Here is a 121,896-nt window from a genome sequence, read left to right on the forward strand (position 1 = left end):
CTAACTCATACAGTTTAACTTAAACGGCAGCGTTGTGAAATGCTTGGTTTGGAGAACGACTGGGAGACACGGTCCTTCTCCATCCCTTGGAAACTGATGTCCTGTAGCCCCATTGCTGCCTCCTGGGCTTCGACGCTGCTCCAGGTATCCTGCTGCTGCCTCGAGACTCTTGTTGATGGCTGGTTGTGACCCTTTGAGGGACAGCTCTGAAGGACGGTGTCCTCCGAAGGACTCCACCACTGCTGAGAACGTGAGCTCCCTCATGGGGGCTGGGTTGCGATGGGTTCCCCACCGTCCTTCCTTGCCTGTTACAGAGCTGGAAGAAGGGAAGCACATAACAAAATGCTTTCCATCACCAGGCAGCTCCCTTGGCCCTCGCGTTTAGTTTTATTAATGACGAACATTAGCAGGGCAATATGTCAGCAGGCTGCACTGCTCCAGGACTTGGTCTCTCCGAGGAATCACCCTCAAGCAGTAAGACACAGGGTTCTCCGTGTCTCTCAGAGGGCACCTCCTGTAACACTACCTCTGACAGGCCCTGTAAATCCCTCTCAGATTGTTGATGGGACATAAATCTCCCCGAAACCGCAACGCTTACCAAACATTATTGCGTTATTGAGACATAAATCCCGCGCCAGCTCAGTGAAATATCTGTGGCTATCAAGTTAAACAAGTCAAGACAGCTACTTAACTATTCCCAAACATTAGCTTATTAAAATGCAGGCAAGGAGCATATGAGGAACAGCACAGAGGAGATGTTTTCTGAGAAGCCTTTTATCACATTTGTATAACAAGTCATAAGGAGGTCTATGTCTTTTGGCTGTGCCTTGCATTTCCAGGAACGGAGATGCATCTGGGAAGAGCAGATACAGGAGGGTCTGTTTAGATGCAGGGTGAGGAGTTGCGGCATCAACCTAGTTGCTGCAGAAAGGACCGTTTTTCTGCTGCAGCCAGATGGTGCTGTGGCATTTGCAGCTCCCGTTTCTTAGGAACGAGAAGGGGAGCTTCCCAGGAGGGGAATAGAGGACCAGATGCACGCAGAGGGCTTATGAGAATGGGGCAGCTCCAAAAACCCACAGTGAGGCACAAAGTTAAATACTGTGTACCATCATGGCTAAGAAATAATGGAGTTTTTGACATCTTGGGTAAGAAAAACAAAAAAAACCCAAACAAACAAACAAACAAATCCCCCAAAGATGAAGAAAAATAGCCTTTCTGTGCCATATTTTATCATTCCAGGCTGCAAATGAATCCCTGTCTCAAGCTGGAGCATGGTCCATAACAGCAGTGTCCAGGCTGGACGTTGTGAATCCCACCATGGAGCTGCACTGTGTCTGCATAGTGTGGAGGATTTACAGCATTTTGTTCCCATTACGCTCTCCTGCAGCAGCAGCAGCAAGGGTGTCCTTCTCCCTCATCTTGGGAGTCCCCTTGCTGCTCACACTTTGCTTTTTCTTGCAGCGGAGAAGATTTTTCTTCCTGCTGAAGTGCAGGCGAGGCCATTATTCTGCATCAGCCTTTCAACCCGCCGTCACCCGTGACAGTGCTCTGGAGGCTGGGGATGCCCGGCAGGCCCTGGGGGGCTGCAGTGGGGGGTCCCAGGAGCTGTTCCTTCTGCAGGCACTGGAAACTGAGCCAGGGCCACGGAGCCTCTTTGTACAACCAGCCGGAGAGATCTCCCTACAGCAAAACAAATCAAACCCATCGCCAGCTGGGACAACCCAATTACATCGTGTTTGCTTGAGGTCAGGGGCTGGGAGAAGGAAGATTTAAAACTCTTTCTCTCCAGGACACGAAGCCCCATGATTTGGCCGCTCCAGTGACTGTTACGGTCGGTGACAGCGTGAAATGTCAGCACTGTTGCTCTTTAAGGCCTGTTTGAACCAGGGACGTGGGAGCATCGCATGGGCGGGCGCCTGAGTCAGCACCCAGCGCTGGGACCGTGCCCAGCGTTTACGTAAACTCTGAACTGCATACAGCCACGGAGCCGAGCTATAAATCTCCCAAGAAGTAGCTCTTGCAAGGATGCTGGGCTTTCCAGGGTAAGCTGGAGCTGGAAGGAGAGGGAAAATAAATTTGCCTGCCGATTGGCGCTGCATGGACCTGGATGGAGTGATCTGCTGGGGGATGCACAAGGAGATGTTGTCTTTGGAGAGTTTCCAGGGCTTTCAGGACCAGTCCAAATGCTCCCTCAGGATGCCTTGGGAAGAAAGCAGCATCCTGTTATAATAGGAGTCAACCTATCCCATCCGCACAAGGCCACAATTTCAAAAAGAACACTCGCACATGCAAGCCATCAAAACCAACAAATACTTCTCTTTTGTCTCCAGCAATGCTGTGCTTCTCTCAAAAAACCCACATTGCAACAGTCAACCCACCAGTTAATCCACTCGGTAGCATGTCCAAAATATGTAGGACCAGGTAATGGAAACATTTTGCAAGCTCTGTTGGTGCATATAGCCACTTTAAATGCTTGAAAGTGAAAAAGGACATTTTTTCCATGGAAAAAATAAATACAAGGACTGCTGATAACTTAATTTGTTCATGGGATTCCATCCATTGCCTTACATCCTCCTTTAAAGCCTCTTTAAAAATTGTAATATAAAAGCAAAAATCTACCAAGTGCCTCAGGAACTTTAGGGAACTCTTTTCAAAAGGGAGTTTCTCTTGGGAGACAAAGTTCCGTTGAGACAATGTGCTCAAAAATCAATTGCTTTTGAAAGTGGAAGTTTGGCATCTGTGAAAGTCTGTCAAACAGCAGTCAGAAAACCACTCCACAACCCCAAAAAATGTGTTAAAAGGAGATTCACATCGTACTGCCACTCGCTTAGACCAGACCTATAGTCCCACTCTCCTGAGCTGGACCATGTCATTAATGCCCAACTTGTTTGCATCGTATGAGCAGGCAGCTCTTGCGCTTCATCTGGTAAAATCAGCTGGCAGTGCTGCATCTGGGTGGCCCGTGCCCAAAATCTAAGCATCACACCCAGGCATGAGCCACTCCATGGTGTTGGCAGGAGAGGCACCACCGAGTGGGAGCGAACGAGTGGGTCCAGACCTGTAATCCCAAGTGGAGGAAAACCCAGCCTAGGAGATGTCATCAAATTAACAAACCAAGCAGTTCCTCCCCCAAAAAACTCCGCTGGCTTCTTCCCATCCAGCTGGGCTTTACCCTGTGGACTTGACCCCCTTTCCTCAGGGCTGGAGTTCAGGTGACCTAAGTCTAATTTCTCACCAACTTCTGACGAGTGTTTTCATAACACTTTTCTCCTCCCCAGCTTTGGAGACCTGCCAGAGCTTAGCCAGAGCTGAAATCCTACTGCTCTTTGACATCTAATTTTGTTCTCCACAGGGTATTTCCTGGAGGGCTCATAGGAGTCTTGAGGGAGGCTGCCCAGCCCCATGGTGGGAGGAATCCGTGCTGATGGGGATTGCAGTGATGCTTTGTGGTCTTAGACAGGGTTGGCAAGTACCAGGAGTGACTCGGACCTATGCCAGGGATAGCCCCAAGCACATCCATCAGCTGATGGATGCCTGGCAGTGATGCAGAGGAGCTGGAGGGGCTGTGGGGTGAGATGGGAGGGAGGTGGGCAAGGGTGAGGGAGAACAATGCGTGTCCTGCCCGGCTGTGTCCTCCCCTCCTCTACCTGTGGGTGACCCCTGAGATTTGATGCTGGATGATGAGGTGCCTGTGCATGGACCTGGGGTGCTTGAGGCTGGTCCTGCCAGCCCCAGCTCTGCCTTCATAGAATCACAGGATAGTTTGGGTTGGAAGGGACCTTTGAAGGTCATCTAGTCCAACCCCCCCTGCGATGAGCAGGGACATCTTCAACTAGATCAGGTTGCTCAGAGCCCTGTCAAGTCTTGCCCCAGGAAAGAAGGTGAAAGGCTGGATGGGGGGAGCGGGAGTGGCTGGAGATGCAACAAGAGATCTGGGAGAAGAAAGATCAAACAGCAGCTCTTTGGAGAGGAGCCGAGGAATAGGTTGAGGATGGAGATGGGGACAGAGATGAGGCCATGACCCTGCACTCTTGGGAGGGGGCAGCAGAAGGGGAAACCGTAGAGCTGCCATCTGAAGCTTGGTGCTGTGCTGGACACCGTCAGTCAGGAGGGACTAATGGTGGGGGGTGGCACCCGGCAGCACAGGGGTGCAGGGGGAAGGGTGTAGGAGGGTGCCGGCTGCCATCCCGCTGTGTGCCCTTGTCTGGGCTGCGCTGCCTGCCAGCAGGGGTGCAGGGCTGACCTGAAATCACTGCAAGTGGCATCAGCGGCTCCATGAGAAGATGCTGGATTACCTACAGGAGAACTGACTGCACTAGTCTTGAAATGCACTTTGAATTTACAGGGACTGGAATACTGCACGTGGAAAGCAGGCATTTCTTCAGCCATCTACCCATGCTGCGTTTTGCTTGAACTATCCATTTTCTTTCCCCATCTTTGGAGATGTGCACCCTCCTACACCTGCCGTCCTCTCCCTGCTGTCTGGCTTCTGGGTGATGTTATTTTTGCAGGACTTTGTGGCTATGTTTTTGCTCTAAGCTCACAGCAGAGATGCGGCTCCTGGTCCCTGCTTCCCAAGGCTGGTGGCTTCCTCTCAGGTGCTTTTAGCCCAACAGCCACCCAAGAGCTGCTAACAGTGTGAAATTTCCATGAGCCTAGGCTCGTTTGACCCAGTCTGCTTTGGTGTGCTATTTTCTCTCTTCCACTAGTTCTTGCAGTGTGTTTGGAGGCTTTGTGGCTGAGATGGAGCCCTCTGAGCCTTTGAAGCATGCAGGTCTGGAGACAGAAAGCACTTTGGGTAACGCTTTGGGTTATGTAGCTCCATTGACACATAGGAAACCCATACCTCACAGCCTTTTCATTGCCTGTCAGTCACTTTGTGGGATAGGGAAGCTGTCAGATGTGCCCTGGACCCAGTGGCCATGCATTTGGAAATGCCTCTGGCCTGTGCACATGGAGAGGAGCTGTCTTTTGGTGCCTCTGCTCGTCAGGCATCTCTGCAGCTGCTCTCACGTACAAGAGTCTGAGCTGGTGCCAACAGCCCTGCACTTTGACATGGAAGTGGCCAAACTCCGTTTTTGGTGTCCTTGGCTCTCTTTGATGTGCTGCCTTACTGCCCCAAGCTTACACACCCCAACCCATGCTATTCCCCAAAGTCGAACCCCTCTTTCTCAACAGCCATGAGAAACATCCTCCTTGTGGTGTTTCCAAAAAGAAAAATATGTCCTTAGTTGCTGTAAATAGCACAGAGAAATGATTTCTCATGATCCTACTAGGACCAGTGTTTCTATTGCTTGAGCCTCATAAGCTCCCTGGGCAAATGTCAATGAAGAGCCCTTCTCACCACCCTGTGGCCAGGCCCTTCCCATGCTGTTGACTTCACACATTCCTTTAGGAGCCCCTGGGGAGCCAGGGGCTCGACTGGCTCAGGTGCTGTGAGAAATAGCCCTTTTCTCTGAGAAGTCAAGCCCTACAAAGGGAAAATGAACGTGCTCACTTTGCACATGCCCAACAAATCTTGGAGACCCTCAATGCACTCAAGTTGCCTGATAATTAGGTGTTGAACCTGCAAGTATGAGTCTGAGATCCTTTCATATGGATAGTAACTGATCTATGATAGGTATCTCAGAAGCTGTTCAACAAATCCTGGCACTGAGATGTCTGTGGTTGGGTGAGGTGGTCTCTGTCCTATCTGGGTACATTACCGTACGCATCTTTTTACTATTGCAGTGACTATGGCAAAACAGCATCTTCCAGGCCACCTGCGTGGCCACTGGCAGAACAGACCAGCCCAAATTCACACCCACAGGCTCGTGCTATGCAGAGACAGGGCAGCAAATCCCAAGGGTCAGAGGTACAGCTGGCCTGGCCAAGGAGAGCACATGGACCAAGGGAGCCTTCGCTCCCTCCGTGGGAGGGTGTTTCTGTCTGAAAGCAGCAGCAATGTGTCCCCAGAGCACCTCAGGTGCAGTCTGGTAACCAAGCAAGTCCCATGCGGTGTGTTCCTTGCATCTGAGGCTGCCTGCTGCGTCACTTTCAGGCTGCCACAGAGATAAAACTGGCCAGGGAAAAAATATGGCATTTCCCATGTGGAAATAGGACCATACCTAGGGAGCTCTGCTCCCATGCTGCTATGAATCACCCTCTTCCCAGCCCTTGGGGAAAGTGCCGCCAGAGGCAGACTTGGCATATGGAAATTTCAGCCCTTAAGTCAAATATTATTTCAAAGCTAATGACAAACAAAATCTATTTTTGCCGTGGTCTTGTTTAAAATATTTCCCCTTAATCCTCTCGAAATAGCAGTAATTGAAAACGGTTCTTTGAGATGCCAGTGCATACTTCTTTAATTATATGCTGCGCTGCCTGTTTCCAATGAAAGGGCTCTATCTGTTTGCAGTTACCGGCCTTATGAAAACCAGGCTTGGGCCCAAGTCGGCGGGAACCCGAAATAAGAAACATTTCCCTTCAGAGGCATAATTTCAGCTAATTAGCTTTAATCAGCCCGGAAACATCTCTTTGAGATTTCTTCCCCGCCCTGTGGAGCTGGTGTGCATCCAAGGAGCCTGAAGGGTGAGGACTGGCGGTGCAGTGCCACCCCTTTGTCCCTTCATCCCCAGGTGACAGGCACTGTGACAGTCCTTGCTGATGCACCCGAGCGTCCTCCGGCAGGGGCTGGCAATGCAGTCAGTGGCTGACCAGGGCTGCAAAATCACAGCCTGATGCAAGGGAATGAGAAATCCCCTTCTGGAGCAAAAACTCAGGACTTTACAGGCAGTTTGAACTGATGAGGAGCTGTTTTTTTCCCTAGGGTGGGATGGAGTCACCATACAAGGACCTGCAGTTAGAAAGAGTGTTTTTACAAAGCTGCATCGATGATATTACAAAGAGGGAGCGATGAGCCACTGGCTAGAGCGATCGTCTTTTGAAGGTGAGGACCTGACCTTTAACAGAGGGAGTTTTCTGGGCGGGGAGCGGGTGATGTGCAGCAGAGCAGCTGCCGCGGTGCGTGTCCGATGCAGGAGCCAGAGCATCGCCAGTGTGTGTGAGTTGGTGTTTGGAGGCCCAGACTGCCAGAGGGGAGCAGGTAAAAGTGGGTGGCTGATGGGGCATCTTCCTCACCCTGGGGGTGGCACACAAGCTGGCGGTTTTGCACAGACTGCTTTTAACAGCAAAGCAAAGCCTTGTCACTGCAGCACCAGCAGTTAAAGAGCTTTGCTGTGCTTAACAGGGGCTTAATTCTTAGCACTTTCACTCCTCCGTTTCTGTGAAGCTTGTGGGATCAGAGTGATGCTGTCACGCAGGGGTGACGTGGGGTTGTCCCCCCAGTTTACAGGGTGATGTGTCCAGGTGTGCTGCCAGCGTGGGAACGGAGCGGTGGCTCGTCCCGGTCCTCACCACGGCACAAGCCCAGGGACAGGAGCTGCATGCTGGACCACGAGCAGCTTCCTTAAAAAGCCCAGCCCGGCAGTGGCAGTGCTGGAGCAGCCCCTCCGTGGCCTGCAGAGGGACCTGGGTGCCCACAGCTGCCACATCCCCACAGGGCTCAGCCCCAGGGCAACGAGAGGCTGAACAGCAAGAGTCGAATTGGTACCATCAAATGTCCCAGTCAGCCAGGTGCTGATGTACCGGCGTGGGGCTGGTTGTGGGTGCTGCTGGAGGAGCTGGTACCCGGCCTGTGGCACCAGCTGGAGCAGAGAGCTCTGTGTCTGCAGGGGAAGGATGGAGGGGGACGGCGGGTGTAGGCTCCGTGCACTTCCCACCCACCCGTGTTTGGTGCTTGGGCTGCGCACGGAGTGGAGCTGATGGGTTCCCCCATAGTCTGGCCCCCACAGCTCTGGGCTCGCTCAGCATCACAGCTGTGGGCACTGGGGAGCATGGATGTGCTCTGGATCCCTGCACCCCGCAGGGACATGGCTGCGTCCACACTGAAACCAGTCTGGGGCTGTTAACCCTTCCTGCCATAAGCATCTCTTGCTGCATCTGGGTCATTTTGGGCAGGAGCTGGGTTAACTTCAGCAAAATGCTTCTCACCTGCTGTTTAACCTACACCGTGATTAAGCCTAAGGGAGGAACTAACCTCATCAGCCTGAGTGTCCAGGCCCTGAGGGCACTAATGGGTTTAATTGCCCCAGGCAGCCTCATCTAGGACCGCCCCCACACACACATCTGTTGCTGGGACCCCATTTAAGGTCAGGCTCAGACACTCCTTCCTTCTTCTCAGAATTTTTCCAAGCCTTTGTCTGCATTGAATTTTGAGTAGGGAAGGTCCAGGTTTCATACCTTTCCTACTGAATTTGGGCTTTTTCTTCTCAGGGGATAGGATGCCTCCCCAAGCCAGGGGAAGTGAGCTGGGAGTTTGATGAAATTCGGGCTGGATGGCACCTCAAAGGCTCCTGCTAGGATGGTCTGTGTGCTCCAGCGCTGCCCTGGCCAAGCCAGAATGCCTGCAGACCCAGCAAAGGGCTGCACTAACGTGGGAAGCAACCAGCAGACCCTGCTGATCCATCACGCATCCCTGGACTGACCCAGACAGAGGCTGTGCGAGAAGACCAACCCATGAAGGGCAACTTCTGCATCACTTGTAGAGGGCTCCAGGCTCTTTCAGAGTCCAGAGGCAGACTTAAAAATTCAACAGGTAAGTTAATTAATATCTTAATGCAAATGAACTTAACTCTAGAGGCAACATCTTCCATCAGCTCCTTAAAACCCCTGCAGAGAACAGGCCATTTGCCTTGCAGGAGCGGATAGTGGTGTCACGTAGCCAAACTGCGTGGTTTTAGAGATTATAAAAGGTCTGCAGAAATATAAAGGGTTTGCTGGGAAGGGAGCAGCCTCAGGAACAGAAGATGCTGTAGCAGCCCGGTGAGCCCCAGCACAAACTGGGTTCCAGGCATAGCGTTATGCATGCCCAGCAGGCAGGGTTTGGGCCAGGAGCAGCCTGTTACAAGACTGGGAGCTCTTCTGCCCTAGATACCCAAGTATCTTAGGGCTGCATCTGTCAGGCTCTCAGTCTCTCAGGCTGGTGTACCAGGGAAATCCAAGGGCTGTAGATATGGGCTAGAAAAACAGGGAAAATGTTCTTTGCAAGCTTCCTGGGATAAATGAAAGTAGTTGCAGGAGCATAAATGAGTGATTACGCACTTTGTTGTCTGCTCCCTGTGCACTTGGAGAGATTTATTGAATGGTAGCAGAAGATCAGAACCCCCCCATTCTAGATTGTCTGTGCAACTGAGCACTAATTATGGTTAATGGTTGTACTGAAGTGGATAATTATTTTTCCTAGCATGACAGCAAGAATAATAAGATTTAGCAATATCCCTACAGCAAAAAGGCCAGAAGCTGTTCTGAGGTTATTTCTGCAAGCTTTGGACAACAGGCAGAGCAATGGCAAGACAACAATGCAAAAGGGCATTGGCATGGAAGGAAATCAGTTCCACCGATCTGGCGTTTGGGATGGGCTCAGCCAACAGAATTGCTCATTCCTCTGGGTACAATGGAGCTCTTGAGGCAGCAAGCCACAGGGGAAAAGCCCCAGTGATGGTTTTTCATGCAGAGATTTTTTTAATCCAGCTTCCTAGGCTGCAAGCAGCTTACGAGTGTATGGAGCAGAGGTTTGCTTACAGGGAGGCTCACAGGGAGAAGTGACAGCCATGAGTCCTTTCCATCCAAAAGCTGCCAGCTACTACTCAGTACATGTGCAGTAGAGGAAGAAGTCAGAAATGTGTAGCTGTGTTGAAGTGCAGGTCCTGAAGAAAAAAGGGGCTGTGTTGCAGCCATGGCTGGTCAAAGCTTTTTGCTTTTTACCACGAGGAATTTGATGCTTTACTTCAAAACCAATCTGATCGCTAGGACTGCCTGGGAGTGGGGCATAGGAAGTATAGATGGGTTGTGGGTGCAAAGGCGAGCAAAATAAATAATACAAGCATAAAGACATCTTAGCAGTAGAGATATTGCTTTTGAATACGCGAATCTGGGAAGTTATGAAATATGTAAATACATAAACCATCTCACAGAACCATGGGCTACATGACCCAATATAGCGTGGAGCAAACAATCTATAGGGCAAATAAAATATAGGCTAGCCAGCCAGGCTGGGGCAGCTCCTTCAGGCTGCCTTCCCTGGGGCAGCAGTGATTTAGCACCCCAAAAAGGCGGAGTCAGCTGGAATGCGAGTGTGGGTATGAAAACTGGGATGTGAGGTGGGCTTTTGTGCGATGGATCTGAACGCTGATGGAAAAGGCAGCAGGGTTTCGCCTGTTCATTCAGTGTTTCTCCCAGGTTGCCTGGCACAAACATCAGACAAACTGGATCGTGCGTGCAATGCTAATGCCTGTTTAAGCATCTGGATGCATTTTGCTTTATATGTGTGTTAAGTAATTCCAGTATATGGCTGGGAGCTGTAAATACTCACCTAGTGAAAGTAGGATACCCCTTAGTAAAGCTTTATCCAAGCCAGGTTTAGAACAGGCTGTATACAAGAGCCACGGGAGGGAGCTAGAGACGAATTTTAAGGCTTTGCTTAAAGGTGTAAAGGATAAATTTTTCTCACATATTGCTTATGGACATTTTCTCTCAGAGTAGTTGCCGCCTTCCTGCTCTAGGGTGGTTAAACCAGATGCCTTCTGCAAGGTCCCTCTCTCCCGAGGACAAAAAGGAGAGCACGGTGAGTTAGCAGGAATTGCGTGTCTGTTAAATCCACAAAACCTGTTTCCAGGCAGGTGTGATCACAAAGCATCCGGGAGCAGTTTTGTGCTAAGACTTGAGCTGCTGGTGTCCTGTTCACAGAACAAAGGCTGTGCTTGTTCCTTCTGCAGTGGGGGTGTGCAGAAAAGCAGCTCAAACCTTGCAATCCCAGCCCGGGACCTCACCGAGCCTTGGGGCTCCAAGCAAGGCTTGTACGTTCGTGATGGAGGACAGCCCTTTCCTCAGGGAGGTCCCTGCCAACATACTGGCAGGGCAGAGTAGGAGAAGCAGCCAGGAGGATGGGGTTTTCTTGCGAGAAGAGTAACCCTTGGGATGATTCCCACACTTGGGAGCAGGTCCCGTGGGTTGTGTACGTCCGTAGAGCCTCTGGCCACAGGCAAGCTGCAGCAACCGCTCTGCAGGGCAAGGGCTGTGCATCACCGGCTGGAGCCGTGCCTCGCCAGGCTCGCATGAAGGCGTCTGAGGCACGTGTCCTCGTGGACGTCTGCTCCTGCCTGTCAGGTTGTGCAAGGCTTGGAGCAGAGCAAAAGCTGAGTAAACACTTGGGTGACTTCATGCCAGGTGATTGTCCAAGGAAAGGATGATCCTGTGTGATATTCTAACAGCCAGGTAAAATTAAGCAGCTCGTGCTGCAATGGGGTGGCTGTGGCTTCCGTGAGGCTTTGTCTGATGCTCTCAGGAGTTTATGGGTGCTCTAGGTATCCTGCCTGCATCCAGACAGCACCTCTAGAAAACAGAACATGGGTAGGATTAAAAATGAGGGAGGACAGAGAGAGACTCTGCCTAAGGATGAATCCCAGACAAGGCATGGAGATGAATTGAAGGTCTGCAGGACACCAAGCTCCAAGGCTGGGTGATAGTGTTGGGTGGAAGGGGTTAGAGGAGAGATTTATTTGAGGTGGATGCAGTGAGATGTGTTATCCTGTTGCAACTGCTGTACCTAAAAAAGATTTCATGGGAGAAAGGCATGGTGAGTTTTTTGGTTGGCTTTTCCTTGTCTGGGAAGGTGGTGAGCTGTGAAACTGAGGGAGATGCTCTTGGAGCTTCCACCTCCGCTGAAAGGCTGTGGATCAGAACAGCTCCCAAGGGAATGGCAAAACGAACTTTCAGGGCTGACAGAGGGTTAAGGAGAGCAAAGAGGTGCTGTTACACTTGCTCCCCCGTGGCAAGGCATTAGCCTCCCCTGGTGTGCTCCATTCATCAGCACCCAACCTGATGTGAACGGTCCTGGAGCCCTTTCCTGGAAGGATTTTTCTCGCAAAGAAAAATGAGGAAGAAGAGTGTGGAAAAGCAAATGAAAGAAAAACAAGAGCTGGCTAAGAAAGTGCTCTGACGCAATTAGTGCAGACCAAATGTGAAGCAAAGGCTCTTGTTTACTGCCTCACTTTGTATAGCTCCAGCTGTGGATTTATTGTCCTCCGACCAGCCCTGGCTGCTGCAGCGCTGCTGGCTGCTCCAGAGGCTCTGCCCAGCCTCCTGCATGGGCTGTTTCTCATTTCACACTTCAAAGATGGTTGAACAATGTAGCTGCACATCAAAGGGCCGAGCAGAGCCGGAGGGATGCGGGAGGAGAGGATGATCACCAGTCCCATGGGAGCCATGGGCGTCCATGGGGCGCGGAGCCCACTGGTCCCCAGCCAGGCCAGCGGCACCTCCGGCAAGTTCGGTTTGTCCTTGTCTGCCAGCAGAGTCGGGAGGGAGCCCAACTGCAGCTCTGCGGTCACGCCGGGTGACATTATCAGAGGAGTCACCAGGTATGTGCTCTCTGTGAGGCCAAAGGCTGCTCCTGGCTGGCGCGGTGCCCAGCTGTCCCCAGGATGATTGCTGCAGTCAAGGTGCTGTACCGGGGTTTATTGCCCTTTGGTACGTTGATGGAGCTCCCTCTTTACAGCTGCTTCAACAGAAATGTTCCTTAGGGAAGCATCAGGCTCTTGCTGTGGGTACCGTTTCACACCCAGCGGCACAGAGCCCAGTTCAGTCGGAGCAGGAGAGGTGCAGCACAGGACAAGCCACTGCCCAGCCCTGCAGCCAGCGTCTGTGCCAAGCATCCCTCTGGCTGCTCTGTCAAGGAGCCTTCACGTGCAGCAAAGGGCTCAAAATCTGAGGATTTTTCACCCTCTGCTTTGCTGCAGCTAGCAGCGGGAGGGTTGAAAGCGCAAGGACTGGCTTTGGTGGCCAGTGAGCCCTAGCCAGCATACTGTCTGCACCAGCCCTTGGTTAATGAATACCTGTGGTGCAGCAGCCCTGAAGGCAGCCAGGACAAAAAGAGCTGCAATCACACAAGCTGTGCATGGGCCCCGGGTCACAGTGTGCACCGCGGCGAACTGTGCCGTCAGCCTCCCATGGTCCCTGTCACTGCAGTCATCCCCAGCTGGATTCCTGTCGCTGCGCTGTAACCTGCTCCCCGCAGCGCAGGAAGCCACCTCCAGCCCCAGTCGTGCTGCTGGTGTGAGGCAGCTTTAGGCTGGAAGAAGGCAGGTTTTTGTGAGACTGCTTTTTCATTACTGTCTCTGCTCTTTTGGGGGTCAGGAGCCATCTTCTGCTCTCACTTTCCTTTGGCATGTGATAAAAAGTCAAACGGGAGTTTGCAGATTTTGGGCAGAACTACTTCTAGTGCCATTAGAAATGTTGAAACTTTTGATTATTTCCCTCCTGCCCCCAGGGAAATCCACTTTAACTTTTCTCCTTTTCTTCCCTTTCTTTGCCTTCCTACACCTGCAGTTCTCCTTCCATTTGTTTTTCCTTTTTAGAGAGAAGAAGAAATGTCCAAAATATTTTTTTATTTCTTTTGAAGAAAATGGCAGCTGTGAAATTGATGAGCCAAGAGGTCCATGACCTTTTCATCTTTCAGATGCTTGACATCTGTGTCACTCCAGGTAAATGATTGACTCTTCCTGCACCTTTGTTCCCCTCCTTCTGCCTTGGGTTGACCTTTCCTGTCCCCATACCAGGGCCAGGAGCAGGCGTGCTCGCTCTCTGTGCATCACTCCTGGGCGTCGTTTTCTAAGAAATGTTTCAATTCATAGAAGTTGTCCTCCTTCTGCAGGTCGTGTCCTGCAGGAGAGGATTCACACCTCCTTTAGGCTGGGAATCCATAAAGCCAGCTCGGCAGCTCATTTGTATTGAGTCAACTTAACCATGACTCCAAAGCTGAGCCCTTGGAAAGCCCAAGTACGTGCACAACGCCAGGCTCCACATCTGCAAGCATGCCAAGCACTTCAATCTCTTCCAACACATACAGTTGTCTAGGAAAACTCTTAATTGTACATTTTTAAACCTCCAAACCCAAGAATTTTAAAACTGCGGCTCTGCTGGCTTCATTAATGCAATAGGAGGCAACAAATTTAACAAGCAATTATTCCTTGACGAAGTCTGCAGGTTACACGCCCGGAAACCACAATGACTTATTATTAAATCAGGTTAAACTTTGCCAAGTATGTTGGAGGAAAACACTTGTGCCCTTCATGCAGAGACCTCCTTGCCTAGCAAGCAAATCCCTCTCCCACAGCACCTGCTGCAGCCCATGTCTGTTCCACCACATCCTTTGGGTCTCCCTAATGGCTATGCTGCTTCTGAGGTTTCAGAAAAGGTTTAAGCTATTGAACATATCTAGCTCTGATTACAGAAAAACAAAAACAAAACAAAAAACAACAAACACAACCACTCTGCTCGAGATAGTAAAGTAAGTAGGAAAATTGTCCCTGAAGTTTGTGGGAGCAGTTTTGGGGTTTTTTGGGGGCGGGGAGTGGGTTTTTTGGCAGTTGTTTTTGATGGATTTTTTTAAGGAGGAAATTGACTTCTGGCCTTGGGGCCAAAGCATAAGTAATTTTTTCAGGGCCAAAAATTCAGGCTCTAAGAAATGGGGAGGCAAATACATTTTTCCCACAAGCAGCTGCTTGCAGCCTCCGTTCACCTCATGCGTCGCCGTATCCTGCAGCCCCATGGGAGGCAACAGCCACCTTAGGGCTGACTTGCCTCCATGTGCAGTGAAGAAATGGTGATTAAAGTCTTCTGGTCAGTAAGGGGAGGCAGTGATAATATCGGAGGGGGCAAAATTAGTTGTTTTGCTGATGAGCCCAGACCCACATCCCATCAGTTTCTGAGCACGTGCGGCAGGAGCAGCTGCTTGGTGGTGAGCACCCTGCTTTGCTTAGAGATGGGCTTAACAAGAAACCCCACTTTTTTTTCTTTTCTTATCCCCCTTCACCATGACACACACCAAAAGCTGCTGGCACAAGCCTAGAAAGAAGCAAAGCGGGCTGTGCTCAGACTTGTCTGTACATACTCCTTGACTTGAAGTGTTATTTTAAACACTGATGATAAAACTGGTGCCAGAGTTTTGCAGAGAAGGTGTATTTCCCATGCGATTAAGACTGAATGGATATATTAAGTTTCTCTTTCCCTCTACTTCAAGGATAAAGAGCCTGTTGCAGACCCCAGGCTTGCACCATGCAGTTTTGCTCCTCAAGGGAAGAAGGGACTGGCCAGTGGGCAGACACATGAACATTCCATTCCCAGTTCTTGTCCTGAGCCACCCCTGGCTATTTGCTGCTCCTGGCTCTCCCCGTGGTCCCCCATGACCGATACACCCCCAGCATCTAATGGGGCTTGTGTGCCAGCATGTCAGGATGTGGACAAACCCACTGTTTGGTGTCCCAGGCTAGGCAGAGGGAAGGTGGTAAAACAATTCTCCAAATTACATGCCCTCACTTGGCCTCGCGCCATCCCTCAGTGAAAGCCCGTTTTCCCCAGCAGTTTGTGTGTGATGGTGATGGCAGAGTCCCCCTTTCCCCCCAACGGGGGTGGCAGCAGATCCTGCTTGCCCAGAAACAGGGACAGTGACCTCCGCAGCTGTGTCTGCTCCTGTCTTCGCAATGACTGAAACTCAGGGAGACTGGCCCGAGGGTACAAAGGGGTGCTCTGATGGAATGCCATGCCATGAAGGCTTTTTCCAGCCCTGAGAACATATGAAAACCCCCTGATGTATTGTCTGTTCTGTCTCTGCTATGCACAGGCTGTCCCTGGAGAGAAGCTGGAGGGAGAGCTCCCCGGTGCCGTGGGATGCCATCCCCTGCAGTACCAGCAGTAGAGGTGAGCAAAGCAACCAGAATTTCCCTGTGTGTTTCCAAGGGCTTTTCAGCGCCTTGGGCATGCACATGCCTGTGCATAATTACAGTAATTACCTCCCCGCTATCACAATGTCCATCTCCACTAATACTTTTTTCTGCATACCTGGTCCAGACCACCTCAGGGGTATTTGTGGAGAGGAACAACACAGACCTGAGGCAGATCCCAGGAGAGTTTTAATCCCAGGGCACTGGAGCTTTGGAGGTGTTTCTACCCTAGAATCATGCGGTACCACTCACTGCATCTCATCCTACACCTCCAGACTGGATTCCTCATCAGGGATGGTCAGAGCCACCACTGGTGTAAGCAGCTGCGGTAAAAGTATCTGGCCCTATTTCTGTGCCAGTAGCTCACCTACACCAAAATACAACTTGTTCTCTTGGAAAGCTTCCCTGAACTGCCCTCCCAAAAGCACTAACACCACTCCTGGGAAGCTGCCAGTGTCCCTCTCACTGTGAGTCACTTGGATGCCTGCTGGGAAACTCAGAAAAGCAGGAGCAGATAAAGAACAAAATATTTGCCTTTGCGGATTTCCTAGTCTGTCTTACTGAGCGCTGGCAAGTGTTTTTGCAGGTGCGAGGTTTTGTGCATCTGGAGAAGAGTCCAGCGGGAGGGAAAGCTGGAGATGTAACCTGTGCAAACCCCAAAAGCATCAAAGATGTGCGAGGCTGGTTGCCCAGTAACAGCGTCACACTGGCCTGGGAGAGCAAAATCTGAATGTTTCTTCATGCTGCTGACAGTGGTTTGAAACCTGAGCTCAAATGAATGAGTTTGATTTCACAGGCTCCAGCCCCTGCAAGCACATCGCTTTCGGCTGCTGCTCGTGAGCTTTGCTGGAGCATGGCAGGTACAGCCAGCTTCGGACCTGGCGTGTGCTCTGAACCCGATGGGGTCAAACCAAGGAGCATTGGGCAGAAGCAGCGGGAAGTTCTGGAGTAGGGGAAGCCCAAAAAGGCTGATGAATCCTCATGGGTGATGTAGATGGGTGGCAGCCCAGGCTGCTGCACTCCCAGCAGTGTCCCAGCACAGGAGCGGCGAGTTCTGTCCCTCCACGAACAAAACACATTTTGTTCAAGTGCCTGGGTCTGCTACAAAGCTCAGCAGACTTTTCCTATGGCTATTTACATTCCTCATTACCAATGTGCATCCTATTTCCACTTCTAGTTTCAACTCCCATCTACAGCCCGTCTCGTGCCTCTGCAGATCTGAATGCAAGCAGGGAGCAGATGTCTCTGTTGGATGGAGCCGCTTTATTTGCCACCCTCTGTTTTGCAAGACCTCGCATGGGTTTTTCTCCCCGCTCCCTTATAGCCGCCTTGGTTATTCAAGCTGCTTAAAGAGCTGATATAAAATCTGGGCCCATCGTTCTGACAGTGCATTTGTCAGTGGCAAAGAGACGCCTTGATGGAGCATGCAGCTTTTATCATGTCCCTTGCAGTCACACTGCAGAGCCTCACTCCCGTGGCACAAATATCACTATTTCTTTTTAAACACTGTTTTTTCTGAAGACCCAGTGCTCTATCAACTGTCTATCCATGGCCTCTGTATCCAGATATATTCATATGCAGAGATTTCTCACCAGTTGCCCCTAATAAGTTAAGTAGCTGGAGGGAAAGCCCTGTCCAAAGCCACCCTTGTCCCTTTCCTTTCCATGATCATTTACCCCAGGAGATACCTGGGTGGGTGCTGTGTCCTGCATTGATACTTCAGCTAACATTTCCACTTTCTTTGTGCTTAGGACCTTTGTATGTTGGTGTTTGTGGCCATTTCACACCCTCCCAATTTGCATGGGGAGCCTCCCGTACGTGTGGCCGATGGCAAAATGCAGCCTCTGCGTTCCGTGAGCAGTGACCAGAAAACCAGCTCTCTCTTTTGGAAGGGGTCCTGGGTGCAAAGTCCTGCCAAAACCCCGCTGGCTGCTTTGTCTCTCTATTGGAAGGCAGCCATGAGGCAAGTGAGAACATCCCCTAGCTGGAGCCTCCCTTGCACACACAGGTCCTCTTTGCACAACCTCTGGACACATCTGGACCACTCGGGTCTCTCCTACCCACTCAATTCACTTTAGAAATCACCAGCTGGGCTGTCCGACTCACGTTGTGCTATAGCGTGAGAGTCCAGCAGCTCCTCCCAGTGCAAACCCAGGTTGTGCAACCACTGTGGGAGTGGGGTGGCCGTGCCGGGGCCGGGGGGAACCGCCCGCCCTCCCCTGACTCTGCCAAAGCCCCACGTCTCGCCTATAAATTGGGAGCAGGAGGGATTCTTCGTGAAGCTGCAGGACAGAGCACGGACGGCCAAGGCTGTGGGAGGTAAGTGTCCAGGGATGCGTGAATCTTTTCCACCTCTCCCTGCCCACACGAGCACCTTGCAGCACAGGACTGTTGAGCTTAGCTGCAATGAATACTTGCAGGGATGGTATGGGAAGTGTGGCAGCACCAGGCTTGGGGTGGCCGAGGCAGTGCTTTTGGTATGTTATTTCTAGCTTCTCTGCTAAAGGGTAGGGAATTAAACAGCGTACATTGCTGGGAAGTGTTTGTGTTAACTTCCACCAACTGGGGGAAAAAAGGAAACAAACCAGTGAACCAATAAGCAGCTTATGCTAGCACATTTTTCATTTACAAAGGAAGAAGTCCAGTTTTCATTCCAAACTTGGGAAGCAAAGTATTCTTTAGGTGTTGCCTTTTTATCGAAAGTTGAAGTTGTTCACAGGGAATTTGTTGTTTTGTAGGAAAAAAAATGCATGCAACCCCATTTTTCTGCAGAAAGCTTTTTTCTGGTGAATGCACCATCCCCTTTGTCTGGTAGAAGCTGAAAGTGCTTCTCAGAGTGGAGGGGCTGGTGCCACCCGGCTGTTGTGCTGTCCTGGTACATGGAGTTAATAATTCAGCTGAGCAGGGAGCTCCCCACCAGTGCTGGGGTTAAACCAGGGGTTGCAACAGCCCCCCGCAGGCACCTGTGTGATGGCCCCTGCTCAGGCAATGTCCAGTCCGAGCTACGGCACATGGGCACCATCCCTTGTTTCACTGCCCTGCAGTAGCAAGAAGGGTTTGGGTCCATCATCCCCCCTGCAGCCCTGGGGGCCTCAGAGGGCTGGATGTCGACCTGGGGGCTGCTGTCATTTGAGTCCTGGGCTCAAGCCGTCTGCAGCCCTGCAAGTCTGTCTGTCGCCCTGCAAGTCTGTCTGTCCAGCCCAGACGTCCCCAGTGAGGTGGCTTTGGGAGACAGACACAAAAACATCCCTAAAGCCGAGGTGTGCTACCCCCATGGCCCCTGTGCTGGCTTTGGTAGCCATGTCAACGTCAGCAGCATCGTCACTGGGGATGGGGGACAGGACTACAGTCAATGTTGCAGAGGCTGAATAGTCCCAGTGCACATTTCATTTCCTTTTCTAAGAAAGGCAGGGGCAGCTTGGCAGCTCTCCAAAGATAAAATACAAATATTTGCAAGACTGATAAGGGAGAATAGTCTACACACAACTTGTAAATAAAAACTGGCAGTGATTCACGGCTTAACTACATACTTTCAAAGTGAGCTTCCACAGCAACTGCAGGGTTTCAAAAGCAGCCTGGTGAACACACTGTAAAAGTGGATGGATTTATTTTAAAAATTTAAAAAGAAAAATGGAAAAAAAATTAAGATTTAAAGATATTTAATCTAGCTTGTAAAGTAGGAGCCCAGAATGCTGGTAAAGGGAATGAAGGCTTGGGGGTGGTATTTAGAGAAATCCCCTATAGAGGTTGTGCTGGCAGCTGCTCCCTCAGAGCGTGGTGACCACCTGCGCGTTTTCCCCCAGGTTCAGCCCTGTTCACAGCTCGGGATCCCGGCAGAGGCAGCGAGGATGAGAGTGGCGGTGGTGGGCGCGGGTGTCAGCGGGCTGACAGCCACCAAGTGCTGCCTGGACGAGGGGCTGGAGCCCACCTGCTTCGAGCAGAGCCAGGACATCGGGGGCGTCTGGCGCTACACGGTGAGCTGGCGGTACCCGTACCCCCTCCCACAGGACCTGCAGCTTTGTGGGCTGGGAACCAGGTTGAGCTGGGCTCCAGCGGGAGGGGAAGCGGGGCTGGGGGTTTGCGGGGTGTTGCCCTCTCCCAGCTGCAGCCCCCAGACCAGGGGAAGGGGAGTGGGTGGGACGGTCCCCACCCCAGGGTGCTGGACTAATGCACCCTGGGCTGCCGTGCCAGGAGCACATCGAGGCCGGCCGGCCGAGCCTCTACGCATCAGTCATCAGCAACAGCTCCAAGGAGATGTCGGCGTTCTCCGACTTCCCCTACCCCGAGGACTTCCCGGTGTTCCTCCCCCATGCCAAGCTCCTGGACTACCTTCGGCGCTATGCCAACCACTTTGGCGTCATGGAGCACATCAAACTGAGGGTGAGTGATGAATGCCCCCGTGCTGCACCGCTCCCTGCACGTGCTGGGTGCCAGTGGTGACTGCACTTCACTTCTGTATTCCAGACCACCGTTGTGAGCATCCGGAAACGCCCCGACTTTGCCACCACGGGCCAGTGGGACGTGGTCACGGAGGCTGATGGGAAGCACACGTCGCATGTCTTTGATGCTGTTATGGTTTGCACTGGCAATTTCTCTGAACCAACCATCCCCCTGCACAGTTTTCCTGGTAGGCTACATGGCTGCCTGTGGTTACCTGCTTCCAGGGGCTGCGGGAAGAAGGATTAGTGGTTCCTCAGGGAAAAGACTTCTTTCCTTTTCTTGTTTCTGCTTTTCAAACCTCCTGGCATGAACAGCAGCTTTGCTTCAGCAGCTTTGTCTTTGCAGGCACAGGTCACTTCAGAGCAAATTTCCAAGGCAGGATGGTTTAGCCTTAGCTAAACTGTGCACACAGAATGCAAGATGAGACAAGGTCCTCTCAGTAAAGCTCCATCATCTTTGCCAGGGCTGTATTCATCACTGCTGTGATGGATCTCTCCAATTGTCAGCACAGAGAAGGTTGCATTGTCATCAGTGTTATCAGGTGCTTTTGAAGCTGCTTATAGGACACAAGGTCTGCAGGCTTTTCTGAACCTCTGTGTCCCCATCTTGTAGAGGCTGAATCACGAGACAGCACGGGCACAGTTCTCGTATAACACGTAACTGTCTTCCAAGTCCCACCCAGCACATTTGTCCCTGCTCGCTGCCGTGCAGGGATGCACGAGACCCCATTTTGGAGAGGAAGCACCGATTTTGTGTGCGTGGGATGGAGGGCTGGACCTCCCCCAGTGCCCCATGGCCAGCGATTGCACCTGCTTGCTCTTGTCATGTGGATTGCTTCTATGCCGGTGCTCCCAACAAAACCTGCAAATGCTCAAGTAATTCAAAGCTTTGTTTCTTTTTCCCCTGAGGCATCGAGAGGTTTAAAGGCCAGTACTTCCACAGCCGGCAGTACAAGCGTCCTGATGTGTTTGAGGGGAAGCGCGTCCTTGTGGTTGGCATGGGCAATTCGGGAGTAGACATCGCGGTGGAGGCCAGCCATGTAGCCACAAAGGTACCACCACCCAGGCACCCCGGGGGTGTGGGGAGGGTGACGCTGGGGGCAATACCTCAGCCTGCCGTTGCCACAGGGAGAGCAAGCTGGGTTTACCCTGCGTGGTGTCCAAACAGTATTTCTGAACCTGCATTTCTTAGTCAAAAACCTACCCTGAAAGAAAGCTGGTTGTTCTCTCCTGTTTCACCTCCATCTCCAGCTGCTGGGAGGTCTTAAGGATGCTGCTACTGCTGCTTTTTCGTTCCGTGGCTGTCTGCACTGTGCCCTCCTGGGGTTACTTTACAAAGGCAAAGCAGCAAATTCATCCCCCAAATCGTTGATTCTCCGATCTCTCCCAGGTGACTGTTAGCACCAGCCGAGGTGCTTGGGTGCTCGGCCGTGTGTTTGAACATGGCTACCCATGGGATGTGGTTTTCAACACCCGCCTGATGAGCCTGATCCGAAATAACCTCCCTGGACCTCTTGTATGGGCGTTGATTAACTACACCGTGAACAAGAGGTTCAATCATGAGAACTATGGCCTTCAACCAGAACACAGGTACTTCTTGGTGGCTCCCATCCCACATGGTGTCACAGGGCTAGTGCTGCACACAGGGACATTTCCAACAGCCAACATCAACCAATGCCCAGACGGGGGTGATCTCCAGTGGGGAGTTTGTAGCCCAGGGGTAGAAGATAAAGGTGAAACCTGTTGGTGTTTGGAGGGCGGGGAGGTAGGGCTGTTTGCTCAGACCAAGCGACACCAGGAGGCTGTAGGGGCAGGCGTGGGGTCACCACAGGGCTTGTTCGTGGTCTTCAACGCTCAGACCCCTTGGCTCTCTGCAGCTGCCGGATGCGTGAGCCCGTGTTGAACGATGACCTTCCAAGCTACATCCTGACAGGAAGGATCACCATCAAGCCAGGTGTCAAGGAGTTCAAGGACAACTCGGTTGTTTTCCACAATTGCCCTGAGGAGGAGCCCATCGATATTGTTGTCTTCTGCACGGGCTACGATGTTTCCTTTCCACTCCTAGAAGAAGAAATTGTCAAGGTGGAAAACAAGTACGCATCCCTCTACAAATACGTGTTTCCAACCCACCTGCAGAAGCCCACCCTGGCCATCCTTGGGCAGATCAGGCCATTGGGAGCCATCATGCCTGTGACAGAGATGCAAGCACGCTGGGCAACTCGCGTCTTCAAAGGTAGGAGGGCAAACGTGAGCTCTCCCGTGTACCAAAATGCAGTTCAGACTGGACATGTCTTGTCCCCTCCATGCACCAAGAGGGATTGCAGTCCTTGGGGACCCTGAATCTCACTTCGAAGTGGGTGATGGAGCATTTCTGGAGCTCAGACTTACTTCACTTCTGCTGAGCTACAGCAACATGAGTGCACACTTGGTCCAAGCAATGTGCAAATTCATGACATTTACCTGAAATCACTTTTTTTTTTTTTTTTTGCCTGTTTAGCTGATGCTTTTAAGCTAATGCTTTGTACTCCACCTGCAGCAAGCCAAGAGCGGGTGCTCCGTTCCTTACTGTGACTTACTGATGTGCAGTCCTGCACCAAAGCCTGCAAATCATGGTTAAACTAGGTTGTTCAAGACAGTATTTTCTTTCTAAAACATGTTAGAAGTCAGAGCACAGAGGTGAATATGTTAACCTGGATGCACAGATAGGGGTTGTCTTTAAGGTACTGTGGTGGATCCATCCTGGCAGAATTCGCTGCTCTTTAAGGGACAGGGTGGTTTGTCTACAATGACCGCCAGAGAAGAGTCCCATTGCCCCACAAGAGGATTATTTGTAATTGTTGGGGTGAGGAAAAAAACCTACTAGGTGTTTGTTGTTGTGGGTTTTTTTGTTTGTTTTGGTGGTTTTTTTGTTTGGTTGGTTTGGGTTTTTTTTGTTGTTGTTTTTTGTGGGTTTTTTTGTTTTGGTTGGGGTTTTTTAATATAAAAATAATAATAATAATATCCTCTGACTGGGCTGGCGTGGAGGGCTGTATCAAGACTTCTCCACAGAGCCAGGGTAAACTCTGGGGTTTCTCTTTGGGATTATCCTCTCTGGGGCTTTCATGGTCCATCTCATCCCACATCATCTGCCTGTGCCCTGACAGCACAAATCCGTGAAAGCAGGAAAAAGTGTGTGTGAACAAAAAAAACGTGTGGAGGGCTGTTCTCTGGCAGAATTACCACTGTCAAGCTAAATCTGAACAATGAGGCTTTCCTGCCCTCCTGGCGAAGGGCTTCCCATGTTTTGCATCACTGAACAAATTCACAAGCCCCCCCCAGGAGTTAACCACTGCAGGGCATTCTTCTCTCTCTTCTAGGCTTGTGTCAGTTGCCTCCTCAGTCTGTGATGGAGAAGGAAGTAAATGAGAAGAAGAAAAACCAAGTGAAATGGTAAGCCATCCCCCAGAGCCCCAAAGGTTTTCTGGGGGATTGAAGAGCCCCTCGAGTTTGGGGGGGAGCAACACACAGGCTCATACTCTGCAGCTGCTCCCTGCACATATAGCGGAGGTGAGAGGGGGATACTGAGATCCAGTCACCCCTTTATTTACTTGCACTGAGCCAATGTAACCTTTGATATGCTGCCGATATTTTGCCTGTTGATGATGGGAATAAATTAATTCAGAGCAGTCGAGACTAACACTTGATTAGGAGTTGGGGAAGTGTGCCAGGGTGCCCAGAGACTGAGAGATAAAATGGCAGAGAAATTAATGGTAATAAATCCAAAGTAATTCAGCAGGGAAAAAAAAAAAAAGGCAAGCCGACCCGAGGTGTACGCACAAATAGTCTTGCATCTCAGCACAGAGATCTGAATCACTGTGAATAGGTGCCTCGGCACATGGTTCACGGGCAGGCAAAAGGTGGAATCAGATGCTAAGAAATATTAGGAAACGAGTGAGACAAAACCATGAATCTTAATCCACGATTCACCTAGATTGCTGTAGTAGAAAAGGTATAGAAGAATGAAATACAGAATTGCACAGAACAATTGCAGTATAACACAAGGCTAAACAGGCGAAGGTGGGGCATGAAATGGTAAATTCTGCAAAGGTGAACTGGAAGCAATTCTTCAATTCACCACACATTTATTTTTGCAATACTCGGTGGAAATGAATGTGAGGGAAACTAAAGGATCCTGCCTTTCTCATGCTGCATGTGACCTCTCCACAGAGTAAAGAGAAAACTATTTAAAAAAAAAAAAAAAAAAAGGAAAAAAAACCAGTTTGAGAAAGTCTTTTAGAAAAGGTCCACCAAGGCGAAGAGGTGGCCAGATGCAACTTGTCAGTGACGAAGTGAAAGATCGACCTTTTCTTCTCCGATTCATTAAGGTTTGGTCTGAGCTTTGATGACGTCCTCAAAACCGAGTGGCTGGCCTACCTGGACATGCTCGCCTCCTTCATCGGTGCCAAGCCCAGCGTACCACGGCTGCTGTTCCGAAATCCCCGGCTGGCCTTCACCGTTTTCTTTGGCCCCTGCACCCCCTACCAGTACCGGCTGGAGGGCCCCGGGCGCTGGGAGGGTGCCCAGCAGGCCATCCTCACCCAGTGGGACCGGATCCTGAAGCCCACCAGAACACGAGTCCCCAGCAGAACCTCCAGCCCTTACCCTCCTCTCCTGATTGCGGTGGGGTTTCTCCTCCTCCTGGCTGCGCTGTATTTTGGCTTCCAGTAGATTTTGGAGCCTGTTTAGGTTTTTTTTCTTGATGTTATCTCGGGTTAGGCAGCTCCACAGGGTTCCATGGGACATGGGGAAAGGGATTTCAGCAGATCACAAGTTTAAAACTTTAACCAGCAGCACAAACCTCTCTCTGCCCCAGCTCACCGCCAAGCACCGCTCTGCAGACCTGACGAGCTGGGGATGGCAGCCGCCCCCCAGCATTTATGGCCCCTCTGCTGCTCTCCTGCCATGAGCAGAGCACGGCCGCGTGGCATGGCCGTGCCTGGACCACACCGGCCAGGAGGCAGCAGGGACAACACCAGCAAAAATGGCTTTGGGTATCACAATCAGAAAGGAGGATGGGTGTCCAACCCTGCCCCAAATCAGCTGGGATTTGAGGTCCGTAGTTCAGCAAGCAGTTATCTGGACTGAGTAATGCAGATCAGGCTGTCCCTTCTTCCAACCTTAAGCCCCATGGGCCAAAAATCCCAGTTTGGGTTTAATCGGTGCATCTTTCCAGCAAAGGGGCCCTGGCTGGGTGGTTTGTCACCCCTCGGATGGTGCTAATACCCCGTGAGGCTGAGCGGTCCCAGCTCTGCTTTCCTGTTCTCCTCACCACCAGGCAATGATGGGGCTTTGTTTTGTGCACAGAGAGACTTTTAATCAATAAAATTTCAGAAGCATGTTGCAAACTGCTGCCTCGCTGTCTCCCTGTGTGCATGGGAAGAGCTGGCGGGTCTCGTGCCAGCAGTTGCCACATGCAACCCACAAGCCTGGGGCTGCAAGGGCTTTCGTTGACCACCAAAAATCAGGCTGCACCGTGCACCACGTTCCCCCATCCATGCTATCTGCTGCAGCGTGGGCAAAGGGAGTGTGCTTTGCTGACTTCCCAGGGTTGCAAAGTGAGCGCCTGCCCGGCGCAGGCAGCGTGCGGGGATCAGATCAGGACAAGCCCAAGCTGCTGCCAGGGCTGGGGCGGCGGCGAGCTGCAGCGTGGGAGTCCTTGCAAGCGTCGCCCCCTTGGGATTACGGTCTGGATTCCACTCGGCACTGCTGCGGGGAGGTTGAGAACTTTCTGCCGGCACTTTTGAGCAGAGCAGGGGAGCGTGAGTGTAAAGGTCAGTGGTGCAAAAGCCACGGTGAGCTACCCGGACTTCAGCCTTTCCTTTAAATCTGCAGCTAGAGAAACTCGAAGCAAAGTTTGGCTGAAGCCTGAGCAGCGGAGACACGTCACTGCCCCAACAAGGTTTGTTCCTTGCTTTTCTCCAGCTGGGTTTTGCAGGCTTTAGAAGTGGGCAGGCAGCTCTCCGGGGTTATGGTGTTCGCCACCAGCTTTGCTTTGCTGCTGGCACGGGGGAAAGGGGTGTTGCGGGGACCCTCTAGAGTGAAGCCATCTGTAGGCAGCACTGGCAAAGAGAGATGACTTTATTTCTGTAGGCACATCGCTGCCCTTTCCTAAAGCCAAGGGAGGCTCCGGAAACAGGGGTGGGTGAGTGTCGGTTTGTCCTGCCCTGTTCCTGCACATCGAGGAGTGGCTCAGGCTGCGAGCAACTGGCTTTTTGGATGCAGGGGGGCCGGGGGGTTGCATCCCTCTTGTATTTCACTGCATTTCTGTAGTTTTCTCCAGCTCCTCTTCAAGTTAACTTGCTCTTTTGACACAAAACCAAGTTAAAACAAGTGACAAACGACTCTTCCTACAGGCTTTGCCATAGGAGTGTTTGTTATCTAATCAAAGTTCACGTGGGTTCATTTTTTTCCTAGTTTCTTTGCTTTCCAGTTGGGCTCGGTTCAGCTCGGTTTACACACCCCGAGCTTTGAGTTCCTCCCTTTTATAACCTGTGTTTCCTGGGTTTCCTAGCTTTTGTATATGCTGTAATCCCAGCTGCACTTTCACAGTGCTGTCTGACTTCTGAATCATTGCGCTGTGCTCCTGCTCAGTCAGGCATCGGGCTTTTTAAAAACAAAACACAAGAACTGTTTGTTTTGGGGGGGGAAAAAAAAAAGGCATTTAATGGGAAATTAAAAATGAAAGAGCGAAAACAAGCTAGCTTAGCTGAAACAGTTTCTTGAAAAGTTTTCAGGAGGATCACTTTGTGCAGGCAGAAGTGGATAGCTGCAAGCCCCTTCCCCTTCTTTGCATGCCCTCGTTTGGGCCAGGAAAGGGAATAAATAGAAGTAGCAGTGCGAAGAGGTTTAAAAGTGCCTTGTTTTCCCCTGCCTGCAGGAGGAGAATTGTTGAGCGCTTGACTTAGCACAGCAGGAAGGGTAAGGAGCAGCATCTGTCTGTAATGCTTGAGTCAGGAGCAGGTGATGCTTTTTCCAAGGACAGTTCTCCTTCACGGACACTTGCAACTGGAGAAGACAAAGGGTGTTTTCACAGGGATGGGAAGAAGAGCCTGGTGTTTTGCTAATCCCTGGGCTATTTTATTTCCAGTTGCTCACACACCAGCCTGTTGCCTGCTGCGGGACAGCATGGTGCGGCGTGTGGCCATCATCGGCGCTGGAGCCTGCGGGTTGGCCTCCATCAAGTGCTGCCTGGAGGAGGGGCTGGAGCCCACCTGCTTTGAGAGGAGCGAGGACATCGGGGGACTCTGGCGCTACACGGTCAGTGGGCTCTGCCTGCACGGGGAGGATCGGCCCGGGGTTTGTCCCTTCCCACAGATGCCCTGTGCCTGCAGCAAAGAGGTGGCCATGCCCTTGGGAAGCAGCCCTGTCCCAGGCACGGGGCTCCCACCAGCTCCACGGTGGAGAAGTAGATGGAGGGAGCAGAAGCCATGGTCACCAGGAGCTAGTCCTGGTTTATTGCTTGTACTCAAAGATAAGAAAAACCTGAATACCTTGAGGGGCAAAAGTCCTTTCCTGCGCATCTGCAAACACCACCGCTGGCTTCACACAGGACTCCACAGATGGTGGGAGGGTCACTGTGTACCGCTCGGTCATCACCAACACCTCCAAGGAGATGTCCTGCTTCAGTGACTTCCCCTTCCCAGAGGATTTTCCCAATTACCTACCCCACAGCCTCCTCCTGGAGTACTTTCGGATGTATGCCCGGCACTTCGACCTCCTGCAGCACATACGCTTCAAGGTGAGGGGGGGCTCCGAATGCCACAGGGAGAAGGGTCGTTGGTGGCTGCAGATACCAGGGCATTGCCCAGGTGGGATGGGACAATGCTGGGTATGATCCCATGAGGACCATGTGCCTTTTGCATCCTGAATGCAGCCTTTTTGACTCCATGTTTTAAACTGAGCTGCTCAAATGCAAGCTGCCTGATGCATCCCCCCTTCCAGTGCCATCACCAGGGGAAAGGTGCAGGGTGGGATTTAACAGCTTCAGAGGTTACATGCAGCTCCCCAGGAACCCAGCCTGCCCCTGGCAGCCCCAGCCCTTAGCAGGCAGGTCCACTCCGAAACATGGCACAGTCCCTGACCGCTGTTTTGTTGGGCTTTGGTGCAAGACGACAGCTGTCAGCGTGAGGAAGCGCCCGGATTTTGCTGCCTCAGGCCAGTGGGAGGTGATCACTGAGACCAACGGCATCCAGGAGTCGCACGTCTTCGATGCCGTCATGGTTTGCACCGGCCATTACCAGGAGCCCTACCTACCCTTGGCTTCTTTCCCAGGTAAGCCCTGCTTCAGCAGCCAGGTGGGCTGGGACTTCCCCCCAGGGTTTCCCTCAGCACCCGTGGGTCCCTTGGCTGCATTTTCCTTTGCGAGCCTGCCTGCTCCACGAAGCCACTGTGCCGGGGCAGGCGGGACCCTCACCCCATGGGAATGGCTGTGAGTATTCCCGGGAACGGGAAAAACTCCTCGTAAAGATGCAGACAGGCTCTTGTGTGAGAATTTGCAAAGCAGAACCAAGACAAGGTGGTGCAGGCAGGTGGCACCATCCAGGGAGACGAGACCACGGGCTTCTCAGCTGCAAGGAGCGGCAGAGGGTCTGGGCACCAGATTGGGGCAAGCAAACGTATCTGGTTGTAGGAGATGCTCCCTGTTCCCTGCCTAGGTATTGAGACCTGCTTCAAAGGCCGGTACCTTCACAGCCAGAAATACAAAGATGCGGAGGCCTTCCGGGGAAAGCGGGTGCTCGTGGTTGGCATCGGCAACACCGGCGGGGACCTCTCTGTGGAGCTGAGCCGCGTGGCTGCGAAGGTACGGTTCTGCAGTGGTGCTGAGCCTGGCCAGGGACCATGAGAGCCGGTGGCTCGCGGTTATGTGCAGGAAGCTTTGCCCACTGAGTTTCTCAATATATAGATCTTCAAACTAGGGACAGTTGAAGAAGCTCTGCAGCTCCTGGAGGGTTTGGGCCACCTGAGGAGCAGAGTGGCTGTTCAGCAGCAGCGGGAACTTTGCAGAAGCCACCACGAGCTGTTTGGTTCATCCGTACACTGGCTTCTTCCCTCTGGGTGAACCTCAGTGCTCCCAAGTGCAGGAGATGGGATTTGCCATTTGGGGTAAAAATTGGCAATGAGATGTCCGGGCAGGAGGCTGAGACCTGCCTTCTCCCCCAGGTGTTCCTGAGCACCAGGAGCAGCACATGGCTGTTTAATCGGGTCTCAGACCGTGGCTTCCCCTTGGACATGGTCAACACCACCCGCTTCAAACGCTTTCTTGACTGGCTTCTCCCATCAGCCCTCATGAAGTGGATCATGTTTCGGAAGTGCAATTCGTGGTTTAACCATGCAAACTATGGCTTGGCTTCCACCAAAAGGTGTTTTTTCTGATTTTTTTATTGATTGGTCAGGGCCTTTTAATGGCATGAAATGCTCATTTTTTAGTTTCAGGGGGTATTTGTGGAAAAGCAAAACATTGCAGGGGAACTGTGGCCACAAAAGATGGTTTAGGTTGCTCCTAGATGCTAATATTGCTGTCCTCTTTTTCTATCTGCAAGCTCCTACTTTAAGATAATTATCAATGAAGAGCTGCCATTTTGCCTCCTCTCTGGGACCGTTGTGTTGAAGCCAAGCGTGAAGGAGTTCACCGAGAGCTCTGCTGTTTTTGAAGACGGAACAACTGAAGAAAACATTGATGTGGTGCTCTTTGCCACAGGCTATATCTCCCCATTTCCATTCCTTGAAGAGTCAGTTCGCAGCCTCTTCGACAATAACCGTTCCCTCTATAAATGCATCTTCCCTCCCCAGCTGGAAAAGCCGACGCTGGCCATCATCGGCTTTGTCCAGCTGACCGGCTCTGTGATGGTGGGATCAGAAATGCAGGCTCGCTGGGTGACAGGGATCTTTGCAGGTGGGAGACAAGGTGCAGGGATGATGGGGAGACCTGCTGGGGTGAGAGGTTTGGGGTAGCCTGACCTGCTGTCCACAGAGCCTAGGGCACATTACAGCTCCTGCCACAATGTCCGTGGTGGCCATGGGCGTTAGTAGCACGATAGCGTCTGCCCTCCAGCTGCATCCCCATATCCCTGCTGCTCAGCGCACGCTGCTGTAACCAGCAAACACGAATGCCCTTGATAAAGGGGCTGGGAGCATGGGAAGGGGGTGAGCTCTTCAGCTTAAGGTGCTGCTGGAGGTCTCTGGTTTCTCTGCTTTTCTCAGGCTGGAACAAGCTCCCTCCTGCCAGCAGGATGATGGCCGATGTTTCGAAGAAGCAGCCACCGGTCAAAAGGTGCGTGATGCTCTGGAGCTCAGGGTGTGACAGGCACTGTGTGACTGGGTAACCCCAGGAAAAGGGGGCCCCTACGGCAGTCGTGGGACAGACCCTGCCAGGACACTCAGAACTTCTTGGATGTATTTATTCCCTCACCACCCGTAGCAAGGTGAGGAAGTGCTGTTGTGGCTGCCTTATGAATGATGCACCAAGACACCAAGGGCACAGTGCTCTGCAGCAGCTCATGGCGAGGCCCAGGACCTGCAGGTCCCCTCTGCCAGGCCTCCAAGCCATGTCCTCATCCCCAGCATCTCAAGATGGAGGTTTGGTTTCCTCCAGACTAAGGGTGCCATCTCGTGGCTTCTTCCTCCCAAATCCAGGCAGTGCAGAGCGCTGGGATCAGGGCCAAGCCCCATCCAGAAACTCCGCTGGAGCTGAGTGATGCGGGTGGCGGACAGTTCAGTGGCAATTTTTGACATGTCAAAATGAGTATTAAGCAAAGCTGGAACTCGTCCTTATGTATGTGGGAGCTGAAGTCCTGCCTTGTTGGCACTGGGATTGCACAGGAGGTTGGGATGTGTCCTCAAGGCTGTGGGACAGGTGACGGTAGACGTGCTTCCTTGCAGCAGCTTTCGGGAGCAAGGGGGAACGTCAGGCCTGGCAGGTTCAGGCTGGGTTAGGTCTGGCAGCAAGGCAGAGCTGCATCACAAGACACCGATGAAAACCTGGGACAAAACAGAGCCACAGGGATTGTCACCAGGAGCCCCAGCAGCTGCAGACATGGTGTGTTACACAGAAATATAGGAGTCCAAGACGAAACAGAGCTAACCGCAAAGCTGTCCCAAATTTGCAGAAGCAAAATGAGCACATGTCCTCCCTCCTGCAAGAGAGATGAGGCCTCAATCAGAAAAACGCTGGAGGTCTTTCCCATATGGGAAGCTTTCTGCATCTCCCAGTTCTTCCCAGTCCCTTTAGCAGTCTTCTCTGTGAATGTCTACTCCTCTACCTCTCAAAATTGGCCAAAGCCACACCTGTGAACCTTGGGGAAGGATGTAGCATAGGTATTTGTGGCATTACAACGAAGGCAGTATTGTGCTAGAATGATTTTTGGGGCCACGACTAGGCTGCAGAGGCAAAACAAGCCTCTGCCTATTCCCTGTCCCAGGTAACTGCTGGGGAGCAACCTCACAGAGGTTCTTTTGGTGCCTTTAGGTTTATTGGTGCCTTTAGGTTTATTGGGATTGCGGGCTGAGGGAGCTCAGCTGCAGAGACTGGGGCTCAGCTGAGCCCCCTGCAACACAGCGGCTTGTCCGAGTCCAGAGCTTTCGCGTTTTGTGGAGCTGGGAAATGAGGCAGGAAGACACAATTTGATTTTCTTTATTTTATGTCCCACTGAAGGAATCCATCCGAGAGGAAGAACTTGAAATTAAATTTTATCAGCTACACCGATGAAATTGCTTCGTGTGCTGGTGTAAAGCCCAGCTTACTAAGGCTGCTCCTGACTGACCCCCGCCTGGCCCTGGCCATCTTCTTTGGTCCCTGCACACCCTACCAGTACCGACTGGTGGGACGGGGGAAGTGGAGTGGGGCCAGAGAGGCCATCCTGACCCAGTGGCAGCGGACGCTGAAGCCCTTGAGAACTCGAGTGGTGGATGACTCCTCCGACACCTTCTCCGGCTGGTGCTGGAGGTGCCTCCTGGCCCTGCCAGCAGCTCTCATGGCGGGTTTTCTCTTTTCTAAATACCCCCGGATGGGTTGGAGCTCCCAGGCAGGTTCCCAGCTGTAGAAGAAACATGGTGGGACCCAGTCCCGGGCTGTCTGGTGCCTGGACTCCTGCCCATGTTTCACACCCACCAGGGGCCATATGGATTATTTACCCCAAACTTGCCGCAATCCGTGCCTGCGTTGCACCAGCACCAGGTTGGATCTCCAAAGGGCTTTTGGAAAGTGCCATCTTGGGACGGGCTGGTGTGCACGGGACCAGCCCTCCTCCCCCCCGCTCACCCAGAGCTTCCTCCATGAAATTTCAGCAAGACCTGCAAACCCAGGATTTTCTGAAGTGCTACCTGTAGAGGTCTTTGTATTTGTCTGATCATTTCTGGAACATGAGTAAGGTGCTAGAAATAAACCTCACAGATTTGGTCTTCTCTGATGGTTTTATAAACGGTTTCTTATCAGTGGGGGGTGTAAAGTGGACCCTGTGGCAGAGGGGAGAGCCCCTTCCTAAGAAATAATATATCCAGTGACAAATCCAGGTGGATGAGCATCCCCACCATTGATCGAGCAGCCTGGGGCTTGCAGGGAACCCCGAAGCCCGCGAGCAGAAGGCAGACCCTCCCCACGCACCCGCGGGTACTCTCATCTGGGGATTTTCCTGCAAACCCAGCGGGCGGGCGCTGCCCGCTTGTGCTCGGGCTGCAACCCCTTCCCTCCGACAGAGCGCGTCCCCAGCCGCCCTGTCCCCACGGGGCTCCCGCTCGGCGGCAGCGGGTGCTCGCAGCTGCCGCTCCCCCCGCGTGGGGCGGGAATGGCGTGGGCGGCCCCACCCGCCACCCCGCGCCGCCAGGGGGCGCACAGCGCGCCGCCGCGCGCCCGCCCGACTGCGGCACGGCGTGGCCACGTGAGCGGCGGCGCCGGGGGCGGGGCCGGCGGGTGCGCGCGCGGCGCGGTGAGGTCAGACGTCGTTGGCGCCGGCTTGGCCGCCCGCCATCTTGGCCCCTGTGTGGAAGCGGCTGAGGCGGCGGCGGCGGCGGCGTCGCGGCGCCGGGAGCAGCAGCGGCCTCGCCGAGTCCGGTGAGCCCCGCGGAGGCCGGAGCGCCGGCCCGCCGCTCTGCGCGCCAGGTAAACGGCGGCGCCTCCGCTTCCCGCGGCGCCCCGCCGGCCTGCAGCGCGGACGGGCACCGGTAGGAGCGGCCGAGCGGCCTGCGCCGCATGGCCCCGGGCGGGGGCGGCTTCCGGCCGGCCTGGCGGCGGCGGGCCTGTGGCCGGCAGAGAAGGGGGTGCCCCTGGGGGCAGGCGCCCCGCTGCTCGCCGCGGCCCGGCGGAGGGAAGCGGCGCGGTGCTGGGCCTGCGGCGGGCGGGCAGGCCGGGCCTCAGCCTCACCGCGCTGCCGGGCCGCGCCGCAGCGCATCGCCGCCTGGGGCCGGCCGCACCCCGCGCCGGGCACAGCGCCGGGCCTCCCCCGGGCGCGGCGGGAGGGGGTGCCGCGATGGAGGCGGCTGAGGGCCGCTCTTGCGGCTGTGCTGCTTTCTTCTCCCGCGCTCCTTTTTATCATGTATTCCCTCCACCCCCCCTCTCCGTGTTCCCCCCCCCCCCCTTTTTAACGGTTCCAGGTCTCGGGGGAGATTACTCGGAAGACGCGCCATCCCCTTAGTGCGGTCGCGCTCGCTCTGTGGCCGTGATTCTTTCCCCAGAAACGCGGGGGGAAGGGAGCCTTTTCTTACGGGATGCTGGAGGCACATGCAGGGCACGGCGCGTTGGTTTTCTAACTCTGAAATATTCATCCACAGTTCTTGAGGTGTACAGTAAAAGGCTGCTTCTGGGTTATTTGATATAGGGCTGAGTGAAGCCCCGATTAAGAGGTATTGTTGTTTCTGCTCCTAGAGAAAAGATTTGTAGGGGTGGGGTGAACAGAGTCAGAGGTTTTCTTGATAGCGCTTAAGGGATGGTGAGAGCATGGGTAGATGACACGGCTAAAATTCAGGTAGCTTGTCTGCAGTGGGCATAATGCAGTGGGTGTGATGGGAGCCATCACAGAGCGATGCAGGGACTGAAAATCTTGGGGCTAAAGATGGCCCAGAGAGCTTCTGGTTTAGGCCCTCTTTATGGGGAAGGGGACCATCCATGGGAGTGTGGTACTGGGCATTGAATGGTTTTTCTTTTTTGTGTCTCTTACATGTGTTTTGTAAGTTTGTTCCTTTGTGAAAGGTCTTGAACTCTGTATCATTGAGGAAGGACCATTTTTCATTGAGATCAGATGGGCATGTTAGTAGAAACTGGTATTATTTCCATCTGAAGGAACAGGACTCTAATTTTTAATAGCTTTGTTTCTTCTGCAGTGAGGCATCGGGCCTACCCATTGTCTTAAGAGCTCGGCTCAGACAAGAAACTGCTTTTCAAAGTGGGGAGGAAACAGGACATGATCTCATTTGTCTATCAGTGAGAAACAAAAGGATCACCCTTTAATACTGGCTGCCAGGAGCTGAATGGCTGTCAATTTTCATTGAATTATGTAGTCTAGAGGATTTCTCTTCAATGTTCATTTTGGGGTGGTTTAGTGCAACTCGGCTATAGTTGCCTTGAGACTAAGGAATCTTGAGGTTTTGGGAGTTCTTTGAATTTGGTGAATATTCAGTGAAAAGGCAATTTGTCCCTCACAGTATTGTGCTCAGTGTGTGAGGAGTATGACCGCTTTGGTGGACATGTGTGCTTAAGAGGTGACTATTTAAAATGAGAACTTAGTTCTCTCATAGACCAGTGCTTATATGTGGAGACTGGGATTATGGCCTCTATGTGTGTCTCCGTCACCCAGAACTCTGCCGTAGTGTATATGTTTCCTGCATAATGCACATTGCTTTGGTAAATAATAGCTTGCAAAATACGTATAAATCAATACACGATCACTTCTATGAGTCTTGCTAATATAAATTTTGTCTCTCTGCAGTTTAGTAGCAATTTAAAATTTCTTTACTTTCATTTAGATGTCATAACAGGAACCCTAGTTTTTCGTACAGCAGATACATCAGTCTACAGTTTTAACTTGGTTGCTGGAGTCCTTGTTCAATGGTACAGATTTATGGTATGCATCTTCCATAGGCCCTGTTTCCCCGCATCCTGGAGTCTACTAGGGAAAGTGAAATGAGCAAGGAAAAGATGATGCAATTCAGAAGGGAGCTCTCCTATAGGTTTTGTTCTGTCCGAATGAATGCCGTATGTCAAGAGAAAGAATGTTAAGTCAAAGCAGTGGGTATGTTGTATGGGGTTGGCTTCAGCCAGGTGTCCTGTGTTACTGAAAGCACAAGTCACTTTGTTCCAGAATATTTTCTAGGCTACCAAACAGGAGTGATGTGGAAGTGGAGAGAGGGTGGAAAACGTATTCTAAATACCATATAAGGGTGGTGTGGATAAGAGGCTTAGATGTGCAGATAAAAAGAAAAAGGTAGCTCTCACAGAAGGATTAAACCCTTCCGTAGTGTGCTCTATCAGAGGAATAAACCCTTTTATGGAGTATTAGAGATGTAAGCTAAAAAAAAAGGATTAATCTGTTGAAGGAAGAGTGGGATATCTTCAGAGGCCATATACAGTAATGGAGCGTTTGAGAGGGGAAAAAAAACCCCTCCACGCTGGAAATACACCACCTTTCCACTAGTTGGGGATGGATGTTGGGCTTGTAATGATGGGACTGCCAGTGGTGTTTTACTGGTAGAACCAGTTGTTCACCTTCTGTAAGAAATTTTTTTCTTCACTCAGCTTCATTCATGCCCTCATTTTTTTTTGCGGGGGGGGGGTGGTCTGGGTTTCACAAAACCCCATAGAAACTTCTCATGGGTGAAAGCACGTGTAAAAATAAAAGCTGAGATTTGTGGGAGGAAATAATACTGTGTACGTGTTTGTGAAACAAAAACGGAGTGCACAGAAGTCTTAAAAAATGCATAGAGAGCAGAGGAAGATGAAGTCCTAATAAAAATCAGATGAAGACAGCTTTTATGTCTATGAAGAACAGGCTAGCAGAAATAGGCTGTTTTTATTACAAATACCTCAACCATTACATAACATTCTAACTAAATGCTAATGAACTGGTCTGTTGCAGATTGCAAACACGTATTAAAGGGAGAGGCTGTGTATCATTCACATTGGTCATGTTTTTATGTGTCTGACACTGTCTTGGTTAACGGTAAAGTTATAGTGCAGAACCAACATTATATATCTTCAATCCGAAGTATGAGGTGATAAATTTTGACTGATATGTGTTTGAAAATAAAGTGGGCTACATTTTCAGGGGATTACAGTATCAGAGACAGGAATTACTGCCGTTTATTGTACATCAAATATACAAGTAGTGCCTGAAGAACTCTGGCATCACCCAGTGCCAGGTGACTGAAAGGAATCTATTAAATATCAGTTTAAATCAATGTACAGCTGATTCTTAAGTGACTTGGCAGCTTTACTCAGATTTTAGTTAGTTGGAATAGAAGATGTAGCTTGTCATGCTCAGAGGTACCAAATGGTTTTTCATAGTAAACCCAGCAATGGCTGGGTTGCCCATTTTTTGCTGCATTGCTTGCTTAAGCTATCAAATCAAACTTTTTCAGCTTACAGAAGCAAACCTTTTCAGGCTATCCTCATTAAATCACGTAAACAACTACAGCTTGTTTTATAATGAATATTTTGTAAGAATGTGACCTTAATATTCCTAGATTTTAGTGTTTGTAAATTTTAACTTGTACTTCAAAATTGTGATGGTAGATTTAAATTGTTTTTGCAGGAGTAATAGCTCATTACTCTTGTTAAAAGAAACATTATTTAACTGATTTGAATCTTCAACTAAGGTGAAAGTGCAGGAACATCTTCATTTTGTTTGAGAAGCCAATGGTTTTCTCCCAATTTAAGACTTGATATGCTTTAGGAATGAATATATTTATTCTATTTCAAACTAACCGTATATTCCACTGTAGGATCTCGCTGTCTTTAGATCAAGGCATTGATGCTTTCATTTTGAAAAAGAAAATTATTGTATTTACAGGGCTTGTTTTTATAATAGTGCTCAGGACAGACTGTGCTTCCTGTATCTAGGTATACATAGGTGCACAGCAGAAGTGTTCTAGTGAGGAGGAACAATAACATTTTCTTTTGCCAATGTGTATAATTAGTCTGGAAGAAAGGATGCATTCTAGTAAGAAAAATTTGCCTTTGGTTTGTGATACCGCTATTTGGTTAATTTGCTGGAGTCACCTTGGTTAGGAGATGTTTTTCATGCCACAAACCAAGCTACCCGCATGGACAGAGTTTTGTAGCATGTGCTTAGATTTGGGCAAAGAAAAGTTTCTTGATATGTATTTTGATAATATATTGAGCCTTAGTTATTTACCTACTGCATCTTAAAAGCATAGTATCAAGGGACACGTGGCATTGTTTTTTTCTAAGCAGAATAAACAGAGAACCAAGAGCGACTGAAGATGTTAAACTTCTTCTGTAGCCATTTTGCAGATGCAAGGTAACTTCCATGGAAAATGGGTCCTATAATGCTGAAAGGCAGATGCAGAAAGCTGAGTATGCTGATAAGACTTTTTTCTAATTTAGCTCATTTTTTATTTTTTTTTTTTTAACAAAACATAAATGAATCCAGTCTAAAGCAGAGGGCTGAAGTTGACCTGTACTGTAATCAGCCGCTGTTGTCCAGAACTGTTGTCAGTGTGGTTTTTGCAGCTGTGCCTCTTACATGCTGAGCATTCTTTCAGTGAAGAAGATGATCTCTGTTCCAAGAAAATAGTGAGTCACAGGGAAAAACGTGTAACCAGAAATCCTGAGGATAAGAGGCAGCAGGTAGAAGAGACTGTGAGCAGCCATGAGCTCTCTCCAAGCTGGACCACACCAAGGAGCAGATTCTACCATCTTTGTATGCACAGGATTGAAGTTTTTTTATTGATGCTGTCAATGGTATGTTATGAGCTGGTACATTTAGCAACCCTGGCTCTTGCTATCACAGTGATAGTATCTTTGATAGCCTTAAAACCAAATATGCTGTAACATCTTTTAATACAGAGGAGAAATTATTATTCTTTTTGATGTACATGAGTGAGATTAGGAGTATGGTAGGAGTTACAGGCAACACAGAATTTGGGTACTGATCAAGGTGGGAAGTTTTGAAGGTGGTGACAAGTAGCTTAGGTCATTACATGTCTGATTAGAGTAACTGGTTTTGAACAGTTTTTTTCATTGTGCTAAGGTTGTACAGAACTCTTTAAAATTTTTTGTTCTGTAGATTCCTACTGTTGATGAGTATGATTCCGTCTTCAGGTTGGACCCTTCAACACAAAACATTGTTGAGAAAGGTGAACAGAAAAAAGTTGGGAAAAATAGCTAGAGAAGAGGGAATTCGTTTTGACATATCTGTTTTGAAGAGGAATGAAAATCCTTGAGGATGTAGTCCTAGGGTGGTTCTTGTGCACTTCCAAAATATACCGAAAGAGCTCATGAACAGAAGAGCTTGCCTCAACATTATTTCAAAGCAACATGTAACTGATTTCTGAAGTCAGAAACCTTAGATGTAACTATTTATGTTACTTAAGGACTGATCTGTGAATAGGAGCTTTGGAAAACCAAGTTTTGCATAAAAACCTTTACTTATTTGCAGCTGAGGTCAGGGATACTTGAAAGGTGCAGAAAGGTATGATGTGGAGAGAAATCCACTGCTCAAAGTGAGTTGTGGTTCGTTCGGAAGAATGCTGCAATGTCAATTCCTCTGTCAAGAAATGTTAATTACTGCAGTGGGGCTTGGAAATTGTGGTGAAGGAGCAGGAAATGGAAGTCTCGGAAAAGGTTCTTTAAGTTATTCACAGTAAGGGATAGCTTTACATTTATCTCTTAATCTATCCTTTCCGCTTCCACTGTCCAGTTCAACATGGGGTGGGTGGGGAAGGTTGGAAATATGCCGCCAGTTTAAATGGCTTTGTTTCAGACTTTGTAAAAAAGTGCAACGGCTTTTGCAGCAAGAGTATTAAAATGAAAGGGAATAATAAAGCAGTGGAGAAATGGGTATTTTTAAATGGCTGCAACTTCTGCTGCTCATCTGTCGGTAATCTAGTCTATATTAATGTACCTATTGATAATCTCTCCTCAGCTTCCTAAAAATAACTCTAAAAAGAAGTGTTTTGCAGCAAACACTGTGGCCGACTTAAGGAGTCCACTCTTGTTCAACCGAGTTGTTGTTTCTGGTAGCTCATCCCAGACAGTCACCTGCAGAGGAACAGATCCTGAGCCCTGCTCAGCCTGCAGCTGGAGTCAGATCTGCTCAAGTGCAGCCAAAGGCAGCTGAAGCTGGCTGTTGGTTCTGGATGTTTAGAAATAAGAGAAAATCTGGTAATATGTGAGGACTTCTTGCTCATACCTATTTTGCTGTGGGGTGCAAGGAATTCTGCTTCCTGTCTTTATTCTTGCAAATAGATCCTCAAACCCACCGTCATCACCAGTTCCAATTATTCTTTCGTGCAATTAATTCTATATGTAGCAAGTGCAGAGAAGTGCCGAGCATTTGAGTATTTTCAGCACTCTCATTTGAACAGACATGGGAGCATCTGTATGTCATCAGTTGTATAACTGCTTTTGCAGCCCCACTGTGGACTTCCCTTCTGTTCCCCTGTTCTCAGCCGGACAGAGCAACGCCTGCTCAGGATGTCACGAAGGACGCTCCCCATGTCACTTTTCTGTGTGCCTGGGGACAGTGGGTATGCCAGTATTTTTGCCTTTCCAGGCTTCTGCTGGATGATGTGATGCAGTTGAGCAAGAAACAAAGTGGTACTTGTGACAGCATGCTAAGTGTGTTTGTAATTTTTTTTTAAGGGACTGTTTGTGATCTTAAACATTAACAGATGCCTTTAGAGAAAGCAGCTGTGGTCAGGATAAACTGACCTAAATTAGCTTGTAAGAAGCCTAGTGAATAGCTGTAACTTTTTCAGTTAAAAAATACTTCTGATAGGTAAGACAGGTCTCATTGGTTTTCTGTATTCAGAGAAGAGTGCTGCCTGCTAACCTACCGTTTGAATACTGTATTTTGATAGCAGGTACATGGCTTGTTTCTGCAAGAATTTGTCTTAATTTATTCTGTTATCTTCTTAAATAGACAGCGATTCAGTTTTGAAAGCTTTGAAGTTTTCTCATTCTTCTAAAGTAATGGAAATTTCTTTAATAAATGCTTTTGCAAATCTTGAAAATAAAAATCTCCTTTGGCATCTGCAAGTTGAAAAGCTAATTGGGTGAAAGCATTTACATTGTTCTGTTCTCAGAAGTAATGAGAACGCATCTCATTATGATGCTCTATTTAATTGTATAGAAACTGTTCTTTTTTTTTTTTTCTACTCCTGGATTCCTTCCAGCACTTCAAAACTCCTGCCACAATTAAAAATTTACAGTTTTAAAAAGTTTCTTAGCCAACTGCATGAAACTGGAAAATCAAAAATCTGTCTTGCAAAAATATAAATGCTTAGTGACAAGCAAAGACTTGCAAAGAAATTGTCAGGCTAAGAAGGAATAAAATAGCCTGCCTTAAATGTGAGCTGCAAAGAAGTTTTGGATCTTGCATTTTCAGAAAAAATACATTTTTAGTTGAAATGTATTTCATAAACTTCCAAAACATTTAAATTCTTGTAAGTGATGTTTCAGGATTTTCAGAACATGGCAAGATAGCTGTGTTGTGTTAGCGCATTAGCTTTATGGTGTGCTAGTTCTGACTTATGTGTGGCACGCACTGTCAGTCTCTACTGGAGTATATTGAAAAATCCTTTCTGGCAAAGAAGCTGCTTAAAAGTACTTTGATAACTTGAAAATGGGCTCATACTTGAAGGAATTATTGTAATCCAGTACACTTATTAGTAGTTATTAATATGTCATTTTTACTTGAGATATGGTGGTAGTATTAAGTTTCTTTGCACTAGTCTGGTTTATGTAGAACAAATGAGTGAAGCACTAGATGCTCATAATACCAATGAAAGTCGTACTATGTTTTATGTGGTTACTGTACCCCACTGGTGAAATTCTAGTCTAATAAGTGTGTTCTTTTCATATAATATAGATTGTAGTCTTTTCAGTCTTGGAAAAGTTTTCATTCATGTATCAGTGAGATTAGTTTTGCATTAGTGCTGCTTTGTGCCTCAACCCAAACTGGGAATTGCACTGAAAATAATTGTAAGCTCATTCCACTGTCAGTCATTACTATTTGAGTTTGCCGGCGGACATACAGAGAACTATTTCTTTAAGCATGAGTCCACGTTTACTTCGGTCATCAGTGGGAAGCTATCTGGGACAAATGCAACCTTCCCAAACCATGACTGTAAGGACAGAAGCAAGGTATGCTGGATCAGTGTTACAGTTGGTGTGTTTACGCCGAGATCATTCTGGTCCGTTCCAGTAGGGGTGAATGCTGAACCCAACATGCATTTGGTCTGGTGGCACATACGAGGTTTCTGATTCCCATAATTTTATGGTGCCTGTGACATGTGCAACTATGCTGTATGAATTCAGTCTTTAAGTCCAGTGTCTTTATTATTTGGTTTTATGCAAATTCCATTAGTATGTTAATCTAAAGAAGTATCCCTCATGTTGCAAAGAAGTTTGAAATTACCCAAGTAAATTTTCTAAGCTCAGAAGCCAAATTAAAATTACTTCTATCTATTTTAAGCCAGTCATCAATTCTTTTGACTCTGTAGAAGATCAGAGACTTAAGGCTGAGTCCAGACATTGCTTATTTCACTTCTTGAAGGTACTTGAATGCTAGGGTAAATACGGGAGAGGATTTCTGTAGGAGCATTGTGTGCCTAAAGGTCCTGCTGTTGGACATAGCAGATGTTGGATTTTCTGTTCAGAATTGTGATGTAAATATTCTAAGCAGAATGGTTGCTAGAGAGCAGCTTGTGTATGTAATTTAGTATAAGCTGTATAGTTACTCTTGAATTAACTCAACAGTACTTTAGTTGTTCAGGGGGAGAGTATGTGGCTTTGTGTGAGTGGTGGAATATGGAGGTGCAGTGATGAGTAATTGTGTTCAAGACTAGGAAGTTGTAGGCAACAGTAGAGGCTTTTTTGTTAAAACTCTCTGGCGATCCTTGTACCCTCTTTCATTATCTAGCTTCTGATAATTCCAAGAATTGCATTCAACTACTGCTTTCTTCTGAAGATCTGGAAATAGTGTTTAATGTGACAAGCAAGAAGGGGGAGCCTTGGAGCCTTTATCATCTGTAGGTTGAAGATACAAAACATATGACATTACATACAAAACCAGTAGTCTGATGAAATGTTTCTCCCTGCTGGGAAGAAAGATGGAGCTGGGTTGTTAGTGGGTCCTGAGCTCCCTTTGTCACGGGTCCATGCGCTGCTGGCTAGCGGGTGTCTGCACTCCAGACCCCATTCACTGCTGGTTGCCTGGGAGTGGCTGTTCCTTTCTTGGGTCTTCTCTTCCGTGGTGGTCTGCCTCCTTACAAATTTGGTTTGTTTCACTGGGAAACGCCAGTGCTACCTCTTGGGCTTGTTTATATTTTGGTAGCTACAAAGTGAAAGTTAAATATGTTGCTGGTTCCTGGTGAGTTTCTGAATGGTAACAGTGAAACTACCTGTAGAAAGTTACCAGCCGCTCTGCTAGTTTGAGGCACAGGGTGGGAGCTTTAGCTGGTATGGTACTGTGAAGGAGCTTTATTCCCATTTGACTTTAGCAGGAGATAGATACCTAAATAGATTCAAAAGACATGGCTTTAGTCCGAAATTTGAACTGAAACTTAATTTCAGTTCATCAGCCTCTTCCAGTGAGAGGGGTGGTGCCAGTGCATTGTCCTTCCAGCTTTTTTCCTTAGAAAATAGTTTTTTGTGGTTTGTTTTTGTTTTTTTACTTTGAACCATTTCTTAATTATTTATTCTGCCTGAAATGATAAGGATTTAAAGACCCACATTGCGTGTTATCACAGCCAAAAGAAATCTCTACAGAGATTGGAGAGAACTTTTTATTTTCAAGAGAACTTGCTTTGCATCTCTTTACAGTGACAACAAAAAAGTGTTTAAAAAAAGTTAGTAGTTGTTTTGTCATCTTTTGGTACCCTGACTTTTAAAACCTGCTACCTTCGTTCATCTCAAAAACATGGCTTTTTGTTCTTTGGTAATTTGTCACATGCCTTCTGTAGACAGTCTTATACTATTTATTTTAAGTGTTTCATTGATAGCACTTTGTACATTTTAGATTTGAATCACTTCTTGTGATAAAACTCGGTTTATATCTCAAATGTGAAGGAATCTTCAGCTGGAAGAGTACTTTAAAAGTGTAATTATAGAGCTAAAATAGAGGTATTACGTCTCCTGCATATACAGTAGTTGAGAACTGAAATAAATTTTTAGGGAGGTGCTTGCTAATTCCAGGATTTTGTTCATGAGAATACCTGCATTTGAGTGCCTCTTTACATTATCTCCCTCCATCCTTGTAAAAAGCAAAAGGAAGTGTAAAAGCTGCGTTGATGAACAGCTGCTCTTCTACAGTAGAAAGTGGGAGACCAATGGGGGCTGTTCCACAGGAATATGATTTCTATGTGTGTTAAGTGAAATATTCATGCACATGTAGTTAAATATATATTCCATTTGGTGGATAGAGACAAATTTGAGGTTTGCATAGTTGCTGTCCTTTTATCTGTGAGGCTTTTTTTACTCCAGCCAGCTGCTCTTAACTAATTTTTCCTTTTGTTCTCAAGAATGCGCTGGGGAAAAAATGAATAGAACTGACAGATTATTTTAGTCTGTGCTAATATTTTTCTGCTGCAGGTTGTGTCCTAAAAGTTTATTTTAAAAGTGTTAGTCGCTGCTATTAGTGCTATGTTAGGCTTGAGAGACTCCTAATAGAATTTCCCTGAGATGTCTGTGGTTTGTTGCTAGTTGTTCTGTTGGAAGGCCATATTCTTGGTGGCTAGTATTTCTCACAGAAAACAATTCAACAAGCTGCCTTCTAGTCTTTCTGAGGCAGCAAAAGATTTGCTTGCTCTGTAGATAACATATGCTTTGTGGTAAAGTTGGTTTCTGTGTAGACTTTTTTGTGGGTGGCTAATTTTGGTTGTTTTTCATTGCTTAGATTAGTAGCTCTATTTAGACTGTTGTGAGGTGTCTCTTAAAACTGATACAGACATGTTTGTGGATGCTCATTTCTGGCATCCACAGACTGCATTTTTATAAGATACGTTTGTGGGACAGTGTCCTAAAATGGCTTTCTTCTGTCATGATCTGTTTTCCACCTGACATATCTAGTTTTGGTAATGTTTTAGAAAGACTCTCTTAGGCTTTAAAGGGGAGTAATTTGAAGAATAATAGAACTAAAAAATACAGGGAATAGTAGTGTTTCTCCTAAAGGTGAGGAATGGTGTATGCTGTGCCTCAAACACATACACAAACATATTAATTGGAAGACAATAACATAGAGAATACAGTTATTTCCCATGGTAATAATAAGAGTTGATGTGCCCCTAACAAAAACTGGATAAAGAAGCTAACTTTCTACCTGAAACTCACACAACTCTCTTCCACTTTCTGTGTCTGTCTGCACTTCCTCACCAAGACAACAAAATACTGTAGCTTACAGAGAATGCTGTTCTGTTTTCACATGCGTGTAAAACTCTCTTTTTTCATATGTAAAATAAAACTACAAAATACTGAAATGGACATGGTGGGAGAAAAGGAAGGAAACCAGACAAGAGTTGCTGAGTTAAGTTGTTAGATGTTTTAAATTTCTCTACCACTCCAGTCCTCAAAAGCAACCTCAAAATATGTAATACTTTCTTCCTTATTTAATCACATAAGAACTTTTTTCCAAAGTAGAGGCAAGATCTTTTCTAGTATGCAGCTGGTCCTAATGGAGCACTATGCAAAGTTTACAGACATATGAACTAGTGTCACTAAATTCTAAACAAGTCTTTTTTGGGAAATTCTGAAATGATCAGGAGAGCTAGGAACTTAGTGGAAAAGGTCTGCGTGATATGTATGGAGTTCTTGTTTGCTGGGTTTTTATTATTATTTTTAAAATATGGTTCTACAGTCTGGAATATACTGCGTTCTGTTTGTTTTTCTACCAACTGTAAGTATCTAAGAGGGTACAAGTAAATATTCCGTAACAGAGACCAGGATATCTAGAATTTATGGCAGCTACTTACTGTCCTAATTTCTGTACGCATGCTTCTGAGTTCATTGCAGGATCTAAATAAGCCAACCATGTGCAGTCTGAAAAAGTCTGATACAGAAATTACAGTAATAATTTTAACCTTAAAACATTAAGGCCATAGTGAAGGTCAGTGAACTTATTTAATAACATTACAGAGCAGCTGAAAGGCAATGTTTGCTCCAGAATTTTGGGAACTTCTGTTCCCAAATTTCTCATGTTATTATGCATAATAGTAACTGTGGTCATTCAAAATGAAACACTGACTTCCTTAAACTCTTAATAGTGCAGCGAACCCCGCCAGCTGCTGTTATTGCTTGTGCTGTTGCCTGTCCTCCTGTTCGCTATCACAGTAGTTACTGAATTCTGGTAAGCAGTTCTGACATCTTTTACATGTCGCTACTGTTCAGGGGTATGCAGCTGTCTCATGTTCTTACTCATATGACAGTGAGTCTAAACCCAGTGGACAGCAGCACTTCGCATTTAAGGATTTGACTAATAGAGTTCAGACTAACAGCTACCTTACTGATAATAACAAAATATATAAATAGTAGGGCAAATTGGGAATCACTTGTGAGTCTAGTACTTGCCAACCTATTGTATGCACAAACTAAACATGTCCTAGGTTAAAATATCTTGTTTGTGGTTCTACAGAGGGAATGATTCCAGTGCTCCTGTATAGAAATGTAGCATATACCACTAAAGTTTGAATGAAAAGGCAGCGGTCTTGGAGCTGGATACATTTCATGTGGCTCGAAAACATGCAATTATCTCTTTATAACTGTTGTTAGATGGCACTGGGTGCTTGTTTAATGTGTGACCTGGCAGGTATGTTTATAGAGGGCCAGATGGACTCTTCAGAGGGAGGATTTGTCATCCCTGCCTTGAGTACCTGGTCTAAAAGCTAATTTTGCAAGTGTATCTTCCTTGGCAAGCAGTATCAGGTCTAAAAGAAGCTCAACGTGACCCAGCAATGTGCACTTGCAGCCCAGGAAGCCAACTGTATCCTGCACTGTGTCAAAAGAAGTGTGACTAGTAGGTCAAGGGAGGTGATTCTCTCCCTCTACTCCACTCTTGTGAGTTGGAGCACTGTGTTCAGCTCTGGGACTCCCAACATAAGAGGGACGCGGAACTCTTGAAGCAAGTCCAGAGGAGGACCACGAAGATGATCAGAGGGCTGGAGCACCTCTCCTGTGAAAACAGACTGAGAGAGTTGGGGTTGTTCAGCCTGGAAAAGAGAAGACTTCAGGGAGACCTTCTAGCAGCCTTCCCGTACCTAAAGTAGACGTACAAGAAAGCTGGAGAGGGACTTCTACCAGGGGCATGTAGTGATAGGAAAAGGGGTAATGGCTTTAAACTGAAAGAAGGTAGATGAGATAAAAGGAAGAAATTCTTCACTATGAGGGTGGTGAGGCACTGGGACAGGCTGCCCAGAGAGGTTGTGGGTGCCCTGGAAGCGTTCAAGAGCAGGTTGGATGGGGCTTTAAGCAGCCTGGTCTAGTGAAAGGTGTCCCTGCCAGTGGCAGGGGAGTTGAAACGAGGTGGCGTTTAAGGTACATTCCAACCCAAACAGTTCTGCGATTTTGAACTTAGTTAGATATGAATGTATTGACTGGCTTGTTTGCAGTGCTTGATTTATTTTCTGCAGGTCAGGTTACTGAGGAATGTGCACTTCTAATCAATTTAAAATATTCTGTTTCTTTTCATTTGTAATGTAACTTTGGAACAACTTGTCAAACAGTGTGAATTTTAGTACTGTAAAAGGCATAGAGCTCAGCTGTAACAAACAGACCATCTTTGTAAATTTGATGTAAAAAGTCATTATTGGGGAACATGATTGCTGCCTCCTATTTTTAAGCTATCAAATGTTCTAGAGAGAATAATTGTTAAAATTAAGATTTGTCCAAGTACGAATTATGCCTTACTTTGTAAAGAAGAGAGTTATGATTGAGATTTTCCATGTTTGATCTCTACCAGAGGTATAGGCTTTGGCAAGTATGACTAAAACTCAACATTGTCTTAAACCATCCTCAAACTGCATTCTCCTCTGCCTGTTTCTGTTAGGGCTTCACTGCTTTGGTGAACTGGGGTACAAGAAATGACCTGAGTCATCTTTTTTTATTTTGTTTCTTTTTTTACCAACTTCTAGATTACTCACCATTGCGAAGCTACTTCTTCTTTACAAAATCTGGGGCTGGGATGAGGCTTGGGCTGAAAATTAAAACTGTATATGAGTTCTCACTTGAAAGAGCATGTGAGCATACCCAAGTATTGTCGTTCTAGTGTATTACTAGATATGGTTATTTGCACACCTGACAGCTTGTTTGCCACCCATGCACTCCTGGTAATCATCTGCCCAGTACCTTCTCCTCTGTTTGATGCTCCAGGATGATTGTGGTGGACCCTCTTACTATAAGTAGAAGTCTGGGACGAGCGAGTAACAGAATTGAAGGAAAAGAATCTGCCAGGTTCTTTCACGGACATTTTACTGAAGAACTCATGATAAACTGCCTTTCCTCATAGAAGAAGAGACTAATGCAGGGCCTAATGTCTGATTTAGACTCCAGCTTGATAAACTAGTCTGCCTGGATTCAGGTCTCCAGACAAGCTGAAAGCGGTTGTGTGGCCATGAATAATAATAATGGACAAAGCTTGACATTGTTGAATTGCAAACAAGTACTGGAGCAGCCTGAAGAGTGAATGGTTGCTTGAAATCTGCTTGACTGATAGCTCCAAAGATAAGCTGATCTAAATTCCCATATCAGGATATCTTTTTTTTTTTTTTCTTCCTCCTTTCCTTCCCTGCGCCTGTAGCGGTGTTTGAGTAGTGAGCTGTGGCTTCCAGTGAAAGCTTGCAGCCTCGGTATGTAGTTTTTTTGATAGATAAGGGATGGCCTAACAGCTTTATCGGAGGTCTGTGTTCTGGTTACGTGTTCCACTTGGTGGACTGGGTTCACCCTGCTTCTATCCTGTATTTAAATTTTTTTGATAACATGAGAAATGGCTGTTGGCATAACACATACTGTTGAAATAGCCAAATGCTGACCAATCTGGCAAAAAAAAGTCTCGGAGTTGCTTTCTCCTTGTGAGAGGGAGGATGTATTTCTTAGCCACATGTGTGGCCCAATGTGGAGTTGAAGACTGTCTGTGTGCATTGTAATAGAATAGCATCTGGCCCAACTCTCGCTGAAGCCGGACCATCCCAAGGTTGTTTGCCACCTTCATTTCTTGATCTTTTCAAGCACAGCTTGTGAATTGAGGTAGTAGGCAGAGGAGGGTGGCAATGTTATAAATCCTCTATAAATGAAACTTCCCTGATCCTTTGACATTGGTTAATGTCTGCAATGACCAAATAAGTGTTTTATTCTTTGGACTGCTTGTCTGTGCAGACTCTTCTTAATACATTAGTGCCTTGGATGTAAATCAAGTTCCCTTTGAAGATCTTCTGAGGCTCTGAGTTTGACCAAGGAGTTTGTCAATCAGCAAAGGGTCTGAGTAGGGTCAATTGCGTCTTGGAATTTACTTTTACAGTGAAACACAAGAGGATTTGAGCATACATAACTATTTTGGAATTTATATGGAAATATATTTTTTAAATGTTGTTTTAAAGAGGGTAGCAGGGGTTTTGAGTGTTGTTAAGATAAATCGACTATATATGAATATTCTGTTCAAGTGAATGTTCATTTGTGTTCCTGTCAGATGAGCAGTAACGCTAGCAAGTTCCTTCTAAGAACTTCTTAGTGAAGTATCACTGATGATTACTTTGTTCTTTTTCTGAAGGCCTGCTATTCTGGGGGAAGCAGGGAGGAGAGAGATGACCTGCCCTTACAGCGCTGTAATTTACTGCTGCAAGAAGAGTAGTCTAACTCTCAGTTTAAGAATTCTCACCCTCCCTGTCTGAGCATACTGTGTTGCCAGTTTTGATAAAGAAAACTTCTGACTTGGGGTATCTAATTTCTATAGTTGCTGCGTTCATGATGATTTTAATTGAAAAAAAAAAAATCCAGAAATATTGTACCACAGTTAATAGTATCTCAGCACTTTGCTTTGGGAGCAGATGAAGTCATTGATCTTCTCCAGTGGGGAGCGAGCCGCTAGTGTAAACTTTGCATGTGGGATTCTTTTGTGAAATCGTGGATGATATTTACCACTTTTACAGGGTTTGATATTAATTAAATGCTGACCTTCCTGATTTTGTGACATTCAAATTGTGGAGGTGGAAATACTTGAAAGTTACATAGTGTTACATAAGGCTAGGTGTTTGTGTGGCTAAAGTATTCTATGGCATCTCTAGTATGCTTAAATGAAACACTGCTAATGGTGTTAAATATGCTGTCCACGTTTGTCCTGTGAACTCTGTGTTAGTGTTGACTTATAGTCAAATTTATTTACTTTTCTGTTGTTTTTCTTTTCAGGCAAATTTTGAAGAGTGAGCAGGAGGTACCAGACTCGATGAGTTTCCATCGAAATGTCGGAAAAGTCAGGCCAGAGTACAAAAGCAAAGGATGGAAAAACAAAGTATGCAACACTCAGTCTGTTTAATACTTACAAGGGAAAGTCACTGGAAACTCAGAAAACCACAGGTGAGTAGGCCAACTTAAATTTCGCATTCTGTTTCATCATTACTGTAGTACTAATTAAGAGTGCAAAGTATATGAGCACTTAACCACAGCAAGATTTTTTTAATTCTGGAAAGCAATGTTGATTACAGTTTCTGGTTAGCTGTAAACAAGAGTATCAGTTCAGGAAGGCAGCATTTGCAGTCTCATAGGGAGTATAGGTAAATAAAAACTGGTTTATAGCTGCAATCTCCATTTGTTATCAGCATATGACATGCCATTCCCCAACTGTGCACTTTGCTGTATTTCAGAAAATGTTTGCAGTACTGGAGGTGTTTGATTAACAAGAACAAAATGCTCAATTTCAAATCAGGTGCTGTGTCTATTTTGCAGTCAAAGACTGGGTGAAACTTATGCTGATGCTTCACATAAAGCTGCTGTGGGCCTGCTTTTCCATGATTGATTGATTTGAAAACTGGGGCAGGGGGGATGAAACTGGCAGCAAAAATGAAATGGGCTGGACCCATGTGGGTGTTCCTGGACTCATCAAGGTGCATTAAACTCCAAAAGGAGCAAGAGAATGATGCTTGAAAATGTATTGAAGGATATTAATACATCAGCATCATATTTTTAGATGGTTTCTTTAGCTTTCTGTCACTGAGCATTGTGTATAAAGGTGGGGCCGTATATTCTTTTTAATCTCTGGAATAGGCTAGCCATGGCGACTCACTATTCAAAAAGTACTCAAGTTCTCCCAAGGCAAGTATTTCTAATTCTGGTTTGGTTTGGTTTTGTTTTAATTAAAATATGAATAATTTTGAATTTCTAATTCTTATACTCTTATTTTTTTCTGAGTTTCTTGCAAACCATTTTATTGATTTATGTAGCTTTGCATGAACACTACCTGCTAAACAGCGTTGTTACCTTGCACTTTCTGTTTTGGCATGCAGTTGCCGCACGCCATGGATTACAGAGTCTTGGAAAAGTTGCTGTTTCAAGGAGGATGCCTCCCCCAGCCAACCTCCCCAGTCTCAAAGCAGAGAACAAAGGCAATGACCCTAATGTGAACATTGTGCCTAAAGATGGCACAGGATGGGCTTCAAAACAGGAACAGCACGAAGAAGAAAAGTAAGTGGCCAATGAGATCTGGGTTGTTTTGCTGTGCCATTGCTCTCAAGTTTCCCCAAAAGTAGAGAGAAAAAACACCCCTCAAAAAACACTCCACCCCCTTAAACCTCCACACTTAAGTTGAAAGCAATATTATGAATTCCATCTGAGGTTTGCCACCTGGTGTGGCTGCCTTTGTGTAAGTTTTGAAGGCTGCTTACAGGAAATGCTATGGAGTATATTTGTAAAATCAGTGTAATCACCTTAAAATTCTCTTGAAACTCTAGGAGGAGCCCTTAGGTACATAGCAGATAAATTAAATAGTAACTTGAAAGTTTGTGAGAGTGTGCATAAATCTGTTATAGTGTCATTGTGCTGATGCATGGCAGAAAAAGCTCAAAAATTCTTGGTTTGTATACATTTGTTTGAATCCCTGCTTTATTTTTCCTAATGATACTTAATATTTGCACTTTAGTTTGGTTAGTATGCTGTATATGCCATAAACCCTACAGAATTATAAAAATTTCTATCTTAAACTTTACACAATGGTTTCAATATGTACTATAAACGAAGTAGAAGTGATGGTGGTGTTGATGCACTGCTGTATACTGTGTATAATGTAATTTTCCACGCTGAGTACAGTTTCATCTGATAAGTTTGTTTCACACTTGTACAGAAGGTCAGCTAAAGAAAACAGAAAAACTTTTCAATAATCTAATTAGAAAGTATTTTAAGGCAAATTTTTGCCATGTGAGCTGAAAATAGGATATGATTCTCACTACAAAAGTAGAAGTAGCTTTTAAGTGTTTGTTCTTTGACATAAATTGTTCTGAAAAACACTTGAAGATAGAGGCACTGATCGTATGTCACTAGCACTTGTGAAAGCAAAAGGTTATTAAAGATTTTCTTCCCTTCTTGCTGTCCCTTTATTTTTCCCTGTATACTTTCCTACATTTAAATGTCAATTTTTGACATCTCTCTGAAAAGCTGTTAGACTTCAGGAGTATACTGTTGTGTTTAACTTTTTATTTTAAACTTATGAAACTACAAATTTACAGTTTTAGTTCTTTTTCTCTCGTATCACTACGTTGGAGTTCACATGACTGAGTTGTTGCTTGTGGTTATGAAAATTTTTTCTGCTACTTTCCCAAGGTGTGACACTTTCTGTGGGTATTGCCTCAGTCCCTTTTTCCTGGATAGTGCAGCCTGTCATGTATTGATTTGATGAATTCAGCTAGCACCAAGCTGAGTTCTTTCCCTTATCAAATGACACACCTATAGGACAGTGTTTGCATAACTCAAATTCTGAATGGATTTGGCTTTGAAACAGTAGAAGTGCAAGAAGTAAACTCCTAACAGTCTTGTTCCTTGCTTAACTTCTGTGTGACAGAGTACAGCCATGTAAGTTCCAGCTTCCCAAATCTGTTTAGAAATTGTGCAGCTGTAAGAAAATACAACTAAGTGGAAGCAGAAAAGATGAGGATTTTTTGTTTGTTTTTTTTTTTAAATTCTGTGGAATTTGCTGCCACAAAATCTGTGGAAACAAAGTTGCATTCAATTATCCTTATGAGAAGCCACTGTGCTTCTCTGCAGCAGTGATTTTTTTTAAAATTATTATTATAATTTTTTTTTTTTGGTCATGTTTCCTTCTATGTCCATTCTGAGACTACCAGGTAGTGCTTTGGACTGTTTGCTACAGGACCCAAATGGAACTGACTTCTCATTAAGGCATTCTAGGCTACCGGATATGCCCTGTAATTCTTGTTGTATCAAAAATGAGTACTACTGAGCCGGAGGTCTTGAATTGTAGATACTAATGCTTTGGAGTCTTATCTGAATATGCAGATTTCAGAAACAGCTGTTCTTGAAAGAAGTTAAACATCATCACTGAAGCTGTAGACTCGAAGAATATGCCTGGTTTTATATTGGACAAAATGAGTGCTTATGTCTGCCTCTTCATTGTTAAGATGATGAAATTGAGACTTTATTCTTAATAGACTTAAACTTCTGGGATCTGGTTCATTATACCAATAAATTTGTTTCACTAAGTCTTTAGCTTTCCTTATCGGTTTCTTTTACTTTGTAATTTCTGACATATGTTTGTCTTCTCTCAGTTTATGGTGGTCTTTAAGTGCTTTTTTCTATTAGCTCCTGAGGCAAGAGAACATTATTCCAAATTATTTGCGTCCATAGTTATAGATTGATTGCTTTTTGCTTGTCCAGTACACTACTTCAAAAGTTATAATTCCATTCACGCCTGACTGCATCTTCTGCCCAGCCATTTTCATTCATTCTTCTGCACTTTGAGAAATCTACTCTTGAAAGAATTAGTTAACTGTTACTATAACAACTCCTTTTATATAAGAAAATATTTTTTCTGCAGAAAACTACTTATTGGTTCTTCAGCTGCATAGCTACCTCGTCTGTTTCACTTGTTTGCAGTGGTAATCCTGATGATCTTATTCTTTGCTCACCCTTTTGTATTCACAAGTGCTTTTCCTCTCATTCCAGACAGCCAGACGTGCCGCAGACACAGCCAAAACCTGCTGTTCCTGCTCCTCCAGAAGCAGCTCCTGTTGCCAAATCATGGGCCAACACCAAACCAGGTGGACAAGATGGTAAGTGATGTTGGAGTTGGAGGGGTTCTTGACTGGCCTAGCAGACTGTGAGTGCTGCTGTGAGACCTCAAGACTCAGCAACTGTTTGAGTCGTGACCTGGGCCAGTTGGGACTAAGAATGTTATGGAAGCAAATTTTGTGGCCAGAAGGTGAGCTGGTCCCTTGTCACTCGGGTGAGCTCCAGCCTGATGTAGCAGCTGGTCCAACTACCTTTTAAAAGGCTGGCACAGTCACCTCTTTTGGATTGACAGGGAATTGGTAGTGACAGATCTTGAACATCGCTGTGGTGAGGAGGGAAAATCTCAGTCGGTAGTTATAATGCATACAATTTTGGCATGGGAAGGAGAACCATAAGCAGTTAGTGGTCATTCTAGTCGTAATTTTGAATCATTTTGTGCAAAATGTAGTCTTGCTTCTATTTAAATGTCTGCTTCTGCTACAACAATACTTCCTTTATTTTAAGATTCCTTGATTATTTTGTTTTCAAAGTGATAGTGTTCGAGTAGAGGTGTTTTTCTAGGAAAAGCATTAAAGGTATGGTTTGGGTGTTTTAACATAATTGTATGAAAGGATGGAGAACGATTTCCATTACCCTGCACCTTAGTTTGAGTGGTTTCATTACAGATGTAAGATCAGAGCTAAATCTTTAGCAGATTTTTTTAAATTGCTTGTAGAGTGAGAGGTTACTTGGAATTCCTGTGTCTCCATTATGAGAAATAACATACAACTTGTTTTATTCCTTAAATTTGAGACTTGCAAGCTTTATGTGGCTATAAAATAGAGTTTTGCCTTCCAAGCTGAAGTGAGCTCTCTTCTGGATAGAGACCTATGAATAGTAAAATCTGAATTGCATAGAGCTGACTTCAAAGCCATTATTTGGAATTTGTTAACATTGCATATCTGATTTAACCTTTTTTTTTCAGTAAGTATTAGAAGTGACAATTCCAGATTCACCACTTCTTGCTCTCCTCTATAACTTTTCAGTGTTTCCTCCTTTGTCAAATATAGGAATTCTTCTCCTTTAAGCTTTTGCAGGAGTTTTGTAGAATTAAAAAAAAAAAAGGGAAATAACACTGATGAAAAGTGATCTGCATACCAGCCCTTCTACATAAGCTGATAAGATCATCTCTATGACACAGGAAATAGTGATTTGGCTCAGTAGCTTCAAAATGCATTTAGCTAATTATGTTGTAGTTACTGTGGCAGCTTGTGTGCCAAGCCCAGATGGTGCTCCCTCATTTTGTTTAATTAATGCAGTAGTGGGTTTGCTGTTTCAAGAAGATATGCAGAATGTGAATTGGTATCAGCTGCTTGTTCTCCTCCTGGGTTTTGAAACTTGGGTTACACCTGTTGTGCTCATGCTTTCCTGATCTGCAGTTGGCTGGTGGAACTTGTAGTTTTTCTAGATGCCTTGAACGCATTCCAGCCGTCATTCAGCTGCTGCCTCATGCTTTTGTAAGACTTCAGTTGAGTGAGGCAAGACTAAATTCTCCTCTGCTATTGGTGGTCATGTAGAAAGGGAAGACTTTCAAAATGTAGTGGCAGCATGCATTGGCTAAGAGTTGGGGTTAATTGCTACCATAAATAACATCTTTGAATTCTTTAACTTCTGAACTGTTGGCTGACAATCTGGTTATTTCAGGTTGATGGCTTAGGCGCTGTCAAGCTGGTCACTGAGGATGCTGTTGCTTTGCAATTAAAACATTATTGCTATCTCTGTGTAGACTTAAGCAGAAAACATTTTTCAAGATACATAAAACTCATGAATGTTGCATGGCACAGGACCTTCCAAGAGGGCTCCCTTCCTTGGCAGGCGACCTGGTTAGAGTGACTGTGGTTTTCAGTCCCCTTAAGTCACTGGATGTAGCTGCTTGGGATCATCAAGAGTCTAGTGTCCATTAACAAGTTAACGTGATCTGTAGTAGGTGAACTTGTAATAAAGATTGAAAGATTCAAAGCAGTTTGTAGGCACAGGGATAAATAGTGGTATTTGCTGTTATGCCTTAACAAAGAAAGTATAAAGACTAAGGAGTTTATCCTGACTTGACTCTTAACCTACAACAAAAACAAAAAAAAAACCCAACAAAAAAACCCAAACCAACAGGATCTCTGTGTTTTATTATTTCACAGACAGGAGAAAACAGAAGCTTTTCTAGCTGTTAGCTAGAAAAACGTATATCGTAGAGGTTGGGGGGGTTTGGATGGCATATGCTCAGATCCTTTTTTGTGAATTTGCCCTATAGTCCGTGTAGGCTAATATGATGTGTCTTATAGTAGCCAGTAGTAAAGACAGGTGTGGGAACAGGGCGTTATTCAGACTATTGGAATATAAGTCTTCCCTCAGTAAGATTATCAGTGATTTGGTACTTGAATGCTGTTGACCTAATAGATCAATACCCATTATGTGTAGGGGGAGTGTGGGAAATGGATTCAAAGTAAGTGCTAAAAAAGGCTGCTAAAGAGGAAGACAATCTATATATTTTGCTTCCCTACCATTTGCAACAGAAGTCTTAAATTCCAATCCAGAGTTAGGATGTCAATGGTTTTAGAAATCAAAGAAAGCTACAGTTCTGATAACTTTCCTCATAATGTAAAAGCTGTGACCTTTTAAAGTCCTGAAGAATTATTTGTTATTAGAACAGTAATTAATCTTAAAGGCTTTTGCAGGAACATAGCTGCCCATTCTTGGATTGACTATAGTTGTAGAATGAAACGAAATCTTTGTCTGGAAGGAGGGGCAAAAAAAAAAGTGGTAACAGAGCTGAGGAACTTTAGGTACTCTTGTGTTAAGTCTTGTTCATTGTCCATTGCTCTCTGGTGCTTCTGGATTTTTCTCAGCCCCAACAAGTGTGATAGTTGGCCTAGTAAATTCAACTTTGGTAGCAAATGTGAATACTTTACAAGGTTTGCTCTTCACTGATGTGAGTTATGTTACCAACAAATTAACGTGGCTTTAAGGTTCGTTTTTTTTTAAGGGTGATCAAGCTTTTATCTCCTGAACTGTTTTGACTACAGAAAGTTGTGACTTTGTGTATATCTTACTGTGTAGGTCCAGCTATTCAAGTAAATAGTTATTTCCAGCAAGAGTTTCCCAGTCTGCCAGCAGCTGGTGATCAGGAAAAGTCAGGCAAAGAGAAAGATGCTCCCGAAGAGCTTCATGGATCAGGACCCAATTTGCGACCACAAAGTAAGTATACGCTACAAATTTTTGTGAAATTGCGTGGGTTTCTGTGAGACTCATTTATTACAAGACTACTTGTACCTTGTACAAAGTAAATTGATGGATTGGTTTAATCAACACACTCCTACACTGAACAAATGGAATTTTAGGACTTTCTTCGGCTTTATTGTGTTCCTGGTGTCTGGAAAACAGGGTATTTAATCCTATCCTGCAGTTCGCTTTCCCTTTTCACCACTTAGTACTCCACTTATGCTCTGGGGAACATTTGTTGCTTGCACAACACTGGAATTTTCTTCCAGCTGCTGGATGTCATGAAAGCTAAAATGTGTTCTAAAATAAATCTCCTAATATTAACTAATTATATAAGTCATCATTAGGGTTGTCCACAAATTTTAGTACTCATGAGAGAGTAGCCTGAAAAATCCTGTAATCTACAGGATGGCAAAAGAAAGGACTGTGATTTGAAAGGCTCAGGCATCTTTAGCTCATGGCTGAGGTGCTCCGACTAGCTGGATCTGTTTCAGCTGGGGGGGATTAGATCTAGTGAAAACAGCTGTAACAGTGCTGTTCTTACATGGCTCAGTGAAGAAATGTGTATTGCTTCCCCAGATCCTTCTAATGAGAAGGCATTTGGGATTGTCTGTTGCCAGTGAAAAACAGGATTCCTTTCTTCTTCAAAAATGTAGTTTTGATGAGGTTTGATAGACTAAGGGTCCTTCCCTGCACTGTAGGGGGCACCCACCGTCTTGTGCCAGTGCCAGACAAGATGTGTGTTGCTTTCAGAGGGCTTGGGTCCTCAGGAGATCGTTAACTCATTTCTATGTTCCAGGCCTCGGTTTATCTCAATTTGTTTGTCAGGTCCTGCAGACTGAGGCCATGTGCTTGTTCAGGTCCTCACTTGATTTTGGTGTAAAGAATAAGTTGTCAAGAAATGTAAGAGATGTCCAACATCCAATTAAGAAACTAGCTACACGTGTCTGTTCAACGTGCTCCAGGCAGTTACAGTTTTGGTCAGCACTGTACATGCTATATTAAGCCCTTCTTTCAGGTCTGACAGCAGAAAGCGAAACGAGCTTGGCAAGTGCTGCCCCTTTAGCAGCTGTGCTCCCTGGCAAAGATGAGTGGAAGAACTGTAATGGATACCTAGGAGCATGGTTTAGCACTGCTTAAAGAGCTTGCGCCCCTAAAGGAACATTATTTACAGTGCCCGTTTGAATTTTTGTTGGTCCCCATGGATCTGAGCACTGCTGCTAAGTTTACTCTATTTTTTTTTTGTCCTAACCCATGTTCTGTAGGCAGAAACTCCTAAAAGAATGGACTGCCTGCCACAAGTGATAGGTGATTAAAATCCTTTACTTTTCCTAGACTTTTTGGTAGATATTCACATCCAGAAGTGCAGCTCTCATCACTTCTGTTTCATTCTTATCAGACACAGATAAACTCTGGCTACCTGTCTTTACTTAGAAAGACAAAGGTATGTGTTATTTTGAGCTGCTTGAGAGTTGTGTGGTGGACCTTTGCTGCTTAAGAAGCTTCATCTTTCCCTTAACAGCATCCTCACATTGAGTCAACACTGGCCCTGACTTGCCACAGCTAAAGCTGTGTTCTCTCCTGTGCTATTATCTGTATCCTTCCTAAATTGTATTGTGTTTTGGAAGGTAGAGTAGGATGACTAGAGCAGTCTATAAACTTAAGTCTTACCCTTCAGGTGCGCAGCTGGATGTAGGGCTGAAAAGGATGAGAAAACAGACCCTGTGGCCCTTGCTTGTTTCAGTACCACATATGAACGTGTGTCTGCACAGGTGGTTGTGTCACTGAAAACTGGGTGGGAAGAGCGTGTTTTTCATCATGCCTGTCTGTAAATCTGTAATATAAAGTCTGTTCTTGTTTTTTCTCGTACTGATTCTGTCCATGCAGATGCTACTAGTTGGAGAGAAGGTGGTAATAAGAGCAACTCGCCCAGTTCTCCATCTGATCAAGAAGCTAAGGCTCTTGGACAAGAAGATGGTAACGCGACACCTGCAGAACAAAACGATGGCCAGAAGGCAGCGGAGAAGAGGGATGTGCGGTTACCACAGGTCCCTCAGCCCAAGCTGAATGGCCAGCAGCCACCACCTATCTCATCTCAGTACAGAGCAATGATGCCACCTTATGTGAGTGATGGTCACATAAAAAGTTTTTAAGCAGCAGAGATCGGTTATTTGCTGATGTGATTTCCTGATGCCCCTTTCTCCTCCCTTCATAGCATGCTTAGTGGTTCTGCTAGAGGGGGAGGTTGCAGCCAACTCCTCAAAGGATGTGGCTGCCTGTCGCTGCTCCTGCTACACTGAGTTTGAACTTGCCAGGAGTTCATTTACACTTGTAATCACTCCACCTTGGTGACTTCATGTCACACACTTTGTAATATTAAGCAAACTGTCTTAAGAGTCTTGCTGTATTTCCAGTGTGATTCCTTTGATCTCAGTATGCTTAATGCAATAATATTTTTAATGAATGGCTCCTTTTTTTTAAACCTTTCTTAGATGTTCAATCAGTATCCTAGAATGGCATATCCTCCTTCCATGCAAGGTCCAATGAGGTTTCCCAATTCTGAGCCTAGCAGGTAAGAAACTTTGTAAGTGTTATTTTTGTGTGAGTATGAACTCTGTGAGTCAATGGAAACAAACAAAAATGAAAAACACTTGTACTGAGTATTTTTGATTATGAGTATGCACTGCATAAGTACCACCACTGGTCAGTCTCGCAAGTTTGGCTTGTGTGGAGCAGTGCCATCGAGTGGTTTGTGTCTGACAACTCCAGTACAAAAGTTGAGGGAATTCTCCACATTACAGGATTTTTGATTGGGAAGAGCAGGAGTCACCTGGGGACACCTGTGAAACTTCAACCAGTATTTTGCCTGTAAAAGGACTCTTCCATTGTTATAATAAAAGGAGTTAACTCTCAGTTCTCAACTCTACTGCTCTCCAATTAAAGTAGAGCTGTAGTGCATTATAAAATTAATTTTCCTCCTTTCTGTGCATTTTTCCATGGCTGAGGATGGCTGTGCACATGCATGAGGAAACAAGAGGTGCTATAGGCAATAGGGTACAAACTTTGACAAGCGATCTGTGGTTGGGATCAGGAAGAGGACTGAGAGGCTGAGAAGGATGGCTGGGAGAACTTGAGTATAGTCATAGGGAGAAGGTACAGAGCCTTTGACAGTGGGAAAGCATGGAAAGTATAAAGGAATATCTGAGGTGGATACATTGGTAATTAGAAGGATGTCAGATCTATGCAGTGTGGTGTTTAAAAGCAACAAGGCATTCTGCTGTCAGCTGATGTTTCATTTGTTTGTGAAGTGGGCAAGCAAGGCTATAGCATCTAATCTTTATCTTGCATAAAGAACCATCTGGTGGTGTAGCAGTAATTATTGGAACTACATGTGGATGATAGTTCACATTTATACTGTAGTTGAGAGAACAGTACTGTATGCTTCAAATAATTGTCATACAAGTTGACCCTTTATCTAGTCATATTTTGGGTAAATAGTGACAGTCGCCTTTGTTTCTCTCTTTTTTTCAGAGGGCCAAGGGGAAGAGGGCCACCTTCATGGTGTTCAGAACCCATTGAGCGCCCATCCATTCTTAGTGCTAGTGAACTTAAAGAACTTGATAAATTTGATAATCTAGATGCCGAGGCTGACGAAGGCTGGGCAGGTAAGAAAATGAAATTAATGGTTTCTGTTATTTCTACATTGAATCTTTCTGAAAGATTAATTAATAATTATGCATTCAGGTGCTCAGAGTGAAGTGGATTACACTGAGCAGTTGAACTTCAGTGATGATGATGAACAAGGAAGTAGTCAAAAAGAGAAGGAAAGTGGGTGAGTTGATATTGCCAATTGGGTGTGAATGCCACTTAACTAGCTTAGCTTTTGGAAAGGTTGAATGAAATGAATGCAAGTACTCATTCCCATAACATTTATTCCAGTAATTTAATACCTTACTAAATTGCATTAGCTGCCTGCAGACTCCAGTCAGCTGGGCATGTAGTAGAAATGATCCTTGCTGAAGAAAGTTTCTTATCCTTGATAAAAAACATTGAGGATAGAAGATACCTGTGTGGAGTATACCTTCCATTTTTCTTATGTTTTTGCACATAGTGATGAACAAACACCATCAAAAGATTCCCAGAGTCCTGATGGCCAGAAGGAAGCAGAAGAACAGACTAAGTCTGCCACCCAGGTTTCCACAGCAGCAACCAAAGGGTCTTACAGCAAAAGCTCTCAGCCTGATCAGGTTTGTGTGTTCTTCAGCTCTTCTGGCAACAGCCTCATCAGGAGAGGTCTGACTCAGGTGTCTTTCCAAACTATCAGGTCAATTAAGGTTATGAACATGAGTGAAAGCACTAGCTACTCCTTATCTGAGCTGTGGTAACTGATCAGGTGCTGCTTAGTCAACTTGGCTGCTTCTGGTCGCAAAGTAAAAATAGGATGTCTTTATCAAGTGTGTTCTAATCCACAGTTGTGAGGGGATGAGAACTCTCTTGTCAGTTACTAGGACTCAACTGACAAGCTTTAACTTGATACTCTTTGTCTGTCCATCCCTGTAACAGTGAATGAAGCCATTCTGGTGTCCATCATGTTTCATAGTGGCACAGAGTAAATAGCACCCAGTTGGCCCACACATCTTTCCTGGGTGTGGGGTTGTGGGTGTGTTTTGGTTCTTTTTTTTCGTACCATGACCTACTTTCTTCAGAGCAACTTAGCAGTAATGTGTCAGCTCACTTCTGACATCTCAGTCAGATTTCATACAGACTATGGAGAATTCTTCAGCTCAACTGTTTTGGTTTTTGGTTTTCCTCTAGTAGAGGAAGACTGGCAACCACCTCAGCCTATGCTTACTTCAGCCCCGTCTTTTTTTTTTTTTTCCCCAGAAAAAGCTACTGTTGGCTTTATCTGAAAATTTCGCAGAAATGTTTTCTCTTGATACTGGTAATAATAAAACTGGAAGATCTCAAATTGGTTTTACTTGCACTTTCTCTATATGTAAATGTCACGATTTCTTTCAGGGTTTGATGCTACATTGAATCTGAGGAAAAACAGTGCAGTAATATAAACTCTGAAATTTGGATGTGTGAATTGTTAAAGTAATTGTTTAGCTCTCAGTACATAAAGTGGAAGTGTTCTTAGCCTTGGTTTGCATGCAGATTTATTGTATGCAGATAGTTCATTAGGTATAGTATCTTAATGCAGTATAATGTAGTAAATCTGAAATTTGTCATCTTGACTGTTATAAGCTTGCTTAACCCTTGCACTTCATCTGGTCCAACAGGATCGGGGTCCAGCACAGCCTTCTATACATGAAAGAGGTGGTCCTGCTCTTCATCCAAAATCTATTTTACCACCGGTAAGAAAGATTAGAATTTTCCTTATTTCGTTGAGTTAAATTCTTTAATGCTGTGGTGGAGGGATTTAGACTAAGAAAAGGAAAAATATGCTTCACATAGGGATAAGCCTTTTCTTTAACAAGTAAAATGGTTGTAGTGCCTGGGACCAGTAAGAGTGGGACTCCAACGCAGCTGTACTGCTAATTGTGTAAAGCAGCACCATCTTGTAAGTGGCATGTGAAATGCATGAGAACTTCGAGAGCTTTCAGTTCTCCAGCCCCATTTGGGAACTAGTGAGGACAGGGGCACGGGAACAGTGCTGGAGGGCTGGCTGCCAAGGCAGATGAGGAAATGAAGTCCCAATTGAAATGCACGTGTAGTAGCTTCTTATCAATTTTTCAACAGTCCTTATTAAAATCTCTGTTAACCTGAGCTACCTTGCATTTCTTTGGCTTCTTGGGGGACTTTTGTCTGAGATCCGCCCTGAGTATCTGTGATTTAGGGCGGTGTGTAACCAAATCTAAAAGGTGTTCGTCATCTTTACTGTCACTTTGCCTTAGTGATGGGGAGGAGGAGTGACATGAGCCCAAATGAATCTTTACCTCTCCTTCTTGAGCTCAGATTGCCTGAGTCTGAACTGGAGCAGGAAGGTGGAGACTTGCTTTTTTTAAACCAAATCCTGCTTTTTAAAGGTGCCATGCAAATACATGTGTTGACAAATAGTTAAATATGTGAACAACCACCTGAAATATTATAATACATGCTTGACTTGACCTAACCGATTTTAATATTGCAGCACCCACCTCCCCCTGATCGCCAGGTAGGACCTGGAAGGCAGGGACCCTTTCCCCCTAAACCAGTACCAGATGAAGATGAAATCTGGAAACAGAGGAGACGACAGCAGTCAGAGATATCCGCTGCGGTTGAGCGAGCCCGTAAGCGGCGAGAAGAAGAAGAAAGAAGAATGGAAGAACAGCGAAAAGCAGCTTGTGCTGAAAAGCTAAAACGGTTAAATGAAAAATTTGGCTGCATGACAAAACCCTCCCGGGAAGACCCTCTGAAAGAGAGGGAGAGGGAGAGAGAGAGGGAGCGGGAGAGGGAAAGAGAAAGGGAGCGGGAGAGGGAAAAGGAGAGGGAGCGGGAGAGAGAGCGAGAAAGAGAAAAAGAGAGGGAGAAGGAAAAGGAAAAAGAGAGGGAAAGGGAGAAGGAAAAGGAGAAAGAAGAAAAAGAAAAACTGGAGAAGGCAAAAGAACAAGAACTAGAGAAAGAGAAAGAAAAGGAGATAGAAAAAGAAGAGAAGGAGATTGAGAAAGAGAAAGAAGAGGAGAAAACAGCACATGAGGTTCCTGAGCCTGTAGAACCTGTGTCAACCCCTGTAGTAGAAAAACAAGAAAGTGAAACCAGGAATAACAAGGAAGAAAAAGGTATGCTTGCACGCAAGTAGGAGTTGTCTGTCTTAAAGCTGAGTCACAGAGCACAGTTGTAATCTAGGAGTCTAATTTGCATACCTAATTAACTTAGCGCATCTAGACCATTTATTTTCCTGGTACATTACAGCTGCTAAGTGTCCTTTGAGCTAGACCTGTTTGGCCAACTCATCAAAATGTTAAAGGAAAAACTGGGCTCTGTCATTTGGGCTGGACTTTGAAGAATACAGAAAGAAAAGCGGTCTTTCTTTTCTTGCTAAAGGAGGGTCAGCAACTCATGTTGCTAAAAAGCAATGTAAATTATTTCAGCTATTCTGTTCTTTCAGCAAGCCTAGAGAAGTAGACACAAAGAGTGTGTATTTAAGCTTGGTGCCTTTTTTTGTAGTGGAACGTGAATGCCACAAGAGAACTGTTAGACTATGCTTAAGAAGGTTGTGTTATCCTTTAAATGGATAAAAGTGATTGTAAAACCAAACCTTGATTTATAAAATAGTTAATTCAAATGTAATACAGTAGCACTGAGACAGCATTTCTTAAATCACATGATAGCTACAACCTAAATGCCAGTGGTCAATTAGCCAGTGTATTTGAGTTTAAAAGGGACACTGAGAGATGTATTAACAACATTTGTTCTGTTTTGAGGGGTTGTTTTTAACTATTTTTGCCTTTATTGATTTTGCAAACTAAGACTGTGAGGTTAGAGAAGGCAGACTGTTTTCATTTTAGACCAAAATCCTTTATCTGATATTGTTGTGAAATTGTTGTTGTTTTAAGATTCACTCTTGTCTCCTACATCTGTATTTTTTTTTCCAGAAGATCAAGCAGTCTTTACCCGTCAAGACAGTGGTCGAAACGAGAAAGAGATTTCACAGGTGACTCATGAGAGTGAGCCAGATTCAGGATCTCAGCCTCGTCCTGCTGTTTCCTCAGGCTATTCTAAACAGTTCCAGAAATCATTACCACCAAGATTTCAGAGGCAGCAGGTAACTAACCAGTTCATTAAAAGAAGGAAGTTCATTAAAGGAACGGTCTTCTGCCTCTTTCTGAATAAGAATGTGACCACAGGCATTTCAAAAAGCTTAAGTTGTTGGTTTCCAGCTTCTATGATATGTATGGAATTGGCAGGAATTGCTCTGCATGAAACTCTTCTTGTCACTTGCAAAGTATGCAAGTGAGCAGAAGGCAAGAGGCTTTTAGAACTGGCTGGTTTTTTATCACTTGCCGAAGTGGAGCGTTGCCCTGTGGTTACCTGTGGAACCTGGGGTTTGATGATCATTGTTTCTGCAGCTTTTCCTTAACAGGCATGACACTCATAAGTATAATTTGGATTTGGGTCCTATGGTCTGATAGAGCACTCTGCATTAATGACATGCATGAAGTATAGATTGTTCTGTGTCTCTGCTGAATGCCAGCAAATCAGTAGCTATTCTAAATTGTCCGGTCTGGTTTTCCTCCTTTTCTCCTAGTTCATCCTGATGCATGTTTGCGATTAATTTTCAGAATGCTTAGTGTCCTGGAGATAACTGTACTTGTTGTTTCCAAAGGTTATTTAAATTCTGCTCAAATCTTCATCTTAACAATAAGTCTTGTACTATTGTTTTCTGTTATGCAGGAGCAAATGAAACAGCAGCAGTGGCAGCAACAACAGCAAGGCGTCCTTCCGCAGTCTGCTCCCTCGCAGCCCTCGAGCGGCCCTGTCCCGCCTCCCCAACACAGACCCCTTTACCAGCCCATGCAACCGCATCCTCAGCATTTAGCTTCAATGGGCTTTGATCCACGGTGGCTTATGATGCAGTCTTACATGGACCCACGAATGATGTCCGGGAGACCTGCAATGGATATGCCTCCTATTCATCCAGGTAAAATCCAGCAGCACCTTCTGACCATTGAACTTCTTTGGTTTTGAAGCAGAAGTCTTTTGCTGACCACACTATGTGGGGTAACAGTGAATGGGTGGGGTTTTTTTAGAAAGAAAACTGCATTATTTCATTGCTTGAGACAAAATAGATTTTAGTAATACTGGAAAAATTATAGTCATGTGTCAACATGTATCTTTGACTATAAAGTAAAATCACAGCTTCCTCCTGTAATGCAGACATGTCAGCGTCAGTTAAGGATGTATTCAGAATGTTGGTGTAAGCCTTGCTTTGTTACAGATATTAAAGCTGGCACAGGTTAAGTTGAACTGAGAAAAATACTGTATCTACTATTTGTGTTTCATTGCATGTTAGCACTTGATACTGCTTTGCTTATTTAAAACAAACCGTGAAATTTTGTTTATTAGCACTTCCAGAGTTTTACGAAATTTGTATTTTCAGATTCTTGGCACTAAAACATCCTTTTTAATGTGTGGAATGGCCATCTGACTTGCAGCTAGGAAAGCTATTGTGCATAAATAATACAAGTCTGGCATGCAATATAACAGAGATACTTATCCAGCTAATGAGCAAGGGAATAGTTAACCTGAATGAGCACAAGGAATGAATGGAAGAAATGGCAGGCTAAGCAAAGACTGTGAAAACTCTGGAATTTCTTTTACATGTTACCCAGAAAAAGGACCCAGAGTCCTTAGTAGAGTACAAAAAACCCACCTGTGTGTACGCTCATATTGCTTTTTCCCATTCAGATCTTACATCAGAAACTTCACCCACAAGTTTACAGGTCTACAGACCTGGTTTGTCCCATTACAGTGGAAGCAGACAGCTTTTCCTTTTCTTGGTACTAGTGGGGAATATGATTTAGTCATTCCAAGGTCAACTGGCCGTGAGCAGACATTTGGTTTCAACAGAAGGCACAGAGGAAGGGAGATCAGAGGAGAGAGAATAGCGTTCTTCAGTACCTCCTGATATGCTTTGTTTGTCTTGAGGTGGGGTTCTTTGCTAATGTTAAACTGGTTTCAATTGTTGAACTTAAATCTGTCACAGGAATGATGCCTCCCAAACCACTGATGAGAAGAGACCAGATAGAGGGATCAGCAACTAGTTCAGATTCATTTGAACATATAGCTCGCTCAGCAAGAGAGCACACTGTTCCTCTGTCAGAGCCCCGCATGATGTGGGGGTCAGACCCGTACCCCCACACAGAACCTCAGCAATCTAGTTCTCCTCCCAAAGTGTTAGAAGAGCCTGATGACTTGAGGTAAGCCTGAGTTATGCACTCTTGTGTGTCCGTTCTCCAAGCCATCCATGCTTATATGCTTGGCTGTAATTTATGTTGCAAAATGCAGGTTAAACTGAGGTATAGCTGCTTTTCTCACAAAACTTTAAAAGGAGTTGAGGCTGAGGGATGCTTGGCGCTGTTGTATAAAACAAGAGACATGCCTGCCTAGTACACAGTGGGGTGTAGAAGGACAATTTACCCCTTGTTTAGCATCCTTAACCTAGTTTGATGGATGGTGGTTGCAGTAATATTTTGAATTTTCGGTTTTCTAGAATACTCCTTCAGTGTTTTCCTGCTCTCCATGCCCCCATATCAGAGAACTTCTGTCTAATGTATATTAGTTTCAAAAGTGTCACGTTAAGTACAAGTGGTATAAAGCAAGAAAGTCACTTTGGACCTTGACTGCATGATGAATGGCCTGGAAGGCTTCCTCTACATCTTAAAAGTACCCAAAAATTCTTTTTGCTGTACTACTGTCTGGGTAATAAGTGTGATATTAGCCTGCTGACTTGGAGGTTCCATTTAAAATTGCATGTATAGCCAATAATACATTCCTGAAGCAAATTGTACATTTGACACAGAACTCTTTATCGGGATAAAATAAAGCTCACCTCCACAACTAGCAGCCACTCTGAAAATTAATACCTGTTATTTCCTTGATCCGAGATTAATCCTTCATAGAAACAGAAAACTATTTCATTTAAGTAAATACGTAGAGTAAAATTTTCTCTCTCACCGTAACATTCTTTATTGCTTGCTGTTTAGGTCTGAGGCACACTTGGAGCAAGAACGTGTTGCTGTCCCTGCTGCTGCTTATCCTGTAGAACACAACCAGTTGGACTCTCATCCAAAGACAGATTTTTTCAGAGAGTCAGGGGAGGTGGAGGTACAAAAGTTTCCAAGCAGGCCTTTGGAAGATGTGCAACCTCTCCAAACTGAGACACCTAACACTGCTGTTAATTTTGAAGGAGTGAATGAGAAAGTTACACGTAGCTCTCCAGAAGAATTGGTGCCTGTAGCTGAAAGTCACTCTTTGCTGAAGAGAAGCATTTCCCATGGTTCAAGTCACTCTATAAAATCGGAAGACCAGAGGAATGAAACAGTAACAAATATTCCTAAATTAAATAACAGGTCTGTTGAGACAAAGGAGACAATTGAGAGACTTGAGATTAAGCCCAAAAAAGAAATTTTGATTAATAATAGAACATCAGAAGGACCAAAACCTGAAAAAACTTTCAAACCTAAGTCTGAAACAAGATGGGGTCCTAGGCCAGGTTATGGCAGAAGAGATGAAGGCAGCGATAGACCAGTAAGAAGATCGGGTCCTATTAAAAAGCCTGTGCTTAGAGATATGAAGGAAGAGCGTGAACAGAGAGAAGAGCGTGAACAGAGGAAGGAGAAAGAAGGAGAAAAGCCAGCTAGTGAAAAGCCTGGCAAGTCTGAAAAAAGTGACAAAAAGGAAGCACCTCAAGTGCCACTGCCTCCGGCTGAGCCCGAGACATCCGCCTCCAGCAGCGCTCCTCTGGTTAAGAAGATAACCCTGGATGCTGCTCCGACACCAGCAAGCCAGGAGAGCGGTCAAACGGAGCCTGCAGCTAAAGCTGCGGTTCAGCCACCCGCACCTCCAGTCCTGCAGCAGCTACCGGCTGCCCAGCCTGCTGCTCTGCAGCTTCCCCCTGCGCTACCGCAGCAGCCGCCTGCTCAGCCAGCAGCACAGCAGCAGCCACACGTTCAGCAGCCAGCTACTGCAGTGAAGGAAGAAAAGCAGACCGAGAAGGTTGTTAGCAAGGAGGTTGTGGAGAAACCACGCTTAGAAACCAGGCCTGTGAAAAGAGAGCCTGGCTTACCACCTAGGACATACTGGAAAGAGGCTAGGGATAGAGACTGGTTCCCAGATCAGGGATACAGAGGCAGAGGTCGTGGGGAGTATTATTCTAGGGGTCGTAGCTACAGGGGTTCTTACGGAGGACGTGGTCGGGGCAGTAGAGGCCACAATAGAGAGTACCCACACTACAGAGATCCTAAGCCTAGATCAGACCACGTGCCTTCAGGGCCTGTTAGGCAAAGGGAAGAGAGTGAAACTCGTAGCGAGAGTTCTGACTTTGAAGTAATCCCAAAACGGCGGCGACAGCATGGTTCAGAGACGGATTCTGACAGCGAAGTTCATGAAAGCGCAAGCGACACACTGCTTTCAGACAAAGACAGTCTAATCAAAGGCAAGCACCCAAAAAGAGAAGAGCGAGCTGATGCCAAAAAGCCTCCAAAGCCCCTGTCATTCAAACCTGAAAACGCTATCAGAGTAGACAACAGATCCCTAGAAAAAACGTACATCAGAGATGATGAGAACAAACCCAAACCAGGATTTCTTCCTAAAGGAGAGCCTTCTAGACGAGGCAGAGGTGGAATGTACAGGCGTGGTGGCAGGGATCCTGGTGGTCGTCCTCCACGTCCATCCACAATAAGGAGACCAGCCTACAGAGAGAATCAGTGGAACCCAAGGCAAACAGAGATCATTAAACCAGAGGATGGGCAGCCTCCAAGAAGAAATGAACATTATGGTCCTATACCAGTTGACAAAAGACCTCCAAAATTTGAGAGAAAGTTTGATCCAAACAGAGAGAGGCCACGAAGACAGAGGCCTGCTCGACCTCCAAGGCAAGATAAGCCACCACGCTTCAGGCGCCTAAAAGAAAGAGAGGCTGCATCGAAGATAAATGAGGCGGTAACCAGCTCATCAACAAGTGCCACAGTTAGTAATGCAGTTAGTGAACCCTCCAACACTGCTTTGGATGTGTCAGGAAGTAAGACACCAGACTTGTCCAACCAAAACTCATCAGACCAGGCAAATGAAGAGTGGGAAACGGCCTCAGAAAGCAGCGACTTCAATGAGAGGCGGGAGAGGGATGAGAAGAAAACAGCAGATGCAGCAGCACAGGTGGCTGCAAAGGCAGGTGAAAACGCTGGAGCTCCAAAAAGGGAAATAGCCAAGAGAAGCTTTTCTAGTCAGCGGCCTGGAATAGACCGTCAAAACCGACGCGGCAACAATGGGCCAGCTAAACCAGGGAGGAACTTCTCAGGGCCTAGGGGTGAAAGGCGGAGTGGTCCTCCTCCCAGGAATGGAAAAAGAGGGTGAGTACCAGCTTCTGTTGAGAAGCACATATGGTCTTAGTCTTGTCCTCTTGTGGTTCAAAATCATGAGCAGTTATTTTAGATTTGTAATAACTGTTAGAAAAGAGAATAAGACTTAACACATGCACCTGTAGCTGTGTACTTTCTGTTTTTTTCTGTTTATATACAGACACTTGGAACACAGGACTAAGAGCAGAGTATTCATTGTGTGTGCAGCGTTAAAGCCTAATTTAAAAAAAATGCAGTGCTGTTTCTCAGAGTTGAGCTATGTTTTTCAAGATTTGGATGCAAGCTGAAATGCTAGTGTGAGCAGTTTTGGAGTTTAATACGTAGATTGCTGCATCACATTTGGCTTTTTGTATTTTTAGATCAGTCACCTAGCATAGACAAGCAAGTTGAAGAATGTTTGCCCATGAGACTGTTTTGTTTCTCCATGCTAAAATTGATTGAAACATGATAATTATCTAATGTTGCCCACTGTTTTGTAGCCACGCTGCACAGTAGTCTGACAAGTGAGAGGCAGGACAAGACATTCCTTCACTGGATGCCTACCCTGTACTCCAGGACTCTTGTAGGTGGCTGTATCCTAAGTTCAGGTTTTACCTGGGCTTAAAAATTTGTGATCAGTGCTCTAACCTCTCAGTTAAAACTACTAAAAGTTTCTTTGGCTAGTCACTTAAAGGTGATGTTAAAGCAAAAGTTGGGTATTCCAGGTTCCACAGCAAAGTTAGCATGCTGCAAATCTGATTCTTATGGCTTTAGATAGCTTTTGGGAAGTGAGCCTGTGGATGCAAGTATATTGAACCTTGCTTGTATTTGCTCATGTTGCATACTGCAAGCTGCTGTTTGGGTTTTTTTCCATGGAACACTTTATTGGGTTCTGAATTGCATACTTGTTGAGTTTTAGTGTCTCTAACTACATAGACCAAACCAGAGTTGACCTTAAAATCACGCGGTTTTTAGTGTGATTCCTTTTGGTAGCAGGGCATTTGATATGTCCCCAAAACAGCTTTGCTGTTAAGCTTCTGCTCACTGAGGAGCTGAAAGTAAAAGTCTGGAGCCTACTAAGAAGTGGCACGGTAGACACGTGTAACCCTATAATGTGATCTGCATTAGATTGCTAGCTCCTTTCTGAGTGTTCTCTATGGCTGGTCATTAATTTTGCCTTTTTTTTTTTTTTCTGATATAGGCCATTTGAAGAGCAGACAGCAACTGTCCCTAGTGTTGATCCCACCAACAGCAACTCTGTGCATCAGGAGGAAGGAGGTGTTACTGCTGCAGGACAAAAGACCACCAAGGATGCAAGTGGCAAAAAGAGAGAAGAGCCTAAGGCTGGTCCAAAGAAGCCTAAGGAAAAAGCGGATGCTTTGTCTCAATTTGATCTTAATAATTACGCAAGTATGTATTGATTAAAATGCTAACAAGAATTTGTAATCCTGCAAGCTTTCCTGCATGTAGAGCTAGATGTTGGAACACTTAGAAAAGAGGAAAGGTGATTTTTTTTTTCTTAAAAACACCAGAATAATTATGTACTTGAGTGACACTACCTTTATCATATCTAATTAACAATATGTGTGCCTCTAAAACGTGGCAAATCTCATTGTGTTTTTATGAATAGATAAAAACAATCTTGTTCTATCACCTAATCTTAACTCTGTCATTCAGACTGCTTTCCACTACACACTAATAGTTTGCTTAACCTTCATAAGCAAAGGTGGATCGCTGATAAGCTTACAGCTAATATTCGGGAATGCTGTTCATTATTATGTTTTGGTTCTTATTTCCTGAAGAGTCTGGTACAAGAACTTCCAGTTTTTCAGTTCTTAAAGATTAACTCCTTGTCTCCAAACTCAACAGGAAAGCACTTGTCAAGCAGAAGCTTACCTTTAATCAGGGCCACCATTTGTGTGGGGGGAGAAATTCCTTCCACTCTAAAGCAGATTTTGGCTTGGTGCACTGCATCTGAAGCTGTTAAAACAGCAGCATTTCATTTTTCTATAGGTGTTGTGATCATTGATGATCACCCTGAAGTGACAGTAGTTGAAGACTCCCAATCTAACTTGAATGATGATGGTTTCACAGAAGTGGTGTCTAAGAAGCAACAAAAACGCTTGCAAGATGAAGAGCGCAGAAAGAAGGAAGAGCAAACAGTGCAGGTACAAGACCAACATTTATAATGGGAGCGAGTTCTTTGCAGTACTGAGAATGTTGTGTGAAGTGTGTAGAATCTTCATTCCCAAGAAGCTATATTTTCACTTAATAACTAGATAGCTGTATTAATATTAAGTTGTTCAGACTTAGTAAATGAAATTCATCTTAGAATTCCGTACATCCTGATTGGGCGTTGTCAGGCAGGTGCAGCTGGCAGACTGGAAACGCCATTTTTCATACTGTGATATTTGTACTATTGCTCATGTATCAGCTGATTCCAAGAGGGAAATGGATGAGAAATAAGTCATTGTTCCTGTAGTTAAATACCCCTAATAAAAACTGCTTTAAGACTGGCTTAACCAATTTGCTTTTTGCTGCTACACAGTGTACAACTGATTGTTCATACAATCAGCTGTAATAATTGACTTCTGTTTACAGGTTTGGACGAAAAAAGGATCAAGCGAAAAAAGTCGAGGTCAGAATTCCAAGCTCCCACCCAGATTTGCCAAAAAGCAGCAACAGGCAGCAGCTGCAGCTGCGCAGCAAGCTCAGGCTCAGGCACAAGCTCAGGCACAGCCTCCGTGTACAACACAGACTCCAGGTCAGCCACAAGCAGCCCCTGTTCAGACGCAAACCCAGGCTGCAGGAGGGACAGCTGGCACGGAATACACAGTGTCGGGCAAAGTTCTGCAGAACACCCAGGCTCACAATGGTCTAGGAACTGAATTATGGGAAAACAAGGTGCCTCCTACAGCAGTTCTAAATGACATCTCCAAAAAACGTAGGTGGTGTCTTTTGGATTTGGGGTGGGGGAGCAAGTATTGTAGTTAGAGAATGCTGATTGCCATCTCACTGTTGGTGTCTTATTTGAACGTGGAAATGAATTTTACATAGAGAACAGAGAGTGGCATTCCCAAGTGCAGTGCTGTAACCTACAAGTACCTCTGAAAAGAGATTTCTGCAGTATGATATTATTCAGTATTTTACGTTGCTGTCATGTTTGTCACTCACTATGAATGAGCAGCTGTCATTTCCTTCAGGAATCTGTTCTGTTGGGCTTCGTCATGTTTCCAAACATGATGACTGCCCCACTTGAAAGCAGACAAATAGGTAGCATATTGTTAACTGCTGAATAGGTTAACAGTTTCTTAACCAAACCTCATTTAATCAAGGCTTCTATAATTTTAATTCTCAGTGAACTGATAACTTTAGTCAAATGCATTTAGCAACATGGGGTTTTTTTAAACTCTCTTTTCTTAATTGCCAGTGGGACCCATCAGCCCGCCTCAGCCACCTTCAGTTAGTGCTTGGAACAAGCCTTTGACATCTTTTGGTTCAGCTACATCCCCAGAGGTAAGAATGACAGAAAGAAGAGTAGCTGTATGTGAAGCTTACCCAAACTGTATCTAATGGGGATCGTGTACAGATTATCCGTTTTTTTCAGGCATGCGCACTTACACTAGTATATGTAGAATTCCATGAAGTTAAGAGATAGAACAGGAACACAGGATACAGTCTAGTGCTGTTATGATTGCAGCATGGAAAAACTGCTCTCTTAATAAAATGTCAACCCTTCGCAGATTCTATAGATTGCTGTCACTCAGTGCATTTTTTTAAGTAAAAATATTGCCTAGTTTGCATATGTACAGTTCAGTAATGTAGGCAGAAACAGGATGTCTCCAAGGAACTATGTGGTTTTTGTGTACCTTCTTAAATCAGAGGTAATAAAAGCAGTAGATGCTGTCTGACTGTATTAGCTCTGCTTATGCCATGGAATCTGCATAGCCCTGAATTTTACATTTAAACTCCTGTGGTTTTGTTTTCTTGGGCTTTTCTGATCTTTATTGTTTTAAACTGTAAAAATGTGACATAACTTTCTTAAGAGACCGTTTTAACTGCATAAGGAGATCTGCAAATAGTTTTAAATTTCTTATTGGTCTTGATTTGAATATTAATTTTTGAAATTTCAGGAGAATGTTGTGAACTTGAATCTGGATATTTTTATATTACACTCGTCCCTCTCCCCCTTCTCTACCAGTTCATCATCTTGATCTTGTTTACATATTTCTCTACTGTTTTTTTTTCCTTACTCTTGAGCCTGTATAAATAACAGAGACTTGAGGAGGAGGAAGTGTACATGCATATATTGTTTACTCTTGCAAATCTGTTGCAGTCATAAATAATGCTTTTGCTGGCAGAAGGTAAAAGTACCCTTTTAGTGGCTTTCAGTCAAGTATATTTTGTATTCTTTTCTGAACCAGTGGCATTGTACGAATCTAGAAATCTTTTGAAATCTGTTAAACGTTTACCTTTTTAACTAGGGGACAAAGCCTGGGCAAGAAGGTGGAGTCGATCTTGGTATAGAAACTATTCAGTTTGGAGCCCCAGCTTCCAGTGGCAGCGACAATGAAGTTGGCCCCGTACTTTCTGAGAAGTCCACTGACAAGCTACCAGAACCGAAAGAGCAAAGACAGAAGCAGCCTCGGGCTGGACCCATCAAAGCACAAAAGGTAAAAGGTCATATCTTCAGTACAGACTTTTAAACTTAAAGTTCAGCCAAAAAGAGATCACAAATAATGGAATACTCATTCAGTTAGGACTAGACCTATAAAAATTGCATTCCTCTTGTATATTTCCTAGAACAATCAACAAGTTGGTTCTTGCAGAGAAGATTCAGTTCAAGAAGCAAGTGTAGGTGAACAGCAGCCCAGCCCAGCAGAGTTTGTCCGCTGCTTCTGTGTTTGGAATGAGAGATGGGGCTTGAGCAGGGGTGGGATTATGGATTTGCAATAGATTTGGGAGACTGGGTGTGGTGGTGGTGTTTTCTAGTTTGGGGGTTTTGATTTTTCTCTTGAGCTTACTTTGCTCGGGCTTTGAGAGCTGTTTTGAAGCAGACATTCTGTATCTGCCCTGGCTATATTTCCAGTTCCAGTATTTCTTCCTGCCACCGTGCCTGCCTTGTTCTCCTTTAAATGATGGTGCCCTGCTTAGTTTTGTAGCCAGATTACCAAAACAAGTAATACATCAAGTTGCAGGAAAATAAGTGTTTTGAGGAAAGGGAGGAATGTTAGAGCCACTGATCTGAAACCTCAAATTCAAATGCACAGATGTCTGGATAATTAATTATTTGTAACTAATCTAGGAAGACTGGATAGGTAATCAAAGTTATCTCAATTTTTAAAATGTGTTTCACATGTCCTCCAGAGATTTAGGAGCCCCATTCAGTCATCATCCTCTTGTATTTACATTGTTACCTCTCATAAAGAGTAATATGTTCTACTGTCATTTAGATTGCACTTTGTGATATTTCACATTAATGAAATTAACTTTCCTGTTATTTCCAGCTCCAGTGCGTACTTATCTGTGCATTGCTAACACTCGTCACCAGCTTCTTACTCCCAGAAAGAGATGGTTATAGCAGATAAACTTGGCTGGTTATTATAGAACTAGCTGTTTCAGTCTCTCTTAATGTCTGAGATTTGGCAGCGGTCCTGATGTAATTAAAGCCCTTTTCTCTTTCTAGAAGACTGGGTGGTTTTTTGTGTTGGTTGTGTTTAGTTTTCCAAAAAAAAGCTGGAATCTGAAAGTGCAGTCATACGTAGGATGAATTTAACTTCTGCTACATGAGGCGCTCAGTGAATATGCTGCAGTTCATGGTTTTTATTGTAAAATATAAAACCCATACAGCAGAAAAATACACAGTAGTTAATACTGGTGGTGTATTGTAGTAACCCAGCACACTCAAAACCTGTATCTCAGGTATACTAGCAGCATGCCTAAAACTGCCCCCATGAATCACTTAAAGATGCGGAACTCCAGAAAGTTAAATATATTGAGAGTCTGCTTTACGCTGTGTAGAAAGTTCCATTTTTCTGCTTGGTTACAGCTATCAAGATTCCTTTAGATTTTGTTGAAGGACAAATGTGTGACTAAACAGTAAAGTCATTGGAGATGAAGGTTTTTGTGCTTTCTTCTGAATATGAGGGCTGTAATCCTTTAACTGTCTTGATGACAAAAAAAAAATCCCAAGGAACAAACAGTTCCTACACACCCACCATCCCCATAGTGATGTTGGGTTTTATGAAGCCTAAATACAAACTTATGGTCAGGATTGAAGGTTGGTATTGTTGTACTAATGTGGGCAATGTAAGAGGACCATACTTGAAACAAAGCAATTTACCTTTCCAAGTGTGACCTTAAAGTGTCTGGAGGAATTTCTGCCTCTCTAAATTGTTAGAACAAAAAAATACTTGGAGTGAGGTGAGTCTGATATTCCTGACTGCTGCATTGCAGAGCTCAGGCATCTGCTTCTGCTGTTGTTTTCTTCCTTCCCTCTGAAAGCCAGTGTCTGCAGCCTCCCAAGGGTACCACATACCTTTGGGAAACTCCACCCTCTCCAAAGCCCAAAGGTGCTGTATTGTAAAGAGTCTTCATCTACTCCTGAAACAGCTGGTTTGTATTTATAGAGGCAATACCAGCAGCTTCTGTCTTTCTACTGTGAAAGCCTAAGGAATAGGATTTTAAGGACTCCCTTTAAGGAACTTTCACGCTGCTCTTCAGTGAAAGGGGCTGAGTTGTCTCAGCCAGAAAGGTTATGACTGTTTAAACAGCAGAGCATTCGGGTTCCCTGAGGCTCTTCATTCTACTTTAATTCAGCTGCACGAAAAGTAACTACTGAATTGCAGCAGTTATTCCAGCCATGCTGTCTGCAATATAAGGCAATGCCTGCCCGCTGGTGTTTCATTTTTTTTCTGGATATCCCCTTAGTACTCAGTTCCTAGGGAAAAATGCTGCCAACATCTACACATTGAGATATCTTCAAATGAAGGTAGAGTCTTCTGTTCTAGTTTCCTGGGGCCCTATAAAATCCTGGTTCTCTGAAAATTAACCTTTATGTACAGTCTGGTGGCTTCTATACGTTTGCGTGCTTTTCTTGTAAGGAGGGTCAAGCTGGCTTTCTTCCGTAGGTTTTAACTAGATTTAGTTGAACTCTGCCGCTTCACTTAGAACATCTATTACTTGAAAACAATGGTTTAGATTCCTAATGTTCAAAATGAATGCATTTCATGTACATACTGCTAACTTAGTCTCAAATGATTTATCTGTTAGAAAATGCTTACCCATCAGGATTGCTAGATTTAAACAAAATTATTTTAAGCATGTTGGAATACTCTTGTGGGATAAGAAATGGGGAGGAAGACATAACTGACAAGTTAACGCTAACTTAGCTTCCAGACTTGAGTCCCGTAGAGAACAAAGAGTATAAACCTGGTCCTATTGGAAAAGAGCGTTCTTTAAAGAACAGGAAGGTGAAGGATCCCCAACAGGGAGAGCCTGAGGGACAGGAGAAGCCATCTCCCACCTCTGTCAGAAGTCCAGAACCTGTCACTACAAAGGAAACCAAAGCAGCAAGCGAACTGAGCACGGAAATAGGAACGATGATATCTGTGTCAGCTCCAGAGTTTGGAACAAACACAAAGGTAAGAAAATATTAACAAAATACTGAGCACTATGTGTAACAAATATGATCACAATTATGTAATTGGCACTTAGTTGTCTGCTGGTTGTAGTTACCTGGACACCAGAGCCCACTGAATTAACAGATATGAAACATATTGGTACTGCTTGAATTAAACAGTTCTCCAGAAGTGGTATGGAGACATGCTGTTTGTCACAACCCTGTACAGGGATCAGCTTGGAAGGTTTTAAACTTTTTTGCTGCCTTATGAATGTGAAAACTCTGTCCTGAGCCTTGCTGTGGAGTGGCACTGGAGCCTGGTGTAGGCAGATTCTGCAAGCTCAAATATATGTGAAATATTCAAGATGAGTGATTTTCAGCAGAGAATTGAAGTAGTGTGTGCGATCATTGTTTGAGTGCGTGGATGAGCTGCAGCTGTGAATTAAGTGCTGTTCTGTGAAAAAAAGAAACCTCTATAGTAGGAATATGCTAAAGCATTGGACATGGAAAGGGTCTGTACGTCAGCTCCTGTTGGCTTGGATATTGTCAAGATAGCCCTGGCAGAACTCCTTCAGGATGCTGAGGACTCGTCGTAGCTGTCTGTGTGGAACTCCGCTGACTTCTCTGTAACTGCGCAACAGTGAGATGGTGACTTGCTGTCAGGATTCATTTTTCTACAGCTCAGCTCTTAGCTGTGGTACATTGATAGCACTGGTTGAAAAACATCCACAGAGTCACTTTCCTTTTTGCCTGAGGACCTGTGTGGGGACTGCTCTCGCTACAGCAGCACTGTGTCTCGAGCAAGAGCTGTGGTGGTTCTCTCTCGAATGTTAAGAAACCATGCAGTTCGAGTAGCTACTAGTTAATAGTTTATACCTGCTTTGGTAAAGGAAAAATGTCGTTTGTATGTTTGTAAAGCAGTTTTATGAGTTTAGACTCAGTATTGTTGCATGTTGTCTCAATCAGACTTCTCCTAGTTGTAAACAGAAGTTTTCTGATGCCATTTAGGAAAATGGTCCTCTGAAAAAGTTACATTGATAGTTGAAGTAGCTGAAATGTAGATCATTCACAATTTAATCTTTGTCACATGCAGTTGGAAGAAGGGAAAAATAAAAATATTATTTTGGCAATTTTTTGCCAAGGTGTCATGCAAGCAGAAGATGCTATCTCAATGAAGTCTTGTTACAGAGCAAGCGTTAAGGAGGATATTTGTGTCTGACATGGTAGCTGCAAACTTCTTTTTTTTTTTTTGAGTGGAATGACAAATATGTAAGAAAAATTCAATGCTGGGATTTCTCATCCTTCCTGGCAGTTTCCATCTTGTAAGTAGATGCGAATGGTTTATGTTGATACCAGAAATGGATACAATTCCCTTCTTATAAGTAGGATTGGAAGTGTAGAGCCATAAACACCAGCTTGTTCAAGTATTTGGTAAGAAGGCTGTTCGTGTGTCACATGCTTTCCTGCTGTCGGTCAAGCTCCTTTGACCAGAGCTTCAAGATAAGAGGAGACACTTCTAAGCCAATTACAGAATAGGAAACATATCTTTGTCAGTTACTACAAGCTAACTTTATATTGAGTAGCTCTGCTAAAATCAGAACAATTTCCTCTCTACAACTGTATTTTCGAAGTATGAGATCTTCAAAAGGGAAGTCTGGATTTTGTGCATTTCTGACCTTAGCTAAATACAGCTTGCAAGGTTCTTTGAACTACCACAGTATTAAAGCACCAAGCTTCTGTCATCTGGAGGGAAGACCAGCATGAAAGGAAACCTTCCAGTTTGTGCTGGATATGAAAACCCCCAGTAGTTTCCTCATTAAGCAGTTGCTAATAGAACCATGTAATAATAGGCCTAAATATTTGTCTCTCAACAGTTCCAGGTTGCTTTTGAATTCCTTTGTCATGAGGAGTTCCCTGGGGCATCAGTAAGTTTTCTAGGAAAAGGGTGGCCATATTTTGTATTTAATTCTCTGGAAGTTGAACCAACAACGTGCAGATTTATTGGATAAGCTCCATGTAGATTTTGCCGGAATAAACCGGCCTTTCTACTTTTTAAAGTGTCTTTTAAAATGGCTTCAAATACTGCTCCAACCCTGGAGTTCCTCTACTGTATCACAACTGCTTTCTTCTTGGTTTTGTACTCTTTCCATTGCTCATTAGAGAGGGGAAGAAGTGATGACACCTTCAATCTATTTGTTTGAATGTCAGGTGTTGAAGTTTTAGCAAACCTCAGTGATTTCTCTCTTGACACTCTTAACATCCTTCTCAGAGATGACTACTCAGCTTCCAGGAAGACACACTTTTTTTTAGTGTATTTGGCGATTTAAGTGTTTGTGAAAGTCAAGCCAGCTGTCCTCCTTTAGAAGCAGGTGGTTTTTAAGAGTACCCCATCCATCCTAAAACAAGCATCTTAGTAAGAGCATGTTTTACCTTAGAAACTGTACAAATATAAATCAACTCATATTGGTGAGACATTTAAGTTCAGAACATAAGCGTGTTGCTCTGAAGCAGTTGCAGATGTTTCTCTTGGGTTTTGCAGTATTTTTGGAGTAAAGACTGTCTGGTGTTATAAGTCTCTGAATTGTGTAAGGCACCATTTGCTTTTCCCCACCCTGCCATCTCTTAAAGTTTTGAAGCTTTCAGGTCACAGGGACGATCAGTACCTGGTTGTGGACATGGCACTGAAATGTTTGCACAGGTAGTTGATAACAGCTACGTGTTACAGAGACGATGTCTGAAAGGACACAGGCTGTACTTGTGAATAATTTTTCAGTATCTGACAAGCTCTCTCGTTTGAGTGATTTACATAAATCAGTAATGCATCAAACAGCTAATTAATCCCATATATACCGTGATCCTTTATAACAAGGTCAGCTCTGAGGTCTGCCTTGTCCTTTTGTTCATAAAGTCACTTCAGGTTTTGTGATCTCATTTTTTTGGGCAAAGTAGGTAGTTACAAAAAGTTTGCCTGTTCTTCGGGTGTAAATAACTTGTAGATAACTCCAAAAAGCATATACAGCTTTTTCCTCTTGATGCTATTACTGTTACTCTTTTATAATAATCAGTTGGTTTCTTCAATGAAATAATTGTACAGGAGAATCACTTTAATTGAGTTATAAAAGTTTGTGGTGGTAAGCCATATCTAATGGAGATTCCTAGGCTTAACGTACCAGTAAATGAAGGGTTGTGGTTAACCTACCATTTATGGAGTGGTTGTCTTATGGCTAAAACATTTTCTTATGTGCATGTTCAGCATGTAACTCATTCTTGTAGGATGGTTCAGCGTTTCACATATACTAAGGGCACCAGACCTGATATGATGGTTTGTTATTAATTCTAGTGAAAAGCATTTTTGTACTGTTAAGTTTCCAAAGTGAGAAAACTAGCAATAGTCTTGATCTAATTTCTTTTGTAAAGAATTTAAGTGCTGAGACCCTGTAAAATTTGCATCCAAACCTTGAAGGAATTTTAGTAATGTTATATTAAAAGCTTTCTCTTTCTTATGCAGTAATGCATGTTGTTTTAAAAAAAAAAAAGCTAGTTATTACCTCATTAGAAGGACTTTGCGATTAAAGCTACCTCCTTTGCTTGCTTTGTTGTACCCAAATTAAGGTTGCCTGTTGCAATCAAATACAAATGTGCAACTTCGTAGTTTGGGTTGTGGGAAACATCGTATATCTCATATTTCAGCAGTTTAACAAGCAAATGAAATAACTAAATGAAGAAAAGAGATCTCTCTCTTCACTTCATAAATACAAAAACAAGTCAGTGTGCACATCGTGTCCTCTGTCACCCCATTATGGCTTAGCTTGCTGTGCTAAGCTTGGAACACTTGGTTTTGAAGCAATAAGCTCATCCTTTTAAGGAAAATTCTTTGTTATTTGTCAGTTAGTATCTTGATGCTTTAATTGCTCTTTTAGGAGACATCGCCATAGGCTTCAAGAGTAAATTGAGTGTGCACTTTTTAATAGCTTATCATACCGGCTGGACGCAATTGGACAAACATGATGTCGTTTGTGCTTTCAAAATCATTATGTGTTGGCAAGTCCAGCACTCATCGACAGTTCCGCTGCTAATTTGTCCTTCAGTTCCTTGGTGTTTGGCTCTGTAAAAATGATAGCCTTTTCTGGGCTTCAGACATGTAAAACTGAGGAGTTTGCAGTGCTTGCTAGGGAGTGGATCTTGGCTAATCCAGGGTCACAGCTTTTATCTAACAGAGTCTCTGGGTCAGGTTCTGATAACACCTGTTTGCCTGTCCAGAATACACTCAGTAGACAGCCAGTGACAAGAACTAAAAGAACTTGTTTAACGTGGCTTCACAGAAGTACTTGGTGCCTTTTTCCTTCATTGTAGGTCATTCTCTAGAGAGCTGGCAGCGTTCACAATGAGCCGCTTTAATCAGGCAGTTTGTACCTACAACTGCAGCAGTCCCTCGCAACAGCTGGGTCCATGGGACCTTGTTCACTGAGCACATTAAGGTCCACTTGACTGTGACAAATAAGCTTCAAGGAAAACTTCTGGGTAGACTGGAAACTTCAGCTTTTTTCTTCCTGGAGGTAGACTTCACCATCCAAAGAAATGGAGTCTTGTGGCTTTCAGAGACAAAATTGCAGCCCTCACTGTGTATTCCTTTTAATCTGGGGGGCCTTGCTTGTCATACATTTACCCAAGAAATTTCTGTATTTATTTAAAGCTACAGAAAGTTTTCAGCTAATATAATTTACTTTTTACATAGGCTGAAAATGCCTACAGGTGGCTAAAGCATCTTGGGTGACAAATGCTAATTGGTTACACCACCACAGTTCAGTATGTCTAGTACGCAGGCAGTACATTGTTCTGTATATTCTTGCTTTACATACTGTATTTTGACTTGTCTCCAGCTGTACGTTGTGAGGTCATGAGCCAAACTGTAACGTCCCAAGAATTCTTCTGACCTCAGTAGCAATTCAGCTATTAGAATTGCTGGACATGCCTTTTAAGAAAAAACTAAAACTGGTGTGACATTCTAATCTTCTGTTGCTTGGTGAACTCCTCCTGTAGAAAGGCTGACATCTGTCCAATAAATTTAAATCTAATTTAGGTAAGGGAGATATTTTAATGGAATTATTTTTCTTCACAGGAGTCTGTAACAGACTACACTACACCTTCTTCCCATCCTAACACAGTGGCTACTAGCAGTACAAAAATGGAGGAGACTTTGGTGACGAACGTAAGTCTATTGCAGTGATCGTCTTGACTTTGAAGACAAGAAAATATTTTCACACTTCTTTAAAGCACAAAATAGTGCCTTAAGTAAACAAGTCACTAGAGTTTCTTTCACGTTAACTAGCTCTGCATTATCCAGTAATCGTACTCTGAAGGACACTTGGTTTTATTAGTATCCGTTCTGGAATTCTTCAAGTATTTTCTTGTCTTTTGAACAACCACAATGAGCTAAAGAGCACAGGAAGTGGAGATGTGTGTAGGGACAATTGTCAAAAAGCAAAGATAGGCACAGTGAGGGAGTGCGCGCTCAGCAGCAGTTGGGGCTTGAACGTGGTACCAGCAGCAAAGCTCTGTAGGGGAGTTTGAAGAACGGCTTTTACAAACGAAGCAATTTTGAACTGAAGCCTGAAATTACAGCAACTGCACATAAAGGGAGCAGCTGAATGGTTTCTGAAAGCAGCCAGTGGGCTTTCTGTTGTTCAGGTGCTACGGAGATGAGATGTTCGCAGTCCTGGTAAAGTCGATGATCCTGACTATGTGAGCGTGGTGGAACGATTGAGAGGACCAGCTGGGTTGTGACTTACAGCAAAATCAAGTTTACCCTGAGTGTGCTGGCATGTCAGGGAACTTCGATCTTAGGGGTTTTGTTGTTTGAGTAGCAGATGTAGAATTAGCTCAGAGTTGAGTCACTTGTGGATTGGGGGAAGAAACATACAGGTTTTTATGAAGCTGCCTTGTGAATTCCATCTAAGAAGTGCTTTTCAGCTTACTGCAGCATCCTTTAAAGCAGTTTTGAAGCAATATTGCTTGAATTTACTCTTCTGATGGATTTGGTGGTGGTGGTGTGGTTTGTGCCTTTGGTGGTTAGTGTTGAAGACTGAATTCTTTAGTGTTAACGGTGTTAGTGTATGCTCCCCTGTGGCGTGTTGGAGTTGGATTTCCAACATAGGGGCTCCTGGCCGCAAAGGAGCTGTGCTATCACCTGCTTCAAAGCTTCAGTATCTGTGTCTTTCAGAGGAGCGTTATCCAGTTGAAGTCGTTTAGCTCTGCTCTGAATGGAGAAAGGAATAGAAGTAATCGACTGGCCACTGCAGTATTTTTGTTACATTTAATTTAAAACTTCTAGGAAATCCATCGGTGTTTTCTTAAGCAAAGGTAGCAATAGCATTATGTCAAGTTTATTTCCTGAAGTTTCACCTCTTTCCTAGTTGAAAGAGAACATAACTGATTGGAGAGCAAATCTGTTTTGGTTTGTTTCATGGTCCTGTGACTTTGGAGGTTTACAGCTTCCTCTCTCCAGAAACTGCATCTCAGAACTCAAGGTCGTGAAGCCCCGTGTGTACTGTATTGGTACAAAAGGGGACAAACTTGGCTTGGGAAGAATTTTTGTATATCACTGAACTGAAATGGTACTTTAAATCCCAAAGCAGAAAATTGGTATTTGTTTATGCAGAAGACATGGACACTTTAGTCTTCAGGCTCTTAGAGATCAGAAGCATCTCAGCAACTGCTGGATGGCCTTTCCCCACCTACCAAATTTTCACCTTATTTTATCAAAATCTCCCTGCCAAATGCTCAAGCCTTGAAGAAATTGTAGCTCACTTAATAAAGCTTGAGCTTTGCTTTTCTGGGGCTTTTGTAGTAGACGTAGTTAGAATGTGATGTGTGTTGCCTGCCTTTCAGGTGCCCCTGCCCCACACCCTTCCCCTCCCTAGGAGGGAGACTCTACAACAGAGCTCCAGCCTAACTCCAGTTTCTCCCGCTACCGTCGACCTCACCCTCAAGGTATGTACCACATCCCTCTAAGGGTCATTTTCTTGCATGCAGGGGAAAAAGTTAATGGAGAACTTGCTGGTGAACCTTTTTTTTAGAGCCTTCCTTTGTTTCCTCTGCTGAACTGCTTTTGCATATAAACGGATGGCTGAAACACAAGACTCTGTCAAAGGATGCATTTAAATTATAAATCTCTAACCCCGTTTTGCATTAACACTTGGCATCTCAACCAATCTTGGCTCCCACTGCCCTGAAACAAAAATCTTAGTGTTTTAGCATTGGACCATAGTGTTCACGACAAACTATCAGACTCTGAGGGTTTTTTGAGAGTTTAGCTTAAAGTAAGGTGCCTGGGTTGTTGTTAAAGGCTGTAAGGAGTCGCTTCATTTCTTCTTAGCTGTAAGATTTTGGTGCAGTGATAATGTGGTTTTGAGTTAGATGGCTAAAGTTCTAAATAATGAAAGGTAGGTGGTGTGTTGATGTCCATGAGGGGCAGTTTGATCAGCTAGTCAGAGCGTGTTTTGTTGCGTTATAAATGTTCTGTTGTTTTCTGCTCTCCAGTGTAGAGCAAGTGTGTAGAATATTTTGAATGGTGTTTTCCTGTTTTGTTGGATTTTGGACTGTGTGCATTGTATAACTCACTAACATAGAGTTGGGCTCTGGCTTTGCTCCTGTTTCTTCAGAAGTTTTTGGGTTTTTTTTTTTTTGGTGTTCGAGATCTGCTTTGTGATTGTGACTGCAGGAGACAACCAGTAGAAGTATTGTTGCTGCTGCTAGTATAAAGGAAGAGTGATGTTTGAACTCTTAGTTTCTCTAAATTTTTAAGAGGAAATTAAACTAGGGATCGAATGCAGAATTAACACTTTGGAGAAACTTGCTTGTCAATCCCAGTGAGGTTAGCATCTCACTGGCGTGGTTTGACAGCTGCTTGCTCGTGTACTCTACAAATGACAGTTATTAATGATCTCTTGTTGAATCTTTGCTTTTCTTTTGTTAACACTTCATTTTCTGAAAAAAATGTAACATCACTTTGAAACAATAGACAAGCGAAAATGGGGAGAGGGCTGGAGAGGGACAAGTTTAACAAAAATCTGGTTTTCTGTGGCATTCTTGTGTAATAAATTACCATAATCTGACTCTCTGGTGCCTAAAAGCATTTTTCTAAAATAGCAGTCTCTTAATTGTTTAGCAACTGGATATCTGATTCACATGTAACACAGGTAGGAATGTTACTATAGCATGATGCTGCAAAGAATGTGACACCACTCAGTTTCAAAGCAAATTGCAGTGTTTGTGTCATTCATCTTGCTGTGCTGGTGTCAGTGATTTGATTGCTTTCTCAGTGGATGATAGGTCTTGGATGTGTGCTACCAAAGACATGTCGAAGATCCATGTTTTGAGGCTGCCTCGAAGAACACTTTGACCAAAATATGAATTGAAAGGCATTTGGAAGCAGCTTTGTCTCTAATTTCTCTATTCCAGCCACTGGAGCTCTACTCCTTTTTGCAAATGCTGAAGGCAACAAGCTGCTTTTGAAGCACGCGCTGAGATTATTACTTTCACAACAGGCCTTCTGGTCCAGACAAAGCAGAGCTGCTCTTTATGTCATCCTCTTCAATATAATCCTTACTTCTTTTAAAAGATACTTTTGGGGCAGCAGAGAGGAAAGCATTTCCTCCTCTTAAAAGAACAAAATCTCCAGGCTCCGCCTCCATAAAGGAATAATCCTTGCACCTCTGCTTTCCTGCATCCCCTATGACAGAAAGCTGTCTGCGAGGGGACTCAGCAGGGCAGCTCAGTCACAATTGCTCTCGCTACTTGGCATCATTCTGCCAGGGTGTAGGTATAAGGCTTGTTGAGATCTCCTTGGAGTAACTTGCTAAAGACACCTTTACTAAGGTCTTTACCTTTACTAAGGACTTAGCTGGTAGGTAAGGAACTGAGTAAAAGAAAGTCCAAAGAAATCTTAAACTGAGCTGACTGGGCCTTTTCCATGTTCTGAGGTTCCATCAAAAATGCCTTTGTAGGCATCTGGTCCAGCATCTGACACGTTTCCCCTGTTTTTCCTGATCACTTAAACTTTGGCATACTGAAGGATATGCACACTGGTATTTGCCTCCTGTGAAGTTTTTGGGTAACATGTACTGGACCATTATTGCAATGTGAAGGTCCCAATGTGTCACCAGTGAAGAGAAGCCTCGAGCAACCATGATCTCCAACTTGTGCTCTTCTTTTCCCATAACTAAACAAACAGTGAAAATGCAGCACTTTCCCCAGCCTCAGTTTTGAGCTTCTTACTCCTTCAGGTCTGGTCTGTAGGTGGTGCTGTGTAGGCACTCCTGGAGTACCAGTTGCTTTTGCATCTTTTTTTCTGGCTTCAGAAGTTAGAGGTGGTTAAGGAGCTGTCTGAAAGCAAAGCTGCTAGGACTCCGTTATATGCCTTTTATTGCAAATTGGAAAATAGAAGACAAAATGCAATATGTAAACTCAAGCTTTTGCTATCCGTAGTTTCTCTAGAACTTCAAGAATCTCTTTGAATATAGTAGAACTTCTACACCTTCTGTATTCAGACATTCGCAGGTGGTCCTTCACTTTCTCCTAATACCAGTGCAGAAAAAGACCATTACACTGTCTTACCAGAGCCTGTGGTGTTCAGAAAGGAGCCTGTAGTCTTACCTATATTCCACCTTAAGCAAAATCCTTTCCAGCAGATTAGTAATAAATTTTGAAGTTTGCCCTATCTGCCAAAATATTATGGGGAAGAAACTGAGAATGATTGCTGGAGAAGATAGTCTCAAAAATGAAAATAGGTGGCTTACCTCCGAACAGCTTAATGTGTAACAAAGGTTTCCTCCTTCCCTTTTACTCCCTTGAGGAATACAGACCTCCACTTTCCGTGTGGGTGTGTATTGATCACCTGTTACCCACGTCTTTCAATATTGCTTTGCTTTTTTATCACTCCTGAAGCATCTAGACAAATAAACCTAAGTCATGTTTGGTCTGTCTGGACTGTGCCTAACTCACGTAAAACAGAGTAGGTTGAAGGTATGACTTTCAGAGGCTGCGAGTCCCAGTTAGGGAGCTCTACAGATCCAGGCAGTGAGCTCAGATTTGTTGGTGAGTATGGATTTGCCCCTTTACATACACTGTTATAGACAGCACCTGGCCTCAAGAAGCTTACAGTCTGCAGATGAGCGATTTCAGCCTGTGGCATCCAGCTCTCCTAGCAGAATCTTTTGTTTGAGCTGGGGACAGCTGAAGGATGTAGAGAAGTCTGTGGACTGTGTTTGAACCTTTAAATTAGTGAGTGTAGTCTGAATATTATTTCTTTTTCAGTCGTCCCTCAAAAGTGTCTCGGCTCAGATGTGGCATTGCGTGTCTAATGTAGCAATAATTAGATTGTTATTGGCTGCAGTAAAACAATAGTTCTTTCCACTTTTAGTGGAAGATAACTGTGTATACAATATTTAAATTGAAGTTTCATCTTTCTTGCTGTGCAAGACTTAAACTCGTAATTGTTATAGAAATAGCATGAAGCATTTTTAGCATTAATGTAAAGCAGTGTGCACAAGCTGCACCAGCTCGTGATTGCTTCTTGAACAGCAGTTGCTTTGGAAATCTAAACTTGACTACTCTCATGTTTACTGAAGCGTGCATTAGATATTTTTGGTGGTCACTCAAAGTGGATGATTTATCAAGAAAGCAAGGGGCCATTCCATTTAAATGGCCCAAATAACTTGTAAGTAAAGGACTTAATGAAAATATTTAGAGGGTTTTTTACCTTTCTTTTTGCTCACTGTGTCTTTTGCTCTTCATGTCAAACAAAACCAAGCCAAATTAGTGTGAGTGAATCCTCATTTGAGCATTGAATGTTAAGATGATGAACTGTGCACGTGTGCAGCTGGAACAGATAAGAAGCTCCAATTTAAGGCTGTATGCTTTTTGCATGAACAGAGTTGCACGATTATGGTGACTTTTAAAAAAGAGGCTCGCATGAAGCCTGAATTGCCTTTTGAACTAAAAAAAACCTGTTAAAAGAGGAAGACTGACTAGTTGAAACTTCCTACTAGATGAGGGAATTTGTTTTCTTTTAAATAGATGGAGTCTGCACGCAAAGCATGGGAGAATTCCCCAAACATGGGGGAGAAGAGTTCACCAGTGACCTCGGCAGCATCTCCCATCGCTGGTGGCAGTAGCAGCAGCAGCAACGCTGGGCCAAGCAGTGGTACTTACAGCTCTTTCTCTAGTGCATCAATGCCTCCTATTCCTGTGGCCTCAGTTACACCAACAACTTCACTATCAGGTACCAGATGTCAAGGTTGTAGTATGCTGTTGAATTGTTCCTTGGTTATGTTTTTCAAGAGATCAGATTCCCTTTGGAATTATGTTTAACACAAAGCTAACAGAAGTTTTATGCTAGTACAAAATGTTGGATCTAGACAGCAGCTTCCCAAATACCTTTTAATTAACAAGGAGATACTTCGCCTGTTTCACTTCATTCAGCTGAAAAGAATATTAAGATGACATATCTCTGCCTGTGCGACTTACGTGGGCTTGAAAGATGAGGTAAACTTCTCCTGTTGGCTGCCTTATTGGTTTCATTTTGTTCAGCTGAATGAGGCAAGCAAGTAGATTTTGGAGCAAATGATAGTTCTGATATCTAATTAATTGCAGTCTGTCTTTGATTTATGGCCTTCCTTTTGGAGTCAGCATTGACAGCTTGTACCGAAAGCCCTTTGCACTAAGCAGAGCAAATATCCAGCTGCTCTTCACAAACAGTGCTGGTTTCCCCCTTGGTTATTTGCAGCAAGCAAAAGATGCTGTATCTGGTGTTACCTTCACACCTTGGAATATTAGACTGTATGCCCAAATCTCAGCTGAAGTCTTTGAAAAACACCTTTCTTTGGCACCCAGCTGTCAACCATGAGACTCACAACCGCCGTACATTGCAATATTTTGTTGTATAACTAACCAAGATGTCTACTTCAGTATTTTTAATATGCTCTTACACTTGAGAAGGGAGCCGTGTTATGGTTGCAGCGCTTCCTATAGTGAACTTAACAGAATTGTCCTCTCTGTCCATCTTACAGTGATGGAAACAGCTGCGTCAGGTTTCAGTGTTCTTTACCAGTTGTGGCTGTGCTTGCATAGCCGTCCCAAAGTTTTGACCACTGAAAGATGATGCCTTGCAATATCTTTAGCTGGTTTATGATGTATCACTTGCTTCTCTCCTTCTAGGAGCTGGAACATACACAACCTCTTCACTGAGTACGAAGACTGCAAGCACCTCAGACCCTCCTAATATATGTAAAGTGAAGCCACAGCAGTTGCAGACCAGCAGCCTGGCTTCTGCCAGTCACTTTTCCCAGCTGAGCTGCATGCCATCCCTCATTGCCCAGCAGCAGCAGAGTCCCCAGGTCTATGTGTCTCAGTCTGCAGCAGGTAATAGTGTTTGTGGCCGAGAAGCCATGCGTCTGCTTTTTTTGGAGTTCTGAAGCTGAAGAGTGGAATTCAGTTCTGATTTTACCTGCAGTAAAGAGCGAATGATGGAGAGCGTTCTTTAAGCAAATACTCACAAATTGTGTCTTGCTCTAAATATGAATGTTTCTATGAGCGTCAAGATAATGCTGTTGTTAGCTTGTTGAAGAAAGTAAGTTTGAATCTCTTGATGTACCATTTTTCTGTTGCAGAATTTTAAATCACTATTTAAGACCAAGAATGACTTAGTCTTGAATTCTTTCTTTAAGTGTTACAATAGTTTAGAATCATGGCATTTTTCTTTAAAGAAAACCTTACACATAGTTAGCCTAAATTACATTACAGTATAGTATGTTCTTCCCCACCCTTCACGCAAACTCCTGTCTTAGCCAGAATCTCTTGGTCATCCCCCAAGAATTGCATGGGACTGAAGATGTATATGCAAGCCTGATAGGTTCTGGGGCAGATTGGAAATAATACCAAAGCTGGTTAGGCACCCAGCTCTTCAGTTCTGTTTCTTTTCCTAGTCTCTCTGGTAGCTGTGACACTGAGAAGTACTGAGAGTGGCTGCATCTCTAACTCTTGATTAAAACCTTTCTAGCAGGGAGTTTTTTGGAATCAGGTACTAATTGTATTGCTCTTCCTGAGGTACTGCAGCTCAAATCCCAGCATTTTATATGGATACAAGTCATCTGTTCAATACCCAACATGCGCGTTTGGCACCACCCTCTCTGGCCCAGCAGCAAGGCTTTCAACCAGGGCTTTCTCAGGTATTTGGAGATTTCTTTTTTCTTTTTTTTTCCCCTCCCTGTCCATATTGCCTTTAAAGCTCTACTACTGAGCTAACGGAGGCAGAGGAGAGTGGGACTCTGCAAAAATGAGCTCATGCCTGCCATTGCCATTTCATTCTGGTGCATGCACGTGGTGTTTGATCTCTACTGTTCCTGAGAATGAAAGCATTTGTCATGAAAGCTGAAATAATAAGCTTTCACTCACAAATATACTCTGTGTAAAAGTACTTATTCGCAGGAGTTTTCTATGTGGTCATGTTAGTGCAGGCTTATTCAACTTTTGTAGTACAAAATTTTATGCAATCTTGTGCAGTTGTTTTGTACGCAAATCTAAATGATACGTTCACCTTCTGCTGGCTATTTGCAAGGAAGAGTGTAAAATTCAACTAGAAAGTCATTTTCTGAATGGGAGCAATACCAGCTCTGTGTGCACCCTTAGGATTTGACATTCTTTGTTTACTTTTTATAACGTTTCACAAATGCTGGCACACATTGAAATGTAGCTTTTCTCTGTGACTTTTGTCCTTGGATATTTAATGGTTTCTTTTTTATGCAGCCTGCTTCAGTTCAGCAGATCCCCATCCCCATCTATGCACCTCTACAAGGGCAGCATCAAGCTCAGCTGAGTTTAGGAGCAGCACCAGCTGTTTCACAAGCCCAGGAGTTGTTTAACTCCTCCTTACAACCCTATAGGTAGGTGGTGTGTGCAAATTTCTTCGGGTTTTTTTAAGCGTAAGAATTTACAGAACTTGCTTCATTGCTGACTTGTGTTCTGTGCTCAATAGCTGCCTCATCTTTCTGTCTTCCCCAAAATCTCTTTTGTCTGGATTGTCTGCCTGTGCAGATGTAGTTGTGAAATCATGGGTTCAAAAATTCTGCACAATACTTCTCTCTCTAGGAAACGAGGCTAAAAAACTGAAAACATCAGTCTTTCATGCTAAGAGAAAAGAAAAAGAGGAGTCTGTCCCTTTCATTCAGTAATCTGTATTTATTTTCTAATCGAACCAACATTGGAGTCTTTGAAAAACTGAAATCCACATATGAACCCCATAGGTGGTAGAAACTTGATTTCAGATGCATAGGAGATAGCAAGGTACATTTTAGAATAAATGTTTTCTGTTTGCTCTAAAACATAATAGGCAGACCAGTATCTCTCAAATGGCATTGACAGCCAGACAAATTTCCACTCTAAGCCTTTCCAAAGCTTGCTTGCAGTTCCTCTCAAAACTCATTCACAGTGGTATTATTCTGACCAATTTTGTTAGTTTCACTTTGAGAAAGATTCTTTGGAAATTTAATTACAGGTTTTGCATGTGCTGTAGAAAAACCTGCTCGTTGCATTGTAGAAGGCTGAAGCCAAAGAAGGTTTAATTGACTACATGTATATCCCGACTTTGTTCATGGCTGACTTTGTTGGACCAAATATTGCTTGTCTTGCTACAGCTGACAAAAATTGTTGTAAACAGCGGGCTGGTTGGAGAAACACAATCAGTCTGGCATGCAGTCCAGATTAAATAAATGCTGCTGGCTGATCTGGTCGCGCACAAACCCAGTATTAATGGAGTTTTGGGTCGCGCTGTTTCTAAGAGTCCGAATACTTTTCCCACATCTTTAAAGGTGCAGAGGAGGGTAAGTTTTGAGATGTGCAGGTTACTGGTTAAAAAAAACAACAACAAAAAGCTTTTGAAAATGTTTTTGGCTACGTTGAAGACAGTCCTCTGCAAACATTCTGGAAAAGTTTCTCTAGTGCTCAAAGTGCAACTATAACAATGTTTTGTATTTAAGGAAAGATACAGAACAAAATTAACCCAAGTGTTCTGTCGGGCAAGCACATGGCCACTACGCTAACAGATTAGCAGGGGCAGTGCTATGTTGGTACATACCACCCAAGTGATAAAGTGAAAAGTGTTTTTACATCAAAAACACTCTCCTCTGAGCCGAGGAGCTTTGAGAAGGGCATTTATTTAAACACTCTTGATTCTTCAGTCTGAAGGTGGCTATTCATTGGGCTCTGAATGGAAACGTTTGGATGAATAAGTCTGATGGGCTGAAACAACCTGTTGGTGGTGCCTTGCTGTACTATTTTTAGTCTTTGTCTATTAAACAAACTGCAACTTCCCTGTGCTAGTGACAAGGGAATTTAATATCTAGTTAAAATTAAAGGCTGTGGTGTCTGTCTGTGTTACTATTTTGAAGCCAAAAAATTCATTTGGAAGCTACAGTTGTCAGCTACAGTTGTCAGCATCTAGCAATTTAACCTGTAAGTATTAAAAGTTGGACTACGGAGATCTGTGAACTCAAGAGAACAAAGCAGTTTACTTTATGACTAGGTGGAACTACTCACATGTGGTACTTTCTCACCATCCTACCTTATAGCACAGGAACTAAGAACTAATAGCTTTGGTATGTTACAGGTAAGTTGTGCAAAAACTATTATGGCTTGCACATCTAAATAGCTAAGTGTGCTTAAAGATTCAAATAAAAAGCCTAGTCATTTTTTCTTGTGACCTTAAGTAGCATCTGTTATTTTGTAGTGTGCAGAGTGACTATAAAAATCTACCTTTCTCACGTGAAAATCTGTTCAATAGAGCTAAGGGTTCTAATTCTGTTTGAGGAATATAACCCATGTTCTTAATTTTTGGTGGCTCGTTGTTGAGTTCTTTCTGCATTTTTATGTATAATGCTTCAATCTCTTGCAGATCCCAGCAAGCTTTTATGCAAAGCGGTTTGTCTCAGCCGTCACCAGTAGTTCTGTCTGGCACAGCCTTACACAACTTCCCAGCAGTGCAACACCAGGAGCTTGCGAAGGCACAGTCAAGCCTGGCATTTCAACAGACTTCGAATACACAACCTATCCCTATCTTATATGAACATCAGCTTGGTCAAGCTTCAGGACTGGGAGGCTCTCAGCTTATCGATACACACATTCTCCAGGTAGGAAATGCTCCAAAATGCAGAACTTAATGGTTTGATACAGACAATGCAATAATAACTCAAGTACTGCTCAGCTTGGGATAAGCCCACCTCTGTCATAATTGCGTGATAGTCAAGGTGGCAGGAAACCTAAGACTCTTGGAAGAGAATGTTATTTTCATTTCATAAAGGTACATTAGCATAATCTCTGAGGAATGTTCCCCAAACTACAGGGCTCCTTGCCCTTCTATCGCTGATTGGAGCTTCAGGTTTAATTTCTGTTACGGCAGGTGATAAACAGCTATTTTGCCACTTGCAAATGAGAGCTTTATCACCACCCGAAATCTTCAGGTTGTCAGCTTGCTATGCTATGCTTTTTACTGTACTGGTTGAAATACAGAATAAGGTGCCACGCTGTCTGTGAACTGCTCTCTGAAGTGTTCTTAATATAATGGTGTCTTTTGCTCTTCCTAGGCCAGAGCTACGCTCACCCAGGCTTCAAATCTGTACTCGGGGCAAGTTCAACAGCCTGGCCAGAGCAATTTCTACAACACTGCACAGTCTCCCAGCGCTCTCCAGCAGGTAAACTATGGCATGGTAAATTTCCTAAATTGTATTCTTCTTAAAAGCATGTTGTTGGTGATGTTTTTTGTGGGGTGGGCATGGAGATGGGGGCTGAGATAATCCTTAATTCTTCTAAAATGCCAGAATTGAAAATTGATCGCAAAGGAGAGCTACTGCAGGAGCACTGAAAAACTGAATTGCTGAGAAGTTGAATGGCCTACAGGTTCATGCTGATCACTTGTCTCTGGCATCCTTCTCTTAAATAGTTCATTTTCCAGTGACAGGCAAAGATTTAGTTGGAATAGTGATGCCGTTAATTGATTGCAGCATATGCAGCCTTTGTGGGGGCAGGTATGGGTTAGTGATGGTGGAGAGAGGGACAAACTCCAGGTGCTTAGCGTAGCCTAGTTCTTAACACCAAGTCTCATGGAAATGAAACCTCAGAGCTGCTACGTATATCAACAATATCAAATATGTAGAAAACAAATGAGAAGTCAGCAGATAGATGATCATACAGACAAACAGTACAACCAAGTCAGTAACCTATGTCAGGAGGTGTGTAAAATAACTCCAGCAATTTTAAGTTTTCTGAATTCTTTTGTGAAAGACCTGATCATTTGCTGTGTGCAAGCATTCCATTGTATTTACAGGATGCTGTTTAGTTCGTCTTCTGATTAAATTTTTTCAAGTGGCTTTAAAAAAAAAAAAAACAGCTTATAACGGGATGGTTTATTATAATAGACAAGTTCATATGCATGAAAAGTTGTCAAGACTGATATCTGGAAAAGTCTTAAAAAATTTGATGTCATCTACTGAAAATCTAGAATAAAGCTTTAAGGACCTTTTATAGAAGGGTTTGTGTTTTTAATTCGTTCAAGCTTGGATACTTCTATACTTTAATCTCTTGTCCTTCAGAGTAGAACCTTAGTGAGTCTTTCACATCTGGAGAATATATCATTCTCCTAGTCACATTCAGAATATAATTTTGCAGGTTGTGGATTGATGGTCAGACTAGGAAATGCAGCAGGTCCCGCCAGTCAGATCACTGCTGTGGTATTTTCACATTTATCACTACTATTCTGTGGTGTTCTCAGCCCACAGCACTCCCTGTTAATCCAAACAAGGGGCAGGGCATGGTTGGTTGGTTGTTTTTAAGCTTAGAAATGCTGGCTGTTGGGACTCCCAGAAAGTAAAAATCTACTTTTCATCCCAAGCACTGTCCTTATAATGACTAAAATTATTTGAAGTTCAAAAAAAATTTCAAAAAAGAAAATCACACCACAACAACTGGCTGTTTCATTCCAGTTTTATTTTCTGAGGTTAATTAAATTTACTTCTTCATACCATGAAATCATGTTGAACAATGTTGGAGTTAGTACCTCTCCATGTAACTTTGTTTCTGAAAAGCAATGACCCAAATGCCACCAGAACTGATGATAAAGACAGGCTAAACAATAAATCAAGTTATTTGCTTTCAGCTCTCTGAGTAAATGTATGAACTCATTAAGCCATTTACCTTGAACGTAGCTGAAATCATAGAGTAGTAAAGACAGTTAAATAATGGCCCTTGTATATGTTACTGGTGGATTTGTATTTTTTTCCAGGTGACGGTACCTTTGCCAGGATCACAGATTTCTTTGCCCAACTTTGGATCCACAGCACAGCCACTGATCGCCCTACCCCAGTCTCTACAGCCACCACTGCAGCACACACCACCACAAGCGCAGGCTCAAAATCTAAGCAGACCTGCACAAGTAACCCAGCCTTTCAGAGGATTAATCCCAGCAGGAACTCAACACAGCATGATTGCTGCAACTGGAAAGGTAACAGTAAATCTGCAGTACAAAAAATAGTACAAAGCACAGCTATATGCTGACTTATAGCACCAGCGCAGCAACCTGTATTGATTCTTGCATCTGCATTGACCTTGAAAGGTAGGGAGGGGAAGACAGAAAAGCCAGTGAAGTTTAGTCATGGACTAGTAGGGTATTTCATGTAGAAGCTGTGCAGAAATTACTAGAGAGACATTGTCCGAGCAGCTGGCAAACAACATTACACTGTCAGGCCTGGTTTCTGATTCTGGTCATGGACATGTTTGTCATTTTGCTCCAGTATGAAACCAGGAACAAGTTGTAAGATTTCACTCACGTGCTTCCAAACCAAATGCACCGACCGCATTTGTAATGCCGCCTCCTGCTGTGTGAACCTGCTCTGCCATATACTCATACTGTCAAGTAGGGAATGCCTCCAGTTCAGGGTAGGTCTAGTCTTTAGATACTGCCACGTTCTGGAGAATTCCAGTCAGGTAGCTCTGGTGAAAAACACCGCAAGAGACAAATTTATGCATCTTTGTGTATGTATCTCTGGAGATAACTCCAGAGAAGGAAAGTTATCCCTTGTACTTTTGTGAGGACATTAAAACCTGTCCATTCTGTCTTGGAACTTGAATCCAAGAGTGAATGTCAAGGGATCAAATCTTTCTGGTGCAACAAACACAGAGGTTTTTATACTGCTGGGGTTGTCTTAATTATAAGAAGCTGTTTTGCAATCTGGCTTTCACCTCCACTTAACTGATCTATGTTCGTTGAGAAAAAGGTGAGGTAAGCTAACAGTTACTTAGTAAATGTAACTTTTCTTTGAATAAGAACTAACATGTCAGTTGCTGTGTTTTTCAGATATCAGAAATGGACCTGAAGGCCTTTGGAGGTGGCATTGATGTTAAACCTGGAACACCACCAGTTACTGGTAGAAGTACTACTCCAACCTCCAGTCCTTTCCGGTAAATCTCTGTTAAACTCAAAATTCCTTGAAATCAGAGCTAGAAAATGTGCCTAGTCATGTGTGAGCAGCTAATTCTGAAAGGTATGAGGTGAGGGGCTACTAATGTAAAATACAGTGCTTAATCTTAGCCTAAAAGCAACATTCCAGTACATCATCTGATCTGTTATACTTGACTGGAAGTAAATAGCTTGGAAATACAATGGTTAAAATATTTTTAAATTAAATTAAGCCAAACAAGTCATGTTAAAATTACCTGAGATGGTACCAGGAAAACAAAGAAGTGGCAGGGAAGCTGTACTCAGGTAAAACTCTAAGACAGTTTCTTAGCTGCGATGCTTAAAGTAAAAACACTTAAAGGCTCTACATCTCAATTGTGTCAACAATTCTGTTAGAGACCTAAGAATTGGTGCAAGATCTATAAGCTTCTCACAAGTGAAATTAGTAAGCTGTTCGCAGGTTTGCTTAATTAATCGACAGAATTAATAGAAAATTGCTCACATGCACTTCATGGTAAACCTGTTGGTCTGCTTGTGGGTGAGGTTGTTAGTGGGCTGAAGGAACTTGGAACTTTGCTTCAAGATCATTTTGTTCTCAAAAGCTGCCCTCCCATGCACAGGAACTGTGTTTGGTGGCTTTCACTGTAGCAGACCGACCATGTTCAGGCTTTTCTGGTGAAGCAGAAATAAGAGTTTGACCTCCTACATGCAGTGCTGAAGTTGTGCCTCCAGTACTTTACCTAAGAAAAAAGTGAAGGGACGAGGAAGAAGAAACGTTTGAATTCGCAAGCTAGTCAGCATTTAGGGCAAGTGACTGGGTGGTGTATCTCAGAGATTCTACGTGAGATGGCTCTTCCAGCAACCAAAGCAGGACTTATCATAAGCTTTTGCTCTTAAGTGTACAGGTACTGGGAAAACTGTAATAGATCTCAAGAGTTCAAAGTGAAGACTGAACACAGGCTGCTTTAAGCTTAAAAAATGTTGTTATGCATTGAGTTTAGCTCTGGCTTCCTTACCACTGGTGCCCCGCTGCTCGTTTTACTTTAAGTGAATCACCCACACAGTCTGCATGAGAACTCTCTGCAAGCCAAGGTCCACTTCCCAAAGAACGCTGTTCGCTCTTTCTCTGAGGGCTGTTTGCTGCCCTTCCCCCTGATAATCTTTCAGGCTTCATTTAATCTTTCAGGCTTCATTTAATTCGTGGTCATTCAACACCTCTTAAGATTTTTAATGGAGGGTTGTGTTCTTAACCAAATAAGATAGGGGGAGAGTGTTTTCTGTGAATTCTTGAAATCTGTTCAAGTGCATTTTGAAACATTTGACAAGAGGTCAGAGTGGAAGCAGCTGCACATCGCAGCTTCTGCCGTGCGTGCTTAATGCCTGTTGTGACCAGCTCTGAATTTGACACTACGGAGCAAACAGTGTGGGGGACTAGGACTGAATGTAAGAGAGCAGGGAGGGAAAGGGGAGCACACTTTTAACATCAGTATTTCTCTTATGAATACTTTAGGGAAAGGTCTCTTCCATCTAGGCTTTACCCTGGAGTGTTTCCATAACCTAAATATTTCTGATGATAGTTTCTCTATGTATTCTTAAGTTCTGAGTTGTTTGCATTTGAAACTAACCATAGGTACAGGAGAATATGATACCAGGTCCTCTAAGAGATTGCCCCTCGCTCCAGTGCTGAATTTCTAGCTAAGTTGTAATTGAAGGCAGAAGCATTCTTTTGATGAGAGCAGTGTGATTCTAACTGGTGTTCTCTTCTTTAGGGCCAGTTCTACAAGTCCTAACAACCAGTCCAATAAAATGAACAGCATTGTCTACCAGAAGCAGTTTCAGTCAGCAGCTGCTGCTGTGAGAATGACGCAGCCGTTTCCTGCACAGTTTGCACCACAGGTAGGTGACTGGTGGCTTCCTACAAACTAATCTGTTTCTCTGTATAACCTGGTGATTTTGTAACTCAGTTATGATTCCTCAGGCTTCATCATAGGGAGATACAAAATGGAATCCTTAAAATGAAATGGCATGAGAAAAGTGATTTCAAGATGAAGGCCAAAAAAACCACTCTCTGATCTTGCTAGCTAGTAGTGCAGATTTTGTGGTGTGTTTAATTTTGAGAGTTCTGTGCACTCTGAGGAATTTAACCCAAGTTGTGAATGATGTAAAGCAGATGGTGGTTTGGTTCTGCTGACTTCCCCATGCAGCTGTAATGCACCTCGTCCTGCAAAACCAGAGCATTATGTCCTGATCACCATATTATGAATTGAATCCAGCCAGTCTTAGCACATACTGATATGCAGTCCTGGTTTTCTGAATCTCCCTGCAAACGCTGCTCAGAAGAATGTGAGTTATTCTGTCACACTTGGTTACATCTGATCGAGTCATTCAGCATCCCAGCCTTTACCTCAGGGGATGGCTGAAATCAATGCAAAAGAGTTTGGGTGTCCATCTGGCTCCAGTAACATCAAACTGTTGTTGCAGTCCTGCACACCAGAGTTCATGGGTTTGTTTTTTGTTGCTGGTTGAGTTACTTCGAGCAACTACACAGTATTAATGCCAAGACCTCTTGTTACAAGCTTTTACTGTTTTAGTTTTGGGTGTGTTTTTTTGTTCCCCCCCCATTTTCTGTAAAAAGCATAAATACTTAAAGAGGTACATGTAGCCTTAGTGTCTCTGTTGTGGCTGGGGTTCCTTGTATAAGATAGACCTTCTTAATTTCAAAAGAGATGTTTGACTGCATTGGGCTTGATCATGCTGCTTCCAGAAGATTGTACTCTTAATGCATCTCCTGCTTTGCTTGAGTCTGGGCAGAAAAGCCAAGTGCTTGGTCTGAAGCATCTGGTTTGCACCCTGCTTCACGGCCAAATGGAAGGTCCTGTGTGGAACTGGAACACAGAAGTGCAAAGGCTGAATTTCACAGGTGCAAGTCAAGGTTACCGGTAGGATTCAGAGGAGGAATTTGAAGGAAGCCAAGCAGGAGGTTCTGCTCCCTGGAATGAGCACCCGCTTTGACTGGGAAGCAGTTAAGGCTTCACCTTATATATAATGCAGCCTTGAACCAGGTTCAGTTGCATCCCCGTTGTGGACTCCGAAGTCTGTGTCCAGAACAAGAGGGGAAAAAATGTGGGTGCTCCGATGAGATTCTGCTGCTGTGATACAGCCCTCAAGAGGTCCAGACCACGCAGCAGGAGAGATGGCAGCTTGGGTGGTGTCCGGGCACGGACCTACTGTGGGCAGCATTCATATTTTTTAAGCTTCACAATAATAGTAGCATAAAAAGATGTTAGATAACGCTTCAAACTGTTGTCCTTGATCCTCGTTTCTGGGGTGAGCGTTAGGAAGAGCAAGGGAAGCCTAGGCATGATGCTGAAGTACTGCTGAGGAGCCAAGCACCCAGATGTGCTGACAGCTGGGAAGCAACTGGATGGACGCTGCCTTTCTAAGAAAGTCTGGCCACTGTGGTCAGTCCTTCCTCTTTCGTTTAGGAAAATACTTTTGTGAAGTCACTTATTCCAGTGTCCTCTATTCAGTAAACATGTTTTCTCCCTTTAAGGCAAAGCAGAGAGCAGAGGTGCTGCAGTCCACCCAGAGATTCTTTTCGGAGCAGCAGCAGCAGAGCAAACCCATGGGAGGCAAAGCACAGAAAGTGGAGGAGAACGGGAGCAAACCCGCCGAGGCAATTCCTGACTCTTCAGGAGTGTGCCAGGACAAAGCAGAGGAGAAGCCTCCCCCTGCACCTGCTGCAGCAACGAAACCTGTCAGAACTGGACCAATCAAACCTCAGGCAATCAAAACTGAAGAAACAAAATCTTAGAGGCTGTGTTTCTGTGGAGGTGGGGAAAGAGGGGAGGGCGGGTGATGTGACAGCAGCATGAACTCATAGCCCAAAGGATGAGACAAGAGTCTTCTCTCCTGCGGGGTTCTGAACAGTGTGAAGGGGCATGGAAGCTGTCAGCAGTTATGGGTGCGAACTGCTGCGTATCCAGCTGAGCTTCTGGGCTCTTCGGGCTTGTATCTTCTCTAACAGCATGAAAGCTGCTTTTGGTGTGTGCACGTTCTACACGTGTGCGCATGTTTTGACTTACACACCTGTATGCTTCCCACAGTGGAGAGAAAAAAAAGAGAAATGGCAACAGTGGGGAAGAAGGTGGTTGGGGTGGCATGTTCCAGGCTGACAAGATGAATACTCTTTATTTTCTTCAGGCTCTGATCTTCAGCTGCTATTTATCTTTTTATAAACCCATGAGTATAAGAAATGCAGATCTGAAGATGGTGCTGGGCCGAGTAACGTGTGTTAAGTTTTTTAGCAACTTAAGAAGCTTGTGTCTTGTTCTAAACAGAGGGACTCATATCGCTGGCAAAATTGCCTTTGCCACGTGACATCTAACCTAACGTAACACCCAGAGTAACGGCGATGATGTCGAATTTCCCTCTGAGGGCAGTGCTCTGCTGGCTGCTGCTTCTTGGATGACCATATACTGTATTTAGATCACCACATGAAAATGCTACTTGGCCACTTGTGTTCTTTACACCCACTCCCCCCCTCAGTCATTCACCTCTGGACTTGGAAGGTTCATTGCATCAATAGTCGAATTTGTTCTGTTCACCTCTGTCCAGCTGTCTTTATATGATGGGAGTGATCTTTAAACGGTTTCCAGCTTATGTCTATATACAGCTACAAGCACTGACAAGTGCGTCACAAGAATAAAAGAAACCTTATCGGATTAAAGAGAGTTTTATCTAAAAAGGTGCATTCTTTATATCAGAGCTGCATTGCACCACCTCCTTGCCCACAGTGTGCTGGAAAGTAGAATCAAGTCAAATAAATGCCTTTTTAATTGTATCCTCTAGTATTCTAGCTGTAGGACAGTACTGTATGATACTTCTGTGAATGTAAGATATCCTGTACCTGCTTATGATATGTAGTAGTGACTGTGCTATTCTGGAGCTGTTTTTAATAATGTTATTCTAGAGGTTTTTTTTCCAGACAATGATTGAAAAAGCTAATAAAAAGCACCAGGTACCACATCAGTAGCAGAATTTGCTGTTTTTTTCTGGGATTGTTTTTTTTTTTTACCTTTTTTTTTTCTTTTTGGAAGGAAGAGTGAGTTGAAAGTCTAATGTGTATAATTTTGTTCAAATGACTGCAGAAGCTGGAAAGGCTGTTGCTGCTATTGATGCCTAGTGAATCGCTATTGGTTATCTTTTTATATAAATATATATATAATTTGAATTTTTGGAAACTTTAGCTGTGATGTCAACTTTGGAAAAAAGTATCCCACTTGTAGTGTGAGTTGGCATTGTACAGAAATTAACAGCCATATTGGTCTAGAAATGTTAAACTTAATTTTTTTTCCATTTGTACAGGGGTAACGCACTGTATGAAATATGTACGGTCTTATTTACATGGGTTTGATTACAGAAACTAATAAAGTATTCTCTAAATAAAGTATCCGGGTAATCTCATGATTAGCGCAGTGCTGCAGGACGCGAGGAGAGCACCTGGATGTCGCGTGCCAAGCGAAGAGCATATATTACAGCGTGAGGAAAAACTTCTATAGAAAAATGGTTTGAAAGAGCTTATTTCTCTTTCCCGCAGCACTTTTGATCTCATTCTCCAGCGAAGCTCTTCCAGGACACGGCTTCCGTGTAGCTCTGGAAGGACCCGCTGGTTGGGTTTGCAAGACATTCCATGGCCAGCATGTCGGTGAGCTGCCTGCTGCTGGAGGCTCGTGTTTTCTTTCCTAGAGCAGGAGCTGCTCATCAGAGGAGACCCGGATGAGCCCAGTGGGTTTCTCTGACTACAGGCAAGAGGCTGCTAAAAGCAAGAGGTTTCCTGAGGAGCGAGCCTTGACGAGAGCCTTCCCGAGGACCTGGAGGTTCCCTCCTTGAGCTGCTCCTGACCCGCTCCCCTCCCACAACACACACTCGCCACCGCGCATTCAAATCACACCATCGCTGACTCACGTCAGCTGCCACCAGAGGGACCTCTGGGTTCGCAGCAGACACAAAAAGCCTCCTGAGAAGTCATTCCTGCCCTGGGAGGAGGTGCTGGCTGGCATTGCACTCCCGAGGGATGCAAAGGACGGACAGCGGCTGCGGGGTGGCTCTGGGGGGGGTCCCAGGGAGTTGCCTGCGGTCAGGGTGCTGCCGCCGGCCCCGCCGTGGTTTGGGGCACGGGAGGAGCTGGAGTTGGTTCTTTCAGGGGGTTTCTAGTCAAGCTGTAGCAATGTGGAGTAAATAAATGTGCTGTTAATCCACAACGGGAGTGATAAGCAGAAGTAACTGAGTAGGCAACACCTGGGGTACATCACTGTCTTTACAGGAACCGTACAAGCACAGCTACAGCAAACACTCGGGGAAAGGAGGATGACGGTAGGAGGACTGAGGGAAAGCAGACACTGTTTTGATCTATAAATGTGCCATAGAAGAGATGGTTTCCATGGTTATTGAGTTATGTTGATATTTTCCTGGTTTGAGGAAATTGTCCTTGTTTTTTATCTTCTGGTTCATCTTGGAAGGACCCCCTAAAAATGGGAAATGCTTCACCAGACTATTGTGGTTTTAAGGAAATGCTGCTGAAAGGATTAATCTTAAGTTCTCTAACAAAGCCACTAGAAAAGTCAGACAAATTTCCCACAGTTAGCAGTGGGAATAGACCAAGCTTTTGGCTATCGAGCTGAGTAGAACAAGGATAATATTTCTGCAGAAGCTTAATTAAAAGCAAAAGCTTGGGCATTTAATGCATCCAAATAACATGATTTTGATGTGTGTCTCCCCAAAAGAGCCCTGAACCACCCTGGCTGCCTTGGGGCCAGGTTGAGCTTTCAGTCGCTGACCCTGGTTAAATGAATATTTTTATGACATTTACCCAAATAACTTGCTCCTGGCCATTTACGTTGGAATAGCTCTTGCTTTTTTTTAATTTGAGTGGGATTTGGTGTGCAGTCTCTTTTCTAGGACTCTGGTCGTCACAAATAATTGTGCTGAACCTCCCATAAATTAAGGAACTATTTAGTTTAGGGAATTCACTTTTTTTTTTTTTTTTCTTTTTGCTTAATAATGTTCAGTCTGTGCAAAGACTGTAACTTCTCTCAAGGGCAAGAGCAGACAGGGGTTAATGTGACTGGGACCAGTCCCAGCAGCCCCCCTCGCTGGACCGGCTGCTTGCTGGGATGCGGGAGGGGAGCGACTCACAGGCTTGTTTTGCAAAGCCGTGTATTCAGCGCTGCTCAGCTCCAGCCCAGCTCTCTGGAAATCCTGTGTATGTTGGCTTGTCATCATTTTTTTAATTTTTTTTATAGTGAATTAAGCAATGGACTTCCCAACCTGAAAAGACTCCGGCGCTGGCAGAGAGCGGGGAGGCCAGAATGGCTGGGGCCGTCTGCTCTCAGTGTCTCTGAACAAACCCTCCTGTTCATGCTGGGGCTCAGCCCGCACCCCTGGGGAGCTGTGGGGTGACGGGGGCTCCAGCTTCCCCTCCCTTCCTCTTCTGGGACAGAAATGCTGCTCTCCCATCCCCGGTGCAGGTTCACTGTGCATTGGGCAGGTGGCGTTTGCCTTATTTCTCTGCACCAGGACCCAGACAAGCGCCCATCCCAGGTGGGTTGTTGCGGCAGGGCAGAGGGATGTCCCGAGGGGATGAGGCTGCCCCTCAGGGCAGGGCTGTGCGTTATGGGGGGCACAGCTTGTAACACCCCGCACCCCAAGGGGGCTGGGGTGCAGCCCGTGACCCGCTGCAGCATGAAGGTGACACAGCCCTGCGTTCACGAGGAGCCCTGGGGCAGAAGATGGAGTGGCTGTGGGTGAGGGGGGACACGTCGCTGATTCCCATGGCCCCTGGCTCCAAGCGGTGCTGTCCCCTCGGGACAGCAAAGGGGGGGCTGCCTCCGTTCCCCCCATCCCTCCCACCGCAGCCTGCCCCCCCTGCCACCTGCAGCTCATCAGTCTTTCCCATTTGGCAAATCTCCAAGGTTTAGTGCTGAAGCTTTGACTTTTATTCCCATTCAACGTTGTGGGCGTGTTGCAGCCCCTTCTTCATGCTAAATAAAGGTGCTCCTGGGGTCAACCCTAGCAGCAGTCACCTACAAAATATAGCACACTCCTGGCCAAAGCTTTGTAGCTCCTCTCTCAGTGCCTTCAGCCCGTCAGTGCATCAAGGGGGTCACCAGGGCTTTAGACCGCTCTGGCCAACCAAACACCCAGGAAAACTTGGGCTCGGAAAGACGAGGTGCAAAGCAGCGGCAGTGGGCAACGTTTATTTGGCCGGGACCCTGTGCATCCCTGGGCGATGCAGCCAATGTTGCCCCGTCTGCCCCAAGCACTGGTGGGGGGCAGAAAAAACCTCCTACAAACTTTCTACAATAAATAAACAGCATGTTTTGGCCTGGTGTGGGGAGCGCTGCTGTGCTGCGACAGTGGCCGGGCATGGCTGTGAAGCCGAAGCGCGTGGCCAAGAAGGGCTGGGTGCACCAAGGGGCTGCTCAGCTGCGGGATGCTCTGCCAGCACTCCTCATCACTGCTCTCTTAGCTTTTTTTTCTCCAACAAAGCAAGGCTTGTGCAGCGAGTGTCCAATTTTCCCCACTGCATCTGATCCTGCTGGGTGATTTTTGGAGGCAGCTGAGCTCTGAGATGCCGCCAGGCACCAGCAGCGTGGGATGCAGCGGGGTTTGTGGGGCGCTCAGCTCTGCGGGGCTGCAGGTGGATGCAGCTCTCCTCCGTGAGGCTGGCCCGGGCTGGGGAGCCCTTCCCAAAACTGCTGCTGCCGGGGAGTCTGGGGAGCATCAGTGATGCTCGTGCTCAGCCCGAGCCTGGAAACACAAACCCCAGTCCCACGAAGGGGATCACTGCTTGCAACTGGCAAGGTGTTTATTTTTAGGTGGGACTTTACGGGGCAGCCTCTCCCCACCTCCACCATTTGCCCTGTCTGGCCTTCACTGTGCCCGAGCCCTCCCTGCGCCAAATTCAGGGTGGCCGGGCTGGGGTGTGCTCCAGGAGCTCCCGGAGGATGCTGGAGTGGCTCAGGGATGGGTACTGCTGTGGCCCATCCAAAACCCACTGAGGCCAGGGAGAGGTGTTTCGTTGACTCAACCAAGCTCTAGAAAAGCACTTAATTTCTCTCTGCTGCACTTGAGCATGATGGATGATACTGGAGGTGCCAGCAGGGACGTTGGGGCCCCATCGCAGCAGGGCTGGCCAGCATGCGGTCCCACCATTGCCCAGGGGTGTCTGAGCTGGTGCTCCTGGCCGCGCCGGGAGGAGCCGGGGAGCAAAGCGGGGCGCCGAGGCACGCACTGGTGTCGCAGGGGCTGAGCCGGCGTGTCCCCGGCCCCAGCTCATGCCTGCGAGAGGCGGATGGGGTAGGTGACCATGTTGAAGCTGTCCCAGGCGAAGAGCTGCCGCTCAGCGGGGTTGTAGTCCACCATGCTGAGGTAGCGGAAGCGGTTCTCGAAGGGGATGCTGAGGGCTCGGCTGGTGCCGGTGGCCGTGTCGTAGGCAAAGTTGACGGTGGCGTTGGGCGCTGAGTAGCTGCTGACGGTGTAGAGGGTCCCGCAGATGACAAAGGAGTTGGCCACCCCCCGCTTGCGGATCTTCGTCTCCCAGGTCCGCCGGATCTCCAGCGTCTCGGGGTCCAGCTTGGAGAGGACAATGGCCCCCCTGGCCTTCTCGGTGCTGTAGATCACCCAGAGCCCCGTCTCATCCACCGCCAGGTCGATGTCGGTGTAGCCCCCCCAGGAGTAGGGGTACTGCCCGTGGTAGCCGGCACCGGGGATCTCCCTCTCGGCGGTCACGGTCTCTCCCCGCAGGTCGTAGCGAGCCACGGCGCGGGAGCGGCGGGGCTGGAAGAACAGCCCGCCGCGGTAGACGACGGCCCCGGTGCTCTCCAGGGGCCGCGGCAGGATGTGCACCTTGGTGGGGTAGCCCTGGGCCAGCTGCTCGGCCGCCTCGTACTGGAAGAGCTGCCGGACCTCCGTGCCCACCGTGTCCACACGCCACGTGGTCTCCCGCGTGAAGGGGGGCACGGGCTCGGGGTCCTTCATCCACACGCCGTACTTGCCGGCGATGGAGTCCGCCCGGCCGAAGACAACGGGCTCCCCCACCCACACCAGCTCACCACAGCCTGCTCAGGGACAGGAGGGGAGAAACAAAGGGGTTATTGCTCGGCGGTAGCCCCCAGCGAGCCCCTCGGGGGTGCCAAGCGGTGTTTGTGAGCAGCAGGGTGAGCAGCAGGGTGAACAGCACGGGGCCGTTCGTACCGGTGGCAGTACCCAAATCCTCGCTCCCCGGGCGGCCGAGCGCAGCCTCCTCCAGCAGCCGGGACGCGGGAATCTCTGTCCTCTCCGACTGCAGCTCCTGGTAGGCGAGGGGCTGTGGGTCCCAGCGAGGGGCTGCGGCAGGGCCAGGCACAGGGTGAGCAGGGGACGAGCCAGCCCCCTTCACCACCGCACCTGCCCTCGGGGGGCTCCACGTGTGTCCACTGCCCCCCAAAACACCACTGGGGCCCAGCGCCCTGTTCCACTGCAGTGGGGCACATCTGTGACCCGCTGACAGGGACCCCACTCTTCAGCTGCTGACGCTGTTGCCTCCCCCCGCGTGGGCTTTAGCGTGCCTTGGGGGAAATTCCTGATTCCCTTGGATTCGCACAGTCCCCTTCGTCCTCCTTCTGCAGCAGGGCAGACGATGGGATGAAGAGGGCTCTGGCTGCCAGCCCCCATTTTGGGATGGGAAGGGGATTTGGTGCCACGGGCTGTGACCCCCCAGTAGGGCTGAGCCCCGCAGCAGGTGAGCGTCCTGCCAGAGTGCCCAAAAGTGGGGGAGAGCCGTGGGTGCACTATACGGGCGACAGCAAAGGGACCTGACCAGTGCCCGGAGCTGCACGGGGGGTCCCGGCCCCGGCACTTACCTTTGCCAGGGGCACGCAGGGTGTCCCGGCCGGGCCCCCCTCCGCCGGGGGGGCAGCGGGAGGCCCGCAGCCGGGCGATCTCCTGGGCGCTGCTCTCCAGCCGCCTCCCCAGCTCCTCGTTCTCCCGCTCCAGCCGCCCCTTCTCCTCCTCCAGCCGGGCTTTGGCCCGCAGCACTTCGCTGTAGGCGTCCTCCAGGCGACCGGCCGGGACCCCCGGCTGGGGCTCCCGTGCCCCGCCCGCCTGCCCTCCCCGCGGCCCCGAGCCCCCCGCGCCCCGCTCCCGGCCCTCCAGCCGGCTCAGCCGGGCGGCGAGGGCGGCCAGCTCGGCGCGCAGCTCCGGCTCGCCGCCGCCATCGGGGCAGGCGGCCTCCACGGGGCTGGCCACCGTGAAGGTGTAGGTGCAGCGCCCGGCGCTGTCATCGGCACGCCGGAGAACAGCCGTGTCGGCGCGGCAGCCCAGCGCCAGCGCCAGCCCCGCGCAGAGCAGCAGCCAGCGCCCCAGCATCGCCGCCGCCCTCGGCGCCCCCGCTCCGCCGCACGCCCGGCGCTGCCGCCCGCATTTATAGGGCGGGAGGGCGGCGGGGAGAGGGTCGGGGCGGCGGGGGGAGGACGGGCAAGCCGGAACCTTCCAGATGCCTGTGGCGGCGGCGGCTTTCGCCCAGCGGCAGCCGGCACGGCCCCCCCCGCCGGGCTCCGGCAGCCCGCGGCCGCCGCCAACGGCTTTGCTGCTGGGGCCGTGTGCCAGGGGCGATGCCGGGGGCCGAGCCGGCCGGCCCCCCCGCTGCTGGCTGGGAGGCGACGCGCGGGGCCGAGCCGGGAGCGCCGCCAAGCCCCGGGCTCCCGGTCCAGCGTGTGCCCGGCCCGGCCCGCGAACCCCGGGCAGGTCACGCCCCCTCCGCTAAGCCCCGCCCCTGGGTCCGCCCGTGGACCCGCCCCCCGCCCCGCCCTGGAATCGATAGCTCGGCGCTCGGCGCGGTGGGCGGAGCGCCGAGGCGGTCGATGGGACAGCTGACCCGCCGCCGCACCGGCCATTTCCCGCCGGCCCGGAGCGCAGCCCGGTGAGCGGGGCGGGGGCAGGAGGGGTCGCCGGGTGGGTCGCCTCTGTCCGGGCATCGGCTCCGCTCCCGGGGCACCGCGGGGCGGGGCCGGAGCGGCGGGGCCGGGGGAAAGCGCGGGGGCCGGGCACCGGCTGCCCCTGCATCCCCCTCCCGGGGCCGCTGCATCACCCGGGGCCGCTGCGTCCTTCCGCCTTCCCCCCGCTCCTCCGGGCCCGCTGGGCTGGAGGCTCCCCGGCCCCGCGGGGCTTCGCCGGGCGCCCGTCCCCCCGGCGGGGGTGACCCGGTCGTTCCCCGCACCTCCCTCCAGGCATCTCCTCCCGGGCGCGGAGCCCCCGTCCCGCAGCACGGGCCATGCCTCCCAAATTCAAGCGGCACCTGAACGACGACGAGGTGACGGGCTCGGTGAAGAGCGAGCGGGTGAGTGCCCGGCCCGGCCCGCGGTGCCGGTGCCGTGGGGGTGCGCGGGTGGGCGTTCACGCACCGCGGCAGCTCCAGCCGCCTTTGCCGAAGGGTCTAGTGCTGCCGCAGCCACCGCCGTGGGGCCCGGGAGCCCCCGCATCGCTGCTGACGGTGACATCGAGTTAGCGAGTGTTTTAAACCAAACCCCGTCAGGAGACGCGGCTGCTTCGAGAACCCGTTTTGGTTCCCTTAGGCCGGACCCGTGGCCCTGGGATGCCGCTGTGCTCCGCCGTCCTGCCTCACCGCGGCTCTTCCCCCCACGTAGCCGGCTGAAGGACTCGCGTGAAGTTACCTGGTGCTTCACAGCTGAGTTTTTGTCCTGTCACCAAGGTCCCCTGACATTTCAGGCTTTGAAATACCGACCAAAGTAGCACAGTGCCCTGTTTCAGATGAAGGGGATTCAACCTGATGTGTTTGTCCCGGGGTCATGCTGTGCTAAAACTGAGGTTAGGCTGTAGTCGAAAATGTTACTCCAGCTCACATTAGCTGTCAGTGAGATGAGGATCCTGTGTTGCCAAGAGCGGTTCGCTCATCTCTTGCAGGAGGCGATGGCTGAAACTATTGTGTGGTCTCACGGGTTGCTTAAGTTGATTGAGCAAACGTGACAAGGATGGAAATGTAGGCAAGCTTCAAAATAAGAGCACTGTGCTTGCAGGTGGGAGCTTGGATTTATGCACAGTGGAAGTAGGAGCTATTGGTACCACAAGGGCCATGCGGTGTGTTACCTGGCCCACACATTTAGAGTGCCAGTTCCCCCTCTTGATTATTTTTGACTCTAAGTAGATGTTACTGGGAGTCGTCAGCTCGACTGGAAAATTTGTGCTGCCCTGCTATGACAAATGAACTGTAATAATGTGTTTGCCCGAAACTTTCAGGCTTTTGTGGGATTGTGGGGTTTCTCTTAAAAATCAGCCTTTGGATCGTCTGGTGGGGTGTAGTGGAACAGCAAGCCTGACTCAGGAGGAGCCTTTGGCATGAAGCGGAGGAGCTGCCAGACCGTTCTGCTCTCCAGCCCGGCCGTAGCCTTTGCCAGAGTCGGGGGTTTGGAGGGGTTGATCCCTCCAGATGTGCTGTGCACAGAGCCCAGTGTGTTTCTTTGTAGTCATCCTTCTTACACCTGCTGCCATCAGACGGCTGGAGAAGCCACGTGCGAGGAGCAGATCTGCCTTCCCACATGGATGGGATACCCCAGGGTGGTTGTAGGTGAGGCTGACACTTTTTGAGGAGCTGCTGTTGACCCAGTGCAGCACTGGGGATTGTCCCTTGAGCAGAGAGGACCTTCCTTCCACCGCTGTCCTGCCCCAGGGCTCTGCCTGCTGTTTTCCAAGGCAGGGCTGATGCACTGGTTGCTTCTGCATCGTTGGGAGTTGTACTGATCCCTGGAACTGGGGTCTGGACGTGTGTGGGCTACTGGCCATTGATGCAAATCCAGTTTGGCTCCGTGGCAGAGGCGTGAGTTGTCCCAGGTCGAAGCTGCAGAGATGTGCGTTGGTCTGTGCTGTACAGAGCTTGCAAACGCTGCTGAGGTGATAACAGTGGCACTGAGGCATCCAGCTCGGCCCTTGTTCACAAGCAGAGGCAAACAGCACAACTCCAGACACTTAAAAAGTACTGTTGATGCTCTCCAAAGGAGGACTCACACATAACCTGCAGCTGGAGGATGCTGGCTGCATCCTAAGGTCTGGAAATGTTCATGTGAAATGGTGGCTGCTTATTGACGAGGTGCTTTGTTTTTTTTCTGTTTGCAGAGGAATCTTTTGGAGGAAGATTCGGATGAAGAGGAAGACTTTTTCTTGTGAGTTTGTGAATGGCGGCCGTAGGAAGCGGGATGTCTTAACTGCCTCCGGCTCTGACGTGGGAGGTGTCAAACACCAAAAGCTGCTCCCTGCCGCATAGGTGGGGGCTTGGGAATCAAAACCTTTGAATCCTTTGGGATTGTCTCCTAGAGCCTTGGCATCGAGCGTGAATTAAGACTGAATAGGTGACCTTTATAAGAGTGGGGTGTCTCACATATCCTAAGACATAGGAGAGGTTGATTGGAGGTATGAGAACAGTTTTCCAACCACATGACATTGATTCTGTCTTGCATATCTTTTCAGTCTGGTTTAAAAACATGTTTTCCCTGTATTAATATCTTCCATCCTGATTGCACTCTTTTCTGCCTGCAGGAGAGGGCCTTCGGGACCAAGATTTGGACCTAGGAATGACAAGATCAGGCAGTAAGTTGTTGTTCCTCCGTGTCACGCAGATGATATTTTATCCTGGCACTGCAAGCCCCTGCTGCTGTCTTAACAGAGTATTTCTGTGTAGTTCTGAACATGAACATGGCTTGCGCTTGCTTTCTTCTAACTGACGTTTCTTACCCAACCTATCCACAGCTAAGGGAAATCTTAAATTTGATTCATACTATCAAAAAAAAAGTGCATTGACAGAAGCAAAGGGATAGGATTGTATTGCAGTAGCTTAGCGGAGTTTCTAAAGCCCTTGCTGTATTCTGGTGATGACCTGTTCTGTGCTTCTATGGGGCTCTTTTTTTGAGCATTAACCCTGAATTTTAACCTTCACTAGCACTTTTTTTATTGTTTTGTTGTTTTTCTTCGTCCTGTAACTTCTCAATGTTTCAAGAAAGCAAGTGTTCAGGAGCACCCCAGGACTGTGGTTTTTTGGGCAGTGTCTGGTCCGCTGGCCTCTTTTCCAGATAAAGTCCTGATGTAGATGACCTGGAGATGAGTAGTGACTCAGTGGGGTCAAAGCAGCTGGAAAACAGGAAACCATTACAGCTGGAGGAGGACGAGTGACTGCAACAGGGCAAGAGGGAAGGAGTGAACACTCTGGATCCATCTCCCATTGAGTCATTTCCTGGATGGTGCTTGTTCTGGGCTCCAGTTTGCCCTGTCCTGTGAGGGGTGTGATGGTGGTACTTAGCAGAAAGTCGGGAGGATATTCCCAGATCCCTGTTTTGCATTGTGCTGTTTCCTTTTCTGATTGCCATGGAGCCAGAACAGAGATCTGTGTGGGGACTGATGGCCAGGCATTAATCAGACTGGGTCTTCTTGTGTACATCCTGAGTGTTCCTCTTCATTAGGGATTTTTTTGTGCCAGGAAGAAGCCAGTGCAGCTCTGAGATGACTCATTGCCAACGTCAGCGTTAGGCAGCGCTTGCCGTGTGCCCGCTTGCCCCATTACCTTGAGGGGCGAAGTGCATTTGAGTTACACAAGAGGCAGCAGGTTGGTCACTGCACCCTGAGTTTTCAGGGGGTCCCTGTTCCCCCCAGGCTGTGAGGATGCTGTTGGTAGAGGCACACTGGTCCTTACAGTAAACCAGCGTGGATAAAGCCTCCCTTCCAGGGCAGTGCCACACTGGCCTGCAGTGAATGGGAAGGGTGAGAGTTGTTTTATTGAGTTGGGTCCCACCCCAATAAAAAGGTGTAGAGGGGGCAATGTCTACCCCTTCATCCTCCTGTGCTGGAGAGGAATTACAGAGCATCTTCTGCCATCTCTGTCTGGTGGAGGAAGACGGGAGCTCTCTTCTTCCCACTGTCTTGGCGAGGCAGAAGGGAGCAAGAGCTTAGATAGAGGATAGCACTGCAGCTGTGAAGGGGAAGAGAAATGAAAGAGGAGTTCACCCAGGAGGTGGTGGGTGCATAGGTGTGATGTGACTAATGCCCAGCACACGTGAGGCTTGCTCATGGCCAGAGATTGCTTATCTAGTGGACCTGGTATGGGAAATGTCCCTTGGGGTGGCGAGTGGCTATGTCGTATCTAGTCTCCAGAGCATCTATTATAAAATAGTATCTATTTTCTGCCCTCATCAATGTTGATTGCTTTGCTTAATAAGCACTTACAGTATGCAGTTGTTATTTCTTGTCATGGAGCTTATTATTAAGTTTCTGATCAGACCGGCCCTGATGCTGGATGGATTGATGCCTGGTCTGCTAATGATGCAGTTTGCTCTGGTTTCAACAGTAGAGGAAAAGGCGGGTTGGATTGCTGCTGCAACACTGTAAGGAAAAGACGTTTTAAGGAGGAATTTGAGTATTTGGAGAGCTGAGGCATAGCTGGGCAAAGCCAGAGAGAATGTAGCTTTACGGGGCTGGAGGAATGAGGTGTGAAGATGGGTGTAGAAGATGAAACTGGATGCAGGATTGGGTAGAGGAAAAAGTGATGGGATTATGGGAGCAAAGATGCAGAACATGTTGAATGTGAGGGGCAAGACTGGAAACTTTTCCTAGTTGTCCTTGGCATTGAAGGGGCTTGGGTCAGAGTGGAGAGTTTGGTGGCAGAGACCCTCGAGACTGGCTCAGCTGCAGAAAGAGATGGTGGGAAACACTGCAAACCTGGTAGGGGGAAGAGACAAGTTCGAGCCAGCAGTAGTGACAGGAGGAAGTGTCACAGGCCACTCTGCGCTATTTGGTCCTGAGAGATCTGGAAGTTCAGGTTCTGTTGTCCCAACAGCTGCTTGGTTGGAGTGAATGCTCTGCTGGTAATTAAGTGACCACATGAGGTCCCTTGGGCTCCCCCTGAGACCTCACTGTCCCTGGGGTGGGCTGGAGCTGAGAGGCAGCTTTTAACAGGCTTTTATCCTTTTCCCCAAAGTTACAAAGAACAGGTAAGGGAGAGCTGATCTCTCTCCTCTGCCTTTGCTTCCAGGCTTTGTGAGGACTCCCGAATATGTTTCATGAGACGTCCTAGTGCCTTTTTAGGTGAAGATGGGAGGTTTATCTTCCACCTGGGTTTCTTTTATTTAAATAGGAGCCTCTCATCACAAGTCACCATTTCAAAAAATTTACCAAAATCCTCCCCTTTTCTGTGCTGCTTGACTTCCTTCACAGCTGATGTTTCTGCTTTCAGGCGACAGTGCTGCTGGGTTTGGGTTCCTGCTCGTGCTGGCGATGAGGCTCAGCACACTGCTGTGGTGCGCCAGAAGACAGGTCTCGGTCCCTGTGATTCCCCCATCGCGCTGCTGGACGTGAGCAGCATCCCCAGCCCCAGTGGTGCTGTCTGGCTGCAAGCCCCAAATCATGTCCTAAGGAGGGGCAGGGTTTGGGGAATGGTTTGAAGGCAAGAGTGGACAGCAGCTTCCCAGGGTCTGGCTGCTCCTCGCAGGTGGCTGGTTGTGCAGTGAACCCCCTCTGTAGTCCGGGCTTTCATTTGAAGGAAGTACCAAGACCGTATCTTCAGGGGTTGTTGTTTGGTGTAACCTTTTCAAGGATTGAAGCGCTTCAGGGAGGCCCAGGCTGCTATCTTCCTTGCAGACGTGATGAAACAGCACCTTAAAAGCAGAGATTTGTGGTGGAATTCAGCGCTGACGCCCCGTTGTTGAGTGCAGCAGAGCTGTCTGCCGGCCGCTCCTCTGCAGAGCCGTGCCTCGGGGAGCGCTGCGCTGGCCTCCTGCCTCTGCACCGTCTGTCCGGCTTGGCTCTCCCTCCTGTTCCTTCTTCCCTGGGTTACTGCCACAACGAGGGGTGTTTGGGTGTAATTTTCACCAAAATACACAGCGCTATTAATATCGCTGGGGTGGAAAATACAAGTGTGTCATGCTGGCTGTAAACAGCCGGATTGGAGACAAGCAGCAGCCTTGAGCAGCACGTCCCATGGTGCGTGCAGGGGCTGTTTACAGTGTCTGAAGAATGCGGTGCTGTTGTGAGCACAACACCGTGACCAGCCCAGGGAGCTTTTCAGTAGCTAACCCAGTGTGGCCAAAACAAAAAGGTTTATTCCTCCCACTCTGGACCCAGCAAAGCACAGGAAAAGAGGAGTCTAAACCAAGCGAAGCACCGATGGGTCTCTTCTTGTTGTTTTGACAGTGTGTACTTGCTGTCCTTGTTAAAAGCATCATATTTGCAGAAATTAGTAAGCAGGGGGGTCATGGGAGACACATTTTATGCTTTTGTCCTGCTGCCTTTCCTGGCAGGTATTTATTCTACTGTCTCTTGGAAATCTGGCAGGAGTGAAGCACATGAAATGTATGTGTCAAAAGCCAATAGCTCCCTAACAAAAAATATGCTTCACATTAGAAGATTCATTCTCTCTTGCCAAATAAAACAAGAAAATATTTTTCTTCTTGATGTGACTTGAGTTTCCAAGCTCAGGCATGCCAAACTAGTGGGAATTGTTGAATTTGTTCTGAAACTGCAGGGCTAATGCATAGGCTGGGCATCTCGCAGCCCCTTCCTGGAGAGGCATCTCTTGCAGCAGTGATGGCTGGGAGAGAGCAGAAGGCAAGGGCTGGCTTAAGGTCTGGTTAAGGCACAGTGTGGAGATCAAAGTTTCATTCCCTGGCGTGGCCTCTTGCTTCCTGTTGTGTTTTTTTTCCTAGGGTTCTTTCTTTACATCAGATACCAAAAGGTACGCTCAAATGTCTCTGCGTTCCACGGGAGTTAAACACCTCAACCTTTCGAGAGTTTAAGCTTTGGTTTCCCTGTGCCTCCATTCTCGGTCCTTGAAATGTTTCGCTCTCGTAGGGGGGTGGCTAGCAGCGTGCCCAGGCAGCGGAGGCATGCAGCGCTTTGCCAGCAGCTCCAGTGAAAAGAGGCGAGATGCTGAAATGCAGCTTGGGCACTGGGGGTCTGTACTCCATAGGTCTTCCCAAATGCTGGTACGCACCAGAGCAGCTTGAATTTATGTACCTGCCTGCTTTGCCTCGAGTGCTTCAGGGTGCCCCAGGACTGCAGCAGCATCTCTCCAGGCTCTGAGCTGTACTGGTGGGGTTACAGGTGGTGGTGCGTTGCGCTGCACGTTCCTGGATGTGCTGTAACCTTGCATGCTCCCACTTGTTAGTTGTACCAAGATAACTGGGTTACAAATCTATTGTGGGAGGAAATCTATTTTGAAGCCAGTAAATGATTTTAGAAACATTTACATACTGCAAATGTAGTCTTCTGCCTATGAAACTGATGTTTAAGGCCTTAGAGTTTTTGCCAAGTTGGCTCATCTGGGATAGCAGATGTTTCTGCTTTTTGTGTCTCGCCCCAAGCTATAGCAGCGTTGCTGGTGGCTCTGAGCTGGGGCTTGTCCCTTGTGCTGAGGTAAGGAAACCACCTCACGTCCTCACCTGCCACCAGTGTGGAAGGCAGGAGCTGCCACCGCACGGTGTAGGTGGGTTCAGAGAGATGCTGCTCCCACGGACTCTGCGATGCAGCGCTGGGAAGGCAGGTTCCTTTCTTGTGGTATCCTAAATAAAGCAAGTTTTTGTGTGCTGCTGGAGTCCAGCATGTGCCATATGAGGGCTGTTGAGTCAGAAATTGTGGTTGCCTGGCTGTTCCACCTCTGGAAGCTGCAGTGCAGTTGTGCTGCAGAGCCTGATCTGAAATGCTAAGATGGGAAGCCCCTTCACATTTGAAGATCTGTAGCTCTTTCCAGAATGGTGTTGGTGGTTTTTTTTTGGGAAAAAAGCCTTTAAATGATTTTCCTTGTCTGGTTTTGGATCAATAAATGTGAGCAAGGCACAGGCTTTGCCATTGTGACCACTATTGCTTGTTGCAGCTGCTCCTCCTGTGTGTCTCAGTGGTGTCTACTCAGTGGGAGGCACGTAGCTGGTAGAGAGGTGGAGAAACAGGTCAATGTGAACCTATGTCTGTAATTAATCAAAGGCACGGTGGTTAGGATGGAGCCCTGTTCCTGATTCTGCAGTGCCCCATTGACTGGCCTTGGGCAAGTTGCTTGGGGTCTCTCTTGTCCACGGCTTCCCGGGCCCCGCTGGAGGATGGAGGACCTCGTCCTACCAGGTGCTCTGAGCTGAGGTGCTGGGTGAAGGCTCTGTAGAGCGGTGGAGGAGGGTCTGGTGCTGCTGTAAAAACTCTTGATTTGGCAAATAATGTCTTTGATCATCTGCATCTGTGAGATGGCAGTGGGGAGGAGAAGGTTCTCTGTGGCTCCAAAGAGGAAGATGTTGTGACTGAGTAACTTGGGAAGCAGGAGTGTGTGGGTACTAAGCAGGCACAAATGATGAGGTGGTGGCACTCTTGCTTCCTTTGGGGACACCAGAAATGATGAGGTGGTGGCACTCTTGCTTCCTTTGGGGACACCAGAAATGATGAGGTGGTGGCACTCTTGCTTCCTTTGGGGACACCAGTGGTGCACAGTTAATGGGAGGTGTGTGTTTCTGATAACATGCAGAGCTGCTGTACTCGCCTATTTGTGCTGCCTGTTTGGCACATGCTGGATGCGTTTCAATATGTTTAATGTGCTTAAATGTTTTTAATCAATGCAATTTAAATCACCAAACCTTAGACTTAGGCAGAGCGAGTGGCCTGGAGCTATTTCTGTTTTGTTGTCCTGTGTGTAGTCACCTCTAAGACATCGCTGTTGCCATTTACTTTCTGGGAACGGTATGTCTCAAACAATGTGTTGTCTCCCTAGGGCCCCAAGAAATTTCTTATTTCTATCTCCAGGAAAATACAAGTGTATTAGCTTCAAAATACAAACCAGAATGTAGCAGTATTTTTCCACCAGGAGAAGTTTTCTCTCTTACCAATGTGGCTTTTTTATGGAGTGAATAAATGCATTTATAATAACCCTGCGGGAGTGATTTAGGCTACTGTTCACTGAAGCAACTACCCACAGAGTTGCATAACCTATATGAAGATGGATTTATAATAACTTGGTTTAGTTCATATCAGCCATTACATTACTGTCCTCTTGATGTCCCTGGCAGAGTGGGTTTCATTTAGCAGCTCTGTTCCCAGAGAGGGAGCACACCTTGCTTTGATTTCACCTAAAGTTCTTTGGCAAAGGTGCAGTGCAAGGTTCTATGAAATCTGGAGTGATAAGGTGTGGTTTGGTTTTTTTTTTCTTCACTTTGTGAGCTCTTCTGCAGCAGAGGTGCCCGCCAACAGCAAGTAGTGCCTTTTCTTACTGCGTTTGTGTGTTAAAGGTGTTACAGAGGGTCCCCCACTTCTGCTGACTTCCCAGTGCTCTCTTTTTGCCCCTCGCCTTGCCTCACCCTTTCTGGGATTGCCAGAGACCCACCCCAGGCCATATCGTGCCTCTGGCTTTCTCAGCATCCCATCAACCTCCCTCCACCATTGTCTACTTTGATTTTTGTCAGTGAGCTTCGATATCCCGCAAGCCGGGGAGACTCTGAGCAAGGGCTGGTGCTCGCTTCTGCTCCTCATGCTGCCTTTGCTCTGCTCTAGTGTCCAGAACCAGGTGGATGAAGTCATCGACGTTATGCAGGAGAACATCACGAAGGTGATTGAAAGAGGCGAGCGGCTGGATGACCTGCAGGACAAATCAGGTACGATGCTAAATGCAGCTCTGCTGGCCTTTCCCCCCATATCTCTTCCCTGTTGCTGGGCCAGGTTACCTGGTTTCAGTTCAGAAAGTGCCTAATGACAGACCTGGGTTTGTAATTCCGTGATGTTTCCCAGCCTTGGGTTGCAGATCTAACTTTCTGCTGACATTTTCCTCTCTCCACCTTTGCCTTCTGCTGCTCTGCACAGAGGCATTAGTTTGGAGGCGGTTAGGTGCTGTGATCTAGTTGTTCGTTCAAGCAAAGGTGGATCAGTTTGTCTCCCAGCCACCCTGAGCACGTCAGCTGTCTGCTGGCTTGCGGAGCAAATTCCTGTCCTCAGAGGGCAGGCAGCACAAAGGGGGCTCAGTGGGACTCGGCAGGTCTGTGTGTGCTCTAGCGAAAGGCGTCACATTGGCATCTGCTGTGGCTTTGGTGAATCACGCTGTGGTTGGGTCTTTTCCCCTGAGTTTATTGGGTAGAACTCAGTGGAGTTAGTGGAACGAGTGGATGCCCTGACTGCGTGTGTGCCGCTGAATCGCCTCTTTTCTTTCAACAGAAAGCTTATCAGACAACGCAACAGCTTTTAGCAACAGAGCCAAGCAGCTTCGGAGGCAGATGTGGTGGCGAGGCTGCAAGGTGAGCAGGAGCAGGAACAGGCAGGGTGTGTTTGTGGAAGGGTGTTAACTGCCGCCTTCTGCGAAGGGATGTGGACAAGCTCTGCTTTCTAGCTGAAGAGATGCTGGAAGGCAAAGGCCTCCTTTTGGGTTGAAGCAGCCACCCGTGTAACACGCCTCTGTGCTCCCCTTGCAGATGAAGGCAATCATAGCGCTGGTGGCGGTCATTCTTCTGCTCGTGATCATCGGTGAGTAGCTCCAGGCCACCCCAGCCACGTCTGCCATTGAAATACTTGTGGCACTTCTCACTGTCAGTGACACCCTGGTGCTGCTGTCCCTGGGGGAGAGCACCCGAGCCTCTCCGGCGGGCCCCACTCTGCCTTATGTGGTCATTAATGGTACCTGTAGAACACTCCGTGCTGCTCTTCTGCCAGGTTTAAATGCAGAGGATCAGGCTCAAACCAAATCCTACTGACTGTGGCCAAAGAAAGGCAACGTGGCCCTGCCCCAACAACATTGTACCCATCCAGGGTTGGCACCGACTGATCCCAAGGCTGGTGGGAGTAGATACAAGAGTTTCAGACTGGAGCAATGTCTCCCAAAGGCCTCTCCGCATCTATCAGCCATCTCGCAATGGGTTTGGTCCCTGCAAATGCTCCTTCCCAAAGCTGCCAGGCTGCTTAGTTTTCAGCATGTAGTGTGTTTCTTCCAGGCAAAAAAAGGAATTAATCCCTCTGCCTGAAGACTGATGTGCTTCAGGGATCCAAGCAGCCCAGCATGGCTGCGGAACTCTTCCGTGCCTCTGGGTCCGGAGGGTTTTCCTCCCGCTGACCCTGGCTGGGGGCAGCTCTGTAATGGTTCTCGTTAATTCATCAAAACCCTCGCAGCCTGTTGTCCTGCTGACACACAGCCTGCAGCGGGAGAGGCAGAGCTGGCAGCAGGGTGGGAGCGCTGGAGAGAGGGAGAGACTAATGGAAAATCCCATCTGGTTTAATTTTGGGAAGCTGGAAGGAGATGAAGGTGGCAGGAAATGTTGTCTAGCGTGTGCGCAGGCAACAGATTGCATTAGCTTGAGCTTGGAAACACACTTTCCCTCACAGCTGCTCAGTGTTTGTCACTGCAGAAATGGGGGGATAGAGATGGGTGTTGCACGCAAAGGTGCACGGCTGAGAGCTTGTTTCTTTGTGTTTTCCAGTACCCTTAGTCCTGAAGTACCATACCTGAGGGGCAGCTGGAGGCTTCGGTGGAGCTGGCTCTGGGATAACCAAACTGCTGTGTAATTTAAGTGGGATATCTGTATATAGCTTTGAAGTTTGTTTTTCTCCAAGGAGTGAGGAGGCGGTGGTGGCAAGTAGCCAGTTCTAACACAGTGTTTTAAGAACTGCCAAATGACCCTTTTTTTTTTTTTTTTTGGTCAAGTACCTGCTCCTGCTGTCAGACTTTTTTTATAACACAAGATTCAGTTCTCAAACCGCCTGTTTTGTGAAATTCTGGGTCTCTGGTTTGGAGCTGACTACTTGCCACTACAGTTTATCTGTATATATGGTTGAGTTGTAATATTAATAATAATATTGTCTGAGCAGTTCCCCACTGCCTGTTGTGGAAGGCAGAGGGGACTCTGTCCTTTCATCAGAGTAAAGGAGGGGAAAAAGAAAAAAGAGAAACATACCATTATGCTACAGGGAACTGACCCTTCTGTGAAGAACCACAAGAGTGTTGTTTCTTTTTCAAAAAAAAATAAAGGGGTGTGTGTGGGGGGGAGAAATAATTAGGTTTTACAATCCAGAAGACTTTCTGGTCCTGCCATGGGAATGCACAAGCTCGGTGTTTTCAGTATCGCTGCTTAAAGCTGTGACTAAAAACATTCCAGTAAACCTATTTTTGACCATACATATGGATTTCCTGCATGTCTTCATAGTGTTGTGGGGAACACTCACAGCTCTCTGCTGCCGGGATTCTTTAGGAAAGGGCTGTTTCAGTGTTTTCTTAACCTAAAGCAAGAAGTGTGTGTAAAGCCCAGCTATTAGCCCAACGACATAAAAGACACAGCAGGAGGATGGCAGCTCTCCTGAAACCGGCCCAGGGTGAACAAGCCCATTTCACATTCAGAGCCCTTCACCTCGATGTGGTTGTGGTCCCAAGCACCAGCCTGTTCTGTGTCCCTGTGATCCCATGGGGTGGGTGGTGTTCCCAGACAGGCCTTTTGTGTTTTGGGACCCTCGTTCCTTCCAGCCCTGAGCCTGGGACTTTAGCTGAGCTGAGATCAAGCTCTCCTGGTTCTCTTTTTGCTGTTTGTTTGTTTTTCTGATTAGAAGTGTATTGTCCTACTTAGTGTGTGTCTGAAGAGTGTAATGATTCTCATTAGTGTGTTGGAGAGGGGAAATGGTGCTCCAGAGAATTCCCAGCACCACGTCCCAGCATCCTTTTCCAAACCTGCCCACAGGACCTTGTACATAATTTCCACCTGAGCAGTGATGCTGCTTCATGCAGAGAAAGGGATTAAAAGTGAGCACAGCAGGCTGGAGGGTCAG

The 121,896-nt window shown here is 46.2% G+C and overlaps 5 protein-coding genes across 14 annotated transcripts; 4 read left to right on the forward strand and 1 right to left on the reverse strand.

Annotated features, from left to right (window-relative positions):
• The first annotated feature begins 18,081 nt into the window (after nucleotides 1–18,081).
• On the forward strand, nucleotides 18,082–25,593 carry FMO1 (flavin containing dimethylaniline monoxygenase 1). 2 transcript variants are annotated; one of them, XM_065648928.1, is made up of 9 exons: nucleotides 18,082–18,137; nucleotides 19,622–19,792; nucleotides 20,010–20,198; nucleotides 20,283–20,445; nucleotides 21,167–21,309; nucleotides 21,648–21,847; nucleotides 22,135–22,490; nucleotides 23,614–23,686; nucleotides 24,622–25,593. In XM_065648928.1, the coding sequence occupies exons 2-9, from the start codon at nucleotides 19,667–19,669 to the stop codon at nucleotides 24,962–24,964; spliced, it is 1,593 nt and encodes a 530-aa protein (XP_065505000.1). In that variant the 5' UTR covers nucleotides 18,082–18,137; nucleotides 19,622–19,666; the 3' UTR covers nucleotides 24,965–25,593. The 2 variants fall into 2 exon arrangements, with proteins under 2 accessions (XP_065505000.1, XP_065505001.1); XM_065648929.1 differs by lacking the exon at nucleotides 22,135–22,490 and having other exon boundaries at nucleotides 24,622–24,700.
• Nucleotides 25,594–26,111: 518 nt separating this feature from the next.
• LOC135996764 (dimethylaniline monooxygenase [N-oxide-forming] 4-like) lies at nucleotides 26,112–32,645 on the forward strand. Of its 2 annotated transcripts, XM_065648980.1 has the most exons (9): nucleotides 26,112–26,195; nucleotides 27,384–27,553; nucleotides 27,846–28,034; nucleotides 28,405–28,567; nucleotides 28,951–29,096; nucleotides 29,456–29,655; nucleotides 29,836–30,188; nucleotides 30,497–30,566; nucleotides 31,947–32,645. In XM_065648980.1, the coding sequence occupies exons 2-9, from the start codon at nucleotides 27,422–27,424 to the stop codon at nucleotides 32,332–32,334; spliced, it is 1,641 nt and encodes a 546-aa protein (XP_065505052.1). In that variant the 5' UTR covers nucleotides 26,112–26,195; nucleotides 27,384–27,421; the 3' UTR covers nucleotides 32,335–32,645. The 2 variants fall into 2 exon arrangements, with proteins under 2 accessions (XP_065505052.1, XP_065505053.1); XM_065648981.1 differs by lacking the exon at nucleotides 26,112–26,195 and having other exon boundaries at nucleotides 27,513–27,553; nucleotides 27,968–28,034.
• A 598-nt stretch (nucleotides 32,646–33,243) lies between these two features.
• Nucleotides 33,244–102,532, forward strand: PRRC2C (proline rich coiled-coil 2C). Of its 8 annotated transcripts, none has more exons than XM_065648968.1 (34): nucleotides 33,244–33,389; nucleotides 49,854–50,021; nucleotides 50,948–51,125; nucleotides 53,616–53,722; nucleotides 56,772–56,909; nucleotides 58,821–59,056; nucleotides 59,426–59,505; nucleotides 60,465–60,598; nucleotides 60,678–60,765; nucleotides 61,045–61,180; nucleotides 62,216–62,290; nucleotides 63,067–63,694; nucleotides 64,511–64,680; nucleotides 65,310–65,556; nucleotides 66,622–66,835; nucleotides 67,622–69,985; nucleotides 71,175–71,383; nucleotides 71,987–72,141; nucleotides 72,575–72,917; nucleotides 73,404–73,489; nucleotides 74,458–74,646; nucleotides 77,365–77,616; nucleotides 82,714–82,803; nucleotides 84,483–84,584; nucleotides 88,671–88,875; nucleotides 89,811–90,014; nucleotides 90,708–90,820; nucleotides 91,398–91,534; nucleotides 93,541–93,775; nucleotides 94,229–94,351; nucleotides 95,923–96,141; nucleotides 96,994–97,097; nucleotides 98,865–98,991; nucleotides 100,649–102,532. In XM_065648968.1, exons 2-34 carry the CDS (start codon nucleotides 49,907–49,909, stop codon nucleotides 100,907–100,909), a joined length of 8,064 nt encoding a protein of 2,687 aa, XP_065505040.1. In that variant the 5' UTR covers nucleotides 33,244–33,389; nucleotides 49,854–49,906; the 3' UTR covers nucleotides 100,910–102,532. The 8 variants fall into 8 exon arrangements, with proteins under 8 accessions (XP_065505040.1, XP_065505043.1, XP_065505042.1 ...); XM_065648971.1 differs by having other exon boundaries at nucleotides 94,229–94,336; XM_065648970.1 differs by having other exon boundaries at nucleotides 64,514–64,680.
• Nucleotides 102,533–105,069: 2,537 nt separating this feature from the next.
• Nucleotides 105,070–108,706, reverse strand: MYOC (myocilin). Its single transcript, XM_065649144.1, has 3 exons — nucleotides 108,000–108,706; nucleotides 107,353–107,484; nucleotides 105,070–107,216 (listed from the first exon to the last, which is right to left on the reverse strand). Exons 1-3 carry the CDS (start codon nucleotides 108,502–108,504, stop codon nucleotides 106,432–106,434), a joined length of 1,422 nt encoding a protein of 473 aa, XP_065505216.1. The 5' UTR covers nucleotides 108,505–108,706; the 3' UTR covers nucleotides 105,070–106,431.
• Nucleotides 108,707–108,972: 266 nt separating this feature from the next.
• On the forward strand, nucleotides 108,973–121,245 carry VAMP4 (vesicle associated membrane protein 4). The gene is made up of 8 exons (XM_065649084.1): nucleotides 108,973–109,057; nucleotides 109,365–109,474; nucleotides 111,265–111,311; nucleotides 111,685–111,735; nucleotides 118,654–118,754; nucleotides 119,308–119,387; nucleotides 119,562–119,613; nucleotides 120,561–121,245. The coding sequence occupies exons 2-8, from the start codon at nucleotides 109,409–109,411 to the stop codon at nucleotides 120,587–120,589; spliced, it is 426 nt and encodes a 141-aa protein (XP_065505156.1). The 5' UTR covers nucleotides 108,973–109,057; nucleotides 109,365–109,408; the 3' UTR covers nucleotides 120,590–121,245.
• The last annotated feature ends 651 nt before the right edge of the window (nucleotides 121,246–121,896 follow it).

This window comes from Caloenas nicobarica, chromosome 20, assembly GCF_036013445.1.
Source record: "Caloenas nicobarica isolate bCalNic1 chromosome 20, bCalNic1.hap1, whole genome shotgun sequence".
NCBI lineage: Eukaryota > Metazoa > Chordata > Aves > Columbiformes > Columbidae > Caloenas > Caloenas nicobarica.

Excerpts from the sequence above, each read along its gene's own strand:
- PRRC2C (XM_065648968.1), top strand. The coding sequence starts at position 49,907 with ATGTCGGAAAAGTCAGGCCAGAGTACAAAAGCAAAGGATGGAAAAACA. Across the intron at positions 56,910-58,820 it reads ACCCAATTTGCGACCACAAA|ATGCTACTAGTTGGAGAGAA; the intron begins GTAAGTATACGC and ends CTGTCCATGCAG. Across the intron at positions 63,695-64,510 it reads GAATAACAAGGAAGAAAAAG|AAGATCAAGCAGTCTTTACC; the intron begins GTATGCTTGCAC and ends TTTTTTTTCCAG.
- LOC135996764 (XM_065648980.1), top strand. The coding sequence starts at position 27,422 with ATGGTGCGGCGTGTGGCCATCATCGGCGCTGGAGCCTGCGGGTTGGCC. Across the intron at positions 28,035-28,404 it reads TGCAGCACATACGCTTCAAG|ACGACAGCTGTCAGCGTGAG; the intron begins GTGAGGGGGGGC and ends CTTTGGTGCAAG. Across the intron at positions 30,567-31,946 it reads AAGCAGCCACCGGTCAAAAG|GAATCCATCCGAGAGGAAGA; the intron begins GTGCGTGATGCT and ends GTCCCACTGAAG.
- FMO1 (XM_065648928.1), top strand. The coding sequence starts at position 19,667 with ATGAGAGTGGCGGTGGTGGGCGCGGGTGTCAGCGGGCTGACAGCCACC. Across the intron at positions 20,199-20,282 it reads TGGAGCACATCAAACTGAGG|ACCACCGTTGTGAGCATCCG; the intron begins GTGAGTGATGAA and ends TCTGTATTCCAG. Across the intron at positions 21,310-21,647 it reads CCAGCCATGTAGCCACAAAG|GTGACTGTTAGCACCAGCCG; the intron begins GTACCACCACCC and ends GATCTCTCCCAG.
- VAMP4 (XM_065649084.1), top strand. The coding sequence starts at position 109,409 with ATGCCTCCCAAATTCAAGCGGCACCTGAACGACGACGAGGTGACGGGC. Across the intron at positions 109,475-111,264 it reads GCTCGGTGAAGAGCGAGCGG|AGGAATCTTTTGGAGGAAGA; the intron begins GTGAGTGCCCGG and ends TTCTGTTTGCAG. Across the intron at positions 118,755-119,307 it reads TGACCTGCAGGACAAATCAG|AAAGCTTATCAGACAACGCA; the intron begins GTACGATGCTAA and ends TTCTTTCAACAG.
- MYOC (XM_065649144.1), bottom strand. The coding sequence starts at position 108,504 with ATGCTGGGGCGCTGGCTGCTGCTCTGCGCGGGGCTGGCGCTGGCGCTG. Across the intron at positions 107,485-107,999 it reads CCTGCGTGCCCCTGGCAAAG|CCCCTCGCTGGGACCCACAG; the intron begins GTAAGTGCCGGG and ends GCCCTGCCGCAG. Across the intron at positions 107,217-107,352 it reads GGATTTGGGTACTGCCACCG|GCTGTGGTGAGCTGGTGTGG; the intron begins GTACGAACGGCC and ends GTCCCTGAGCAG.